Raw genomic sequence first — 120,694 nt, 5'->3', positions numbered from 1 at the left:
AACTCTAAAGAAACAGTATTGTGTTCAGTTGCTGTTATTGTTTCAGAGGGCTCACATAGTGAAGTGTAAATACCCCATTTCAGGTGCTTAACATAAACATGTACCTGTGTTTAAATGAGGTAGAGTTTCCACACACATTGAATTCAAGTTAAGTTATATCAGAGACACTGAATCCAGATGTCTTTTTTTATTCTTTCTAATAAAAAAATAACAAAGAGCTTCTAGTTTCAGAGTACTTTTAGTTTTCTTATACATTTCCATGTTTAACATGCCTTGTTTTAGTTTCACAGAATACAGTATAACCATTTTGGGAGAGCACACATTCTGCTAACACCATGTAGACATACTTGTGGTTTAGCTTCGTAGCCTATTTGAAGAGTATGTGGTTTACAACCAAAGTGCAGCAGTTTCTCAGTTATTCTTTCAACAAAGAGTTGTGGGCCCTGCATAGTGGTGTTCAGTAAAGCATTTTTGAAATATAAAAATATATTCAGAGCGATGTTGATATTATATTGTTGCAGGCTGTTTTCAGCAGTCTAGTGATTATTTATCAGCTTATCTTGTAGAGAGTTTTTCCTCAAGCAGCTCATCTGGTGATTTCACTCAAAGCTCAGAAAATCTGGCATCTTTATAAAACAGGCTGCCTGATGTCAAATTAGGCTCACACACAAATACCTCATTTCCAAATGACATCCATCTGCTTTCAGTGATCACCCAATAAGATGGCAGTTACTTGCACACACAAAAGGAATGGCAGCATCAAATCCAGGAAGTTCATGAAAACATTGAGTGTTTGAGGCGTCATTTAGTCGCATGACCACCAGGGGTCACTTTTGCATGGTTTGAGAATTTTTAAGTATTGTTCAAACTTGGCTCTAGAAACTGATTTGCAGGTAGATTAGTACTCAGCAATTGTCAAGATACCCAATTAATCAAATGCAGTCCAGTCAGACAAGTTGACTGTGAAATACTTCTGTAGGCAGGTGCAGCATATTAAGTTCTGTCAGAAAATGAAATCATTTTGTCTAGGTTAATTCACTATGTTAAAACATAATTATTCAGTATCTCCTGTGAGGTTTGAACATCTGGCATTCTGCTATTGTGTGGGATGTTACTTGTGATTGTGGTGAATTGATTACATCAAGACAATTTTATTCATACGGCACATTTCATTACAGGAACACAACTCAATGTGCTTTACATTAAAGTGCCTGCAACATGAAAATAGGGTAGAACAAACTACACAGACCATCCTACAGACACAAACCACAGACATAAATACAACAACACATAAAATAATTAATAAGCCTTTGAAAAAATGAAAAGCATTATGTTTTATTTTTCAGTTTAGGGGAAAATATAGCTGCCTCTGGTACAATATACTCCCATATAGCTTCGATTGAAGGTATGTAGCACAGTAAAAATGTAAAAGCGTACTTTAAGTTTTTTTTTTTTTTCCTCATAGTGTAATTTCTCAGCTCCTACTAATTCTGTTGAACCCATCCATTCTTGGGGCATAGAAAGGGACTTGAACACATTAATTAACTCCCAAACTCTCTAATGTTGTGAATCTTTCCATTTTTGTTTATGAGACCCGCTCCTGTTTTGTCTCAAGCTTTATGGTCATCAACAAAGTTAAATTTGACCACAAACTTTTTGAAAATGAAGGCCAAAACTTTATATCCTCAGTGTTCTGATGCAACATTGGCAAATACTGACTGTCAGCTTTTCAGTGTTACTGACTGGACATAATATTTGATGAATAAAGGCCTGAGGCATGGCAAAACAAATTAAATGTACCTTTAATCATGGTACAGGAATGTCAAACTGCTAAATAATATTAAAAGAAAGGAAATGAAAAATGAGTAAAAACTCAAACAACCAATTAAAAGAATATTACTCAAAGTAACCTCTGCAAATTCAACTCAAAGTAACCTCTGAAAACTGAAATAATTCATGCAGAGCTCAAATTAAACATGTTGCTATTAGTGAGGCTACCTTCCAAAGACAAACTGGCAGACTTTGACTTGACAGTGACGCCTGATGAAAATCAATCTTTGAATTGGCAAGTTTTTTGTAGCATGTTTAATTTACTTACAAGTGGTCTTCCAATTACTGCCAAACGTGTCTCTGAAACTGTGAATGCTATGAAAGTTGGACTTTGGTAATATTTATCCTGTTTGGTTTGTGTCTTGAATGTTGCAGAATCTATATCCAGAATGTTGGATAATGTGCGAAAAGACTAAAAATGAAATGATTAACAAAAATTTAAATATAATTAAGAATAATGAAATAACATTACACTATTAACATTATGCACACTTTAATGTAGGGAATTAATCTTAATTCACTACCACTGCTGGAGGCAAATAAGGGGCTATGATTGCATTGTACACCAGATTCATTCATTTTTGGAAAATTCTCAAAACTCTGCAGCTGTACACGATGCTAAGACATTTGTTGTAGTCCATTCACATACTTCAGGTGCAAATGAGGAGCCTGCTGACACCTGCATGCTTTATCTGAGTTCTGGCTGAACAAAGTTTATGGGGTCAAAACACAGCGTGACACAGTGTTTCTACATCTTTGTTTCTCATTTCAAAATTCATGACCATGAAAGCACAATGACAATGTACTTTTGGATCAAATCTCAAGGATTTTTTTTTTCTTGACAAATTACATTTGATCCTTTGAGTTAATAGTATTTGTGGATAATCTCTTCACAACAAACTAGAATTAGGGTATTTAGTGGATAAGTACTCACACTGAGATGTGGCCCGCATTATTTAAGGGATCTTACACTTCCTTTCTTGCCATCTCAGCAAGTTTGGGCTTGGTCAATATCTGTTGCTCTTGTGGGCCTGTAGATCCCAGTGAGATGTGATATTTAGCCATATAAATAAACTTTACTTGACTCTTTTTGAAGTTAAAATTCATTTTCCAGACCTTGTTCCACACTTAAATCATAGAAAAAAACATTTATACTCATCTGTGAGTCATAAGTCTCCCCCACATTTACCTCAGGTTTTGCCTGATATTGTACCCCGTAAGTTGTGGATTTGGCTCTTATATAGAGATAAAATTCAATGTTGGACAAAAAACTAATATGGCCAAACCTTTTGACTTATTCAATTTAATTCATTTTTGAGACCTTGTCCTTGCTTTTCAAGAGGTCTATTTATTTGAAAAAATTTGATTGAAATATATTTTCTTTGATGTACTCCAACCACTTTGCAGATGGATGTTTTGGTTGATTAGCCACTGTATTACATTATATAATCACTTATTATATAATCACACAATCAAAGGAGAACAATGGTGACCATAAGCCATACACGTCAGAGGTCTCTGCTCTTGGATAACTTGAAAAATATAAATAGAGTTAGAAAAAAAGACATACAGTACCAGTCAAAAGTTTGGTTACACCTTCTCATTTCCTTGGCAGTGTGTCCAATCTTTTGACTGGTGCTTTAAATTCCTTGTTACATGCTCTAAACTGATGTGTATTTGTGTGAACATCAAGTCATGCGTATTAATGCAAGGAGGAAATCAACTGTTCTGCATCATTAGGACCTGTTCTTGAATTGCTCCTGCTGAGGGGAAGCAGGAGTGGCACTGCTATGCAAAGCCTTTTCCGGCCCATAAATGCTGTGTTTATTTTTGAAATTCTGGCCTGGTGTGTACCACTTCCTAAAATACCATCTCTGTGAAATAAAATGGTGGGTGTACAAAGCCTGTCAAAACTCTGAAAGGGATGGTCAGGCCTCAGCGTTGGGATGTAGGAGCAGGATGTTCATCAGTTCAAAGGAGTCTCAGCCACGTGTAGCTCAGTCAGAGCGATCATGTCAGCAGAATGGCTAACATCTTCCCTTTTTTCCCTTTTTGCAGTGGAAAAGAAAAATTGTTATTTATGACACTGGTGTATTCCATGCCACAATGTGCTACACTACTCAGCACTAATACATTGTGTGATGGAAACAGCATTTCAGCGCAGAAAAAGAGCAACGCATAATTTTTCTAAATACATTAACAGAGATGTTTTTATTAGTCATAATTATGTTCACTTTTTATTACAATATTTATGTCCCTTTCATTTAAAAACACACTTATTGATCACAAACTTTTCGCCTTCTCTTCGGTATAACTGTAAATCATAAGGTTATATACTATACTTATGTGTTTACTTCCTATATTACGATGCCAGTAGCGCAACTGGGTCTGGATAGAGACACTGGGTGGCTTCCAAACGGTTCTTTTCCACAGCTGAAGCCACTTTACCATGGCTGTTTTCACCACAGTGCACCACAGGCCCTTCTGTGAGGTTGCTGTGCTTCCGTTGTGTGCCTTTCAGAACCTCTCAGGCCCTCCTCACGATAACACTACAGCCAACGCTGACGAAGGATCAAAGATCGCCCCACGCCTAACAAACAGCTAGACACTTGGCCTACCAGAAACATCTGGGAGTGGTTGGTTGCAGCTGTTGATGCGTGCCCACACCCCTGAAACAATCAGGACTCGGGCCAGATGTGAAGATCATCTCACGTAAGGTACAGATGTTTCTGTTCCTGACCACAAGGAGAGGATGGATACTTTCTGAAGTCCTATTAAATTTAGACTGTTTATACTGCACCCAGATTGGGATCAGTGCCTCGGGATATGCCACCGGCTTGTGGGTTGTCACTATTCAGCAAGCTGATTGAAAACAGTGCTTCTTGCAAAATGCTTATGGAAAACAGTGCAGAAAATGTGTTTTTTTTCTTCCAAATGTGTGAGTGTGAATCACTAAATATCACCTGGTCTGACCCAACTGATGATATAAAGGTGAGAATTTGGCAGAACTTTTCATACATTTTACATAATAAACACTTGCAGTTCTAGGAATATGCGGCCTAAATTGAATGCTTGTTGAAGAAACACTATGTTTACAGGAAGACCCATAACATCTCATAACCTCTCATTGTCAAATCTCAGCAGCTGTTTCTCTAGATTATTGCTGTAGCCCATCTGCATGGAAGAATATTTCAGATAAGTAAAAGTAGCAAAGCCACAACTGAAAAACACATTTTTCTATTCCATATTTATTGACAGTGTTTAATCTGAGCTAATCTGATCACAATTATCATATGAAAGTTATTCTGCAGTAACTCAATTTAATTTAATATTCTATCTTAAATTATTTAAAGATACTCATCCAAAGAAACAAACAATATCCAATGAATGATTAACATGGAATATATATAATGCAAGTGGCTTTGTGTCAGTGTCCAGACTTGTTCTTATGCATTATATTCCACTGTGGAGATGTTAAGTTAATGATACATAGACATGAAGACACATAGAGTGATTGCAGAGTTGACATATTAATGAACTGGATATGATGTTAATACCAGACCTGAGATGGTCTGGAGAGATTCTTCCGCTCCTGCAGGCTCCCTCTAGTCATTAGAAAAACACTTTGGTGGATATTACACCCTGTTATTCTTTCCCTCTGCTGTCTCTGCCTGCTCCCTCTCTATGCACACCATAAAAACAACATCTTTGGCCCAGGCTCATCGAGCACGACATCGGAAGCAAAGTTTAGTGATGTACCCTCACCGTGACCCCTTCCTCCTCCATTCTCATGACTGAAATGATTTTGTTAAGTACATCAAAGACAGGTCTTCTGTTTATATTGGCGTTTACTTTCTGTATATCTCCTGCTCAAGTTTTCCCCTACAGTGTAAGCATGATGAGTTAGAGCCTTCTTGTACAACGATAACATCAGTGCCCTGGATTTGTTTTTAGTCTCAAATTTAGATGCTGGACAACATTTGCTGCTTCCCTGTTGTCGGTCTGTCTTCCAGCTGCCTGGTGGTCTTCAAAGGCGGCTCAATCTGGAACCCTGCTTGTACCCAGAGGCCTTTAAATCTCAAGGTATGGTTACCTGTCAGAAAATGGCACTGTGGCATGCTAATCTTGTTCTCATTACTCATAAGGTCCTTATTCCAGATATAAGACAATGTGGTGTAGAATAGGACAAAGAGGTAAAGGAGGAGAATTAATAGGGTTTTCTCGTGCTTCAGTTCTTCTTGACAGTGATAAATCTCTCAGAGCCTTTTCTATGAGAGCTTGATGTTTTAATTATTAACCAATCTCTTGATTTAGCAGAGCTGGGGGAAAAGTATCATTTCAATCTGGAGAGACTAAATTAAAAGCAAGCCTTAAAGAGTAATTAAATGAATTTATTTGACATATTGTGCACAACAGGGAAGGCAGAAGAAGATATGTGAGGAGGCTTTGGTGATTAGATTTCAAATGATGTCATCATTTACAGGGATAGTGATGCCATGAGCAGCATCAGGATTGTCACCCTGATGGAGTCTAAACATTGATGGCAGTGGTGGTGAAAGATTGAAGAGTAATGGCTGAAAATCTGGATGGGTGTGATGTGGAACAGGATCTCTAATGAGCTCAGTTAAGAACACATGGAAGCCGCCTCTGATATAATTGGAGGTGAATGGGGTGGAGGAGTGACGCATCGATCTGATTCTGAAATGATAGAGGTCGTGGTCATCATTTGTTTAACTGAAAGTGTTAATGCCCACAGTCAGCTGATTGAGTTGAAAGCAGGAAAAGGAAAAGAGAGAGACAATGTAAAAAAAAATGAACGTGTAAATAGACTTCCACATTTAACTTTTTGCTAAGCGTCATTTGAATATGAGGCAAACTTGAAAAAAATGACTTGGGAGAGTGGTTTCTACCCTCCATGCTAATCACATTTGCCTTGAATAATGAGGTCAAAAGTCAAATTTCTGTGGTACTTACAACTACTATTTTCAGCTTTTAAACATCTTTTTTTTTAAATTACATTGTGGTCTAAAAGGACAAAATCCCTGGTTCCACCTGCTGTCTGTTTAACATTTCCCATTGTGAAACACCCATACCTAAAAAGCCCAGTTGGACTTTGTTAACTCTGGTTGTGTTATTGTATAATGCTTGCTTTCATTTTAAAACCCCTTTAATATATTTTCAAGAGTAAGTTGAAACTAACCCCTTGAAAATCATGTTTTTGATGTACTCCATGTAACTGTGACGTTACTGACTATGTTTACATACACACTAATATTCCACTGTTTTTCCAAATATGATACAGGTCATATAAACAGCATGTTTCATTTGGATATTTCAAATGTAGCATTTTCTGACTAATATGGGATATGTGGGATATGCCGATATCATTCAGGTTTTAGGAGTATTCTTTGGACATGTATGCAGTGCATTCATAGTATCCGTCTCAGTTGGGGGTTTTCAGCGCAGCTTGCAACACACGTCAAAAAAACAGTTTGCAAGGCTGGGGTGGAGATGAGTGCCCAAAAGAAAAGCCCACACTTCTGCTTGGAAGGGTAAACACATTACTTTTAAAACATTTTGACAGATTTGGATATCACCAAGTTTACAAATATTACAATGCCAACCTTTTCAGTTGAATGAACAAAAGAGGAAGGCTGTGTCGAACGAGTCCGCCACCAGAGGAAAACTTTGGAAAAATCCTATTTTGACACAAAGAAGCAAAATAGCACATGCGGCTCCAGTCGTTCCACATTTCCATATTTTTGTGATAAATGGAGTATGAACAGAGTATGGAGTGTTTTTGTGATCTCAAATGAGAGACTTTTTTTCAGAGTAGTATTTTTGTTAAGCTCCTTTGGGGTTAGTCATGATAACAATATTGCCATTACACATCCATAGTATTTCTATATGATATATTTATCTTGCATAGCTGCATGTAAATATGAATATTAGTGGAATATTAATTTATATTAGCCATGTAAACAGCTTGGTAGGAAGATTGGCCTTTTCAGAATAAGGACAAAAGCTGGAATATTTTATGCATGTAAACGTAGTCAGTGTTAGAAGTGGTTACAACTGCAACAGAGCACACTTCCACCTACACCCAACCACATCAGTGGGACAGACTTGAAACCAGAGAGGGCAGTGAAACATAGTATGGATATAAATATGTAGACTTTGATATAGATCTGCTTCTCCTTTGCATCAAGAGGACGAGTTTGTGGTATTATGTGTGCTTGGTACTATATATTTTACAGGTAGGTGTACTGGGGACAACCATTCAGAAAAAGACTGCAAAGGAGAACACAATAGAGGGAGGAAAAAGAAGCTCTAAAGTGGATGGATGGACAAGAAATTGCTAGCTAGTATGGGGATCTGGGATTCTAGGATCCCCAGGAGGAGGAGGAGGAAGGAAATCCTGATCTGGATAATCAGTTTTTATTTTGTCTTCTCTTCCTTTAGTCACTCACATTCTTACCAATGGATCATTGAAAGTCTCCTGTCTGAATTGCATGTTCTTTGCTCCTTGCTTTAAGTTAAACTGAAAATATTCCTCTGGAAGGGTTTACGCCTCAGTATCACTGATTCTGCAATGATAACTGATCTATGACCTTATGCAGAAACCACAGGCTGTCTTCTATCTAGCATCCTGGGCTTCTCCAACACCCACTTTGATCATACAACTGCTTTATCTCTTACGGCAGCCTTACTATTAGTTAATTATTTGGCCACAGGCGTTGGCTCTGGGTTCCTGAACTGATGAGTCAGAGAATAAAATGACTCCCTGGGCTTCGGGACGAGAGTTTGAGTACAAAACCTCAGCCTATCATCAAAGTAAAAACGGGATGTGGTTATTTACTATATCTACGGTTAAGAAATAATTTCTTTCACCGTTAAAATGATTATACCGGTATATTTATCTGTAATTTCTGATGTGAAACCTTGCCTGTGTATTTTTAGTTGTGGGCTTGGCAGCTGGTTTATAGAGTGCTACTGATTATAGTGTTTGTGAAAACCAAAGCACATATGGCTTTGACAGTATCATAGCAGCTCTTTTCACGAACATCTGTGCATGACTAACACTGAAACATGACATACTGATGTAGGCTCTTCCCATGGGCCATTTATATATTAGATTTATTCTCTATCACCTTATACTCCATCCCTCTTCTCAGGAGGGCTATGGAGTTCTATGCCTTTACTAGTTTTGTTCCTGAACTCCAGACATCTTTTTTTTTTCTTTCTTTTTTTTTCTTTCCCAAAATGGGCTTATTTTACACAACAGGCTATGTTGCATGTTTTCACTTGGGTGATTTAGGGTCACAGAACATAACTGACCAGCTGTCCAAATGTCAGAAAATGGATGTACATGGTCACAGCTGTGTATTATTCTCCTTTCATGTCACTATGTTCCTGCGATTCTCACAGTTCAAATGTGAGTTAAAATTCCTACATTCAGCAGCTGAGCCTGGCCAAAGAAAATGATAAGTCTTTACAATCTGACGGCTTTGCCCAAAGGACAAACATAAGAGAGACATTGAGGCCTGTTCAAAATCCTTCATTTTTATGGTATTTATAGAACATTAATCACTCAGAACATGGGTTAGTGTGTGCCACACAAGATGCCAGCCTGATATTTTTTCATGTCTTTGTAAATATTTATGTGGTTCTAAATTCTGTGGGGTGTTTTTGTAGTCCTGAATGAGAGTCTTTATTTCAGTGTAGTATTTTTGTTAAGCTCCTTTGGGGATAGTCATGATAACGATATAGCCTTGACAAATACATAGTATTCTATATGATATGTGTAACTTTTACCTGCCACCTTAAAAAATGTTTGACTTGTCAGAAGAATCTTTCATACCTCTCCACATACAGCAAAAATCATGTAAAATATACAAATATAAAGTAAATGTAGTATGAAAATGATCTGTTGACCTTCAAACAGACTTTTATCTTAATCCATCACATTTAAGATTGGTGCTCATGAGTTTTGTATTTAATACAAACTCAACATGAACATTTGAGCCTTGTGGAATTTGAATCAATTGAAATTTATGATGGCCAAAGTTTGTGCAGACATAAGTGTATCAAGCCATAGTGTCCGATGTTGAACCTAGCAGGCTGTAAAGACATTTAAAAAAATTGAAGATAAATTAAATATGCTGTCCAGGCTGACAGGTTTTGAACAGCTTCCACTGCTTTCCATCATCACTACTGGGAGCTGGTGAGGGATGGACTCTACTTAATTGTCCAAAAAGATGAGTATTTCCTGTGCACACTTCCTCAGACAAATGGCCAGATACACTTGACCTCTTATCCCATTATTCTGTTGGGGTTTCTGCTCATAGCTGAATGATGATAGCAATAGCACTTCTCTCTTCACCTGTGCAGCTGGCTGTAGTCTGTGGATAGCAGGATCTGCTATTTTGTGGGGAAACAATCCCCAACTGTTACTTCATATGGAGCTTTATTATACTTCATATGAAAATAATAATGATTAGAAAAAAAGAACAAATCCTGTTTTATGTTTTCAACCCTGGTTTATGCAGATAATTCAAAAAGCTGTTCTGTATTTGCTTCTCCATAAGGAACTATTTATCATTTCTAACTATTCAGTCCTGTTTCTTGTTATGTAAATGTTTGCTCATGAGCATGACCATATGGATCATGTGACCCTTGGACAAATTGTTGGTTAAGTTGGCAGCCTTGAGGGCTGATACCTTACCCCCAAATACAGAACTGGCAAAACAACATTCTTTGCACATATGCACATTTTTGCAAGCATAACCACAGTATAAAATTTAAAAATCCTGCTGATATCTTAAACAAGACAATCTGTGTTTTTCGTAGCATTGCTCAGGGGAACTTTGACAGCTATACATAAAGACAGTGACACCTCTTCAGGCACCTCATGTATTGAATGTAGGCCTGCTTTTGCATCTGGGTCTGATTTAAGAAGGTTAATGATTGACTTTCATAATTTTATTTGTTCCTTAAAACACAAGCAGGGTCATAGACTACATTTTACAAGTGTTTACTGACTTTTTCAGTGCAGACGTTCTTTTTTTCTATGCATCGATGTTGATTGATAAGTTCAGAGGAAATCGTGAAATGAAGATGAGTTTTGGTCCCACTGCAATGAATACAGGAATACAATTTATTGGTGATAGGAGGGCGTGGGTCATTTATGTTTCCTGTGGAACCAACCCAAAACTTCACATCTGCCAAAAAAAAAAAAGATTACAGGAACTGACCCCTGGCAGAGAAAAATAGTTTCCACGGTTATATATTATTTCAGTTTATCCTGTCATTCCATCTGTATGATGCTTTTAATGTGCTCCCTTTTTCAGTCATGCTGGCCATGAGCTGTTGGTCAGGATATGCAGTTGTGATTTAGTAGGAGTTCAGTAGGTCTGCCTTAGCGACAAGACGAAGACGAAGGAATTTGCCCAAGTTGCTCTGCATTGACCCTGATAGTGATTCTTCACTTCTACGCCAAGGCGCATTGCTATGGTGTGTTGATGATGGTCCAACTAGAGTCAACAGTTTCTTAAATTTCTCAAGTGACAGCATTGTGAAGTGGAGAGTAATGGGATTAGACACTTGCTTTCTCTTTTTTTTTCTTTTCTCAAAGAAACATTTGCTTGAACAATTTAATTGTTGTGGTTGGAAATTCCTGGGCATCCCTCTCAATGCTGTGCATTCCTTCCCTCAACAACATAATGCATTCCTGAGAATAAAAGTGATCTCCATCAGAATTAGTTAGACTCCCTACAATGTCTGAGGAATTTCGTTCTGCGGGAGAACGACATGTTTGACTGTGTGATTGATAGAGTATTAATTAGAAAGCATTCACAGTGGAAAGCCAAAAAGATTTGGTTTTGCTCAAGTGGGTGTCATTGTTAGAAACCAGACTGCTGTTAACGGGGCAAGAGCCAGAGACAGATCTGATCCTGCATATTGTATCTAGCAGCAATTAAATGTGAAAGCCTGCTGAATATTACATATTAATTTATGTGTATGCATTCATGTATGTAAATACATGTTTTCAAATTATTCGGTTGGTAGCAATGAAATCCATTTTCACTTGAAGTAGCAGAGGCTGTCAAGGTTTCATTTCCTTACCACATTAGAGCTGCATCTCCCTGCAAGAGAAATCCTTTTGCTGACATACTGAATTATTATCATGCTTGGTAGGCCTTTTAAGCAGAGTTCAGCTCCACTCCCCCAGTTACAAGTAGAGCTCTTTGCTTCAGGCTTACAGGAAAATGCCAGTTATATTGATATTATTCTCAATTCTACATTTTTGGTTACTCCTCTTGAGACTGTTGTCTAAATCTTTGGACATAGATACATTCTGATTAACTGTATCTGTTTGTACAATCATGTTCAGTCTATCCAATGAGCATTTTTTGTCAAGAACCAGGGCAATAAATACAGTAAAGACAGTGTATCAGTTAACTCTCAGACAACAATGAAGGGTAACCATGTTCAGTCAGTCCTGTAATATTAGAGCATTTGTACATTACATTTACCTGAAGACATGTTAAAGAAAAATAAAATCGGCCATGGCCATTCATATTGTCCGTAACTATATAGACTTTTTTGTCTTAATCTGTGATCTATTGTGTTATAGTGTTAATGTGCCCATTTACCCTCCGTTTTACTTCACTTGTACTTAAATCTGTGATTTTCTGTTGCTTCACAAACCATGTCTCAACAGGGTGGCAAGTTCTCCAGATTTGGCCAGTTAAATGCTGTGGATAAAAATGCACAAACAAACAACAACATGGGCCCAGAAATACAGGGTACATAGCCTGTAGCTGTTTAGCTGCATCAGCACTGAACTGTTTAAAGGTGGCTTTGTTTCCTTTATTGCCCAGTAGATAGACCGAGTTGGCCCATCTACATACAATATGTAGGACAAAAACAAAGAAGTAACATGCAACTTACTGGCTTTGTTGTCAGGGAAGGCATGAGAAGGACAATATTGTTGTGGTTAGACAGGCTTTTTTCACCTCTTTAATCTATGCAAGCATTTGCAGGGCAGGCAAGGTCTTTGTTAGTAACGGCCAGCTTGTGCAGCTGCAGTCACACACATCCACACCTGGCACTTGCTAAGCACAACCACAACTTTCCTCTTGGGTCTCTCAGCACTAACTGTTGAAGAAGGTCCTCCCAGAATTCTGTCATGCCTCCTGGATGAGATTCTGCAAATGAACACTGTGCATGTGCATTTTTGTAATTTATATTCATTTTAATTTACATTTTAATGAACATATTATCCCTTCCAGTTCAATGTGGACTATGAGACCACAATTTATAATCAAGAGTACTGTGATAAATAAGGTCGACACTAATAATGATCCATGATGTCAATATATACAATTACAAAAAAATTGGTATCTAATTATCTGCATACCAGATCTCTGAGGTTATATATTGCAATGCATTTATACACATTTTTGTATCATGTCTCCATAATACAACTTTGATAAAGAAATGTTACAATCGAGCCTTGAAGTTAAGATGGTTGTTGAGTTATCAGTTGTCGGAGCAAAGGAAACAAATACTTCCTTTTTTCTGGCAACGCAGAGAGAGGGGAAATAAAGTTTTCAGGCTGGCGTCATAGGGAGATGTGAAACAGCAACAGCAGAGTGACGCAGATCACCACTGCAGGTTCTTGGAAAGAAGGAACATCTTTCATGTGGGGTAAAGCAAATAAAACATTTAGGTTTACAGACTGTTTGTGCACTTAGTTTGAACCCTTCTGTGTCCCTCAGTGCAACAAATAGAGAGTTAATTGTGACTATCGTCATCATCATCAACAACTATTCTTACTCACTTTACCACTGTGGTAGATTAAAGACTGAATTTTTTACCTACAATAAATTTGGATTATGAATCATTTTGTGTGGGTTTAGAATTCTGAAGAGTCCCTGGACCTTGGTTACAGGATCAAGTTTATAATATTTCATAAAATTGGGCCTTTCTTTCATTAAGTAAAAGATTTATTGTTGCAATTTCTGTAGTCAGGGAGCAGTAGTAACACTAAACAGAAATCTATAAAAGAGCTTTTACATCATGATTAACCAGAAGATGACAAAGAGCTGATACTCCCAGAATGTTTCCTAACCAAATGAAAACCACCTGTGTGCTCAGTATCTAATATCCTTTGGAGAGGATCATATGAAAATGTATGTATGGACGCATATAATGTATACAAACATACAGGGGATACAAAGATATATGCAACTGCACTCAAATACAGTACAATTAAAAAATACTACAACTAAACAACCAAAATATGACTTGATCACAGACTAGTCTTCATTTGACAAAGTGTGTAAAATACCCTCTGAACTTCTCATGTCTACAGCTTTTAAATGTAACATTCAACAAACCGAAAGCTCATATTTCCTCAAATGCACAGCAGTCTGGAGGAAATGGTCCACCAGTGCTTCTGGTTAGTGTTTTGCCTCAATAAAAACCTCTGCTCAAGCGCATTCCCATCCCCCAAATACTACTGTGGTTTCTCCAAATATTCTACACTGTTGACCTTAAAAACCTGAAAAACTAAAACCCTCAATTTATACTTTCAACTGTGTTTTGATCCAGATTGAGCTCTAGCAGATCAGTGATCATAATATTTATATTTAAGGAAGAATGACTGAATACGTTGAGAAATAAAGTTGATGCCTGGTTTACAAGTAATGTATTCTTGTTTTACTTCATTCAGAAATTGTATATGTTTTTCTTGATCTGTATCCAGTTTAATACCCTGAAATGTAGTAAAAAATAACAACTGCTGAACAAGAGCATGTTTGCTTACGTTGTGCTCAAGTGTAATTGTCTTCGTTATTCTTGTTATTATCTTGATATACATCTTTAAAATAGTTTAGGGTGTTTTGTGAACCCTTACAGTGACGTTAAATCATGTCCTGTTGACAAAATGTGGATTCATATTCATGAATGTTGTGAAAAGCAAACGCACTTAAGCCAAATGAAACCTATAAAAACCTTGTGAGTGTAACAAACACAATACAGGCTTCAGTGATGTGGTCAACTGCTACAAATAGAAGACAATCATGAGCAGTATTTACTACCTCATAACACTAAGAATTACAAGGAAGGAGCAGAACCAGTTGAATCCCATTCATCTGCCCAGTATATTAATATTGCATGCAGCAGCTCAATAATTACAGTCTTTGATGCCTGTTTGTGGTGCAAAGCTAAAGTCATAATGCTTTTCAGAGAGCATTCATCACATACCTATCTAATTGTATTTCATTACATTGTGTGTATCAAGTCGGACGCACGTTTGTTATGGTTGATATGATTTCCTCGAGCAAAGCAGCTTGTCACACACTTAACTTTAATCTTGATTAAACTCGATCTGTTTATTATTTCTTCCGTGGACTCTCAGCAAAGCTTATAGGAGCCAAGCTCTGTGGTTTTCTCTCTAATCCATGGTCAAATATCACTAAAATAGCCATCACAGAAAAATAACTAAGACCGTAACCCTTGATGTGGACAATGTCTAACCTCAAAGTAGAATAGCAGATTTATATACCAATACAGCACCTTGTGCGTGTGTGTGTGTTTTTTATTTTTTTATTCAGAGTCTCTTATAACTCAGAGCAGCAGTCAAACTTCTCTCCTCCAGTGAGGATGAGGTACTGAACTCAGTGGATTATATGTGCATGGGAGAGTCTCAAAAAGGACATGAAAAATTCATTGGAAGTGTGATGTGACCTTGGGTAAAATTAAGTCTCAACATGTAGAAATCAAAATCGGAGCTTGAAACCAACTTGTACTTTTGAGTGGAACTAAAGTCCTGATTCCAAATGAGCAACAGATGCTTCTCTGTTGTTTTGATGTAATTCATCCACAGCACAATACCTAATGTGCCTGTGTTGTTTTCTGAGAGCATAAACAAACCACACATCAGGTTGACATTTTTACATTTAGCTTCAATCCATCTTTTCATCTTTCATCATTTATTAAGGACAGAGCAGCTGATTCTCTTTAGTGAAGATTTTGTCTGATTAGCATAAATGCTGTCAACAGAATATTTGATCATCCATTGTCATGTCAACCAGCCGGGCTTATGGCCTTTTAAAAAAAAACATTTTTGTACAAAATTAGAAAAACAAAAGAACATTTGCAATAAAAATGCATCTTGATAAGACAAGACAAGACAAAGGATTTCTCATTTTCTTTGTTTAATAAAACACACAGAGCCAGACTACACAGATAGTGAATAGTCATAACTTGATAAATTGAACCAGTATGTTATCTAAGAAAAGAAATAAAAAACAAAAAATATCCATTCTTGTCTTTACATTACAGCAATACATCTTACACTGACATTTATTGTGACTCCACATGTCTTAACTGACAATCTGTAAATATTTTGTGTACAATGCTCCATTTCAATCTGTGTTTTATTACTCTTTTGATCCTACACAGCTGCTTTTTGCATACGTACCAAGAGAAAAAAAACTTTACCAATAACAATATGACTTTAATTTGTGCTGTCATGTCTTCTAGTTTCACCAGAATAGATGACATTAAAACATGTAAGGGATAGTGCAGAGGATATGGATGAGTTTCCCTGTAAAAGTAGAGCTGCGGGCTATTCTGACAGAGAGAGAGAGAGAGAAAAAAAGACTGTCATCTGATTTTGTGTTTGTGTGTGTCCATGTGAGTGTACATGGGGATTGGCGAGTGTGTGTGAATTTTCCTCCTCTGCTCTGCTGTCACAGTAATAATGAGTAGCTGCCAGCGCTGGAACTCCTTCCACTTGGTGATATAGCAGTTCACAGAGTGAGAGTTGGACGATATAACTAGGTTACTTGGAGAGAAAAAGGTTTAGCCAGCAAAAAATCTGAACTGTGGTAGGGATGACACTGACCAAACTTTCTTTCCCAACAGAGTTTTATGTTTCTTAATCAGCATAAAACAGAACATTGCAGCAATGTCATACCGATCAATGATATACTGTCAGTGTAGCTGACTAATATGATTTTATCATAAACCCTCCGACTAGCCAAGGGTGAGATATTTCATGAGTGCTGATAACTGCAAAATCAATACATCTACAAATAACAGGGAAATGAAAGCAAGATGATTCATTGCATGCATTCACTCTCTTATGTCAGCTGTTTCTCAACAATAAATATGATTGTGGACACAGCACGGCCTCTCTGATGTCCTCTTGTTTATAAGCTGTAGATGCAAAGTGACAAGGGTTTAATACATTTCAGATCCTTCAGTGATAGACAAGAAAGTGAAGCAGGGTTATGGCTCCAGCATAAGCAAAACTGCTCTTGGGAATTTGCTAGAGATGCTCCTTTAAAGAGTCACAAGATGTGAAGGAAAGTTATAGGAGCATTCTCTCTTTCTTCAGACTTAGAAGAAAAATACCCCCAGGAGGTTTCTTGACTCCCAACATCTGAAGGAAAAGACTGTCTGTGTGATAGCTAGGCCTGCTTGTTGTTTTGTTGAGGTTGTTTTGTCAAAGCATTACATGTAGGTGGATGTAAGGTGAGCCTCAATGGCATCCGAGTGCAAGAAAATAGAAACTGATTATCATAAATATATCATTAACAGTATAAGATAGCTTGAAGTGCTCGATGATGTATGCTGAAAGTCCACCAGATATCACATCTTTTAATGTAATGCTCAGACAAACATAAAAAAAATCATTTTTCTTTCTTTAAATGTGTACTTCAGAAAGTATTCAAGCCCCCAAACTTTCAAGACTACAATTTGTCACTGTCACTGCTTCTCATGTCAGTGACAAATTGTTATGTTGATGTATTCTGCAGTGTTGTAATTTCAAAAAGAACCATTTGGGAATATTTCACAAACATAAATGTACATACTCTGAAAATATGTGATGCTTAACATTTCAGAGATCAACTCCAGTACGTTTTAAACCAGATAAATGAGTTATCTTGCAACATTTCCACATTTCCTGGCGATTTCCAGACTTTTCAACCTTTAAATAGGCTACATTTCCAGATTACTCACACACCTGGAGCAACTCTGTAACACACAATATGGAGCGCTTTCAGTGATGCTCCTGATTTACACTTCCCTTTTGCATAGGATGGTGGCACCAAAGTTCAGCAATAACCTGGCCCTCCTTTATGCAGTCGGTGTGGCTCCTAGTGGCAGCCACAGCAGCAGCAGCAGCATCAGCAGCAGTGCTGAAGCAGAGCAGAGCAGGAGGTTGCGCTCCGTCACGTGTTGAATAAATTAGATTTGGAGGGGGACGTTCACCGCTCGGCCCCACACTGTTTGCTTTCAGTCAGCGTGCTGCTGCAGTGTGTCTACGGCCAGACAGACGGACAGTGGATACCGATAAGTTAATAACCTCCACTAAAAGAGGACAGCGAGGAAGTTCTCACAAGCCACAAGTTTGCGATTTTCTTTTTTTTTTTTCTGGTGAGAATTTTGGACAGAAACAAACGAGGATTTTGCAAAGAAACAAACGGTGTGTAACCGGGAGGAATCTCCAGAATCACTCTTAAAGGATACGTTTTTTCTTTAAGTCCTAAGATGGATGTAACTTTCACTGTGGACATCATAAGGGAATACTGAGAAGGATCTGGATATCTTGTAACTCGGCTTCTCTAAAACTCAGGAGAGGAACAGATGAATGTGAGTATCCATCACTCCATATCACAGATCTCCCTCCACAGGTAACCTGATGCGACGTCCGTGATTACAGTTGATCCATTAGTAAACCTACATTTTCTCCTCCACTTCTTCAGGGTTTTTTTTGTGTTTTTTTCTTTTTCTTTTTCTTTTTCCACTTTTCAACTTGGATCTTGTGCCTGCAGCAGCCTACATACCCACTGGTAGAAGGATGCATGAAAAGCTGAAGACGTTTGCTTTCAAACTCTGCGTCTGCGTTAGGGAACATTCAGTCCCAATGTATTCAATGTTACAACTTCACCTGTTTACTTTTAAGAGACCTAATCCAAATCCACCTACAAAGTCAATTAAAAAACTGTCCTCATAAATAGCCTCAGAGCAGGCCATATTTCTGCACTATTGAGGGGCATATAGTGCATACATCCTCGGTACCTGCAAAAAATTGCCCATGAAGGAAGGATAGGCTGTTATATCTAAATAATAAATGAAATCTTCTTGCATTTGTGTATTAACGACTGCGCAGTGATTTTCCATGAGGAAAAGCGTAGGCCTACCTTGCCTGCATACTTTGAAGAGCAGCCACATATTTGAACTGTATGTCATGTCGCACTTTTCTCAATCCCCTCTGAGACATTCCTCTCAAATTGGTCAACCTATTGAGTTATTGTATTGTCCGCCGAGTGCTGCTGCTGCTGCCGCCGCTGCGCCTTTGTGCCTATTGCTCCAGTTGAGCACATACCAAATGATTACCCACATGTCGACACAGTTATTGTGTTGGCAGACTTGTGTTCATTGACCGTGAATAGGTGTTCCTTTCCCTCAATTAATAAATAAATTAAGTCTCGACTGGGTTCCATCACCGCACACTTTAGTTGTGAGAGTGATGGTTGCCATGGTGCGGCGACGCAATTATGCAGCCCTTTTTTTGACTTTAGGCACAACAAGGAGTTCAGACTCCTCCTTTCTGTTTTTTCTCAACACCAGTCACCAGTTTGAAAAGAACGGAGGAGTCCTGCTTTGGTTTCCTTTCTATGGGTTAAGTGCGCACATTTGTGTGCAACTGGAAGTCACAGGATGGTCTGTTTGCCACTCAATGACTAAATGCTTAATGCTTATTATAATGAAATGAAGCAGGCTATACATACCATTAATTTCTAAAAAATATATAGATTATTTACCTGCTTATTCCGATCATAACTAATCTAGAGCGTCATTCTAATAGGTGCCATTTTTCAGATTCTGGGTTGAGTTAAAATGTATAACTTACACAGAAAGCCAACAAAAGAGCAGCACTGATGGACAAAACCAAAATTTGAACCTCCACAGCTTTTATTACAATCCAAGGATTATGTCATAAACCCTCAGTGCAGTGCATGAAGTAATCATTCCACTAGTTTTGTCTTTGTAGCTTGCATATGCTGTTGATGAAGCTGGTGATCCAGTCTCCTAAAAAGGAATGAAAAGCACAACATATGTTTCTCCCAGGACGGCCCCAGCGACGCCACCCTGAAAGTTTCTTTCTGTCTTACGTTTCAGAAAATGACTTGGCTGTAGTCTGTGTGGTTTTCACTCGTCTTCTTACAGTGTCGTCATCAGTAAACAAAGTCAAGTGTACATCAGCCATGGACTTTGAGTCTGTGGTGCCAGAAGACTGTTGCCTCTGTAGTTTGTTTTCTCATTTGTGACCAGACAGTGCCATTTAAAACAAACCATCAATGTCATCAGTGCTGAAACTAGGAAAGTTTTGTGAAACCTGTAAATGTTTAAATCTCAGTCAGTCCTGTCCTCTTGAGTCACATGCATGTGATGATTCACATATAAACTGAACTCTGACCTTGGTTGTAGTAATGTTGTCAAAACATTCCTTGCACCCCTGCCACTGTTACTTGATGCGCATGTGTTTTTAATGATGCAACAACAAGTACCGCCAACACAATATCGGATGGTGTCATGTTCAAAGACATAAGGTGTGTGTTTTTTTATCTGGAACATCTTAGACAAACAGCTGAACTAACCCATGCTGCTCTTGCTGTGGGAAAGAGATGATCTTTCTTGTCACAGACTCTCCACAACCTTCAGCTCACCGTGAAAAAGGAGCCGGTGTGTTTTCCCAATACCGTGTCTGATATAGCCAGGAAGTGCATGTGTATCTGAGGCTTGTGATTACTTTTCCTGGCCTTTTTACATGCCCAGGGACTGAAGTTTCAAAGACTAATGCAGGGTACAGAAACACAGCACTCGTGAGTTGCAACAGTCTGGCAAACATTCAGAGCTTTTTAGTTTGGTCTGTGCTAAGCCTGTCATCCTCATGCCCAGTCAATCTGCACTTCTGTCTGTGGTTTCCATTATGGCTCCATTGAGCTCCAGGCAGCCTGGCATGTTTTTGAAACCACAGAAGTTTACTTTGAGTTAACTGGAATCATGACATGGAATTAGAAGATCATTTTATATAATCTGTCACTATAGTTGTCCCTGTTGGCCTGTTGGTGGTGAAAATGGCTAAGTTAGTTTAATTAAAGTAGTGCAGTTGAAGTACTTCACGCCTGCATGTGGGATCGTTAATGAATTGGGGTAGATTTTAACTAGTGTTTGTGTTTTGTCTCTGTAGATCAGATTAGTCTTGTTGGAACAGGAAAACGCCAATTTTAATTCACAAGAGACAATCTCAAAAATTGGGAATGATTGTAGTTTAAGATATTAACTTAAGATAAGTAATTGATGATTATTCAGTATATAAGATATATATCAGATGAAATTACATTATTTGGCTATGATATTTAGCGGGATCTTTTACTCTACATTGTTGAAAGTCATATTTACATTTCATGAGATGTTTGGCACGCTTCTATTTAATGTCGGTATTGGCTCATGGAAGGTGGCAGAAGTGTTTGTTCAGATGTACTGTCTATTGTAAGCTTTGCCAAACCAAAGGCCTGCTTGTCTTCATTGTAGTGCAAGAAAGACAAATAGCACTTCACAGAAAAAGACATGTAAAAAATGAATAAGCAAAAGCATTTCCAGCTATCATGAAATATGAATATCTGACAAAAATGATCTAGAGAAAGTGGAGAAGTAGAAAGACTACACTGATTTTCCCAGTATTCACTGCTGGCAGGGATTTTAATGCTGATTCCAGTCATGCTTGCAAAGTGCCCAGAAAGATATCCACTGTATTCATTCTACATGGAAATCCTAGAAACCTTGGAATTGGTCGGTTTACTTGATTTAGAGGATTCAAAAGAAACTGGGTCAATGCTGTAGTTACTTCTAACAATGAGGTGTGATAATGATGTGTTACACATACATGCCAGTGTATAAACATTCAATGAAGATTTTGCAATTCATAATTAAGACATTTTAGTTTCTTTGCTGAGGGTACATGGGGGTTAATCTTTCAGTAGTTACATCATCGAAACACAACTCTTCACCAAAGTTTAACTACCAATGGGAGGACAATGATACAAGGAAAACATCTGAATCCAAGCCACAATGGGATTGGCTTACTAAATATAGCAGCTTTCAAGTGCAGTTACTCTTGAATATTTTTTTTCCAGATTGCTTTTCCTGTAGCTCAAATAGGTTGTTGTATACTTACTGCTGACTGGCTACTAACTCAAATAATGATGCAGACCTGAGTGAGGGTTGATGGTGTTTGTTATATATTTGTAAACCCTTCTTAACCTGGCTGGTATTGTGCAATTAGTCTACCCGACTGTGTCTGCTATATCCATTAGGCTGCTCCGCTCTGCAGAGGTCCTCAGCTGTAGCTCAACCAGTGAGTGCATTATTTCAGTTGTGGCATTTCTAAGATTCTGGCCTTGAAAAGTTATCCTTTGTGCTTTTGGAGAAAGCTTTGTAAAAGTGCATCGCCAGTGTTGCAGTGAAGTAAATCTATACTGAGAATTACGAGTTCAAGTTCTGTCAAGATTTCAAGATGCCACAGATGTTCTCATGTTTTTGCCAAGAACAGCAATCACAAAGCAACTCAAAGTATGGCATATAATGGCAAATCTGTAGTGCTTGCCTTTACGGTCATGTCATTCGCAGTTATTATGGTCTCTCTGCTAGTGAAATGAATTAGGAGTGATGAAGCAAATTGGCCAAGAGTTCATTTTTAAGGTTAAACTGTAAATAACACAGAAAGTATGTTAAGAACACTGATTTTCATTTCATACATATTTCCAAACTAGTTCCTCTGTATTCATGCAAAGTTGAATTTAAACCAGGTTATGACTTTAAAGTTAGCATCTTCAGTGTTGCGGCCGCCGAATCACAGCAGACTGAAATTAGCCCTGGAATCCTATGTGCTTATGGCCAGATTCCAGCAGACCTCAATTACAATGCTGTAGAGCCAGAAAAAGGGAGAGAGGTAGACTGCATGGAGCCCTTCAACTCTGCTGCACGACTCTGACACTCAAACACACTGTCACCACCATGGCTGAGACAGATTACCACACTTGTTCAGTGGCACATGGGAGGTATTTAGTGCACATACACAGATAACAGATGTTTTGTGAATGTTTCTTTGCAGGTATCAATTAAACCACTGGGGGGAGCCTTTAAGAGCTCTCATCTGAAACTCAGTTCCTGAAAATGTAATACAGTGCAATGACTTTCTATGTATACAATGCAGTGTGTCCAAACTTTTGACTGGTACTGTTTGTATATATCCCCCTTCCCTAATTTAGCTAATTTTTCTCTGCAAACAAGTTAAAGCAATTGTGAATTACATGAAGTTATACAGAACCGCAGACAATTGGAAGCCACTTTCTTTATTTAATGAAAAAGACACAATCATTTCCTGTGTGCCAGACACTTAGTGGTTTTGGATAATTCTGCAGATGGTGATCTTGTTGAACAATTTCCACATTGCTCCACTGTGTTTCTCAGTTTCAATTACAGATCCTCTGCAGTGGTATGAGTCCATTGCATTGTTTATGCAAAGAATTTTAACACCCTTGCTTCTTTTACACATCAATATTTAAATGTTACATCCCTTTGATTTTACACTCAAACTCTTAATTCTCAAATGTATTGAAAGATAGATGTTTACTTGGGGAGAGTTAAATATTTTAAATGTTTTTTAGTAGAGTGTTTCAAACTTTTCAATCCAAGAGAGCTAAATGTGGAAACACACATGAATATTAAATCCAAGACCTCACCTCATAGACCTACTTAAGAGGGTACTGCTATGGTGAACACACCGGGTAGCCTGTGAGATCTGTACCTTTTTAATAAGAGTCGGATAACGGCAGCCAAAGGCTTGCTGTCTGAGGTAGTATGTTACAAACTGTGTTTTTGCTGTTTCTTTAGCAAAGGAGAGCTTTTTGGTATGTAACAAGGTGTTGACTTATTAGGTGAAGTAAGAAGTGTAGGAAAATGTTATGTGCAGGGCCTATTGTATGTGCTGTGGTTGGGAACAGAGCCCATAAAACACATGGGAAAGTCTTTATGGCATTTACTTATTTTTCTTAAACTAACTTAGTCTGTATTTTGACGCAGAAATAATACACCTTTTCTTAGTTTTTGCTGTTGTCAGGTTTTTATATTGCTCAGCTTTTCCTCTTTGTGTGTCTCCAGGTTTAAAAGAAGGAGCCAAAATGAAGACAGCTGCCAAGGGTTTGGGGAAGTCTGTAATGAACCCTTTGCACCGTGAGGGTTGGTGGAGCAGAAGGATAGTGCTGATGGTGTATGTCGCCTTGGAGCTTGTAACAGTCCATTCACCTGTGGTCCTAGGGACCCTTGACCTACAGCTTGATGAGGAACAACCAGCAGGCACAATAGTAGGTGATATCAGTGCAGGACTTCCTACTGGCGAAAAAGCCTCTATGTACTTCATCTCCGACCATGAAGGCACGGGCGTAGGCAGTGATTTGGACATAGATGAGAGCACTGGCATCATTAAAACGGCAAAGGTTCTGGACAGAGAATTGAGGGATAGATACAACTTCATTGCAGTTACCATGAGAGGTGTGACAGTAGAGGTGACCATCACAGTGAATGACATAAATGACCATACCCCAACGTTCCCAAGAAAACGCGCTACCTTTAAAATTCCTGAACAGACAGCCATCGGCACCAGGTTTCCTCTTGAGCCAGCTGTTGATGCTGATAAAGGCCAGTTCACGACTCAGGGTTACCTTATCAAGGATGGAAATGTTGGTCAGGCATTCACCTTGGAGACCAGAAGGGGAAGCAATGAGGTCCTCTATCTGGACTTGGTGGTCAATGCCATTCTGGACAGAGAGAAAAGATCCACCTACACTTTATCTTTGGAGGCCTTTGATGGTGGTTCCCCTAAAAGGACTGATCAGATGATATTAGATATTGCTGTACAAGACATTAATGACAACGCTCCTTTTTTCAACCAGAGCCGCTACCATGCCATAATATCTGAGAACCTACAACCAGGAAGCAACATCCTGCAGGTGTTTGCTACAGATGCTGATGAAGGAGACAATGGGATGGTGCTGTACGAGATCAACAGGAGACAGAGTGACCCAGATCGTTACTTTGTCATCGACACTCGCACCGGCATCATCACCCTCAATAAGCCACTGGACTTTGAGATGAGGAGAGTCCATGAGCTGGTGGTCCAAGCACAAGACAACGCAACCCAGCCAGAGGTGACTAATGCCTTTGTCACCATTCATGTCAGAGACTACAATGACAACCAGCCTACAATGACTATCATCTTCCTCAGTGAGGATGGGTCTCCTCGAATCTCAGAGGGTGCACAGCCAGGCCAGTATGTAGCCAGGATCTCAGTCACAGACCCAGACTATGGAGAGTATGCCAACGTTAATGTGTCACTTGAGGGAGGAGATGGAAAGTTTGGCCTGACGACGAAAGATAATATCATCTATCTGATCTGTGTGGACAGGATTCTGGATCGGGAGGAGAGAGACACATATGAGTTGAGGGTGATGGCAACAGATTCAGGCACGCCGCCTCTCAGGGCCGAGTCCTCCTTCATCATCCAGGTGACTGATGTAAATGACAACCCTCCTCTGTTTGATCAACCAGTGTATAGACAGGTTATCCCTGAAGTGGTATTTCCAGGGAGCTTTGTGTTACAAGTGACAGCTAGAGACAAAGACCAGGGCCCCAATGGGGACATTAACTACAGCATCCTGAAAGACAAAGGTGCTTTCTCCAACTGGTTCAGCATAGACTCTGTTACGGGGATTATCACTACTCTCTCCCAGCTGGATTATGAAAAGAACCCCAATCCCAGTATAACTGTGTTGGCGACAGATGGAGGAAAACCACCTCTGTCCTCTACTGCAGTGGTCAAAATCGTACTTCAGGATATAAATGACAATGAGCCTGTTTTTGAGAGGAACTTCTACAATATGTCCATCAAGGAAAACACAGCTCCAGGAACTTGCATTCTTGAGGTAAGATATTTTCTTACTGATGTATTTTCTTAAAAAAAATTGTTAATTGATCAGTTTTATAAACACACTCATGAACTAATGCTGAACTCATGCAAGTCTGAACTCAACTTGAGGGCAATCGTGAAAAGCATAACAAATGGAAATTTATTTGACAAATAGGAGAGAAATTTGTCAGACATTGCTGATTCCCTTTACTCCTCTATGGAGAGTTATTTTTTAAAGGTAATGCTGTTTAAATTTTGGCTGTCCTCCCCTTCACCTCTCAAAAGGTTTCCAGGGTAACAGAGGCAGTGTAAAGTCCTCTGTCAGCCCAGGCACAAAGGGGTTTTTCACATATTCACAGGCAGAGACAAATTCAGGGCTTTATCCAAAGAAGTAGATGTCACTTAACTCTCAAAGGGACCTTAATTAGGCTAGTTGAGCGTGAGAAAAAATGGGTATAGACGACAAGATTAATTAAAGTTCAGACAAATTACAGCAACCACAGTGACTGCAGTCCTGTTTCATTAAAACACATTGTTTTCTTAAGTTGTTTTTGGCCATCTTATTAAAAAGACAGGGCTTAGAAAAAGCCACGTCATCAGTAGTTTAAATCATCCAAGTCATCCAATTTCCTATGTCAGCAAGATCTGTAGTATTGAAGTTTATACAAATTCTGTTTCACAAGTGTGTGCAGTAGTATTGCATGGATCAAGGACTTGGATACAGAGTGCAGTCCAGACCAGGGCCTAGCAGACGGGATCTTGGCCCAGGGTATGGCCTTGGGAGAGGGAGGGGCGCAGGGAGACGCGGGCCTTACCACGACTCCTGGCTTGAATGCAGAAATAGAAGCTACGAGGGCTTCTTGTGGGAGGTCTCTAATTATAAATCTCAGTGACCACAAGGATAAGGGGAGACAGGGATGTACTGAAATTTGGAAAATGAATCAAAGAATAATTAAAAAATGTATGTTTTGGAGAACTGTAAAACTCTATGATCATGCTTTCCAGTATGGGTTGAAAATATCTGAAAACTTGTATTTATTTTTCTCTTAACCTAGAGATGGTCAGAGTTTTGTCTTTCCTTTGCATTGCCTCCAAAATCAGTACTACCTGCTTTCACAGTTCTTATGACATGCTTGATCAGTGTCCTCACATGGTCCAAGTATGAAGTAGTTCTTCAAAGCTGCTACTCTCTGGCTACTCTTGGGCCTGCCTGGATGCTGCAGACATGTGTTTGGCGGGCCATGTGAGAACAGACTGCTCTTACTCAGGGTGCCAGCACTACATCCAAACATCTCAGCAAGACATCTGATGACTGCCTTTTTTCTCTGCATATGAAATGTCCTCTTTTTCCATACACAATGCTGTCCAAAAAACATTACAATATGGGTATTGTGATCATTGATTGAAATGTTTGAAGTGGCTCGATTCTTTTTCCTCCGCAGGTCACCAGCACAGCAGTTCATGATTATGCTGATGTAGTCTGGCTACACAGTGCTGTGCCTGTGATATTTTGTCAATTTCCCCAATACATCAATTGGTTTATGGATGACTTTATAATTAGATATGTGGGGGTAAAAGACAACTAAAAATAAAGACTTAAGCCTATTAACAGCAATCAGTCTTGCAATTCAATATGCAAGATCTTCAGCAAAGAAAATAGGTCATCCTTGAGAGGGGAAATCAAATACGACATGAAAAACAACATTTTAAAAACCACAAGCTGTATTGTGGAATGTGTTTCATGAGCCATTTCTAATTCTATCCTCCCATTATTAGTTTTCATACTGTGTCCAATTTCACAAGTCCTCTGAATTGTGTAGAAGTTAAATATAACTGTTAAAGGTGTGGTCGAATGCCATAAAAGAACCACAATACCAAAAAGACCCATCTATACTTTTTTGCGTATATTTGATCCATTTATGATGTTCTCGTGCATCGTTTCTTATCTCTGATTTACACAGTGGATTACAAACATGAATCCACTTAAGATCTATTTTTATACTGTACTTTTTATTACAAATGTATGAAATGTTCTTAGGGCAAAAGGAATGGGAACAATATATAAAAGAAATCATTACTTATTTGCCATTAATTCTTATATGTGTTATTTCACTTTTGAAGTATGAATCATTCCAGTTCGTTATGTCAGAATCTTGCATTAGGGAATCATTTACACCTCATATTGTTGCAGTTTTCTGTTGGGTTTGTGTGTTCTTCTGTTAAGAATTGTACCTATGTCTGTTTTGGGAGGTTGTTCTGGCTCCAGTAGAAAGGCGAGAGGGGGTCTCCAGGCAGCTGAGGGGGAAATGAGCCCTGACAAGCGCTGGCATGAGTGGCGGAGGTGACATGAGCAGGGGGGCTTCCTCGTCTGTCCGTTGGTCTGGCCCTCTCCAAATTTTTATCTGATCTCACTTCATTTCTCATTAGCTGGGTGTGAGGATAGACCAGACGTAATTTTTAAACCTGCCTCCCCTATGTTCATGACAGAATGGACCACTTGTCATCAGTGCAGCCCCCTTAGCAACACGAGACGAACACTGATTGCTGTGTGTGAAGGAGCAAACATTTTGCCATTTTTCTTGTTTGAAGCTGTAGCTCAGACTCTTGCATTTATCAGCTCCTTTGCTTCCCAAAGTGCTTCCTGTCTCAGGGATGGATTGGGACCTTTTGACAAAATACATTACTTCCCTTCAAAAACATTGCTGATATTGTGTAGATTAGTTACACTTTGACTAAGATTTCCTTTGTGCTACAATTCTATGTGTTGCTAGTTTTTAGTCTACTTAACTACAGTTGATTACTACTGAACATTATTGAGTGGTGTAACATGTGCTACTATTCAAACACATAATTATTTCAGTGAAATCTTTAAAGGCGGACCTAGTTGAAAGAGGTACCTCAGTGAAGTGGTACTCTGAATCATACTTTGTTCCTGCCAACATAAAAGCAACCAGTCTACGGGGGGAAAATACTCATAATTGCCCTTCAGAGAAGTATGAATGATTGAAAGAATGTGTTTCTTTCATTCTAGTCGTTCACAGTTTCTACCCTCTTTTTGCACTGTAGCGACCACCTACTGGCAGTGGCCACACAGGTGCTTATAACAGTAATTCCAATAACTTCACCAATTCTGTCCTTGAGTCTGTAATGGCTAATGTGATCATTTTCCTAGTCCAGAATGGTTCATTATGGTTGTTGCAGTACAGTCAGAATAGAGACCTGGTGTCAGGTGTTTGATTTGAGGTGTAACTTATGTTCTGGATTACTCAGTGGACTTTGGAAAGCCTGCATTAAGTACAGTGTGCTTATCATGATCTCTGCCTTTATGTTATGTGTATGCAAGAATACTTAGATTTCATTCCCTGCACCTCTTCATATTTATAAATTATTATTTTTAAAGTAACTCTCTAACAGTAAATTCATGAAAATGTATTTATTTGAAGCAAGAATTAGTTTGTTGTCATCTGTTTTATTAAAGCAACAAGCTCCATTTTTTTTAAATTTTAACGTTTATATTTTGTAGCTATCTGCTCATTCGCAAAACATTTCTCCTCAATATTTCGGTTGCTACTCTTACATGTTCCCACATTTTCCCAGCAGTGCTCAGCGTAGTACATTAAACCACTCATTTTGACATCGAGCCAAACTAAGGTTCTGCAAAACAACCATGCAAAATGCAATGAATGGGTGACTGAAAAGAACACCTGATTGCTCAATCATTCACTCTACATTTATACTTTTTTCCTCTCTGTAATGGACTTTGCTTTTCCAGCTCTCTTTCCCGCTCAAGCTCTTCCGTAGTATCCAAATTAGACTCCAGATGTTTGGGAATAAGTGAGACTAACTATGGAGATGGGTGAAATTGCCACTGTTGGAATGGTATTTTTGTACACAAACCATGTAATCAATTCTCACCAGACATTTTCTGTGGAGGGTTTGTGACAAACGAAATGTTCACTTGTCTGTTTTAATACCAGACTGGCCTGTCTCCCCGCTTCAGATTGGTTTAGCTTGAGGCAAGCTGAGTCTGCTTTTGGTCTCTTCTGTTTCTTTTTCCCCCTGCTAACTACCAAGCTTCGCTGTGGCTCTGTGGTATAACAGTACATTCAGGGAATGGTAAAATTGCAGGAAACTGGATGTGCTACTTAATGTGTTCGCAAATGTAATACTTCCTTGAACACTTACTCCTGGGCCTAGCAGGGGCACTGAAGCGAACATAAACACTGATGTACATCTGGATAGAGTGTGGGTGTTCAGGTCAAAGTTGCTGTGCTGGAGACAGCTGAGTGCATTTTATTGTGCGCAGACGTCCATCAGCGAATCCACTGCCTCTCTTTCCACAGGAAAGGAAGAAAGTTGTGGTGAAATTTTTAATGTGATATGGTTGAATACAGGAGCTGGGAGGAAATACTGTTCATCAGTGGAAAACCAAAGTTTTGTGGATGTTCGCAGACCAAACTGTGAAACAAAATGAAAAGAATATTGCATTAGTAGACCAAAATTGTAAATACAGGGTTTATTTTAGGGGCTGCAACTAGTAATTAATTTAATTACTATTTCATTTCGTACTTATTTTTTATGATTTAAGCTTAATCAGAGTGTGCAATCATATGAAGAATGTGTCTTGGCATTTGCTCCCAAAAATGCAAATGTTACACTGCTTTTTTGTCAAACCAACAGTCCAAAACACAAAGATATTAAATTGAAAATGATAGAAAACAGAGCATAATCTTGGCATTTGAGAAACTGGAAACATTGAATTACATATTTGGTTCATTAATGATGCAACAATAATCCAAATTCACTGTCAAACGCTCAACTGATTGATAGAATTATCATTTCAGCAGTAGTTCCATTATGTCAGATAGCTGATTACTTTTGATAGCAACTAGTTTCTTTTATTTGTTGTCCAACACCTGCTCAAGCTTTCATTAACTGTTCACACAGGTGCAACCATCAGCTAGTGCTGCACGTAGAATTTATTGTTTGTAGCTGTCTGATATGTGGGCGCTGAGTGGTAAAGCAAGCAGTGTTTACAAGACTTCGGGGTGACTGTAAAGGGTCAGTGCAGGCTGTGATGCAGCCGTGCTGAGTGTTGGCTGTGAAGCAAAAAGTTGAGAGAGATAAAAGTCTGCTGGAGGAGTTTCCTGCCCACATCTGGCAAGGAAGGAAGATGGGCTTATAAAGCTCTCTCGCGGGAACAGAAATTTCATTAGTACAGTCTGTCTGCCAGACTGTCTGCTGCAGGTGAGGCAGACCTCTCAGCACTGTTTCCAAGTATCTATGAAAGGGTGTGAGTGTAGTGAAAGAAAAGAGAGAGCGAAAGAAAACAGCTGAGAGTCTCCAGAGGGACAGTCGGCCTCTGGCAGCTGTGACAAAGCTCCGACTCAACAGCTGGATCCAGCTGTTGATTCCTCCTCTAACGTCTATTCTCTGACTCTCAGGGGTGGAATCTCCTTCTCTCTTCCTGTCTCTAGGTCTCTGTTTGTCTCTTTCTCTTTACTCTTTCTTCTCCGCAGACGTCTTATCTCTTCCCACTTCCTTTTTCTCACACTGCTGCGTCCCCTCTGTGATCCAGTTACATCTCCTCACTTCCCCCGGTTTCCCTCCGGAGTGGTGACATGTGGATCAGAGCAGGTGAGAGCAGCACATCTGCTTGCTTAGGGATGCTTAGCCCTCCCCAGAGCGATCTGAACACACTGCCTTGTGGGTCCCAGGCAGACCAGGCCCAGGCTTATCTGATTTGGTGATGCAAGTAAGAAATGAGTGTAAATTACCAACAGAGTGAAGTCAGACTGCAGGTGTGTGTGCCGTCACAGTCACGTTTTCAGTGTTGCATTCAGGCTGAAGAGGAGCACTTTTGCTTGACCTTTATAAATAGAGGCAATTATTCACTTTGCCTCACTCCTTTGACACAACTGAATGAAGGAGGATAGACTGAGAGGCTCGCTGTGATGAGGGCTGCCAGGCCTTCTGTTCTCACAGCCTGTGGTCCCCTTGCACATGTGCAAGGCAGTTGGCATTGCTAAACAAGCTGTGCATCAGGAAGCATCATCTGCTCGTGATATTCATTCTGTTCCAGAGCAAATCTGTGGTAAATCATCCATCCAGCCCCCTGCTGTCCATCAGAAGCCACCAGACTGGAAAACAGACGCTAAGTGACAACTTGCCAGGTAACAAAAATCAGTAACCAGGAAACTAGATCCCAAACAAACAGCAACAAATCATTTTTTGGTGCGATGATGAAGCACAGGTAATATAATGGTTGATACTCTGCTGCCAGCATGTTGTATTTTACATTCATGACCAAACTGCCTCTTCTTAGAGAGGCATGCACTATATATACACAGCCCTAAAATATCTTAACCTCTGAGCAAATTGTCTCCATATCCAGAACTCGACTGTTACAAAGAATGCATCGCTTTCGTCTGCCAGCAACCTCAGTCCCCTTTCGCTCCAGCCTCGTTGCTGCACTGACTGTCAGTTGAAATAACGATTTAGAAGAATGTTACTGGGCCTGACAAAGCATATGGAAAGAGTGGTGTATTCAGTCACTGGGTGTGTGGTCAGATCATCCCATTTCTGCTCTCAATTAGATTAGTTTTGATTTGTAACTGTAGGTCTGATTAGGACTGTGAAGGTAGCTGTGGGCAAAATGATTAGCCAATACATTAGCTTTCAGTAAGGGAGGCAGGTGATAGGAAGTAGTGTTTCAATAAACATGCAAAATACAAACAGGACCAGAGATAAAGATTGCAAAGGCAGTGCTCTCTCTGTGTGGTTAGGAAAATGTGAGACCTACACTGACACAGTTAGAGCAGGATGTGTTTCAGATGCTTGTTAACTCTAATAATGCTATCAAAGCTCTGAGCCCATGTGTGCCCCACATTAGTGCTTAAGTTTGGGTATTGAAACTTAGTATTTTTGTGGTAGCAACTACAATGTGTCCAGCCACAGAGAAAACTTGCAGTAGCAGTTAGTGCTTGTTCAGTTTGTATCACCCCTGTTAGATTAGTTTGTGATTTAAACCTTCTTTTTTGGCCATTTTTAAACTGTATTTTATTTAGCCAAAGTTATTGTACATCTACTCATGTTTAATAAAAATGGCAAACATTTGCTGTTACTGATAGTAGAGTTTAAGGCAGATTAGTACCTGTCTTAATTCTAGTGAGTTAGATATTTTTTCAAGACTTTAAAGTCAAGATAGCATGAGGAGGAGAAACTAGAAGGAGGTTTGCAGGAAGAGATGCTCCACTTTTACATTGTGGTTAGCCAACATTGTCTGTCTTGGCTTCAGACAGAGAGGCACCCAGGCCTGCTCCAACCAGACTCCCAGTCTGTGTGTACTGATGCTCCATGGTGGTCCACCCTCACACTGTTGGGTGCATATCTTGGAGCCTTCACCACATATACTAGAGACGCCCCTTGTGTTATATGGGAGAACATCTGTTATGCCTTATCTGTTCTAAGGTAATGCATCCACTCTGTAGATTAGTTTTAATAAAAAGACAACTGCTTGGCTTAACACAGACTTCCGCTGAGTACTAGGAGGTGGTAGCGAGGGAGCTAATCTGATCCAATCAGGTCAGAACCATATTGAACACACACATTGCTGCACCTTGGAATGTAAAATGAAAAATACTGACCTTACATTTTTGTGTTTTTACTATGAGTTGCCTGTGCACACTGTGCAGAGGCTCACTTTCAGGCCAGACTGATCACCCTCAGAGGATGTATGAAAAATACTTCATGGTTAAGTGCCCAGAAAAAGTAAAAGTGCATATTGTCTACAGCAGCCTCAGCAAAGTCAACTCACCACCGAAATTGATGCAGACAAGGAGCTGGACAGTGTAGTAGCTGGGATAATGGAGAAACAAGTTATTGATGCTTTCAGCCACTTTCAGCAATGCATCATTGCCAGGGCTGAGGGCATCCAGACATCTGGTTTCAGAAGCTGTCTCTAGCCACACCTGGCTGTGTCTTTATGGAGAATACCTGGAAATGATGCGTCATATATTTCATCAGAACATCTCTAACACAACTACAAAAGCCTCAAATCCCAGCTGCATTTCTCTCATGTGCTACAGAACACTGTATTATCTCTTCTTCTTTTGAAAATTCTCTCAGTGCTGCTCTGGTAACACTTCCAAAGGTTTATGTTTTTGCGTCATAGTTGGATTGGCTCGAGTACAGACTTACTCTCATGTGGTGGGCAGTGATGCTCACATACAGTATAATCACATTAAACAGAATTACACAGATGTGAATCATCTTCGTTTGCAGACCTGTGCAAATCCTTGGTTTGATGCCTGGAGAGAACTGAAGAGTCACCTGCTGCCAATTTTCACTATCAACAACTTATTGCTTACAGGCCCTTATTAGCCCAGACAGCGGATATGATGATTAATGTAGCAATTTTCCTTTTTATTTGAAGTCACAGCATGCTGGAATAACACTAGCTAATTCAAAGATCTGTCATGGACTGGGGAGTTTGTGTTTCTAACTCTTTATTAATCCAGGAAAAGTTGATGACGGCTGCTTGGTTGTTTGTTTTTTCCTTCTTGCATCTTATTCACAGCTTTCCAGTACAAGTTTAGTCTTGTTGAAGGGTACTTGATGATTAAGGGAAGTGAGAGACTTATGCAAGTCACATTTTCATGTGAATGTTCCCAGTCCATCAGTAATGCAAACTTTCAATCATGAGCCTGTTGGTATAATGTTATGACAGTCCCCTGATAGATTGGCTAACTCCATGAATACAGGACACAGGCAGTTTCATCACCACTGGTATAACAATAGCTTTGATTAAAAATAAATGCTGTTTTCAACATAGGGGGAGTGATTGAGTGATGTTTAAAGTTGATTTTGACAGCATCTGAAAAGTCTCCTCAGCAGCATCCATTGGATGTGTGGTCTCTAAAGCAGGCAGAATGAAACATTTGAGATGTTGAGTCTTTTATTGTGCTGCAGGTTAGATAACCCTCATCATCACATCATGGTAATGATTCAGAATAAGGACCATGTGATGCTTTTGTTTTCGAGTCTGACTTAAAAATTCCTAATTCTCTATACATGAAACCATAAAGCATTTTATTATAGCGAGAGCTTATGTGTAGTAAGGGTTTAAGCTTTAGTTTGGTCACAATGCTTTGACAGTGACACCTTTGGTGAACAGTCATGGGGGTGTTTGGGAAAGATGAGAAAATAATCAGGCTTCTTTTCTGGTTTTAAATCTCAGTCAGTTTCAGTCAGTGCTCTTACCCTCTCATCACTCCTGTCATTGCTGCCACTGCACCATTTTTTATTCATTGCTTTCCGTTCTATGTTTTTAAAAAAAATTTTTTTTATACGTAGAGCATATTAATGCCGTTCTCGTTTTTTTCTTGATGAAACCACATATCAGAAGACAGTGGAAGTTTTGTGTAACCCTTTTACTCTTTATGTGTTTTTCTGAAATGAGGATCTTTCTTTGGGAGACCTCACAGAGCCTCTCCCTCCTGCAGCTCTGTAAATGACTTGTAAACAGGCTGTTTAAGTGTGAAGTAACCCTGTGCCCTGTTGCTTCCGCTCTTTATTCATCATGCTAACACACATACACATAGAAGTATGGTGAATGTTTTTTCTAAAGAGCTGGGGGAGGGGCACCACTGTTGTTGTGGGACTTGGCCAAAACATGCTCTGTAGAAAGTTGTTTCTGCAGGGGAGATACAAAAGAACAATTACTGAAAAAAAAAAAACCTTTTTAAAGTCAGATTAGGCTATAAAGTAGTTTATAAATAATTGTTTGGATTTAAAGCTCTAAAATATCACAAGAATGTGTTAATAAGGTTTTAAAAATGATTTAGGCATTTAGATATTTTGCTAATGACCTGCAGCTATTCATTACACAAACATTTTACATTTTGAGGGTTTTTAAATTGTGCGGAAGAATAAAGAAAAAAATAAGTTGAGGAAGTACTGAATGGAAATTTGATATTTAAAAAAGGACAGTAAAGGACAGTGGCTAGTGCTCTTTTGAAAAGACTAACTGAAGAAAGTGGAAAATAATGGAAACAAATGGGTGAACGGGGAAGGAGGAGGAGTGAGAAAGAAAGCAGATGCTGAGAGGCAAAAGGAGGCGACTTACCTCATGCAGTGTGCGTGCAAAAGTGGCGTGTAGATGAAGCTGAAGTGGTGGTTTGTTACCATGGTAATATTGGGAAACGAGGTAGGGTGGAGAGTGGCTTAAACAAAAAATCCCCATCGATTTCACGGGCAAATCATCATCTCAAAGTGTGTTTTTCCGTTGTAATTGCGGTGGAGTGTCTGTGCTACGATGGTCCCTAAATGAATTGCAGAGAGGTGATCTCATGAAACGTTGAAAGCTCAGCCACTCCACAGGCTGTACAAACAGTTTTTAGTTTTTTACTTTTTGTTTTTGTAAGGTACCGGACTGTTAAGAGTTAAGCTGTCCTTTTTTTCCAGAGTTCATCACTGCACTCATTTCGTTTTGGACTGTCTCACTGTCTCAGCTATCATACGACATTATCAACACATTCTGGAGGTCTGGGGAACATGTAGCACAGTCTGAGGAGGATGTTTGTTTGGAGATAGAAACATCATGATCTCTTGGCCAGAGAAGGTACATTTATCCTGGTGTATAAACATAGTGTATAAACTGAGCTATCAGATGAATCCATATTGTATATCAACTGAGGTTTTCATTTGGAGGGGGAAACAGGGAGTAGCAGAGGACTGAATATGTTTATTCAACATGTTTGCCCTCCTCGCCACCCCCACCCCCCCTTATCCTTGCATGTTGTCAGTGGCTGGGCCTCTGCATCTGTCACGAAGGACAGACATGGGGGAGAATTCACAAGGCCCTCTCTCCCAAACTCCAGCTCTGGCCAGACGTCTTTGTCCCTGCTTTTTGTCTCGCTGCAGGGACTTCCCTTCACCCTGTCCCTCACAACTCTCCTGGGCTCTGATAACACAACAAGGGCATCCTAATGAAGTGCCAGCATGATTAGATTCAATTTGCCCTTCATTTTCCTCTTGGGAGAGAAGAGCTATCAGTCTAGAAAACACTTCCCTCCAGAAACAGACTTGTCCCACACCTACATCCCCGCTGTTTTTATCTCTCGCAATTTTGCCATGTAAAAGGAACAAAAACAGACTGGACAAAGCCTATGTGGGCACTGTGGACAACAATGTATACACTCAAGGAGGGCTTTCATTGAACTGACAAAAACATATGTGGTTTTGAAATAGTAAAAAAATACTCCTGTCATTTGGTCTAAGTCACAACATGTGGTTGTATAACACAGGCGTGCAATTCTCACTAGTGGAAACACTGTCGCTGTAGGCTTTCTTTTTACAAAACTGAGTTGTGTTGGGTGTTGTGTTGGGTCTGGTTAAAACTGCTAAAATTCAGTAAGCACAAAGCTTAATTGTTGATTGATATTGCAACTTGTTGTTTAGATCCATGAGGTATTTTGTGTCTAAGGATTGCGCCACTGATGTCACACTCATACATTTTGATTATTAAGTAAAAAGTAATAATTTATATTGTTTATTTGGCTTAAGGTTTCCTGTAGCTAAATGATTTGTTCCGCGCTTGTTGCCAAAGCAACTAAATTATATCTGTGAGATGCTTTCAAATTTGATGGTAAAATATCTTTCCCCTCCTTCAGACATTAAGTTGGCCTGTAAAATGCATTAATATATCTATGGTACAATTAAAATGATAGTAAAATATAATGAAAAATTGTGTTTTGTAAGATATTGAGAGAGATGAATTGTGTACTAGTTTGCATTCCCGTGTGTTCGTTTCCCAGTCTGGGAAGGTGGGACAAAGATGCAGAATTTGGCCACTGTTCCAGTGTTTGTGCAGTAGGAGAAGGGTGCATCAAGATGAGGCCAAACCAATCAAGCTGAAAAGATTTTTGGCCTGGACATACAAAAGACGATGCTTCAATCACAGCAGATCCATGCCCAGGGACCAGTGGGATTTGAAAGCAATCCATGACTTAATTGACCTAATTCTTTTGTGTGTATGTGTATGTGTGTGTGTACGGTGTGTGTGTGTGTGTGTGTGTGTGTGTGTGTGTGTGTGTGTGTGTGTGTGTGTGTGTGTGTGTGTGTGTGTGTGTGTGCGCTATGTGGTATGTGCTATGTGCATGCAATCGACTGAGTTGAAGTCATAAAATTGGCCCGCCACTGATATTATATCACAAGACAAGTATTTAAACATTGGAGCTTAATGAAACAAAATAGGTTACATTGATGCAAGTCCCCCTACACTCTTCAGCATAATTGTAAAGAGAGAGAAATAAACTGTCATAGTTCAGTGCAAGCAGATGTTGCCATGTCTCCTAATGGCCAATAGAGGCAGATTGGCCAAATGTGTGTAAGTGAAGGAATCAATAAATAAGACTCGTACTCGCAAAGTACTCCCTAATCACCAGCCCTCCACATTACTTTGTATGAGGACAGGATCACAGCTTTGGAGAGTATTTTTCAACAAGGAGGGTGGGGGTAAAAAAAGATCAATTGTGGGATGCACAATAATCAGGAAACCTCTTTTACCCCGCCAACTGCTCATTTAACTGTTGACATATTATCTTCCTTAATGCATACTGTTTGCAGTCAATGTCTTCCTAAATTGATTTGTGCATACAAATAGGTCCAAACACAGCTCTGGTTCCTTGTATCTTACCTTTTCTGCACCATGAAACCTGCCATGAAAAGGAAGTGCCAGTAAAGCAAAGATTTAGATGGTGTGCATGATGAAGATAATATTAGCAAAGTTGTAAGGCGAAACTTAAACTTTATGTGTTTCTTCCATTATTCGGCACACGTGTTAATGGTTAGGGGCCATGGAGAAAAGATGAGTCAGCAGAGGTAAACACACAGAGGTGCAGATGATATAGCAAGGATGTAGGAGTTGGAATAAAAGTGAGCCTATATGAATGAATTAGTGGATGTGAGGGCAGCAAAAAAAACCAAGTACCTCTAATACCCTTTAATAGTGCCACATGCTCCCAATTAGCTAATTTCTTACTCACCCAGTGCAACAAATCGTTTACCTGTAAGAGACAGAAAACCTGGGCAATAGGGGGACTCCTACAGGATTTTGCACTGTTCTGGTTGTCCTGTCCACTGTCCTGGTTTGGCTTGGGCTCTGCCTGAAAAGAAACAAGGAATGATTTCCTTTAGGTTACAGGCCATGATTATGCGAGTAAGTATATGAGGAAAGAGGTACTTACAAAAAATGTCCCAGTGGACATGTTGTGTAGCTGTGGCAACTGCTACAGAGTTGGCTTGTCAGCTAGGTCTTTGTACATCATTTAACCACTTAGGTCATTTGTTATTTTCTAGAGAGCCTCCTCTCATCTGTAGGAACAGGGTTACTATTAAAGCTCTAATGCTTTGTTGAAATTACCACTTTTTAAAAAAACCTCCACTGATTTATTATAAACCATAATGAAGTGGATGAGTCATTTCCCTTAAGTGAGTTAATATCTCACTCTGAGACTGTTTTATGCTTTTGTTGAATAAAGTTAATTAAATGACAGTCACCATGTTTTTTTCAAGTAGCTCTTCAACTACAAATCGTATTTAATTTTTGTTGACCCCAAAGCTTTCCTATCATTCCAGGTGGGAATTATTTCATATATTGTATTTGATTTTATTTAAGGCATGGCAATTAGCCATACCATAAAAAAACATGAAAAACAAGAAAAGCCCTCTCTAGGGCCACTGTTTGGTTTGCAAGGTGGCACAATAGGGCAGCCTCTGTGGATAAGGACCCACTCCCTATGTAGATATAATTGGGCTCATTCTAAGATAGCAAAAACACAACAATTCTTATGTTAATGGGATTATACGCTACATTAAAACATGCTTGTGAATGTTATATTTCATGTCTGCCAAGTCCATTGTGTTAGATGCCACTAAATTCTACACACTGCAAATTTAAAACCTCTAATTGACAGCAGCATTGTTTGCAAAATAGTGGATGACAAGTACATAACTTGTAGTAAATGAGCTGACACATAAAAAACCACAGCTATTATCTTTTATGATTGTCAGGCGGTCCACTGAGTCAAGGGTTCATTGTTTTGGAAGAGGATGTACTTATAGTTCTTGAAGACTTAGCCTTCATTCTGTCCTGGAGTTTCTGCTTATGAGTCAAAACTTTTTGTAGGGGAAGAGTTTTTCTTTCACAAGTTTCCTAACTAGCAAATAACTGTGCTAGTTTTGATATAATCTCTTCTATACTGTTGCAGCTCTTAGTGCTTGGCCTTCTGTGAAGTTCATTACTGGTTTTACTGTATGTAGTAAGCCTCATTAAAGTGACCCCAGTGGTACCTACTCCTCTGCACAAAGGGGTGAGTGCAGGATTTAGTGTGGTCTCCCCTAGGCTTGGGTGGTATGGTGAAAGGGATTAACAGCATGACGTCAGAGTCCTCTGACTGGAAAGAGTGGCATGATATGCTCACATAGCTGTGTTCCTGCTGGACAGTAGGTTAGTTTCCAATCCCTGCATAAGCCTTGGAATCTTCAGATGTGGGCACTGGAGGAAGCCAGTGGAAATGAACACCGTGGCAGTGGTGTGTGCTGTGGATGACAGAGAGGAAATTGCTTACTCATACAGCACAGCACCAAACTAATTCAGAGTTTTTGAATCCTTTCAGGCTCACCAAAGAAAACTTTATTATATAACTCGCTACCTTTGTTTTCTTATTTTTCTAGCTCATTAGATATACAAAAACAAAGAACAGAGGGGAAACTGTTTTACTAAGTTGAGTGTCACACTAGATTGATGGATCAACCATTTCCCCATATGCATGCTATTCTGCCAAGTAAATTATTCAAATGAATTCAACTCCAACAGGACAGCTCAGAGAATACTTTGTGTGAAACTCCTTTTATGAGATACAGAGCTAATTTAAATATGGTTGTTAGCAGAGTAAGGGCTAATGTGAGAGGAAAGCAGACTTCTTCTAAAAAAATTAAATAAGTCCTTTATCTCTTGCCAAAGGCCTTCTGACTTTGCCTTCACCTTTTATGAAAAAATATCGCTTTACGTGCTGAAATGTAAATAGTTCCAGACCTTTAGCATTGTTTGGGACCTTAATAATTGTGGTCATGCCCCCACTTTCACCCTCTTACTACTTACAAAAATTGCTGTGGTTACTGCCTGCCCCGATCTAGTCTTCTGGTAACCAGTCCTAATTGCAGTTTATTTACAAGCTCTCCACAAAGTGGCATTAAGATACAGTATATCAGTATCCTTGCAGTGCAGTGTTTCTTTTAACCCAGAGTGCTAATGTGAAGCGAGGGTCTATTTAGAAGACCAGTCTAGACCCTTTTCACTCTGTAAGCTTGCGGTTGCCAGGCTGTTAAAAAATGCCGAAGGAGTTACCACAATGTGCTTGTATAGAATGGCTTATGGCACAAACACGGCACTGTCTGTGTCTGTAGGGACTGTTGATGTGGGACAGCTGCTTTATGATGGTAAACCCTTCCTGAAAGCTGGGGACCCCCTGCTAACTCGCCAGCATAACCACATTGTACGTGAATTGACTCAACATGTTGGATTAGATGGTTAAATACAGTCATCCTTTCCTTCAAAAGTACAATCCTGACATTTAGGACATTACAATACCAACAAAAGCTGTTTAGTCTTTCTCTGGGCTTTCTTTTCTTGTTTATTCTTGGCCAAGGGTGAGGAAGATAGCAACCTGCATGTTAATTATGTTTTCTCAGAGTGACTTCATGGAATAAGTTACATGTTGAGATTAAATCAGTTTGATGGAGACAAACATGAGAAACTGGACAGTTGAATTGGTTTGTAGTTCCTCTGTAAAATAGCTTTTGTGCATAAGGGTTAAGCGCTTAGAATAGGCTATATACACTGCATGGATACTGCCAAACCAGTGACAGGGAGCTTTTGCCATCTTGGCAAGAGTGTCTCTGCAAAATAAATACGGCAAGAAAGAAAGCAAGTGAATAGTGGGATCCAAACCAGAAACCGAGCCGTGTTGGTTTTTTCATTTTCTTCTGTCATGCACACAGGCTAAAACACATCTCAACACTGTGGAAGAAGAAGACAGCGGTAAAGAGATAGACAGAAAGGGCAAAAATGGAGAGTTGAAAAAATGTAAGAGAGGTTTGAGTAGGGGAGAAGAAAAAAGAGAAAGCGAGAAAATGGAATAAAAATAGGCTCATGATGGAGCTGGTGTCTCGATGAGGCAGCCCACTAACCTCAGAGGCGCCACACTCCCTGGCTTATCCCAGCCCAGTAAAAAGGAGGGGCCACACCACAGATCTTTCTGACTGCCAAGGCTCCAGCGCCAGGCCGACTCTCTCTTTCTGTCTGGTCGTGGGGGGGCCAGGCATCCAAGACTTTGAAAGGCAACAAAGTGCTGCTTTGCTCTCTGGATGAGAGGGTAACCCCTCAAGCCTCAGTGCAGAAGTAGCGACAAGCTCCCAGCAAGGTGTCATATCAGACCTGCAGGTTTCCGTCTATGTGTGTGACTACTGGGATGGCTCTGTTGGTTAAGTAAAATTACAGACACAGTGTGGGAGCTGGTTGCTACTGAGACAGAAGCCTGACATTTGAACTGTCCAGGCGATATGATTGCGTGCTGCATTGTAGGTCACATCAATCACAGCAAGGTGGGGGTCAAGAGAGTAGACATGAACCTGGCAGGAGATCATTGTCCTGGGAGTGAAATTCCGAAAGGCTTACCATCACTTCCTGTCCTGATGTGCTTTCCAGTGGGATTACAGCTGAAAATGAGAGTGCAGCAGACAATTTGAAAATGTAAGCAATGCAACTGACAATTAAATTGATCACTTGGAAAAATCAAATCCAGATTTCTGATCTGTTTATTTTGTAATGGACATCATGCTTGTATAAATTACCAAATGTCTTAGGTGGCAAGGGATTGCCCATTTTTAGATCGTGTTTATGCTTCAGAGAGTCATTGTAAATTAGATCGCCTCAGAGCTTCATATGAAAACAGTCTGATCTATCAGGAAGTCTATGCTGTCATCTGGGAAATATTGACAGACAAAGAAGGGAAGAGAACTAGACAGCTCAACATGCTCGCTCATCTGGAGGATATTCAGAGGAACAATATTTTTATAACTGTTTGAAATTTTACATATTAAGCGGATTAAGGGGACTGTACACACATATTTTTCCTTCAATTGGAAAAAACCCCATCTGGATGGCATTAGTTGTGTCTTATGAAGCATATTGCACTTCTTTTGATTCACCACTTTACAGTCACACCAAGCGTAAAATGTGAACATAAAGATACTGAATTTTATTGTTGTTTTTTTCCCTTCTTGTATCACCGACTCATAAGGAAAGTACATACAGTATAATTACGTTGCCAAGAATTGAGACCTATATTTTTCAAACCCAGAGAGGTTTGAAATTTGCTGAATGGTTACATTTTTCAGTTATTCTATATCAGGGATTTGTATGTTGAGTTTTCCTTTTTGTTATCAAAGAAGGGCAAGTTTACAGACTGATTTAATTTTGATTTAAACCTCTGCTTACTTCCATTCTCTGTAGGATAAAGATGAAAAAAATGAAGCTATTAAGTATCATTGTTTAGGTTCTATCTTTGAAGGGTCGGGTTTATACTTATTTTTCTTCACAAGGGCCTTTTAGTTAACAGAAATGGCCAAACCCCTAACAGTGATATTGTCCGTCTGGCATTTGCGGTAAAATTGTTCAAATACAAAAGAAACATTTTTGAAAACTGTAACATGGGTAAGAATAGTGAGTTGAAACTTATCTTATTTACAAAACGAATATAGGATGTAAATTAAAACAATTATTTTTTTGCCAAAGCAGATATATCTTCAGCTTACTTCTCCAGCAGGTCTCTCTTTTTGCCAGAACAAGAATATCTGTTTTTTTAGAAATCTTGTTTTGTATCCAAGATAGCTCACAAGAGTGAGTCACGAGTTGTTTGGCTGGGAATCAAAACCCTCAATATTTTTTCATCTACCTACAAACTTGTATATTTTCCATTTCCTCTCAAACTTTAATCACCCAACAATCAAGACCAAATGGAAGCTGTAAGACAGTACAGAAAACTATTTTTGCAAGGCTTAAAGTTAAGTTTTCAATTGTCTTTGAAAATGGTTAACCCCAAAATACCTCCAATACCACAAAATATGTTGCTTTAGGCAAATAAGGAGACTTTTATCCAATGTTCAGTGTGTTTTTTTCAAAAAATCCTCATTATTGGGCCATTTGGGGAAAATTAAGTTTAATTTCTGTCCATGTCACACCGGTGTTCTTTATTTAGTATGGTCCTTGATAACACTCCTGGGAGAGTGCAGAGTTATAGCTTTATTCAAAACCGCCCAGTTTGCACTCTAAGACCTTTTCATCTGGTAGCAATCTCCCCGTGAGCAGTTTCAGCCACCAAAAGCCCAATCCATCAGCCACTGTCATGTGCCGCAATGAAATGTGAAAGGGAGTGTAAACGCAGAGAGGCATAATGTTCTTTTAAAATGGAAAATACCAGTTTAAAGTTCATTTGTGACTAATTGCTTTTTGGAAGAATTGGAAATAGGGAAATCAATGCAAAACTCCCCTTATTCATTTTAAGATGAACACCATGCATTACCCAAAACACATTTTCTCCTCATAAACTTGCTGCCTGCTCATTATGCTTAAAACAACAGTGAGATTACTATTAAATGTGCTGATTTCATTCATACACAACAGATTGGTTTTAATTGGTTTCTCTTTCATGTTTCATGAGACTGTCACCACAGTGTGTTTGGGTTTGATGTGGAAAATGAGCAGCAGATTGCATGAACTCCAACGCAAACAGGGAAAATAGGTGCTGTGTGCATGCAATGTAAGTGATTGTTGCCAGATTATACGCACCATATGTATTCCTTCAAGAGAGAAGACCGTATTTCCTTTTTTGTGAATTCCTCCCAAAGTCGTCACATAGTGAAGCCTTATTTACCTATGAAGACTAACTGGTTCCATGCTTTTCAATTCAAGTTGTCTTGAGCCTGTGGACAGATGATAGCAGGTCAAAGAAGGACAGGGCAGCCTTCAGATATCTCCCATATCCCAGTAAGACCTGGGATAAAAGGTAATATTAACTGTCTGTCTAAACAGATGAAAAGCAGTCTCCTGCCCCAAGCACTGGGCATGCAGTCAACGCTGCAGCGTGTACCCTCACGAAGGTCAAGGGAGGGCTGCGTCATGGGATTATGGGATGCAGGATGTCTGTCCTTACTAGACTGAGGGAAGGAAATGAGAGGTGTCTAAATAAAGCCAGTTAAAATGAGTCAGACAAAAAAGTGAACGAGCTTCTCACTCCATTCACTTGTGTCTTGAAATGAGATAAAGTTACACACAAAAAAAGGATCATATAGGGATACAGCGATACAGGGAGGGCAAGACAACAACAGGAAAAGACAGAAAAGTAGCAGAGACGGAGAGAGACAAAATCTTGCAAACCACAGCTGCTTGAAACACAAGCCGACTCAGTTTTTTCAACATTATTGAATGTCTCCCGTGGAGGACTGAGAGCTGCAAGGTTCCATTGTCCCTCTGACATAGAACACATAATTTGAAAATATGCTGAAGCAAATTAAACTCTAGAAACTGTTATATAGTGATGATAGTGAGATATTTTCACTCACTCTGTTGTATTGTAGTACTATACTTCAATTAGATAGATTCATTTAGACAATGTCAGATAACAAAAGGCATGACCCTGAAAGGCTGAATTTGGCAATTAACCTCCAGCTGCAGGCGATTCTGATAAATAACCAGGTTTAGGAAATGGATGGATTGTATACAGTATTATCACATCACCAAGATGTCCTAGAGTTTGAAACCCCTTGCATTAATCATCGAGGAGGACTATGGTTTATCCTAGATACTGCTATGTTTTCATTGTTTCTTTGTACAGTCACCCATCTGTCACATGCAGTATGTCATGGCATATCCACACTAATGCAGATAAATCTGAAAATGATACCAGTTGCGCCTGTCTTCATATCGTTTTACTAAAAGTTGTCTGTTCACACTGTAAAGTAAAACTGACACAAAAGATAAAACAACTAAATCTATTCCTCCTTCATAGCAAGGGTAAAAATAATTACCAGGATGCTACATGATAACTCTGAAAATCTCATCAAATCTAACTTGTGTTTGCATAGCCATTTTACAGTATTAAGATATGTCAGTGACATTATTATGATTGTGTGATCAGCTACACAGTGATACATGGAGGTGAAAGGAAGTTGGTTTCTTTATGTTGTTCTGCAATTACCTAATTATATTGGTGAAGAAGCCACACATCAGCCTTTCTCTCTTTGCCCAAAGGTAAATGTTAAACTTACAATTAAAAAAACAGCCACTTCGCCATATTTCTAGGATGACATTTAGCAGACGTGTTTCTCTTTCTTGAATATGTTTTGCCAGAAATGGCATTACACAGAAAACATTAAAAGGGAGCCTGCCCAGCACTTTATGTCGATGAAATTGATAAACCTCCTTGGTATTTGCTTTCCCATTTATATGAGTGGTTTTGCCAGTGTGAAGTGAGGCCCAACAAGTAGCCAGTCGTAAGCAGCTGCTTCTCATCTTTCTCTACAAGCATGTGTGTTATGGCTCTACTCTGATTGGGTATCACATAACCCCCTTGTATCTTCTGAGCCCTTTGAGACTGTGCTGTGGGCATTCAGCATTTCATTATAGCACCACAGAGGTCTCTGCCCTTTGAAGACTAACCATGCCAGAATACACTTTAAATGCATGTCTGTCTGTGTTATATATTAATCACTACATAACTGAAAAGGAAAGTGAAAAACCCTTTCTGAATGGTGTTTTTCCATCTACAGGTAATGATAAAAACAGTATTTGTTGAATTTGACTTTTGTGTATTGCGTTAATGATTAGGTAAAATTGTAAAGTAGTCAGTCATGTTCTTTTTCCAATCTGATGATGTCAAATACTGTCCACAAAACATCAGTTTTTGTACTCTGTTGTGCAAGTCTGCCATTATTGGACAGCAACTGCTCAACCACCGTGCAACATGACATTTCCATTTTCAATGATCCAACCCGCTAAGAGCTTTTCTGACTTTGCCTCTTGTCAGGGGTCACTCGCTCAGATATAAACCTGGTCTCTTGCCAAGCTCAGGCTTATATGTGTTTCTCTGTTTTGTAAGCTGGCCCTCTCCATGGCTCCTCCACTTCCCGCATCCTGCACGATGGTCCTTAGGTTGTTTGTGAAATGGAAGTACCGCAGGACTCCTCTGGGACGTAACAGAGAAGGGAAGGTCTGCAGCCCCCTCACCTCTGTGTTCCTGCGGAGTCCCCAGTGGCTCAACGAACAGTGGGCTTGCTCTCCTGTTCTGTGGACTTTTTGTATGTGCTTGTCTGAGAAAGAGAGAGGTCTTAGCATTGGAGTGTTGAGGGTGGGCTTTTTTAGCTTTTTTGCGTTAGAAGTAGATGTCACATTGAGTTAGTCCAGCAGTCTGCTGAGGTCTGGCTAGACTGCAGAACAATATTTTTCCAAGATTGCCCTGGAGTGCCAGTTGCCAAAACAAAGGGACGTGGCCGTCTGAGCTCCTGCACATTCCTCTCGTTACTCTGCATGTTACTTCCTTGCTCTGTATTTTAACAGCATCCTTGCAACAGGTTAAAATATGCATATTGGCCCTTTGTGATTACACATTGTCCATGCAAGACTGTCAGCCTCACTATACTCCTTAAACACAGCCAGCTGAAGTGAGGTTTGCATACTGTTATCCTTATCTGCAGGATGCACCAGCAGACTGCAGAAATATGCTGTGACTGGAGGTTGGTACATTTACTCTGGGTAAGATATGATCTAGCTCCAGCAAATAATTTCTGTGGTATCATTTGTAATTGATTTCAGTTGTGGTTTGTGCAGTTTGTCATATTACACCACACTGGAGTTTCCCTCCCTGTCCTGAAGCACAATTACCTTTCAGGCTCATCAGATGTAGAAGCAGATTTTCTCTTCTGGAAAAAATTAAGAATCCATTTATAACAATAAACTAAACATTTTTTTGGACGAGACAAGAGGCAATGCTTCACTAGAGGGAAATTAGCCTGCCTAATTTGTTCTCAACAAAAGATCAGGGACGTCCCACATTCCTTGCCAAGGCATTGAATCAATAGCATGTGAAACTGAAGAACGCGATTTTTATAGCTGGCATGAATGAGGACTTTGGTTCTGAGGTGAAGGTCCACCCAATCCCACGTTACCTATATGCTGAAATCTAATAGTTCCCATGCTTTGCTTTTTTCCCCTATTTTGTTTTTCCAAAGCAGCAAGTGAGAAAGTGTTGTGGCTAATCATGCTCACCTCCAGCGGCCTCCTGATTTGGGTTGGCTAGATGTTTTTTTTCTTCTTCTGGGCAGCTGTCTCAGACCAGGATTGTACAATACCCAGGTGGGAGTATCCATGACAAGGCCCCAGGCGAGAGTGGCACACTTGAGTTGCCAGCTGTAGCATGAATACCACCAACACCCGCACGTCGTCTGTCAGCTGCACTAATCTAAAGCCGACAGTTGTAAAAATAGGGCAGTTCAGTGGTAGATCTCTCTTTGTTGACTCAGTCTATGAGTCCCCTGGCTTAATCCTGCAGTTGTTCCCCTGATTGAAAACAAATGCATCCTTCATCACTGCTGTCTTCAAAGTCAAATTTCATTATAACCGATTGATCTATAGATAACATGTTCACAAATGTAAAATGAATTGATATACATTGTTACTTTTTTCTCATGGTGAACTTGTTGAAAAGAGAAGATAACACTGCTGTATGAAGTGAAATCAGTGCAACAGGATGATACTGGCATCTGTTTTTAATTGATTTCTTCAAACAACTGAGGCCTAAGATTTCTAGGATATGAGAAAAGCAGCAGTATACATACTTAGACGTAATTCAGAAGTCAAAGGCATAGGCATCTGAGTAGCCAGAATATAAGTCAGCTGCATTCGTAATTGTGTTCTTGTCTAGCCACATATCATCAGGGTGGGTTAGGGCCAAAGGGTCAGAGTTCACAGGCTGGCCAACAGTAGGCTCAGCGATCAAAGACTTATTCACTACTCAAAGCTGGGGTCCACGGCGCTCAATCAAATCAGGTTTTCTCCAAATGGGAACAAGAAGAAATACAACACTGAGATGGTGTCTTCCCAAGTCTTCCACCTCTACTGCTCTCTACAGTTCGACTTCCCACTTTTCATCTTGGTCTGTTTTATCCATTAGTCTAAGGAGGCCTGTGGCTCTTTGTCTCAAGGGATATGTCAAACTGTTAGTGTATGGTCTATTGGCATACAACCTCATGCAGAGAATTGAAGAATAGGCTTCAAAAACTGCTGAAAGGCTGACAAACAAAGAGAATACAGCCTATAAGCCAATAACTACAGAGACAATTTGTCTCATCTGTGACATTCAAAAGACCTGACAAGAGGTAGTAACCAGTAAAGCCAGGCACAATTTCAGTTGTTGATGTATCTTAAGTATTTAAAGGAAGGTACTGAAGGAGATACTGAAACATTGGAATAGAGAAAATAAATAAACTTTATTAATGACTTATAAAATTGGTTGTGAATTTTACTCTGGATGACCATTTGGAGACCCCTTTGACAGATCGCAGTGGCATTTAGCGAGGCCATACACAGAGCATTTGTTCTGTGAGGAGGAAGTCACTTTGCTGAAAGAGAAGATGGCAGACACACTGAATGACCCAATGGGATGCATCAATGTATAAATTACTCTACCAGAAACAGCGGGGAGGGAGAGGTCAAGAAGCTACAATAAAACTGATTTGACCTCTGGAAGATATTACTTAAAGCATAAAACACAGTATCTGTGAATCCAATGTCAAAACACCTGCTGTCAACATCCAGGAGTTATTCCAGAGAGAAGACATACATGAAAAGAGATATTTATTCTTTCATCTTTTGTAGACGTTATGCAGTGAAAATAGCTGACTGTTGAACCGTGGCTTTGTTGGTTTATGTATGGGTGGTTTGTTATTTTCATTGCCTCCTCTGCTTTTTCCATATCCTTATTCTCTAGCCTAGCTATGTTTTGCAGTGTACATTGTTGGGTCACTTGTGGTATCAAGCAAGAGGTCCACCAAAGTCATCCAGAAGCCAGGCCTGGAACCGTGAGAAAAGACTGCTGTGTGATTGGATTAGCTTTTGAGCGCCACGTTGCTTAATTAATGAAAATGACCCGGGAGCAGAGTGAAGCCATTGTCTGCACAGTGACAAAGTGCCTGCCCATCAACAGTATCCTTAACAGGATTTCACAAAGTACGCCAGGCGTTCTTAATTTGTTGGCTTATCCCACTACTGAAGGATCCTGGCAGCTGAAATGTTGTCTCCTTCTGCTGTGCAGTGGGGAAATTTCAACCACAAGTAATTTAATATAAGATCATAAAACATTGTTGAATTTTAAATCATTTGTTCGTAAAAAGTTTGAGTTCTGTAAGTGGCAGCAGAGGCTTTTTACTAGTCTTTCAATACTACAGCAAAAATGCTCTCAAATGATTTCACCTTAATTTCCATTTAGTCGGCCAGCAACTTACACCTGCAGATTATGGTACAGTTCAATTTATTCATTGCACATTTGAACAGTAGCTGTGGTTCACTTGATGATGTTTGAGCCCCTCCCTCTTTCCATCCTCCTTTCATTTCTCTTCCTTTAACTTTCTATTGAAGGATGTAAATGTGGGCTGGTATTACGAGGGTGACGACCCCGCGGGGTCTTCTGAGAGGTTCAGCAGAACCAATGTGACCAGATTACTTTGCATTCCACAGTGCTGAATGGCTCTCTCTGGAAACTATTACCTGGAATTACCTCAAATCAAAGACTTCTTCTCAGCAGGATCAGTCAAAGCAGCATGCTCTGTGACTGCCAACTAAGATGTTAAAATAACAACAGTGCGTACTTGTTCCCTTGACAACCTAACTATGTTTGCATTTGAGTTAGTCAACCAGATCTTACAAATCCAAAAATTAAGCAGTTGTGGAAATAATTGTCAAAAGTATGGCTCTGAGAAAAAGTATATTGAAGTTATTTTTAATATTTTTTAAAATTTACATCACCACCTCCCCATCGCACACATGCATACACACACTATGGCCTGCACCTGTCAATCTTTGTCCACAGCCTCATGATTCAATCACTGTTAACACCTACTGACAGCGGCTAACTCATCATGTCGATGAAGATGTGGTGTGCTTTGTGTCTGCAGCCTTTAGAAGACAGAGTGACTCTTGTGCACCAAACAGACCGTCTAACAGGACCACTATTAGATGAACAGAACCGAAAGCTTATATGTGATTGGTAGAGAATTATCTACTATAAAAGTTGATACTGTTATTATTACTATTATTATCTTTATCACAATATTCTATTACCATTAACTGTGTAAGAGGATACGTCTTGGAGAATATTGAGCAGCCAACATGAAATCTTAGAAATCTTGACTTAAATTGAACTTTCTTTGCCACTAAGTTTCACAAAGTTAAAGCTAAAGATAAGTGACATTCTTAAGAAAATAGTCCCCTGCTCATTGTGGGCAAGGCTTTTAATAGGCCTCTTAATGCGTATGCATATTTTTTAAAGTTTCTCTTTGATGTTTTTAAATCTCATCTCAAATTTGGTAAAGCATGAAAACTGGCTCTTTCTTCTCAGTGCTTTTCTATGAAGGTCTTTTGTTATGCTTACCCCCCCCCACCACAAGCTTTCGTGGTTTCAAATTTCTCCTTGGCTTACAAAGATCTGGTAATCTTTGAGCTTTTGAAAGCATCTGGAGCACTAACTTGGAGATGTAGATTTTGGTTCTGTCAATTCAGCGGCCATGGCTTCTCATATTGTTTTCCTTAAGTTTTTATATTTTTCATTATTTGTTCTACGATAAGACAATGTGAAAATAAAACAACTGCAAGAGAATGGGGCAAAGACTGTTTTGTTGTCACTGAGCAGTACAAGTTATTCAATGGCAAGGGGGAAAGTAATAAACGAATTAGACTCCACTCTTGAATTCATTTTGGCTATTTTGTGGGCTTTTGACAGTCTTCCTTTTGGACTTGGTGTTGAGTCCCAATCTACTTATAGTTGGGCCTCTCTTTTTAGGGAGTTGGACAACAGCTCAAAGACAAATGATCTACTCACTCCATAGTACTACGACCAGGGTTCCTGGGCAGTTTGCCTATACGAGTGAGTTTCTAGCTCTCTGATTGCAAGAGGCTTTCATAAGATGTTTGTGTGTGTGTGTGAAAGATTTGAAATTTAATGGAGGGGTAGAGTTGAATGTGAGTGCAATGTTGGTGAAAAGGAAACATGCTGAAAAAGTGCCTTTTAACATATAAGTGAATACAAAGAGAGTGAAAATTCTAACAATATGTGGAGAAAGCAACATCTTGCTTCCATTGTTTTGTTTTATCAGACTTTAAAATAAGTTAGCATAAAACAGGAATAGTCTTTAATTTCCCCTTTGATTAGATTGGCGTGTAACTCTATTCCTTCTTTGGTCTCCCTCCAGTAGGCTTGTGTGATAGGAAAGGTCGTAATCCCCCAGAGAAAAGGGGTCTGTTGTGGGGGGAAACGCTTATGAGAACATATGGTCACAAAGTGTGTGGTTCCTGGGTCATGTCTGGTGGTTTTTAAAAGGATCACCAGAGCAAAGCAGGCTTTTCTTATATTTATCAGCATTTGCATAAACATTCATATGGTGTGAACATTTAACATGGCTAACATGGCTGATTTCCGGACAAGGTGTGAAAATAAGCTTTTACTACAAGAACTCTGCAGTCTGTGTCCAACACTATCAAGATGGGAGCAGTGAGTAGGTTTTATTCCCCTGGTGGTAATTTTTTAACACACATCACACTTGGGGTAGGAAGAGCACGTATAGCCCAGTAATGACATACTGTTTAAAGTGTACCATCATAAAAATGTCAGTTAGAGGAAAATAATTTATCATTTCACAGATTCCCACCTGAGTACATATTGAAGAATCTGGGGGATGTAGCCTCACATTTTTAGGTTATATACTTCACACCTACAGCTACTAGCACACTTTATCCTATCTCCCTTTAGGTAGTAGTGTCCCTACTTAATCTAAACCTGTTGTAGTTTGGCGATGATACAGAGACACATTGATATAGAAGTGTTTGTTTTAAAAACAGCTCTGAGCCAGGTGTGAAACTGATGAGTGTGACTCTGCGGCTTCATGATGATGATGATTGATGAGCTGAAAACATTTAAACTACTAAATCCACTCCAGGAAAACAAGAAGTCTTTGTAAGAGAGGAAAACATATCTGGTGAACTGTCTAGGACAACAGTAGGTTGCAGGTCTTGTGTTTTTAGTGGCGCACGTGTTCGCACACTCAGGTCTCTTCAAAGTCTTCGGATGTTGAAGTAATATGTAAGTTTTATATATAAATCTGGGATAGGCTTTCCTACTCCGAGTGTAATATATTTTTAAAATGTGGAAATTATAGGCCACTCAACTCAGTTTATTGAAAAATCTAGGTCACATCATGACACCTGAGCCAGCTCTACTTTGTTGAGGAATATGGCTGAGAGCTCAGAAAATCCAGGAAGTGGAACTTTTGAGTTTATTTTATTACAGAAACATATATTATAGCAACCACATGGGGTTAATTTGCATATGGCACAGAAAAATATTGAACAAACTTTGACTGTTTTCTTTTGAGCAATTTAATTTCCTTTTATGTTAAAAATGTATTATTTAAATATGGAATAAATCACTTTCATATATAAACAATAAACAACTAAACAAAAACAGACAGGACAGAACAAATGCTTTCCCACCTGAAAGCAGTATAAACATGTTGGATGTCAAATTATTTATGTAGATTATGTGAAGTTGTACAGTGTAAAAGGTAAAAAGAACAACACAGCCAACATAAAGTCCAGATTTCTTCTCGCTGGAGCCACATGTATTAAACTAATTGAAGATTTGGACAGACATGTTCTGCTATGATTATGTTATCCTCCTACATCTTTTTATAAAATAATCACATCTGGACAGGGCTTAAGACTACATGTTATGAATTTGCCAGATCAAAGTGGATACAAAACCATTTGTTCTCATTGATGTGTCAAAGTCACTGGAGGATAAACAGTTGTCACAGCTAATGTGCCTCGCTCACTGTATTCTAAATAGAGCAAACCTAAATATTGCTGTTAAATGTAAACTCTATCTATCTGTGATCACTGACATAATCCTCTTGAGGTTGTCTAATTTACAAGACCCTTAAATAAATACATGTACTTACTGTGTGCCTGATAAGTATTCAACATGGATCATACTGTATTGTTTATAAGATGAGAAAGATACTACTATTTGCTCCATGCTGTAGTCACTTTTCAGTAATGACCTAGGGTCAGCCTCCCCAGCTGCTGTTTCCCCACAAAAAGATGATCAAATATTTATCTGATTAAATCTTTTTGAAAACAGGACTTCAGATCAACATCAAATGGTGACGTCGATTAACACCTGAGTTATGACCAGCCAAAATATTTCTCACTCCATAACATAATTGTGGATCATTCTGTAATTCTGTCACCCAGAAGTGATATTATATCATGAATGAATGAGGCACCATTATCTCATTTTTAGGGAAAGTAAGGCAAGTTTACTTTTCATTAAAAGCATCGAGACAAAGTGCAAAAGAAACACACCACACATTGACATTTAAATACAAATGAAAAAAAACAGGCATGAAATAGACAAAAGAATAGAAAACAAAAAAAAGCTAAAATGGAATTAGACAGGTATAAATTATAAGAATACAAGTTACAGTGCAGTGCAAGAAATGAACAATTATTTGATTTAATAAAAGACGGCGGCAAACAGAAAAAACAGCCTTGATTTCAAAGAACAGAGTTGCAGCAGACCTGCAGTATTCTGCGAGTTTGTTCCAGATATGTGGTGCATAAAAAGTGAACGCTGCTTCTCTATGTTTAGTTTTGACTCTGGGAACAGAAAGCAGACCTGCATCACATGACCTGAGAGGTCTGGTTGGTTCATAACATAGCAGGAGATCAGAAATGTATTTTGGCCCTATACCATCAGTGCTTTATAAACCAACAGTAGTATTTTGAAATCAATTATTTGACAGACAGGAAGCTATTATAAAGATCTGAGAACTGGAGTGATGTGACCCACTTTTTTGGTCTTAGTGAGGACTCGAGCAGCCACGTTCTGAATCAACTACAGCTGTCTGATCGATTTTTTAGGGAGACCTTTAAAGATGCCGTTACAGTAGTAGAGTCTACTGAAGATAAAGACATGGACAAGTTTTTTTCAAATCCTGCTGAGACATAAGTCCTTTAATCCCTGATATATTCTTAAGGTGATAGTAGGCTGACTTTGTAATTATCTTAATGTGGGTTTTAAATTCATGTCTGAGTCCATGACTACACTAAGATTTCTGGCTTGGTTTGTGGTTTTTACCGACTGAAGCTGAGTGCTGACATTTTAATCGTTCTCCCTTGGCTCCAAAGACAATTGCTTTGGTTTCATTTTTTTTTAAAGGTGCAGTGTGTACAATTTTGTGGCATCTAGCGGTAAGGTTGTAGAGTGCAACAAACTGAATACCCCTCTTCCCCTTCCAAGTGTGTAGGAGAACCTACAGTGGAAAAGCCCTTTCTAGAGCCAGTATTTGGTTTGTCAGTTCTGGGCTACTGTAGAAACATGGCAGAGCAACATGGTGGACACCATGGAAGGGGACAAGCTTCCTATACAGATAATATACAGACTCATTGTAAGGCAATGACAACTCAATGACTCATATTTTCAGGTGATTACACCTTAATTAAAACACACTTATGAGTATTATATTCTATTTTTAACTCCTTTCCACTACATGTCACTAAAACATACACACTGCACCTTTAATTGAAGGCATATCCAATTTCTGTTTGGTTCAATGCACTTACTCAGTACTTTTACTGGACCATAGTCACCTGGTGATATGGTTAAATACATTTGTGTATCATCTGCATTATTAATATATTTTGTTATTTTCCATAATCTGAGCCAGTGGAAGCATGTAGATGTTAAGTTGAAGAGTCTCCTGAATGAGGCCTTGGGGAACTCATTGTGTCATTTTTGCCTGCTCATTTGTGTATTTACCTATAGACATAAAGGTAGTCCCTGCCCTTAAAGCAGGATTCAAACCAATTTAGTACTATGCCAAAAGGTCCCACCCAGTTTTCCAGTCATTTTAGTAATATGTTGTGCTTGAGTACTGAGATCCAGTAATACCAAGACTAAACTTTTGAGGGGTGTGTGTGTAAGTGGATACCGTTTAAAACCTTAACAAAAGCAGCTTTAGTGCTGTGGTGTGGTCAAAATCCTGACTTAAAGACATTAAAACAGATGTTTAGTGCCAAGAAGTTGTTCAGCTGTTTAAAAAGCTTTTTTTCAGTGATTTCACTTAAAAATGGGAGATTTGACATGGTCCTATGAGTGTTCATTAGTGATGTGTCTAGATTGTTTTTGCTTTTTTGAAAGTGGCTTAACAATGAGACAGCGGTTTTCAGGGCCTGTGGGAATACACCTGAGAAGAGATGTTATTACAAGTAGTAGAAGATCTGAGGCAATGCAATAACACACATTTTTGAGAGCCTGTGTGCAGAATATCGAGGCAGCAGGAGGCTGTCAGATGTTGTATAGTGTCCTCCAGGTTGTTATGGTTGATAAGACAAAATTGTGTGGTATTTAAATTCAGTTTAAATGGACACAGGGACAACACATATCCTGTACCTGATAATGAGGCACTGACTGCTTGTCTCATTTTCTCTATTTTGTCAGCAAAGAAGAAGGCAAATTAATTGCAGGCCCTGGTGGATAGAAGTTCAGATGGCTACTGACACAGGAGAGGTTGTTACCCTGTCGACAGTAGTAAACACAGCACATGCATTATCATTAAAGTTGGTCATGAGAAGAAGGGCGGCCTTGCTTTTATGATTTCCAAATTATAAATGTGAAGTCTCTCTTAATAGATGTTATAATGAACCTGGATATTTGTTTTTTCACAAACTGTGTTCATCTTTTCAGCACTCTCTTTTTTCTATACTTACCAGCGTGGCATTTCTCCATGGAGATATTTTTTCACCAGAGACAACCTTCACCTTAGTGGGTACAATAGTATCATTAACATTTGTAATTTTAAGCTTTTTGACTGAGAAGAGAGGGTGGGTGTGAAAGAAAAAGCCTGAATAAATATTTCACTGTTTTTTTTAGTCATATAACATTTTTCGATTAGCACTGTTTGAACATGCACAGGGATGGTACAGAGAGAGCAGCAGTCATCAACTTTAAACATGTTCAGACCCTTGAAGATGATTAAGTCCAGAATGTGCGCACTGTTGTGTGTGGGCTCCGTCACATATTGTTTCGGTCCATAGTTATCAAGAACACAACAATGGAGTTTTTACTGGAATTAAAGGTCGGCTCTCTGCTAATGAACAATGACATCATTCACACAACAAAGGGTGACTTCATTTTTCTTCTCTTTTTTTTTGCTGAGCTCATTACCACATCAGTGAGCCCTATTATCAGTTTACAGATATAAAAGACATATGATAATAGAAAGCAGGATGATATATATCCACAGTACTAAATGCATGTGGCAAATACAGCTTAAAAGTGTCTATTCTTTAACACAGTGTTTTGATTACAGTTTTGTATTATATACTGACAGTTACTGAGTTTGTAATATGTTAACTACATCAGTTTGTTCTCAGTCTTGAAGTAGCTTGAAAGCCAGATCATACCACACATATCTGATGCAAAACCTGCATAGGGGAGCGGGTGTGTGAAGAGGCCACACACTCAGATCCACGCCACCTGCTCCGTCTGCATGCTTCCTCACTGCTCTCTGTTCATTGCTAATATTCTCATTAGGGCAATTGGAACGGCCGCCCTAACATGTTTTCTCAGCCGGTGTGTGACATCATCACATTTCAAACGCACCTCATAAACACATAGTCTTCGGCTGAAGTCCGGTCTGGGAAAGCTTATAGCCACATCTCCACTCTGCTAGACATTGTCTCTGGAGTGACAGTGATCTAAGAGAACATGAATGATGAAAGCAGCAGAGAAAAGTCTAAAATATAGGAGATCATACAATTATTATTTTTTAGAACTGGATTTAAATAACTCTGTACTATCTGTTCCTTGTTAACCTCAGCATCAATTACTAATTGAGTCCTAGGTTTTATGGCTAGATACTGTGTACCAGGTTGTACTATGTGGGGAAATTAGATTAATTTTGCCATCAAAGATTTCCTGGAATGTCCACAAATAATCCTTCCTTTTTCAAAAAAAGGGAGTCAAACAAAGAAACGCATACAAAAAAATGTCAGTCTCTGGTCAGCCAAAAGGTCTTAAGTCAATTCATAATAATAAGACTGAAGACTTGAAATGTGTGAAGTATGTTTTACAACAGTATTGTCCTGCTAAAGGCCACACAGCGAGCAGAACAAAAAATCTAGTGAAATATCTCTAAAACGGCGGCTTTGATCTCCAAAGTGAATGTTTGGCAAAGAAATAACTGTTTCCCAACAAAACTGCTTAATGGGGCTAAAGGAAAAGGCAATCACCAACCACAAGCGCTGCATGTTGGCATGGTGAATTATTGTGTGCAAATGGTGCAAACAGATGCTGATATCATTCCTCATTTATTATTGATCACTGATTGAAGCTTTTGCTCAGAGTTGATATTTTTGGGTCATCATATGTGCTGTCTCACTTCAGATCAGCATTAGAGAAAGAAAAGCTGCTGGTAAGTGGGCTTTGATCTGGGAATAGACAGATCAGATATAAAGCTTGAATTTTTCATTCCACACATTTTTTATTTTACACTAAAATTGAAAAATCTCCCTATTTTATCATGCTCCACAGAAACTTTACCCTATGCTACAGGTGGTGACTAAATCAGACTTTTACTCAGTTATTTTGCTGCAAAATTGACTTCTGCTTAATTTGATTAAGGCACTGAAATGTATTGGAACAGAATAGCAGCAGTGTTTTTTGAATAAATTGGCTTATTCATTCCAACTTTAGTCATCCACCTGATATTCTCAGTTTGGTAGTTTCCCTTTCTGAATCTTTGCCCTCAGAAAATAGAGGTAATCCCTTTGAGGATTGGTTGATCTCCTTATCGTTTCGCTACACACAGAGCCAGTTTGCCCCCCAAAGAATCTATCATGTGACATCTGAATCTTTAACCCATCAAATGAGCTTAGGTTTTCACTGGTGAAGCAAAGTTTGAGAGGTCCCATGACTTGCCAATAATCCACAGTCCTTATTTCCCATTGGCTTTTTTGGATTACAATATGTTTTCTTTGTGTCTTTTTTCTTTTCTGCTATTAACACTAAAACAGCTCACATAGCCTTAGGTTTCTTTATGAATGCCACAGCTAATCCCTCATTACCCCACATTCAGGCGTTTATTGAAATGTTTGCAAGCATTGCATGTGGTCTTGCTGGATTAGGGGATACAATGTTTAACAGTTGAGATTTTTCAATGCATCTGTAATACATGCATGTAGATAGTGCCTCTTTTGGTGGCTCTTTGCAATGACCTGTACTCTATCTCAGGTTTGTTTGTTTTTTTTGTTCTCCCATATGTCTCTGCCATCATGCTGATCTGTGAACACCAGAGCCGCTCACAGCAGCTGCAGTTTTAGACACTTTTGTTAGATGTTGCAACTGCTTGTAGATGAAGGGAATAGACTCTAGTGCGCTGATGTAATCTGTTAAAGGGAAGGAAAACATTGTATAGTTGTTGCTGAATGAGCCCTGGAAGGCCCCAGCCTCAGAGGAAACTGGGAACAGGGGGTTGGAGGATTATAGTGTTTTTTTTCTCAGACTTTGGCTTTTCTTTCCCCCATTTTTCCTTAGAGTTCACCCCCTCCCTCCTTTTCCTCTCTTTGTAAAGGGTACTAAATTCACTCTTGGCCTCATCTTACAATGCACTCTTTTACACTTCTGGATAAGTATAAATGACAGATGTTAGTTACTGTTTGTTGTTTAATGTTTACAAAGAAAAACAAATTCTTTACAATGGAAGATCTCAGATGTTTGCTCTTGAATGCGTCTAGACATAAATCAATACAACCGAACAGAGGACATCAACAAAAAGATTCACTTGAATGGTCAGAAAAGAACCCCAGACTGAAACTATAAGCATGCGGTCACATAATGGTTATGTATTATCTTGAGCATTGTTGGTGTTCTTTAATGTGGTTTTATTTTCCAATTCTAGTGCTTCCAATAAAGAGAAGACATCAGCAGTTTTTAAAACCATAATAGAGTTCAAACCATAATTTTGCTACCCTGCCATGTGAGCTAGATGCTTTTATGAGTCTTGAGGTCCACAGTTTGAGAGAATCATGGAGGTTTTCCATCGCCACATCCCAAATTCGATGATTTCCTACTGAAAACCAAAACCAGGAAGCACAATAATGGATGGGACCAACAAAAAACTTTAATATCTAAGGCTCTTATACATGTGATCTATCACAGAGATTAGCTTGAATGTTTTCATGAAGACAGTTCTGTCATAAGGCAGGGTTAATCAGCACCATAGGGGTGCCATGTGCTCCGTCTGCTCCTGCCACACATTTGCTCTCCTACTGTTATGCTCAACTGGGTCACGTTTATCTTCTCCTTCAAGCCAACTCTGCTCTTCTACAGCTATTGGGCCCTGTTCTATTTCCATTTTAAATACACCAGTCAGTGCTGGAAACAGAGACGTACCAAATAAAAATAATGTTCCCTTTCTTAAGGCTGGTGAAAGAGTTTAATGACCTTCTTTTGTGTCACACATGGAAAAACATCACTTTTCTTTTCATCTCAGGCAAAATCTGTCTCTGCTGTTTATTTTCATTGGCTTGTTTATTTAGTGAATCTTTCAGCACTTTGTCCTTTGTCTTGGCGGACTTAGAGCTGCTCTGTCACTCGCACCAGCTCATCCACTACCCACAAAACTAGTGACCCCTGGGCAGCCTTGCTGTGTTCCTCTTGGCTCTTCTCCCATTTCACAGAGGCACCAGAAACGTAAGACACGGGTGCATGTGTCTTTCGGACAGCTTATCCTCCCCACTACAGGACATGAATCGCTTAGTAGCCCCTGTCATTAAATAACGTACACGGATCTTTGATCTGGTCAAGGTCTGTGTCCTTCTTCTTTATCTGCTCTACTGCTCTCTTATGCTTACACTGAAATATCACTATGACCGCTGTTATCTCCAAATGAGGATATGCCTCAGCTTACACTAACATGGAGCTTGAAATATACTGACAGTTTTATACCAGAAATAGAAGTACAAAGAAGCCTCTTACATGCTTAGGCCATTTTTCAAGTAACAGGTGCCTGAGAGAATCTGTTCGCATTTCTGTCTCTAATATAAAGACCATATGAGGATTAATCTGCTGTCAGTTCAGGAGCAAGAGCACATGCCTGTAAGGACAACACATTTGATTATCGTTAGCTCCACATGTGTTACAGCAGATACATGAAGAACGAAAAGGGCAAGGATGACTATTATGGAAAAAAATTTTAAACTGAAAAATTACAGCTTATCAGAGAAGCTGAAAGAGAAAAGTCACATTTCCTTCCTTCACAAACCCACGTTTGCCCAAATGGAAATCTGGTTTGTGTATGAATAGTTCACCGCCTATGTGGATTGACATATTAAATTCGAGCAAAATACCGAACTGTCTCATTAAATAGCAGCAAAGTAGTGCTCCATCTAGAGAAAGTTGGGCTATTCTGCCTCTCTCTATCCTTTCACACACAAGTAGTCAGAGTGTGGCTAAGGTGGTAAACAATACTAAACAAAATGGTTTCATAGGATTTCTAGATATTAAAAGTCAACATTTATTGCCTTTATTGTTGGCTGTTTGAAATGGTCTCCTGTCGTTCATTGCTTATTTCGTTCACTTTTCTTTTCTGTGCTTAATTTCAGAAGCGCCGACTGCACCATACGTAACGCCCTTATCATCATCCTCTTTCTATGATTGCGTAGAGTAGGAAGACAAACGGTGCCCTTTGACCATTGGTGTGTCTGTTAGGTCAGGCAGTCCTTACACCCTGTGACACATTCCACTCCTTCCGATAAATCTTTCCTAAGGAATCAAACTTTGATTTATTTCTGCCATTGTCACAGGGGTCCAGAGTCAAAGCGCTCAACAGAGAGTCACAGAGGTTAGCGCTCAGGGTCTCCCAGCAGGACATGATACATTAACCCATTCAATTCCTCTGTAATGTCCTCTAACTCTACTTTAATGGGATAATTTGTTTAACTATTATGTGCATGTTTGAAAGACTAATATACATGGCTATAAATAATTTGGTCAACTGAACAATAGTGTTTGCTAGGCACAGAACTAATGTAGAGTAATGTGTTCTCAACAGAGTATGACCACTGAGCCAGTCTAGAGTCAGTCTAGACCTCATTGAGGAAGGAAATACTGTTTGAATTTGGGAATATACTTAAGAGAAAGAGAGTGTTCTCCGGTAGTATTCAGAAAGATATAGAGATAAAGGCCACATTGTCTGTGCCTGTTGAGCTTGGCTACCTTTTGCAAAGGAGTGAAAAGATACTTTTGTGCTTGCACTCATGCATATGTAACGCTAGATTTCCACAGCAGATAATTTACTTACTTACACTATCTCAAAAATATGCTGTATTTGTGACTTAATTTGAGGTAGTCAGAGGTAGAGCACAACATCGAGAGGCAGGAAACTCCACTGAAATGTTTTTTTTTTCTGGAGTTGTTGGTATTTGCACTTTAGGAAATGAAAATACATATTCTGAACAGGTTTTTGATAAATAATCTCTGATCTAACACTATTAAAAATAATTTTATGCAATTATTGTATGTTTGAGTTCTGTGGTAACTGGTTTGCAGTGATTTTCATACCACTACTTTATCTTCTCATTTGCATGTAAAAATGTCATGCATTCGGTCACATAAAAGTCGGTCTCAAGAATTTTAGCGGATCTGAATTTTTTGCTGTGGGATCAAATGAGAGAGAAGGGAGAGAGATACTGAAATAAGCACAGAGAAATAGTTTGGCTTCAAGCTGAAGGTATAGTATGTCTAATGATGAGGTATACACTAGAGTATGATATTCACACAAAACTGATGATGATGATGAAGCTGTGCTGGCAACAGAATATCTGTTCTCACAGAAAAAGGGATTTGATACTAACCATAGCACCATGACATATGTTTTACTTGAACAACATCCTACCCTAACCAAATGCACAGCAAAAGTTCATGTTGTATTTGTTGAATGTGTTTGCAGATAAGGAGATGATAGATGATGACCCGTTCACCTCTTCTATGTTTATGATATATGCAGTCAATTATAACGATGAAGTTTCTCCGCTGGGTTACTGAGGCCATGTGAGCTCAGTGTAATTTGTTCAGTTTATTCTAGCATTTTCATCACTCATAAAACAAGTAGCCACAAATTGAGACAAAATGAAATGTTGAGGATGGATGGAAATGGGGTTTCAGCATAGCCAATGAAGCATTGACTTCAACATCTAAATGACAGAGTGTGAATGCTGCAGAATTGTAGCCTAACGTATTAAAGCATTAGACGAAATGTTGTCTTTTGGCTTGACTCGCTTGTTTAATAAGTGGGTTGCTGCTTATGGTCTATTTGAAGATCATTTGCTGGTCTGAGATGCCCTATAATATCATACCTCAGAATATCAGAGCAGTCTTTAATTTCAAAGTCAGAACAACATTTACTTGGATCATGGAAAAACACAAAAGACTCCAGGGAGAAGTTAGGTGCCAATTTATCTATGATTTATATTACCCTTCCCTTTTCCTGTGCCATATTTCACTTGCCTGCCACACAGACACAGTTATTGATGAAGGCTGAAGAACCTCATATGTGGCCCTGACACACAAGTTGCATGTGGCTGGCTATCAGATGAAAGACAAGATAGATGGTCGCCAGGCCGAAGGTCACAGGGGGCAGCTGGACGTTTGGCTGACCTGCGACCCGGGACCTCACGTTAGTCAGAACTTTCTGCTTGATTGGATTAGATTAGTTATGCTTCATACCCCTTTCTGTGTAAATCACAGCCACACAGATGCATGAACCCTCTTGAACATGATCATGTATTGTGTGTATAGATGGGTTGAAGTTGACCCTCTCCTTAAAATCAAGTAATACTGGAAAATTGGTCAGTTCCAGTCTCTTGATGTTTCTTTGTTGAGGTATCAATCATATATTGTTGCACATGACAAACGACGCCGGCATTACAAAGCACAACATAAAGCTGGTATCCTGCTACCTACATTAGTGAGAGAGCTGCATAAAACACACAGGAAGTATGTGGTTTTAGCTTTAATCACAGGATATGAGTCACATGGGAGAATCACAAAAAAAGTTTGGGAGTAATTATTAGTCCCCCATTATAATGATTTTTTAGAACATTTTTATGAAATGTGGTTTGTATAGTGTGATTTCGTCGTTTTCATTGATTCACTATCTATACTCCACGTCAGTGTCACAGAGCCTGCAGCCTAGTCCAGCTGCATTGGGTAAAGGGCAAGAAAACCACATGAGCACGTTTCCCATTCATCTCAAGGCATGTCACAGTGAGCTGGTGTACATTGTACACATTAAGGCTTGGCTCTCTCAAGCAGATAAATCATTTTAGTTTTATCCCTCAAGTGCTTAAAACCACAAGGATCAATTCTTCAAGGTGATTTAGTTCAGACACATAAATTCCAGCAATTTGAAATAGCATTTTGTTATAAAGGAATTAAAATAAGAGGTGTATCTGGATATGAAGTATGTTAGACAGTGGAATCAGTAATGTGAATGTGGATGTGTGAATAATGTACGTGCCGTGAAACAAAACAAAAAAAGTCAAACAAAAGCAAAAGAAGGTGGCAGGTGGGGTGGAAAGTGATCCTATAGGAGGAACATTGAGCCCAGGTTTGGTTGCCCAACAAGACAACATTGGTAAATTCACACATTAAGGCAGTACAGACACACACACATACCAGCAGACAAAGCAGGGGCTATCAGTTATAGTAGCATATATTTCCATTTTCAGTGGCTTGGTGTTGCTATAGTGGTGGGTATCTCATTTTAGAAGGAAACCATTCCCTGTCTTTCAGTGAAAACCAGATAAACCCCTTATCAGAGAATATTTTGGCATGAGAAAGGCAAAACAAGGCGTTAGGTGTGGCCTCTGTAGGTCTCCAAAAGCACAATTTGCTGCTCCCATATCCATATCAATCATCTCGTTCCATATAACTTGCACTGCAGCTTTATTAAAAATATATACATGCATTTGGGGAATCCTACTTGGACATATTCCGTTTTTTTGCAGCCAGAGGTTGGCCCCCATGCCTTCACCTACCACGCGACTCTACCTGTCCTTGTGTTTAGGTAACCTACAAAACACCAGCCCATTGTTGTTCTTTTGTGTGAGCACAGCTGTTCTCCATACAGACCAGCTACCAGGCATTCGCAGCTCCCCTAAAGGGCCAGTGGTCCCAGCTTTCTGCGGTTCAAATGATGTCAGTCTATTTCATTTAAACCAGGTTCTCCATCTGGCCTCACACCTTGGACCAGCTTGTGTTGGGAGACCTTACAAGGTGCTATTGCCCCAAAAACAGTCCCTAATAAGGTGGCAATAGATACTGGGATCTAGTTAAAGCAAATATAATGAAACTTGTCTTATATTGAGTCCTTATTTACAATAAAATATGAAAAAATTAGTGCATAATCTAATGACATCAACAGAGCTTTTGTGAGATCTGTCAATTGTGATCATATCAAAGGGTCAGTATACAAATCTAAAAAAATAGCCACGGCCAATAATAACAGTAAGTTTTTGAGATATCCACCATTACACATCTACTGGATTCAAAATGGACATTGGACTAACTCAAGAACTGCATTTCTTACAAGAAACAATGTCCTGGTTAGTCATAACTTTCCACTTTTTCTTTCTCTTTCTTTTCTTTTTTTTAATACATTGGTTAGAAAGGCGTTATCATCAAATTGTGAATTTGTTTGAATTGAATCTTCACTCTTGCTAGCACTCAAGCAATTACAATTAACACCAATTACAAATATACTTTAAAACCTTTGATTTGCTTTTACAAAGGAAGTGGAAAGCTTGTAGAATTTCATCGTTGAGCATCTTTCCACCAAATGCACACTGAAGACATTCTCCTGCACAGCTGGGCAAGCAATTAATACTGAAGCAAATTCCAGGTCCAGACACTTGATGATAACAAACAGATCCTATGTAAGTCGTATTGCTTAGCAAAAAGCATGAAATGTAATCACTGAACAGACTCTGGCTTGTGGATAAGTGCCCCTCGGTTACGGTGTGAGGTGAATTTGAGGTGTGTACAAGTATACCATGGGCATCATCAGGGGGAAGTCCCAGCCAAAGCTCGGCTTTTGTGTTACCCAAACAGGTTTGTATCTTTCAAATAGATTAAATATGTTTTGATTTGAAATTGTGTGTGTTCCTTTTAAGAGCTTGCGTGAGTGTAGTCTTGCGGAGGACGTGTTTACTGTGGAAGTCCCTTTTGCTCTGAGAAACAACTAGTGCTCACTGACTACCTTATGTATACTTAGAAGGGCTTGTTTGAAATGAATCAGATGAAGGAGGGGACTAGACATGTATACAAGATAAAATATAATTACCCTATCACCTAAATATTTTGTTGAGAACCAAATAAATATCCTCGTGAGGAAATGAAACCCGCCTATGTCTTTAGATGCTCAAGAGAATTTGAAAAAAAGGCCGCTCATGAATCAGAGCGAACATCTCAGATAGTAAACATACAAATATCACATAGCAACCAAATTGAACATGTCAAATTGGAAACTGTCTCTTAACACAACAGAATGTGTTCCAGATTAGGAGGTGACGTAGTTTCACATGCATGTGGAAATATGGAAAATGTAATTATCACATTTTCCAGCAAGTTTGAAAACAAGATAAAAGGTGTAATGATGACAGAGCGCCAGTACCTCAATTCATCTTTATGTGACAGAGCCAGAGTTTTATGTGAGGAACAGCTGTTGTTTGTTGTTGGCAAAGAACTGTTTGGAAAGTTACAGTACATATTGTTCATGTGTCTGTTTGTGCTCATCTGTCTATCCACGCATGATTCTCTGTCTGCTCAGGATGAATGTATGTTGACTCAATTATGCGACTCAGTGAAACAAAAGAAAAAGATCTAAACAGACACTCATCTCTCCAGACCGTCTCTGTTGCCAGAGTGTGTTGTCTTTATGTGTCCGACCCACATCTGAACCGAGGATGACTTCCTTCAGGACTGGGCTTACAGTTAAACAGACGTTACTGGAGACCTCATGCACGCCAGCACCCTGCCTGGGCAGTCTTCATTTGTTTGCAATGTTTATCAATCAGTGACAGCGTGTGTTTATGTGTATGGTTCCAGAAGGCCTTCGTGACCCCAATGCCCTGACTGACCCCCCACCCCAACCATACTCCCTCGGCGTACAGAAAGCGACATTAAGAGAATGACTCAGTGCTTTACCCTCAGGACTGATTACATTACTATAAGAGTAGCGCAATAAAGCTGTGGCTGCAAGGTTCTTGTTTGTTGGGTTTAGAGGTGGACTGCAATTATGCCCTTCTCATCAGTAACTTGTGTAAATGTTTGCATGGATGGTGATGACAAAATTAAGGGAGTCCATTACCATGTCAGAAAACTCTTTAGGTCAGGTAAGATTTCTCTTGAAACCAAAAAAAGACACTTTGAGCCAGTTAGGTGTGTAAAGTGCAAACTCATATTTGATTAGTGATGAAAGCTGCATTCATTGAAATATAGTCATATCTGATCCCTCTGAAATGCATTCTGTAGACAGGATTTAAAAACTTTGTACTACTGAGCAGACACAGTTTTCTAATTGTGTTTATATCTGGTTATGTTTTTCTTAAGAACAATATATTGACCAGTTTATGTGTGGAGGAGCAGCAGAATTACAGTCAAGTTAAATTGTCTCCAAGCCACATTTTGGCAGGAAAGTCTGTCAACTTCATTATGATGTGGAGCAGCCATTGCCTGGAGTGAGACAATTGAGTAGTGGTATGAATCATTACATAGTGGAGTCACTTCTTAATGCAGTCAGAAGATAAAATGTGTAAAAACCGTGCTGATGATCTATTGATTTATTTACCTTTAACTTCACTGAAGTAAGTGGCTCTGTCAAGCTATTTCAATTAGAAACCTTAAAAATACTAGATATGCTTTGTATTATTACCACTATAATACAGTATGTTTAAAGGGCACCTTTTATTCTTATTTCCAGCTTTATATTTTTATTATGGGACTCTGGACTTTGCATTATTCACAGTTCAAAGAACTCCTTATTTATCTTGTACTGGCCTTTTATGCAGCGCCTCAGTTCGGCCTTTGTCTCTTAACAGGCAGTTTTAGCCTATTCTGTTCTGATTAGCCAGCTTTCCAGAAGCCTACGAAGCTGAATCAGAGTCATGTTAAGTTACTGCCAGTGCAAACCCAACATTTCCTGCTTTCCTGCTTCTTATTAAAGATTTTAAATGAATAATTAATGGTAGACTTTTATTGTGAAACGTTAATAGGAAATGAAATATGTTCCTCACTGAACTAGCAGAAGTTTGTCAGCAGCGCTAAAAACTGGTCAACACAACAACATGTGGAGATATTTGGAGTTGTTTGTTGAGCAGATCAGTTAGAAATAATGCAGGGAGGAATAGCACAAGCAAAAACATCCGCAGTGAGATGTTTGATGAAGAGCTGCAGGCGACAAGCACACCTCCAACAGGTAAACAGTTTATTTTACTTTGCCCTGCTGTGTAATGGAAAAACAATCACAGAGTTCCAGCTCAACTTGAGTCATAGCTTGGCGTGACTTCCCCCCAAAACAATGAAAAAACATGCACTTTGCGTGGAACAGATGACCATATAAAGAAATTTGGGCTGAAAATAGAAAAAAACAATTGAAAACCAAGAATTCTAAAGTCTGTGCTTTTTGCTCACTGGGATTACTTTTACATACATTTATCTCTGCTCTCTACTTTCCAAACTTAATAATTTAATTACTGTTTTTTGGCAGGCTGAAATGAATGACTTTATAACTGTCAATAAACAACCTTAATACAGGGTGGCATCTAAATCTCTACTCAAAAAACAACCACTGGAAGATGGCAGTGTTTTCTGCAAGCTGCCTTTTGTACAACATTTTTCCCTTTTCTTGCCTTCTGAAAGATGAAGGATATTGAGAGATGAAGTTTTGGTATTTCATTAGGGCCAGACTGGTTGCTGTACAGTAAGAGTTGCAGAGCTTTGGAGTAGTGAAATCCCTGCCACACCACAAATCTGGCTCCCTCTGCTGCACTAACAAACTCGACCAATCCATCCCAGTCATATTCTAACTGCTGATCTCAGCAGTGCCTCAGGCACAAAACTGTAAATGCACAGTTGCAACAAAGAGTATACTCTGCTTTTATATTTGTGGCTACATGTCTGTATGCCCATATGTCTCGCATAGTTCGCATCTGTATGTGATTGTGTGTGGAGGAGAATTCTTAATGCATATTTAAATCCTCCTTGAAAAGATATTCACGCAGAGCAGAACGATCTGTTTTATGATCGGCCAAGCTATCAGTGCAGACAACACTATTTAAATCTGATGTCTCCAGTGTGTTATGTATTATTGCCAATTATGTGCTGCTTTGAGCTGACCACCGAATGATAAAATTAGCATGTGGTTTCATGGTATCTACGTTGAATGTCTCTATTGGAGAATATGAAGCTATGTCCAAGATGAACAGTTTTCTGTCTCCAGAGGATTTGAGTAACTCTGCTGGATCTGTAGTGATTAATTTAGTGTTCTTTGTCGCCAACAAATTTAGCAAAATACAGCCATGTTACAAGACTGTAGCAGTACAGTACAGGACAAACTCCAACACTGCATGCTCTCTGTCCACCTCATCAAACAGAATCTTGGATCTCTGGGAACCAGGGTCCTATCTGGCTCTGCAACCGCATCTGCACTGTGTTTGTGCATGCCATGCTCAGTGGGCATTCTCCCACCCACTGCAAGCAGCTGCAGCCCCAGCATAGCCCACATCAGTGCTCCTGCACCCCCACACACTGTGTATGGTTCATATTAGCTCCCCTCCCACCTAACAAGACCCTGGGATCCACCGCCTGGCTTGCCTCAGCAGACCAGAGCTCAGCCCAGCTTTTGGATGGCTGTGAAGAGAATGACTGACTGAAACAGAGGTGAACTAGAGCCTGGTAGATGTGTTTTGTGATTGGATTTACCCAGCAAGTGTTTAGTATGAGTTCACCTCCCACACTGGACACTGGGCAGGCCTCAGAGGCTCTACTAGTGATTTTGTGGGTGTTTGCATTAATTTGACATTACTTAAGAGGTGTGCTGTGACCCTCAACAGCGTGCAAGTCAATATCATGTCAGATTGGTTTATGCTGAACTTGACCCCTCTCTCTTCTATTTCTTTCACACAGAAAATACATCGACATAAACTTTAACAGACACATGCTATAATTGGAAAATCTTAACCAAAACCTTTGCTCGTTTGTCATTCTTGTTATTGTTGCTACTGTTTTGCCTTCCCTTTTCTCTCTTTTCATTTCAGTTTGTTTGTAGTTTTCCCTGTTGTCTTGTGTTCTGTCATATGTTGCTTTTCATATTTCATATTTTATTGCACTATAAACCAATACTTTTTTAGTGTGAACATGCTGAATTTATACTTCAATACAACACATCTGCATACATTATTGCTGTTGAAATGAACATTTTGCAAGAATTATGTGTTCCTGACATAAAAGTCAAGTGTGTTTATTTTCAATTTCACTAAGAGTTTTATTCCTTCCATGAGGTTGATCAAAATAATATCTCAACTGTAAGGCAGCTGATGGCAAACAATTTGTACCCTTATCAAATTCAGGTAAAACACAGGCTCCTCCAACATTCATTCAAAATTCTTCTTCTTTGCAAATAACTCAAACCATTTTCTCTTTGTTTTCTTTCCATTGGCCTAACTTCATCAGCATGTGTAAGAAAATAACTGCAGGTTTGTCTCTCCCATTTGACCTTTGGAAAATAAACAGGCTAATGTCTTGAGCAGGAGCCTCTCAGATGGGTTACTGAACTTCCTCTGTCCTTCCAGGTGGCCAGGGGTTAATGCCACACACACCAGTATGCTAACACTTCCAGTGGAGTTTTTGTCATATTTATTTTTCTACCCAAAGTAAAACCTTCCTTGAGAATTATCCCTGATAGTGTGTGTAAAGGGTTTGTCAGCGGTGGTAAATGCTGCACATTATGGTAAAGTCCTTCCCAGCTGTGAGCCTATACACCAAGGTCAGAAATGTGTCTGCTGTGCAAGCATTTCCCAGCTACAGGACATTTTAGGTAAGAGCTACAAATCAAAGTATCTCAGTTTATCTGTAGGTGTCATGGCTCATATCAAACACTAGCTGGGTTAGTACACACAAGAGGGCTTATAAAAATACCTTAAAGTTGTTTTCAAGGTGTTTGCACATTCCTTCTTGGAGACGTATTGACACAGCAATACTATAGATGGAATAATATAGCTACATACTTTTTTTTTTTGCCTAAATTGGCCTTTTGTCATCATTATTGTAATAATTTGTACTTGATGCAGGTAATTTGAAAGCTGAAAAATAGAATTGCATGTCTGGTCTTGAATGTAATTTCCACTCCATTCTTGCTTTATTAGCTCTATTCTTTTTCTATAGCTGCACAATATCACCCCTTTCTGCTCATTTCGCCTTTTCTGAACCCCCATTCTCCTTAAATGGTTTGAAGCTTAATCACTTCCAGATGCAAGGTGTAGATGAAAGACAGACACTTCAGTTTTAGAAGAAAGTCTAATGAAAGTTTTTTTTAAAAATGCAGTCCACCTAACATCTAACACCTGAAGTTTGTCCCAACTTTTAAATCGTAAATTACAAAGAATGCTTGCATATGTTTATGCTGACTTAAGACTTTAAAAAAAACGTGGTGTTTTGGTGTTCAGAAACACCTTGAGGCAAGCCTGAACTTAACTTAAAACTGAAGATTTTTTTTTACTGTGATGACTCCACATTTCTTATGTTTCTGTTTTTATTTGCACTACAGATCCACTGATTCTAGTTTACTGCACGTTCATTATGACAAAATTATGATAATGAATGCTAAGCCATGACTTGATTGGAGACTGTACACCATGGATCTTGTGCTGGAAACCTTAACTGACTTAATAAGTGGAATTCTTGACATTATTAGTCAACAGAAGTGTATTTGTTCGGGGGCAGTAGCATTAGTTGTTCATTTGAAAGTTTTTCTTCTTTTCCTTCAGAAAGTTATTTTACAGATGTAAAATGACTAATATTATTATTTTTAAATCAAGAACTATAATGTGACTTTCTTGCCAAATTTTCAATCCATTATGGAAATCCATTATAATGGAAATTTATGTAATCAGAAAAGACGAAAATGTAAATTACAATGTTGTTCTTTCCTGACATGAAAGACTATTATTCATATATCATTTTGGTTTGATGTTCTTAAATTGCATGTTATATCACATTTAATTCATGAACACACTGACCTTCTATCCACTTCAAGCATAGAAACTCTGTCATGATGTTTTGACTCACTTTTTTCCAGCAGTGTAGTAGTTATGGTGAGTGATGTATGAGAGGAAGGGAAAGAGACAGAAACCTTATCCTGTCCTGTGTCTGCACTCTAGCGTTGAGTGTCATTATATCCCTGTCTGCTATATTACCTCCCCTCTGTTCTTCTGCCAGATATGTGGACCTTACACCATGCTAACCTGCTGCCCTTAACCCAGGTCCTCCACATTTATGTCAGTGTACTAGACGGAGTAAGATGAAAAGCTGCAGTTCATGGAGCCATTGTTGATTTAGAAATCTATACTTCTTTGTCTCCTCATGTCAGAAAGTAGTTTCTTTAATGCCTTAAAAGAGCTGAGACAATCCGATTCAAGGAAACTGGGACAGTTGGACTTGCTGGGGACATAAGCTTGGCAAAATGTTGCTTTTCTCCTACAGACCGAACAAAGGTCTCTCAGTTTTTCCAAAAACAGCCAAGTATTACTTAGACAAGGCAACTAAATTATGTCAAGATCATATGATTTTGGAAAATTTCCTGTAAATTCTTATCTGTTGTCATTTATCCTTCAGCACATGTGTAATTGTCTTTTTTGTTTTAGGGTTAAGAGTTATGTTGGGTTGTTCTTGTTTGGGCAAATAGTTAACCCAACAAAGACAGTTGGAACTCATTTCAGTAAAAGGACAGTTCTGGATGATATGATTTGGCAAGTGGCACATAACGGTATATTTTTGCAGAAATCAGTGTGATTAAGATGGTTACTAACCTTGACAGTTATACAGTGTTTCACAGGGATACCCCAATACAGCAGATGTATTTTAATGGACATCTGGATAGAGAAAGTACTTGACAAATCTGGAATAGATTGTTCCTGTGAAGTCATGCAGCGACACTGAGGGAGGTTTTGTGATTTTGAATACAACTCTACATAGCTGTTTGCTCTGTAATTATAAAGAAGAGGTGACTGTGCCAATGTCAGTTTAATGTTGCCGAGGCTTTTGCAAAAAGAAATACGAAGGATAATTGAGAGCTGATGGAGAATGTTCGCTCAAAAGATTGCTTGATTTACCGTATTTGAGTGTTTCCTGTGAATAGAAGATATTTTGTGGCCCGCACACAAAGATTTGGGCCCAGCCAAAATGATCCCTTTGCCCACAAGTGAGGTTTAAGCATGGAGATGTTTTGTCTTCGGTCCATCCATATGCATATTGTCCAGACCAGTACAACTTGATGCTGTTTGCACATTGTCATTAAATTTGGTACAGTTATTCATGGCTCCCAGAGGAGGATTTTTAATAGTTTCGATGACCCTCATGAGCTTTTGTCTAGTGCTTCCTTTAGGTCAAGTCTCTGCATTTTCCAAGATCGATCCATCATAAGGTGTCTCGAATACTCATGTCTGGATTTCCATAAAATTCTCTGTGGATATTGATGGCTTCAAAATGTTGAATCCAAATGTCTTGTTTGGCTCGTGACTTTTCTCGCAGCAGCACCATGAAGTCAACATTTCCATTTGTATTGCCAACTAAATACTGAGACAATGATATGACATGCTATCAGGTGCTTCCGCTTAACATTGGAAAAGCTTTGCTTGACTTTATCTCTGCTTGCTGTTTCAGATATGTTTACGTTTGTTTTTCAAAGTTTATTAAACCATCAAACTCAGCAATTGGATGTTTAGCATTTCCTTTTAATAAATGGAACAGAACCAGAGGATTTTTTTCCATCTAATGAGCGGTTGTTTTTAATAACCAGAGATTTTTGAAAAACAAGGGATACCACACCCTCTTAAAAAACAAACTTATTTTCATGACCAGATCATGTTCACAGCCATGGCAAAGGGTTCCTGGGGTATTAAAGCATACCAGAAAATACATACATAGTCTTTCAGGCAGGTAATAGTGCCTCAGGTTGACTGCTGTATCTGGACCTACTCTGTATGCACATGTAGACTAGCTGAGGAATACAACAAGGCAGCTGGGGTGATCCTTGAAGGTTTTTCATACATTTTCAGCTGGAGAGACATTTGAAATTTTGTCACTTTTATCACAGATACTCTACACATACAAAGCCAGACCACTATGCAGTGAAGATGTCCACTTTTTGTTTCCTCAGTAACCACCCAAATCTTTCACATGCGGTTGGTCGGAATCCATTGTCTGTGCGGCAAATGTTTTTTGTTTTGATCTGTTCGTCAACATTGTGTGGGCTTCTTCCTTCCACCGGACCGGTGCGGTCTCTGTCTGGGGCTTTAGTGTGGTGGTGGACATGTCACAAAGTCCCTCATCTCCATATCTGCTACTTTAGCTAGTAGTGAAAGAGGCCTTTAGGAGGTCTCCGCCTCTCTCTCCTCATCCCTGCTCTCTTCAGAAGTGATGCCAGGACAATGTAAGGAGAGGAGTGTGCAATGCTTCACACCAGCTGTGAAAGCTCAAAGCAATTCTCGGTCCAGATTTTTGTGACTCGCCCACTCATTTGATTTCTTTGAGCCTACGCTTTCCTCTTTGCCTTTTCTGTCTTTTAATGATCTCCATGTCACTCCATCAATCTATCACATGCTGCCTCTAATTGCCCCTGTGGGAGTCCTGCTATTACAGGCTTAATTGGTCATGTCTGTGAATCTGTCATTAAAATTATGTTTGATATTTCTTATTTGGTATTATTGAATTCATATCTGGAAAGTGCATGTGACTGGCCTTGATATCGCTGTAGCTTAAATCTATGATAAGATTGACATTAATTTGTTACATTACTGCAGTTTAAGGGCGACTGCTAAAGTCTAGGAAGTGGAATATCAAACTCCCTCACCCTTGTTCTCCATTCTCATCTTTATTCTCCACTTTTCAGTAAACAAAGTCCTCTTTCTTCTAGATCTTTAGGAATGGAAACTTCAACATCCACACCTATCTCTGCTATTTAAACCCATTTCAGCTGCATGACCAACTGGTCAATGTGTCAAATACTGTTTATGCTATAGCTTTAACACCAGTCCCCAAGTAAGATAAAATCAGGCTCAGCCATAAATCTGAGCTAAAGAGTTTTAGAGATGTCATCCAGTATTTTTCTGAACATTTCTTTATGCCACAAAGTTGCAGAGTTGTGCTTTGAGCCACAGTCACAGTAGCCTCTGTTACTCATCTGTGTTTGGTTTGTTTGCAAAGAGTTCCCAGTGACTACAGAGAAGATTCTGATGTAATCAGACTTGAGAATTAACTTGGTCTCGCTCTTTTGCTCCACTGGCATCACAAAACTGTGTTGAGCAATGATTTGGTCCCCAATGTTTGTAGGTTTGTGTCTTTGCTTACGCATCTAAGGTATACTCAAAGGACATGCTCGTTCAAAATTTGATTGATGTGTGTGATAATTTCCCAGTTGGCAAACATTTACATACGCACTCCGTCATTTGTGGCCTATTTGGATTGGCAGAGTTGCGGTCCTGATTGGCTGGTTTCACTGAGGACTATGTGAGACAGATTTGTTTGACTGGGCACTGTAAAATGTGGGGAGCGTGATTAAAAACTACATCACCTTCATTTCACCCCATGCTGGCCTCAATTGGTTTCAGCTCTACATCATTCATTTACTCACAGGTTTTTGCAATAGTTCTTTCCACAGTTGGATTTTTTTGCATGGCTGCTCAATAAAGATGGAGAGAGGAGTGGTAGCCTGGGCAAATAAGGTCACGCTGACATACATGTGTTTGCATTATCCACTAAAATCTAAGAACAAGGACTAAAAGCCACAGTGGTTAATCATATATGAGAATTCTAATTGGCCTTTTGGGAAAATCAACACTAAAAATAGAAACCCCCCAAATACTGGCTTTTCCATGCCTGGCTCTCCCTCAGACCACAGAGTGAGGACATTAGATGGGCCAGAACTCTTTGGCGCATCCAAAAGCCTCAGGCTCATTATTCCATTTGAACATATTATACATAAACATACAAAGACATGTTCCCTCTTGTGAATCTGGTTGTCTTGATTGGACAGTCAGTCAGTCAGGAAGTCTCCTCTGGAAGGCTCCTAGAATCTGATGGGAGAGCCACAAAGTGCCCCAGTTATCTTTGGAGTCTCCCAGCTTGTTTTACTAAGGACTCGGCCAAACGTTGCCTTTCTCCTGCTGATAAGACAGCTCCCATCATGCCTCACTCACATACACGGAGTGCAGGGAGAATACTGCTGGCTGTTACTGATGATCTAAGATTACTCCTGCTTTTGAACTTTTAATCCAATAAAAATAGAGTTTGCGTAATACCTATACATTTCAGCACAAAAGTAAAAAGTCTGTGGGAAACAGAAAGAAAGGCCCCTCGTATCCATGTCAAGATGGATACGACAAAGTGGTGAGTGGTATTGTTCTTCCTCATACGGGGCAGAGAATTCCTACTTATTACTGGCACATCTTAAATGACTTTCTTGGTAGCAATTATTTCCTTTTCCTCCACATGTACAGTATGCCCATTTAGAGGAGTTAGTAATCTTAATCTACTCACCACATGTAAGTACAAATGTAGACTTTGGTAAAAAATAATCCAAAATGAAGATAAAACAAAGAACATTTCAGAGTGAAATAAACAAGCGCATAAGTGTGTAGTGAAAAAAAAAAATAAAAAATTATGAATGACTTCTTGCTTGTTGTTCGACTGCTGCATTATGCAACATCCCAAGGAAGCTTCAGTCCTTATTCAAGCTTTTGTGAGAATCTTGTTTCATGTTTTTGAGATTAACACTTGCTCTATTATTGATTTATTCTAATTTTATCTAGCAGTTTTTAATGTCAGAGGCCACATACTGTAGTATTAGGTTATCCTGCCTGGCCTCATATGTCATTTTATAAGGGCAGCTGGCAAATTATAATCTGCTGAACAGACAAGCCTCTACCGATATGCTGCTATTAACCTATCAATGAGAGTGGAATTGAATTCTAAGTCTCTATAGATTCCAAGTAGACTGATTGCCTCAGGCGTTCTACTTAAAGTGGTTAGGATTTATGCAAATATGATGGTGCGGTTTATTGTCTTACATTACATTCCCCCCAAAAAAGTCATACACTTAAATCATGGAACATAGTGTTCTCAGGTTTTCAAACAACACATAGCTACAAATGTCCTCACCTCTTTACGCAGAACTATGAGCACTGGGGGAAGTATAATTAATAAAGCACTGGATCCTCATGTAACTTAATTTCATGGCATACACATCACTCAGTCCCCTGTCTCTGCAGAACTTGTTTAAGAAATAAGAAAGCTCAGTGTCTCTGTGGTGCACTCTGTGCCACTAACCCTTTTCTCAAGTTTTAAGAAACGTTTTAAACTCACACAGAACCTTCAACCCAACGTGCGTTTGCTCTGAACTCACCAATTGACTATTTATTATAAATGCATACAGTGAAAAAGCTCCAACTCCCACCAACTGTTTCTTTTTTCTCTCTCTTTTCTGTCTTTTTTCATCTTTTTCCTTTCATTTTTCAAGTTTTCATATCATAAATATAAATGTAGGCTATGCACATGTGGGTGTACCTTGAACAAAACTTTTTTATGGATGGTTGTGGCTAAAATGGAAAGTAACATGGAGTCTTCTCAAATAGCTCAATGCCTGCCATGAATTGGCCAGTCACAAGAGAGAAAATATATTCTTACAGATCTTTTGGGAAATGCTTACTTGTGCATATCTGCCTGCTTTTTTAAAGTTTTTCACAAGACCCAGGTATTCATGCTTAAGTGCTCCTTAAACTCTCCCTCCAGCTGACACTCATCACACAACAACAGAGAAAACATGCATATAAAGCTGTGGGGTTGTTATAAATAACTTGTCCCCCTGCAAAATGATAAAATATTACAGTAAGCTTCAGCCTCAGTGCCTTAAAAGATGGAGTAGTTTTCTTGTATTGCTCTTGGTTTCCCCTTTCCTCATGTGGTTTATTATTCTTCTCTTTGGCTTGCGTCTCTGCCAGCTTTACAACTCCCTCACTCCTACACACTACTCACCCACTGTTAGGAGTTACAGTCAGGAGTGTGGGGCATGCTTTCTGCTGAGTCCCCCGTCTGCCATCTGCTCATGCAGGAGATGGAGCCTGAATTACAGCAGCCAAACCTTCATCGCCTCGAATGAATGATTTCCATCTACTTTCACTCATACCAATGCCATCTTTAAAAAAGTCTGGTTTTGATGATAAGCATGGCTTGCCTTATTTTTCTTGGCAATGTTCCTGATGACTACTCCACTTTATGCACAGAGGAGGCTCCCTTTTGCTGTATGTTGGAGCACCAGAGCAGGATTCAAGCTTCTATTTTCTTGCAATTAGTGTTTTCCTAAAAAGATCCATTTATAAAAGATGGAAGGAAGAAGAATTCTAATCAACTTCTGAGGTTTAACCCTACTGTAATCTCTCTTGCAAGCTGCGATCCAGAGCCAACACTTGCAAACAATTACAATGCTGGTACCCAGGGGCCCGATCTGATTGGTCTGTTTGCCTTACACTGTCTTGGGAGATCCTGTAGTAATTGAGTCGGCTCCCTGGCTGATGGCTCGTGAGCTGCTTTTATAACTACAGCGGTTCCAGCCCTCTGTAGATGTGCGGCATTATTAAAACCAGACCGCAAGCGGGACATTACTTTAGGGTATAATGCGCTGTACTGAAGCATAATGTGTGGTATCCCACTGTTCCCCAGCCGTCCCTGTCACTGTCCAGTGCAGACAGACGCCACTCCTGAAGCAGGCAGTTTTCCCTGCTGGCAGCCCTCCCAGAGCCTGTAGAAGTCATCCTCTGTCCCGCCACCCCCCTTCATTCCCTCAGAGCCCCTTTCTGCCAAAGGGCCTGTTTGGCTCATGCGCTGGCTCAGATAAACAACAAAGAACGTGTCCAAAGATGCTTTCAAAAGGCACCTGGTATGGTGCTCTTGTTTCAGTTTGTGGATTGCCATCATTCTTACATCTCTCTAATAGAATTTAGATTTGATCTACTGTGGCTTTAGAGTGATATCATTAATGAGTATGGAAACTGTTGCATTTATCCAGTCAGATATTTCCTGTCAAATGTAATAAATTCTAATTTTAATGCACAACGTTGGAATTATTTAACCAATAGCATGTTTTCTTCTCTGTAGGTCACTGCGACAGATGCGGACGGCGGCTCTTTTGGCTCCATTACCTACTCCCTGGGCTCTGGCATTAACAGTGCTGTTCCCTCTCAGTTCACCATTGGCAAGGAGACTGGACAGATCTGCACTAGTACTGTACTAGACAGAGATCAAGGGCTGGCCAGCTACGACTTCACTGTTACTGCAGTGGATGGGGTGAGCCACCACATTTTGAAATCATGCTTAATATGAATCCATTGAGCCACATAGTAATCCTATAAACACAGCAGCCGTGCTTTTCATACAGACAGGAGAGCAAAGACATGGCCAACTGTGCAGAAAAACTTTGATTTGAGCCAAGTAAAAATTGCTCTCCATGGCAGACTTACTCAAAAGTTAGTATAGCATCCTGTTCACTTCATGCCAAATAATACTTAAAAAATAAAAGGTTCAAAATGAAAGAAAATTACTGCAGCCATGTTAAAGCAATCAGATGGAGAAATGCTTCAACTGTCAGGCAGTAATATTTTAACAAGTTGGACTGCCGCCTCCTGCGTTTTTGCCACCTGGTCCAAATGAAAAGCCTGCACTGTATTCTGTGCAAATGAAAAGCCTATGAAACAGGCTGCGGCGAGCCCTCTCACCCTTCACGGGTCATGACATATTGCTCTTTCCCGGGGGAAACTATCAATCTGTATCCCCGCGCAAAACTATTGGGACTATATTTTAGAGGCCATGCTATGCATTGAAATTTTAACAGAGTTTACTGCTAGTCTTTACTTGCGCCATTAATGTGGTCTACTTGCACCATAAATGTGGACCAAATCCTGCTTTCAGGTGTGTTTTTTTCCGTTTCATGATTTAATGTATGTGGAGGTATAATATAACAAAAGAGCTTTGTGTTTCTTTGACAGGGTGGACTGAGCTCAGTAACCTATGTGAAGGTGGATCTGGTCGACATTAATGACAACAGACCTGCTTTTTACCCAGTGAGCTATGCTGTCAGTTTGAGCACACAGAGCGCGCCTGGGACGTCTGTTGTCAGAGTGACGGCCTATGACCCAGACTCAGGCGAGAATGGCAGAATAACATACAAAACTGTACCCGGAGGGGCCTCCCCTTACTTCACTCTCAACAAAGACACTGGTTGGTACAAGTATTTATCCTGTTTTTCCATATACTTATCTGTATTTTCAAGATTTCAAAATACAAATGTGTGGTGAATTACTTTATATGTTGTTATCACATAATTCTGTTGTGTGATGTAGCAAAACAGCCTTTATGAATCTTGTCTGCAATTTTTTTTTGTAGGTGTCATTTCCCTGTCTCGCTCTGTGTACGGGAAGGCCAACTCTGTCATACCCATGGTGATCTCTGCTCAGGATGGTGGAGGTCTGGTTGCTCTCGTTAATGCCAGGGTGAACATTAGTGTGGTGGCAGGTTTGGTGGCACCACCAGTTTTTGAACAGAATCAGTACTACTTCACTGTTTTAGAGGACGTCCTGCAGGGGACGGTCGTAGGCATCGTCCAGGCCAGCACTAAGACAGGTAGGGTCCACAAACCATGTCCTTTGTTGTCTGTCACTCACTCGCTTGCTCGCTCACTCACTCACTCACTCACTCACTCACTCACTCACTCGCTCGCTAGCTCGCTCACTCACTCACTCACTCACTCACTCACTCACTCACTCACAAACACCCACATTGGAGTCATATAGCCTATGCAGTTTAGTATATATTCATCAATCACACTGGATCATGCAGAAAATAGTTTTTTTTTTTTTTAATTTTAGCTCCCTGTACCACTTGTACAAATAGGCATTGGGCCACTATACACACCTAACTCTAAAATCACATCAATCAAATATTCCATTTCACGATATTGTGTATATGTTCTTTTTTTTTAGAGCTCTATTACATTCATGAAATTTGAAAAATTACATCTTTGTAGTATACTGTTACTTTTACCTCAGCCTCCTGGTCCATGGTGACATGCCTCTGGTTTTTATCATGTTTTTCTCCCTCCAGGCACCTCTAAAGATATCTCCTACACCATTAGTTCTGGGGACCCTGCAGGATACTTTACAGTGGATCCTGACACTGGGGCCCTGAGGACCAGTCTGTCTTTGGATCATGAAGCCCAGTCAGCTCTTGATTTGGAGGTGCAGGCCCGCAGTGGCAACCCCCCTGCCTTTGGCCAGACCCGTGTGCACATCACCATCGCAGACGTCAATGATAATCCGCCTGTTTTCCTGCCCTCATCCTCAGAGTCCCTGCTGCTGCCAGAGCATACAGAAATGGGTACTGTTGTGTATCGTGTTCAAGCTGAGGACAGAGACTCTGGAGCCAATGGACAACTCACCTTTGACCTGTCTGCACCAAGTGGGATCCAGAGGACCTTTAGCATAGAGCGCAGCACTGGAGAGATACGATTGGTGGGCAGCCTCAACTATGAGAGTGCACCCCGTTACGATCTCCAAGTCCTCGCCAAGGATAGTGGAGTGCCCCAGTTTAGCGTCACCTTCATGCTTGTGGTTCATGTCCAGGCAGAGAATGACCAGGGACCTGTGTTTGATACCCTGACCTACCGGGTAGAACTAAAAGAAGGCACTCCAATAAATACACGCTTCCTGCAAGTCAGGGCTCTGAACAGAGAAACACCTGGCGTAGGTCACTTCAGTCCCCTGGCATATCACCTGCATCCTGATGGAGATGCTGCTGGGTTTGGCATTGCTGCAGACAGTGGCTGGCTGTTTGTAAAAAGTGCCCTAGACAGAGAAGTCAAGGACATGTATCTTCTAACAGTACTGGCCAGTGCTGGTCATGGACAGTGGAAGAAGACGGGCAGTGCCACAGTGCGGATATCTGTGACTGATGAGAATGACAACTCTCCTCGGCTCCCACAGGAGAGGGTCTTCATGGCTGTGAGAGAAAACCTGCCAGTGGGTACAGGCTTCGGTCATGTGTCAGCCACAGACCGAGACAGTGGTCCCAACGGACGCCTCAGCTACCGCCTGCTGCATCCTGACCGCAATTTCCAGATAAACTCCCACACAGGTTAGTTGTGATGTACTAAGATTACTCACAGTAACCATACCTGGTATTAAAAAGCTTTTTTGTATATGTTAGGTTTTGAAACATATCATTTCGAAAAGTAAGGCTGCTGATAATTTTTGTTGAATGTTGGTTGTTTTCTCAGCTCCAGATGATACTGGAACATACCTAACCAACCAAAATTTAAATGCTCACCTTTATTACATGTATCTGTTTTCTTTCTGTAGATTGAGCTAAAACTAAACTGAAATAACTGAACTCAACTTCCTTTTCTACATGAACTAAAAGTTCTTCTTCTTCAATATAAAAAGCTATAATGACTCAATATGAAACATTTTTCATCCTACAGTATGTCATGGCAAATATAAAATATTTAGAAAAAAATATATAGATGTTTGGTCAACTTACAGTCATCTGTAAAGATGAGACATTACAGTTGCTCAGGTTAGGTGATGGTGACAGCAACATTAGCGTCGTACTGAGCTCTAATTGGCCTGCTGAGCCTGTTCATCTGTGGGTTGAGACTGACACTCTAATTTGTGATCAGTTTCTGGCTGAGTTGTGAGTCTCTAAAGCATCTGCCAAGATTACAAAAGTTCTGTATTTGTGTATGTGAGAGTGTGCATGCACATGCACCCGTACATCTGCACACAGTGCATGTCTATTACTTGTGTGTCACTGATCAAAGCCTGCTGGCTCTCATGTCTCTCATCATTATTCCGGTGCTCTGGATCAGTGTCTTGGCATAAAATCCTTCTCATACAGCCCTTTCTCTCCCTAGGTGAGATCAGTACAAGGACAACTCTGGATAGAGAGCAGCAGTCTAGTTACCAGCTGGTGGTTGTGGTACAAGACGGAGGTTCCCCCCCTCGTAGCGCTACAGGCACAGCCTTCGTTACTGTCCTGGATGACAACGACAATGACCCAGCTTTTATCCTTAGCCAGTCGGGAAAAAACTTAATCATAAAGGTGATGCCACAAGACCAGAGACACAGACATGCAGAGAATTACAAGCCTTTCCTGTTTTTAGTGACATCTATTTGTTTTTTGTTTTTTTGCACATAGGTGTCAGAAGGACAGTCCTCTGGGGTTCTACTGGGCACACTGCAAGCCAAAGATCCTGATGAAGGAGAGAACGGCACCATATTCTACTCATTGTCAGGTACAGTACCTACAAGAAAAACAGCAAAGTGCTCATCTGTGCAAATGAATTATTGAAAGATTGAGTATTTGTATATGAATGTCAAACATGCTTATACATGATGAGGTGTCTTGATATATGAAAATAATTGACGAGGCAAAGAGTGTATCAGGACACCTTTAATAGCCATCTGCAGAAGTAGCGTTTTTAAAAAAAATGTTTAGCCCATTTTACTTTGTTGTAATAGTGTGAAGATAAACTGTGAAAAGTAATATATCTTTAAGTCTCAAAATGGCTTTGATTATTGCTAACAAAATGCTCTAAGTGTATTTTGCCCTCTCACGTCAATTGTTTCCAGTTAAATGTTAGACCCTGTGTTTCTCCCAGGTCCCAGGGCTGAGCGTTTCTCTCTGAACCCAAACACTGGTGAGCTGCGTTCATCATCCCCCCTCAGCCATTCGGAACGAGCCGAGTACACCTTGACAGTGACAGCCACTGACAGAGGACTGCCCCCACGCAGCACCTCCTGCTCCCTCACCATTCAGGTCAGACTTCAGTTGGACTCCAGCCAACCCAAACACCCTCACTACTCACCTATTTAATATCAAAGAATAGACTCGGGGCTGAGAGGAATCATGTCTCAGGGCCCCTCAGACTAGCTGCAGACATATCAGCCTCACTTCTGACAAGCTTCCCTCCCATCCCCTCCCTTTTCTTCCCCTGTGACATTTCAAAAGGGAAATTTCTATCTGAAATGGAAAAGTGGGTCTGAATCAAATACTCCCAGCTGGCTTGTGATGAGGGCCAGCTGTAGACTGCACTGATCAAGGTCATACTCAATGACTTCAACACTTTTTTAATACAGTAGCCCTTTTTGCAATGAGCGGCAGGGCTACACACTCACGTAAAACACAGTATTGAAAGTAATTCATTTAATATTTAATATAGAACAGAAAACGGACAATGGAAGAAGCCTGGAAGGAACATAGATTTATAGGTTCCAGGAAAATGGAGTTACCATATAAACAGCACGAGTAAGTTCCAGCTCAGTTTTTCCTCCATTCCAACAACAAAAGACTGAAAGTCATAATTATTAGTTAATTGGATTAAACAGTGCAGTGTTGTTCTTGCCCGCAGGCACATTTATGTAATTTCCTTTAATCATCTTTTCAGACTTATTTTCTAAATCCACTGATGATAGGATGAGACTATACCAATCTATTTCTGGAACACTCAGTTTTCCATATAATGTGGAACCAATTTACAGCTTGTAATATAAGATTTCACAACAAACACAGCATTTTTTCTAGTGCCTACTTACTGTGGGAATTGTGCTCAAGGAAGCAATGCTGAGTATCCAGATCATCCTATCGGCTTACAAAACACGCCAGTAATGCCACTGAAAATTTGATCAACACGACCTCTCCCTCCCCGCTTTCACAGCTGCTTAAATTATCTTACTTCATGCCTGTCTTAAAGAAAAGAAATTTCTATTAAAACAATGTGTCATGTGTTACAGTGCTCTTTTCATACAAAGGAGAACATTAATAATGTTGTAGTCTTTGAAGACACTTGAACTGCTCATCAAAGGAAGATTACGGCTATACACTGTACAGGACTATGTCCCAGTGCTAAATTCTGTGCAAATCCTCTCACCATTTCCTCCTCCTATTGTGCTACTTGTATCATCTATTATTTTTCCTGGCAGTTACATAAGTATCAGATTAAGTGTGATTAATGTTAGCAGGCATGCTATTCAGGTCTATAAAACCTCTTGTAACTGGTTGCATTTATTCCCAGTGAACACATACAATACAAGCAAGCGGACAAAATCTGTTTCTGCTTTGCTCCAAATCCATGAAATATTTTCATTCTTTGTATTGAAAATTGTTAACTGAAGTAGCCACCAGGCATCTAATAAGAAGCATTAGATTCACTGTCATGTTGCTTTGTCCTCAAATACACATACTTTTTTTTGTTTTTGGCAGGTTCTCAGCATTAACAGACCTGCTTCGAAGACCAATTCACTCTCTATATCTTTCAACTCTGTGGAGGAGGCCAAGCCTGGCTCTGTCATTGGCTCAGTCCGCCTCCATGACAGAGAAACTCCAGAAGAGGGGAAAGTGACCTACACAGTGGTTGGGGGTACAGACAGAGATGGGACCTTTGTCGTAGATCGTCTGACAGGAGATGTGTATCTGGCTCGTCCTCTTGACTATGAACGAGACATGCGCTACACCCTGAAGATTGAGGTAGATGACTTCTCCCAGGACCCTCCTAGCAGCACCCTGGTCCACCTAGACATTGACGTAGAGGACAGCAATGACCACGCCCCTCAGTTCCCTGAGGACCCCATTACTATCGTCATCTCTGAGAGCATGCAGCCCAGCTCCTCTGTCTATACTTTCCAGGCCACAGACAAGGATGGCAGCGGGCCCAATAGCGAGCTGAGGTACTCCATTCTCCACCAGTGGCCAAACACGCCCAGTCTACTAACCCTCGACCCCTCCACTGGGGTTCTATCCTTGGCCCAGGAATTGGATCATGAAGTCACCTCCAACTTGATTCTTGTTGTAAAGGCAACAGACTCTGCCCTCGATGCCAGCCAGAGGCGCTGGGGCTCAGTTACAGCGAGGGTCTATGTAACCGATGAGAACGACAATCCACCAGTGTTCAGCTCGCCAACAGCTGTCAGTGTGATGGAGGACCAGCCGGTAGGCTTTGTGGCACTGTATGTTATGGCCAGAGATGCAGACCAAGGGGAGAATGGCCGGGTGACCTACACCATCCAGTCAGGCAACACAGGGGGAACATTCAGCCTCAACCCTAACACGGGTAAGTCCAGCCAAGTGCCAGTGCAGGAGGTAGTGTGCCCTGAATGTCGAAGGCGAAAAGCAAGGTCATGGATATCTTTTTTAAAACCATAACCACAATGTTTTCCTATCCTTAACCATACTGTAGTTTCCATGTCAAGATATTGTAGAAACACATGTATAATATGGATAATTTCAAAAAAATGTTGTTATTTAACATAATTCTGGGTTTACAGAGTTGTTCTGTCTGGTGATTACGTTATGTAAGTGACACATCTTAAAATAACTCTTTGGATGGAAATTATGATATAAATAATGATGATTAAAATATCCCTTTTAAGGTGTTTCCAGATACAACAGAAAATTACATTTCTGTGTGATTTCTGGAATATTTTAAAGTAGAGTGGTGTATACAAAGTAAATATAGCGCTTCATCGCCAGTGCGAAAAGCAGCTGGCTAAAATCAATTACCATGTGATCACAAAAGGTTTTCAAATCTTATCAGGATTTCCAGTTGTTTTATTTTTTTTCCAGTCCCCCACTTTGTGCTCCTGTTCCTTTATATTACTAAAACGTTCAGCTTGTCCTCCATCTTTATAACTCCAGCACCTGTTGGGAATTATTACTGTGTCATGCAAATCTCTTGCTCAAGTTGAGGTATTTTCAACTAAAGCAGACAAGCAAATCTGCATCTGTTCTCCTCTGTATGGGTCTTTTCATGGACTTTTTAAGCATTTGTGCTACATCTAAATTTTTGCTTTGTACTGCATGTGTGCTCAACATTTCACATGCTTGAACAGATACTGCAGCCCCTCAAAACGATCACCAACCCTCCCCTACCATAAATACACACAAACTCTGCTTTCTTCTGAGTACAGCACAACTCTTGCTTCACCTTTCATGACTTATTTCTCTCAGTTGGAGGCCAGACAGACAGAGCAGCTTGCCAAATATTAAACACACACACACACACACACACACACACACACACACACACGTACAAAAAATAAAAAATAACACAAGCCTGCACAAGCGCACACACACAACCTATCATCTGTTATTGTGGATCTATTCCCATGAAAGTCCAAAGAATCTCCTGCTCAGGCTTCTGGGAACCATTAGAGAGGGGATCAGTTACGCGTGTTTATGTGTGCACACGTGTGCGTGTGTGTGTGTGTGTGTGTGTGTGTGTGTGTGTGTGTGTGTGTGTGTGTGTGTGTGGGCATGCACATATGTGTTTGTGTGCTTGCATGAGACTCTGTCACTTAGTCAACACTGACCTTGGGCTATTTGGTCCTGTGGGCTTTATTGTGGTGTTTGAGACACGTGTCGATGTTAGCGCCGCCTTCCCCTTTAAGTCGCCAACCAGGATGCCGCCTTGAGCAGCTTGTGGATGGAAACATTCAGGGTCTGTCATGCATGTCACTTTTGCTTCAGTCCAGTGTGTGCACTCATCTTGAAGTGTTTTCATGCACACTAGCTATTTGTTAGAATCATGACAAAGTTAATCCTTTGAGCACCTGGTTTGCTCCTGTTTTGGGGTCATTGACCGAAGACCTGGGACTATCTCTACACACTCTGTTTTCATTACATTGGCATGACGGTTAACCACAATAGAGAGAACTATTGTCAAAAATATATATAGTCACAGAATAAGACACATCATTCACTGTCAGAAGGGAGATCATTAATTCCATGTTTGGAGCAAAGGGAGTGTACACTGGTGATTTGGTGAATTGTTTTTCTGAAAAAGACAACACCATTCATGGATTAACACATCAGTTGTTGAAAAATTACTTCTTCATATGAGACATGACAAATGTGTTGTTGTCTATGAAACCTCAGCTAACCCTCATAGTGCAGTCCAAAGTGTTGGCGCCACAAACCCCACATAGGCTTAAGATGTTGGAATTGGAAACATCCAAAATGAAATCTTTTCCTTGTTCCCACTGTCTTTTTTTCTGCCCATGTGTTATCAGTGATCAGGGATATGGCAGGATCACAGAGGAGTCAAACTTGGTGAAAATATTCCAGCCAGTAACTCCTACCAGATTAAAAGCTTAGGGGCAAGTTATCTCAGTCCTAGCAAGATACAAACACGCACACAAAAAAAAGTTAAAACCAAAACAGCCCTGGCCCACTCTTTCTTTAACAGTTGCAGTTCATTTTAAAGCATGAAATTGAAATTGAATCAGTACAAGCTCTACCCTCTTAGGGCAAGATAATGAAAAGGCAAGGGTGCCCTTAATTTCTACAGAGCACGGCAGGCCTGGTTGTTGCGTGTCTAGAGCGTGTGTTTACTGCTTCTTTTTCGATGGCTGCGGCATTCTCCAATGGAAAATCTCGTAAACTGTGGCCAGAATGTTGGGCTGTTACAGCAGTGGTGGTAGTAGCACTCAGGTAGGCAAGGCTGTATGTGTGGTGGAGATTAGCTTTGATTTGGCCCTCACACGGCAACTTTTCTCACTTGCTTTTTTAATCACTGGACTGCATACAACTTTGGATAGTGGATAGTGCCTCTGACATTTTGCTTTCATACTATAGTTGTCATGTGTAACTGTGTGACATGTGAAACGAGAGTACACATGCACGCACACACACACACACACACATACACACACACACACACACATACACACACACACAGAGGAAATCTCTCCTCACATTTCACCTCTGATTCATCTCTCTACAGGCTCTCTGTCTATTTTCAAACCTCTGGACCGTGAGGAGCAGGACGTCTTTAACCTCACAATAATCGCAGAGGATCATGGGATACCCCAGCACTCATCCAGCCAGCTGCTGTGTGTCCACGTGATTGATGTTAACGATGAGGTGCCCTGGTTTGAGGAGAGCCAGTACGAAGCTCAGATCTCAGAGAACCAGCCTTCAGGAACTAGTCTGCTAACAGTGTCTGCCTCTGACCTGGACCAAGGTGAAGCATACAGTGTGCACTGACTCTATCTTTGGCACATGTAATATCCTTTTTTGTAATCAACAATGGATTCCCACTGAACACTGATTTGGTGATTTGCAGTTCCAAGTACATTTAAATAGGTTAAAACCAAGCTAAATTTGGTTAAACAGTTTTAGATACGTTATATATAACCATTGTTTTAAATTTAAATGCAAAGGTCCTGACTACATGTTGGATTATAATATTAGAAATACTGATTATAGTTACATGAGAATCTTCCACTTTCCAACCAAATTTATCCTGGTTTACCCAAGATGCCAAGATGTCTTTTGAACCCTTACTGTGTGTGTATATAGGTGGATTATCTGTTAATAAATATCAAATTGGGCTGCAGCAATTTAATCAAACACATAATGCCTGTAATCCTGTAATCAGTTCTCATGTGCTGACTATGTGTTCACATTGCAGACATTAACAGTTGTTTTTAATTGAGGACTATACAGGAGGGTGGGGGTACAGAAAGGGTGCATTCCCACAGACTTAGTCAGAAGCACATAAAACAGAAGGATTATAAACTTTCTCTCCAAAAGCAGTTTGTAAACAGGTGAGGTTGCCAGACTCCTTTCTGTTAGCACGCAATCTGGCATCCAGACACCTGAAGCTTGGCCATTACTGCCAAATGCTTAGACAGCAAAACTAATGACAAACAAACAAATAAGTACACAAAGTTATTAACATGAGGGATTGAATACTCTTTTAAAGCATTGTTTTTGTAAAGTATTTACAAGTCTCAGTCCATTCTGAATTAAAACATGGCCACTGTGGGTGTTTCTCTGTAGGAACCAATGGGCAGGTGACATATGGAGGTATCTCAGTGGAAGGCTTCAGCATCAACCCAGTGACAGGTGTTATAACCAACACTAAGTCACTGGACAGGGAGCTTCAGGAATACTACACTGTGACAGGTAAAGTCCTCTGATGGTCAAATACCATTACAGATAATACTTGCTTTAAGATGACTGCTTTGAGATTTGTGATATTAAGAGAAACTCTGAAATTCAAATCTGTCATTTGACAATCATTCTTTTTTTTTGTTTTTTACGTTTGTCTGTTTTTTTGTTTCTTGTTTTAATAGTTTATGCAAAAGATGGAGGCCTTCCCCCCAACTATGCCAAAGCCACTGTGAAGATCAGAGTACTTGATGAGAATGACAACGCCCCTGTCTTTGGACGTCTTTACTACAGCATAGAAGTGCCTGAAAACTTGGAGGCAGTGCTTCTTTTCACTCTTAGAGCCACTGATCAGGATACAGGAGACAGTGGGGAGATGAACTACAGAATTACAGGCGAGGATTTGTTTTGATATACTGTCCAGTTTCTAAATGATCTGATGTGTGATTTTACATACTCAAAATGCTATTTGCCATTGTCCTCTTGCAGCTGGAGACCCCTCAGGAGACTTCCACTTGGATAGACAATCAGGTGCATTATCCACCTCAAGGCTGCTGGATCGGGAGAAGAAAGCAGGTTATACACTGATAGTCACAGCCCAGGACCAGGGGAAACCTTCTCTCAGTGGCACCGCTACAGTGGAAGTGACCATTCTGGACATAAATGACCACAGCCCCCAGTTTCAGAGCAACACATACACTGCAGATGTGTCAGAAGATGTACCCATAGGCTCGCTGGTTTTGGAGGTGAAAGCCATCGATCTGGACCATGGCCCCAACAGCCAGGTTCAATACTTTCTGAGCCATGGCTCCCAGAGCATGTTCATCATAGACCAGAACACAGGCCGCATAATCACAGCAGCACCCCTGGACAGAGAGAGAGTTGCGTCTTATACCTTTGAGGTGTGTGCCAGTGACTCCTCCCCTGCCAACCCACGCAACTCCACCACTCAGGTGACTGTCTACATTCAGGATGTAAACGACAACGCTCCTTTCTTCATTCAGGACCCACTTATTGTGAACATATCTGCAAGCAGTGTGTCAAACCGCAGAGTGCTGGCCACCATGAGAGCAGAGGACAAAGACTTTGGGGCTAATGGCTCTGTGTTTTATCGCTTTGCTAACCCTGTGAGAGGCTTCACCATCAATTCACTAACCGGAGACATCCAGGCCACCGAGAAGCTACAGACTCTGACCCAAAGCCAGAGGACTTTGATAGTGCAGGCCATGGACCAGGGCAACCCAGCTCAATCCTCCCTTGGGGTGGTAATCATTTATATCCGGGAACAGACCTACAGGGGGATTCGCTTCTCTCGCACAGCTAGAGATGTCAGTCTGCAGGAGAATGCGGCTAAAGGTTTGGATGATATCATAAAATGTATAAATATTGGAAATGTATAATGAATGTCGAAAAGTAAAATGTTTTAACATAGTATGTGTTTCATGTCATAGGCACAGTTGTAACACAGACTCAGGCCCAGTATCCCGATGGTTCCCAAACTGGTATCAGCTACAGTCTTTTCAGTGGAAACAGAATGCAATCTTTTGGAATAAACACTCTTACTGGTAAGTGCAAAGATGGCCACATATACTACAACATAATATTTTCCAAATCTTACAGTGTGACTCATTGTTATTTTTTATCAATTAGGAGAAATATGGGTCCAGAAATCGGAAGGACTAGACTTTGAGGAGACCCCAAAACTCCGCCTTGTGGTGAAAGCTGAGACAGCATCCTCCAGCTCCTACATGGCTGTCAACTTAATCCTTCAAGATGTCAATGACAATTTGCCACGCTTCCAACTCCAGAACTACGTGGCGTACATTAGAGAGGCACAGGGCTACGATTTTCCCATTATCCAGGTGCAGTAGCCTATCACCCAAAAGATTATCGTGGTTGGCTATTGTTTAAGTGTGAAGGTGGTAGAATAAAAATCACTCAAGCTTCAGAAATCTCATTGGTTTCTGCACTGTGGAGTAATGATTGTTCAATTGCCTGTGTTCACAATGTCCCCCTGAATATATAGAATAAGTTGTGCCATGAAGCCAGGTCCATATAGCCCATTTTATGAACTCTTAACTTCTAAGTTCAATATTGCTTGCCAGATCATGTTACATTGAAACAACTTTTGCAAATACTTCTATATTTTCTTTACTAATCTGGGGTGGTCTTTACCTCAGGTTGCAGCAGATGACCTGGATCAGGGACAAAATGGTCAGGTGACCTATTCCATTAGGTCATCATCCATGAGTGGCTTGTTCAAGATTGACCCACTGACTGGTAGCATCACCACTGCAGCCATAATGGACAGAGAGATCTGGCCGCAAACCAAGTGAGTCTTTGAACTCTGTTTCTTTGACCCTTTGGTGCAAAACACATCCTGTTTGTTACCATATTACAGTTTCATTTCCCATCATAAATGACTTTGACAACCTTAGAAAATAGTTCAAGTTATAGAAAGTGAAGAGACATAAGGGATGAAAATGGAAATCAGCTGAAAAGCACCAGAGCCTATCAAAGTTAAAAGTAAAAAGTAAAAATAGTGTTTGCCCTGCGGATGGTTTTTAAAAATCGAATTTTTAATTTGGTATCATTAATTTTTTTTAAATCAGATATCCACTCACTTTTTAGTGTTCAATATAAGTACTGATACATACCAGATTTGTGATGTTTTTTTAAAGATAAAAAAAAAAAAAAGAAAACAGTGGTCCCTGTGTACTGGAAAAACATCATACAAAAGTATCTTCTAATATTCATTCTGAAATAAAAAAGATCTTGTAGATCTTGGTTGGGGGGTGTAACATTATGCAATTTCATTCTTAAAAGCAGAAAATTCAGACACTGACATTCATTTTCTGGCACCAGGCTTGTTGTTACAGCAACAGACCGGGGAACCCCACGGCTGGCTGGCTCTGCCACCCTCACTGTGATCATCATCGACCTGAATGACAACAGTCCCACGATTCCTTTGCCTCGGCAGATCCGAGTGCCCGAGGGTAAGTCAGCTTCACAGTGGAAGTTAGTCCAGTGATCTTATCATAAAGCCTTACATCACACTCTCTGGCTGCTTTCTCAGTGGGGCTCAGTGAAAAGGGTCTGACCCTATTATGGAACGAACTATTGCCAAGTTCCTCTGTTCATTTCCTGTTCTTTAGAACAAAGCTTTCCAGAACAGGATATTTCTTAATAAAGAGCAAAACAGCCCAGTTTTTTTTTCAATTTGGAGTCTCTGTATTTTATGTCAGCAGAAGCTTTTTTTGCTCTTCTTATTTTTCTCCCCCTCCTTATTATCACAAACAGACACTCTGATCGGGACAGTTATCACCCAGGTAACAGGAAATGATGTGGACTCTGGGCCAGCTCTCTCCTACACACTACACCTGGATAGAAACACTGAGGGCATGTTTGGGATTCATCGTTATGGAGGTGGCGTGTCTCTTACTGGCCCACTGGACTATGAAGAAAGGACATGGTACACTTTGACTATTCGTTCGTCCGACTCTAAACATCAAAGTGAAGCCAATCTGACTGTGCTGGTAGATGATGTGAATGATAATGCCCCCACCTTCACCCAGGACTTCTATCAGGTACAGCTCCCATCACACACCTGTCTCAATACCTGCACAAACTACCTTTTAGTATACTACTATGTTTGTTTAAATCTTTAAGTATCTGTAATGGATCTATATATATATTTTGTGGTTTCCATCAGGTGACTGTATCAGAGCACCTCCCATCAGGCAGCGCAGTCATCACAGTAACAGCTACTGACCGTGACACTGGGGAGAATGGGAAGATTACCTACAGAGTGATGTCATCAACTAGAGGCGTCTTTTACATTGACCCAAGCAATGGTAAGATTATAATGTGCACATTTAAAGCTGTTTATAATTGTTTTCTAAACAAGGCTCCACTTAATTACCCTTCATAAAAATGTTATCCCCCAAAGCTTGGGGTTTGGACATATTTTCAACACATATCGCAAAGTATTTAATCATTTTGTTCATTAAAAGGCATTGAAAGCCAGATTTAATGTTATTTGCTTCAGATGTTTTGCTTCAGATACCGTATAAAAATAAGTATGTTATAAAATAGGAGTATTTTTGCCACAAGCTATTCTGTCTCCCATTCTCAAATACCATTCTTTTGCCTCAAATAACGTTCCTTCTAATGTTCCAGCCTTGCTACAGTATTTGTAAAAGGTAATAGAAATTTAATGACTCTGTAAAAGTGGACCACCCTGTACAATGGGGAACTTTGATAAAGAATATGATGGCCTCTGTACAGAAGATTAAGATAAACTTGTTCTTTTTATGACCATGTTTTTTATTTCCTTGCAGGTACTCTGTTCGTCAACCAAAAGACAGTGTTTGATTTTGAGAATCCCTCCATCCTTGTAGTAATTGAGGCTCGGGACCAAGGCACTCCATCCCTTTCATCCATTGCAACTGTCCAGGTTCAAGTGTCCGATGTTAACGACAATGCCCCAATCTTTCACCAATCGGAGTACAGGGCAACCGTGTCCGAAGATGGACTTCCTGGATCCACTGTTCTGACCTTAGAAGCTGTGGATGGGGACCTGTCCCGGGATAATTGTGGTTTTGACTTTGCCATTGCCAGTGGTAACTCAGGTAATGCCTTCCAGATTGAAAGCAGTGTGCACTTCTTGGAGGGGAGGGGCTTCCAGACAGTTGGCAGTCTGATCCTTGTGGAGGAGCTGGATTTTGAAGCAATGCCAAGTTATAACCTGACTGTTGTGGTATCAGATCGTGGGATCCCTCAGCGTAGCTCCAGCGTACCTATCCTCATCAGTGTCACAGATGCCAACGACAACCCTCCAGTTTTCAGCCGAGCAGAGTACAGTGTAGTACTGAGTGAGGGTGCGGCAGCAGGGACAGAGATCTTGCATCTATCTGCCACTGATCCAGACTCTGCTCCCAATGGAGAGGTGCAGTACTACATAAGCTCAGGGGACGAGACAGACCTTTTCCAGGTGGACCGGTGGACCGGTGCCTTGAAGCTGCAGCGACCTTTGGACAGTGAGAGGCAGTTGTCCCATATGATTGTTGTCCAGGCTACTGATGGTCAAGGACACTATGCTTTGGTCCCAGTCAGTATTGAGGTAAAGGACATCAACGACAACCGGCCCTTCTTTCCCCTCAAGCTAGTAACTGCTAGCATCAGGGAAAACCAACCCCAGAATGCCTTAGTCACAATGCTGCATGCAATCGACCATGACAAAGGTGTTTTTGGACAGTTGAAGTACTACATGCTAGACAACTCTAAAGATGGAAGAGAGGCCTTCCTTATTAATCAAACTTCAGGAGAAGTTCGGACTCGCTCTACTTTTGATTTTGAGAAAGGAAACTCCTTCCATTTTATGGCTGTTGCCATAGATGCTGGCAACTATTCTGCTACAGTCACAGTGCAGGTTTATGTTACAGGAGAGGATGAATATGATCCTGTTTTCACTTCCTCAGAGTTCTCGTTTGAAGTGCCTGAAGGAGCAAAGAAAGGTCAGATAATTGGCAAAGTGCAAGCAAAAGATGAGGATGGAGGCGTGGATGGCATTGTTCTTTACTCCTTAGCAGACAGTTCGCCTTATTTTGAAGTCAATAAATCAACAGGTGAGATTTCCTTAAAGATGGACAGCTACAGTAGACATGTGGGTCGCGCTAAAAGAGAGGTGCGTCTAATGACACTGGATGTGACTGCCCACAGCCCTCTTGAGACGTCCCGCATGGCAATGGCTAAGGTTACCGTTGATGTGACTCATACATTTTTCGGTCTCACCACAGACATGAATATGATGCTTGTTAGCATCATTGCAGTGTCACTTGGGACAATAGTCATACTGATTATAATTGCTGTGGCACTATGTTTTGTTAAATTAAAACGCCAGAAGAAGGAACAAAAAGCGCAAAGACGGACACCAGCATCAGGCACCATGATGCACAAGCTTGAGGAAACAAAAATAGCAGCAAATGAAATTATTTACCATCAGACCCTTCCTGGATATGCAGCTGTTCAGAGCACCACCAGTGGGGGTCCGTACACTCGAGGGGGATCCCTGGATCCCTCACACTCCAGTGGACGTGGCTCAGCTGAGGCAGAGGCAGCAGAGGACGATGAGATCAGAATGATAAATGAATATCCCCGTGTGTCAAGTATTTCCTCCTCTATGCAGGAGCGCATCTCTGCCCGAGGTCCAGACTCTGGAATCCAGCAGGATGCAGATCAGCTATCAGACGTGTCTTGTGAGCCTTCCATAGATTGGTTCAAAGGGAAGAAACTGGGTAGCCTGAATGAAACTATATTGGCTGGCCAGGTGCCAGTCTACAGGGATGAGGGGGGTGGATATGTGGGTGTAGGACGGGGACTCAGCATCTCCCACCCTAAAGACTATACTTTCCCAGAGGATGGAAAGCCCGCTGTAGATGGCTCCCTGACAGCCATTGTGGCCAGTGATGAGGAGCTGAGGGGCAGCTATAACTGGGACTACCTGCTAAACTGGTGTCCCCAGTTCCAACCATTAGCTAATGTTTTCACTGAAATTGCACGTTTAAAAGATGAAACAGCTCCTCCTAATCCTCGCAGGTCATTTCATCACAAAGCAAAGGCCGAGTCAAGAATTGACCCTCCACCTCTCATAACCTCAGTGGCCCACCCCGGCGCCAAAACTGTACCGCCGAAGCCTGCCGTAGGGAGGACTTTCCCTCACCTGGCTTCTTTACGGAGATCTCCCATCAGTGGCGAGGGATCCATCTCTTCAGTTGCCATGTCTCCAAGTTTCTCCCCTTCCCTCTCACCACTGGCAGCACGTTCTCCAGCGATCACACCATTCAGTGTTTCACAGGGCCCCTCTGCATCCATGATTAGCACAACTGAACATAATCTGGAGCACATCGAGGAAGCAGAGCTGAGAATTTAAATTCTAAAGACAAATCTTAATGGTGAACTTAAACTGAGTCATTGCCGTCCCAGACGTGTTCTACTGTATGACCACAGGGGCTGCAACATTAAATGAGTCAATGCTAATGTCTTGTTTCAAGAGAACAAGTACACAGTATTATACTAAGCAGTCCAAATAGCTGAAGTTGTGGTGCTTAATGAAGAAAAACTGAACTACATGACTAACAGGCCAAAATGGACTATGCCTTTTTTTCCTGAAAGAATCTCCTTATTCTCCTGTTGATCAGTGTTCATTTGCACATTCAAATGGGAATTCATACATGATGTCAATATTTTGTAAAAAAGCATTGTCTATATTTTTATACTTACATGTGGTTTCTGACAAGAAATGGCATTAAAGTGTCAAAAGGTTGCTAAAACCTCAGAATATATTTCTATATTTGTATATTTGTAGCTTGTACTGTATACTTGTTTGTACTGTAAATTGGTTTTATCGCTTGTAATTCTCAACCTTGTGGTTTTAAATGAAGTACTTCATTAATGCTTCATGAATTAGGATTTTTATTGTAAATATTTATAGAATATGAGACATCCTTGCTTGAACAAATAAAACATCAGTCAGAATAGAATATTGTGTGATCAGATTTTCTACGGATCCAGTGTTTGATCTCACATCAAAAGGTAATCATGAATGTGAAATACTTAAAAGTTATGGTAGTATTCAACATGTCCCTTCATTTTCTGTGAAGGAAAATGATCCAATGATCCTGTCCTTCAGGTGCCCTGGCTTTAATTTATCACAATGAGCCTTACTGCTTTTCCTTTTGCTTTCTGATTATAATTCATGTGAGGGAGTCCACTGAGCAGCTATGTGATAAATGTAAAATAGTTTGCTCCATCAGCAGCTTATTCATTCCATAGAGATTAAGCAAGTCTTGGTCATTTTTCTACTCGTCTCATGTTCCTCAGTAAAATAATAAGAGACATTGTTTAAGCTCAAAATCAGTGCTATCCTGACACTGAAATTTGCAGCAGGGTTTTCTCATTTCTATTCAGATTTTGTTGTACAGATCAACTGAAAAAGTGAATGTTGTTTTTGGACCATGTTTGTCCCTGTTTCACAATAGCACCATGAAGAATACTATATGGATTAAAGGTAAAACTAACAAATGTTACATACAGTATGATGGAAATATGAAAAAACTGTATATTTATGAATGTTCAAACACCACCATAGAATGTATTTTCTAGTTAATGAAAAGAAATTCATATGATAAACATGTTTAGCCATAATTCACATAATGCTTTTACACAGATGCCTATACGCCATAAATGCATTCATGATTCCTACTTCCTAATCATGGTTTTGGCAGCCTTTACATGATTAAATAAAGTGTAAATTTGCATTAATAACTAACTAGAGTCCTGCCGTAACCTTAAATGCAAAGGTTCCTCTCTCCTTCGAATCATTAAAAAAAAGTATTTTGTTGGCTTAATGCCCAGTTTTAGACATTTGATAACACTATTTTAAGCAACACTAACAATCTACAGTATTTTAATTTATTGTGTATAGGTAGACCTCAGAAGCCGAGAGGCTTTGTAAGCTATTTACAAGGATGTTATTTTGATCACGGCCAAATATACATGAACACTACCTAACTGATAGAATGAAGGTACATTTTTGTCTGTATTGTTTTGTATTGGACAGTGTTACCTACCACTTAGTTCTATGTTTGTCCAAACTGTGCGGTAACGGTGCCATAGAGAAGAGAAATTCCTCCAAAGTTCACTCATATCATTCTAGGCTTGTCTAGGGAAATGTTTTGAGCAAAGTGCCTGATTAAAGTACTTATGTGAACACAGTATATGTCATCTGTCTCATTTTTCTAAACACAGAATGATGCATGAAAATGAATAACATAATTATAAGCATAATGTGCAGTTTAATCCACAAATGTACATATAGCTGTATGATTGTTTTGGATTCCAAGTGAAAAAGATGCCTCAAGATGCCAAATGTCTAACAGGCAGGTAGTGATGTGACTCTACCAATGTCTTACCCATAACTCCTGTGTGTTCATGAGTTGAGTTTGTCAAGTCACTGATGTTTTGTTGATTTAGACTCAACAGATCTGGCATCCAGCTACATTTACCAGCAGTACCATGTAACATCAAGCTTATATTCAGTCAGAACTCCACATTGTCCCAAATGCTGACCTGAAAGAGTCAAGTTCAGTCCCAATATCGTACCAATCATAACATATTATAAGTGCACAATACTTAATTTAATGATAGCCATTAAGTGTTATTTAGAACTTGATAGGACTCACAGTATATATACGGCCGTGACAAGTCATTTGAAATAATGACTTTACAGATGCCCTCATTTCTGCTGAAAGCAGACACGAACTAATAAAGACAAATTACCATTAGTTCAGTGAATGTGAACTGAATCCTTTTCAGCACAGATGAAAACAAAACACAAAGCCTTATAAAAAGCACAGACTGAAAGCCATAAAGGAGCCTTTGGTTGCTTCTCATGAAATTCTTCAATCAGCTTTATTAATTTTTCATGATATTTTTGTGTTGAATTTAGCGTAAGACTTATTTCCCTCATGTTTTTTTGTATTCTAACGCCCATCCATAAATCTTACCAATAATTCTCTTCAAATTATGTTTTGGAAAAGCATTTAGACTTGGAACTCAGAAGTCATTCATCATGTAACTCTGATCATACCCGGGTAAAAAAGTTTTAGGCATATGCAACTGACATTGTTACAAAAGATTTAAGTTATCATTACTCCTCTGTTATTGTCACTGCATTCATCTTTGTTTTGCTACTTTTAAAATGTCAGCCTGTTTCTCTATTGTTATAATTGTCCTCAGTTTCTACTCCCCAGATCATACAACACATTCAACAGCAGGGTGAGGTAGAGCAAATTGGCCAAGTTGTACTTCTACAATCAGGGTTTAGTATCACTAGAATGGTTTGTATTGTACATAAAACTTCTAAATTAAAAACTTAATAATGGCTTTCAAGTAACATGTTTATATAACAAAAGCATCAATAGAAAATCTCAATGATTATTTTGCCCTAATTAGCTTTTCATCAAACATCAGAAAGTGCTGCAATATTTATTTTCTCTGTATACATACATTTGTTAGAGCTCTTCTGAACTTTGATATTTCAGAAGAAATAAATGTCAACACTGATACTAAATATTGTTATTTTTTAGTATCCAACCCCAACTGTCATGGTAACTCATTGCATCACTGGTGTATTGCCTAAGGCTAGACAAGACTCCCGCTGCCTGATGAAACAGAGCTGAAACTGGACCAGTGCTGTTTGTCCGCTGCTAGGCCTGCCTCTGACTGGTTACAGAACTGCAACCTAAACCCTGTGGTACTGAGCTATAATACACACTATTACACACTCTCTCTCTCTCTCTCTCTCTCTCTCTCTCTCTCTCTGTGAAGTGAATTCATCTGCTTTCTTTTTCTTCTCTGGACTGGAAATATGGGCGGAGCTGGCTGAATGGGATAGCCCGTTGATAATACACCCAGCCTGAGTGTCATAGCATACTCAGGTTATGAGATGAATACTGTGACCCAAAACCGAGCACCTTGGATCAGAGGCCAATATATACACAACAGAACCTAGATGATATGAGTAAGAGGGCAAAAGCCAAGTCATTACTCCAAGCTTAAATTAAAGGCTATGGGTAAACCAAATGAAATCTATCATTTTCCCGTCAACACAAAGTGGATACAGAGGAGGCTGCTCTGTTAACATGCAATCTTCAATGCAGGACTGCTCATTTTTACTCTTTTTCTTTACCCTTAGTGTTTCTGATAGAGATGTCAAAGCTGTCATGCTTATGATGGTGATGATGCTGAAAATCCTTTATGTTGCAGTTCTTTCAATAGCCTTATCAGCTGTTTACCAAATTTACTTAATACTTAAATTGTGGCATTGTTAATCTGGATGATATTCTAATATTTTCCCATTATTACTGTCGGTTCTTACAACATTGTACTCATTGTATTTTAGAGAGTTGGAAATGAGGACTCTGGCTAAATTTATTGTAACAAGTTATAGCAAACAGAGAAAGTATCCACCACTGGATTAAATATTATCATGACCAATAGTCAGGATGAACACATTTATGAGAATAACACCAAAGTTGACAAATACTGTACCAGAAAATCCCATTAAAATTGTTAAAGCACACTTTTCTTCCAGTGTTTTCTTCCAGTGTTTATTAAGCTACCTGTGTTTATGCTGCTCATGCTTAGAGCAGTTTTTTACACAGAGGAAACATCCAGCCTTTGAAATCCTTAAAAATGCTCAGGAAAAAAAAGGTTATTCATATTGATCAGTCCCATACTCTGATCAAAGAATATGCTAATCAACTAATTTCATGCATTGCTTAAATATGTGTCCCTTTGTCTCCAGTACCATACACCAATAATATATAATAGCTGCAATTCTCTTCCTTGCAACACAATAAGAGAATGAGTCATAACTGCTCTGCATTGCGCACTCTACTGAAGGCAAGATCTGAAGGATTGGTGAAATATTTGGTTTCAGTGTTGCTTCAAGATTCAGCTGCTGCTTTTTCCACTTGTATTATATAAACAATACTGTAGAAGTTGTATAATTACAAGATTACCCTGATGGTGCGTCACTGGTAAACATATTGTTTACTGGTAAACATATTGTTTACCAGTGAATTACCAAGAAGAGCCTATGAATCTCTGACAAAGATTTTAGTGTTTTTCTTTTCAACTGTCATGACTTCTTCTATATCACTAATCAACAGTATCACCTCAGAAAAAAAGTATTAAATCTTTGGTAAACCACTTGTTTTGTCTTTTTAAATTGTAACTGATAGTTGCACTCCAAGGTTGATGTCGGCCTGTGCATGTCTTGTATCACTTCCTGGAAGCACAAAATAGAGTACTTTTTTATTTTTGTATACTAATTGCATCAAAAACACTCATGCATATGTGGCTACTTCACCTGTCATTGTGACAGGTGAAGTAGCCACTTACTTGCTGAGCCTGACACAATGGAGATTTGGCTAGGCAAAATTACACTTCATGGTGAATTACAAACTCGATCCATTATGTAACAGAGTGAGCAATTTTTACATCAGACACACCCATAGTGCCTGATTGTAATCTATATGATGTAACTTAATAGGCCACCTGAAAAATAGGTTCAGTGATGTAGTTAAAGGAAAAATATGAGATATGATATTCTAGAGTCCAAACTTATTCTTGGCAATTAAATATTTTTTCTAGCCAGACACTGTCAGGTTAGGCCTTTAAATAAACCTCAAACCTCAATGTTAGTGTCCACTATTCAAAAATTGCCAGTTTGAAGAGAAATAGACCTGCAGTCAAATTTGGTTTGTTTGATTTGAAATTGTGGGATAATGAACAGAATATAAAAAAAAGTTTCCTCACAAAATCACAAAAGGCTATTTATGTGTGAGCTTTATTGAAAAACCTGTTAAATATAATAGCACTACTTTGCTATTATATTTTTGGCTCAAAAATTAGGGCTTTTGGTCCTTTTGGCCTTTTCAAGTGTCTTGCGAAACAGGTTAGCACAAGACAGCATTGTCCTCTGTTGTTGATTAGTTGAAAATATATAGAGAAATGCTCAAATTAGTGGGGAAAAGACTGGGAAAGATTTTAAATATTGGGAGTTTGCTGAAATGTTAATCAGTGCGAAACTTGATTCCAAAACAGAAATATGGGCCAAAAAGTGAATTCTGAAACTTGAAATTTCAGCTCTAGGCAAAATACCTCTTTATATAATAAGCCTAAGATATAATTATCACAATCATTTTATGCTCTAGTGACATGGAAACTTTAAAAGGGAGATAAAAATATTTATGAATTTGCTTGTCAAGTTATACTAGATAGACTGAGGGCCAATCCATCAGTAAAATTACTTTAGATAAACCCTTCTGTGGGGCTACTTGTTTAATAAGGCACTGGGGCAGCTGGGGACCGCATGGTGTCACATGTTGTCAGGAGACCCAAAGTTCCTACCTGTCATTAATGGTAGCCAAGAAATTAACCCTTATTCAGATTTTCCAGAGACCTTTCATGCTCTTTAGCAGGAGAGGGCTTGTGTAGCCTTGAAGGCGTAATGACTATAACGACTGGAGGATATAATGGGTTTAACATGGCTCTGCAGAAGAGCTTGTGCCATGGGTCCTTCTCACTGTCTTATTTTCAAAAGCATTTTCTATAATGAAGCTACAAAAATAGGCAGACTTTCAAAGGTAGTTAACCAGGGCTTGATAATGTATTTCTTTTTTTTCTTCTTTTTTTTCTTTTTCTTTTTTTTACAATAGGCAGTGATCTCATCTTGATGACATAGTATATGATGTGACAGATAAAAAGATGAATACCAGCTGCAGAGATCAGTCAATTGTGAAGTGAATCATAGTGAAGGATATGGGTTTGCGGACATAAGGAATGTGAATCTGCACATTCGGGTGTGAGCTGCTTTGTCTGAGGGCCCTTTGGTCAGGATCAGACTCTTCCCTGGAGAAGTCCAGGCTACCACCCAGTTAAAATGAGGCCAGAACAGAGAGAGGTCTCTCTGCTCATGCTTGGATTACCCATAAACCCCTCATACCTGCAGCTTGCACGGAAGTCTCTGCTCCTTGTTCCCTCAGCAGAGGGCTAGGCTCCAGGGATGCTCCATCCTCAGCTACCACAATCCTTTCTCCAAACACTCCAGAGAGATTTTTTTCCCCCTCCGATCCTCTTGTCTCTTACGAGTTCTGTTTTTTCCCCTGCTCTCTCTTCAAGGTCTTGCCAGGCTACTTGCGTGACTAGAGGGAGTGGAAAAAAAGGTTTCAAAACCCATTGGCACGCGAGCCCCAAATCTATTTTAGGAGAGTGTTCTTTTTTTCTTTGAAAACAAAAAAGCCACAGGGAGAAATAGGCAATACTGGGGTGAAGGGGGTCTGTTTCTCATTTGGCCAGGCCTGCCTCCTGTCCTGCCCCGCCAGCGTCAGAACCACAGCTCTATGGAGAAAGAGGGTGGCTCAGACTAGGGAGGAGAAGTGTTTTTCCTGCAAAACCGCGGCCAAAACTATGGACCCTCATCTTAGCCCTTGTCACTTAGCAACCAGCCCAACCTGCTTCCCATTACTAGGCCATCTGCTTGTATTTCAGGCTTTACTTTGTTTTGATTTGTTTCGCCCCTTTTTAACTTTTGTCTTAAATTCGCCATGATTAAATTACTGCATTTAAATTTGTGCTTCATTGTTAATTCATTTTCATTAGGCATTGTATGGTAGGCCTGCTGCAGAAGCATTTACTGCAATGCAGCCCATGGCTCAGTTCCATTCTGCCCGTGTGATTTGTTGCAGTAATTGTGTACAGTGGTTTGTGGAAAGGACAGACAATGAGATAGGAATTCAATAAATTATGTATGGGGCATTTATTGTGTGACAATTGAGAAAAAATATATTTTTTGGCTTGTTTGTGGAGCAATATATTCACAATACAGTGCAGTTATACAACAGCTTTGGATGTTGTACATTTAACAGGAGTCAGTTAAATTTCTGACCCATTTCTTTGAAGCAACTGTTGCAACTGTAAAACAATGATGTTGGCCAGCAATAAAATTACCAGCTGCACAGAAAATTCACAGTAAAAAAAAAAGTATTTATTTGACAGCAACACAATTATGGTAATTTTAGCATGATTTTACAACTGGCACATGTTATCCTTTTTGATTGTTGATGAGGATCTTTGTTTATGCCAAGAGAACATTTCCTTTGTTCTGTTAAGAGAGGCTAGAAATGGCATTGGATACTGTCTGAAAAATAATAAATTAAAATCATGATGATCATGTAACTCTTTCTAATACTTTTATGAAAGGCTACGGGGCTGACAACAAAACTGAGTTTATAATGACAATAGTTGTAATTATACCAATTTGGGCAAAAGATGCTGCAGTCTATCAGTGTGATGAGCCAAAGCATTATGGTATGAATGAAAATGGAGAGCTTTGTGGTTGTAGAGTATAATGACTCACAGCAGTGTGCTGCTGCGCTGATGACGAAGTGTTTCCCATCACTGAAATTTCTTGGAGAGACTTAGGAAAACCACTGTGCCCTCAACCATCTCTTTTAAAAAAAGCTCTTTTCCTATTTCCATACACTGTACTGCCGCTGAATACATGGATAAATATCATAATGTGTCAAGCCTGGTACCGTACCTCCTTGTTATCTATTCAAAAGTTGCAGTGCACATTCAAGCTCCCACACCAAAGAAATCTAGTGATTCTGGAGACCCCATGATTCCCATGCAATACCATCAGGCCAGACCTTCAATTTTCAAAAGACTGTACGTCCTGAACCACACAACATTTGCTATGCACGATCATGCTCCAAACAGGAAAAAGAAACTTATTGATGTTAGTATCGATTTAAGTGGCTCCATGTCATTTCTCACCACTTTCCACCACTTTGGCTTTAACAACTATTGCGTTGTCTACCCAGTACAATAATCACTAACAGGTACTAAAGTTCTGCAGGCTATTGCGTGCTTCTTAGGGCCTTGCAAATTACTTATTATTTATGAGTCTTTATTAGATTTATTTTTAGACAGACTGTGTCTCCTTAACTGAACAACACTTGGGTGAATGATTTTTCTAAGAAAATTTGATTTGTTATTTCACAAATTTTATTTAAAAGAGGAAATTAACTCCACCATTCCAAAATGGGATGATAATTAAAGAAAGAGTGAGATGGCCCATGACAAATCATCGGTATGACAATTTAAGACATGTCATTAAGTCATGTCACAGAAATCATTAGTAAGATTTCACAAAAACAAAACCAGCTTTGATTAAGGTTGATTAAGAAAAAGATTAAACAGGATTAGCATGTGCATATCCATGTCAGCCCAGTGGAAACAAATCAGACAATATAATAGACCAATTGTTAATATTTTAATACAATTTGACCTTTAAACATTTAACCTTGCAACATTGCATGAGGTTTAAAATTAAGAATAATAAAAATAAATTATTTCGTCATCTGTTCTGTTGGCTTGAGAATATTTACAACCTTGTTTATGAGAGTTTGAGTTATTTTCTTTACTTCAGTATCTCTATGAGAATCTGGCTCTGTGATGGTCAAAATCTTTTGAGGGTCAGATTGAATGACTGAGTGCAAACAGATTGCAGCTCAATTATTGTTGGTGAATCATAGAAACAAGTCAAGTCAGGTCAACTCAATTTTATTAATATAGCCCAAAATCACAACACAAGTGGCACTTTTCACATAGAGCAAGTTGATTCTGTACTCTTTACAGACCAAACAATCCCCCATGAGATAGCATTTGGCAACAGCGGCAAAGAAAAACTTGTCTTTAACTGTAAGAAACATCAAGCAGAAGCAGGCTCTAGGTGGGCGGCCATCTGCCTTGACCGGGTAGGCTGTAAGGGAAAAAGGGAGGGGGAGAGAGGAGAGAAGTAGTGGTACACTGCTGTTATAAGAACAACCACAGGCAGTTTAACAGAAAATTCACAATCAAATCCCAGAAGTTTCTCCACTTGATGATCAGCCAACCTGCATCTCCAGCAGAGTATACTACAGGTGCCAAGGGGGAAAGATTATGAAGTGTCCAGAGGAAAAGTGGCCTCATAATGGTACATAAGCATGCATTCCAGACAGATTTGGTCTGATAAACCAACACCAAACTCCAACTGTTGCAACTGAGGAACTTAGCTTTCAACACCTGCTTTAACAGATATCTCTACCCTCCACCAGTCTCCATGGAAGACATATATCTGGGACTGTGAAAACATGTGCTGACAGGCATAAGTAAGAAGTCCAGAAGAAGGCATGGGTCATAATCATTTTTCTTCTTATGAAACTACAGTATCATATCTTCTGCACATATTTAACTTCGACATTGCCACATGCATTCAACAAAAGCCTTATAATGTTTAGGTTTGCCTGGTTCCAGTTGTGAAAATATGTCTGTGACTTTACATACCCGTTCCACAATCTTGACAGTTGTTTTGGGATATATTTAGCCTTTCAGTCTTGTAGTGTTGTGTGTTACGTTGATCCATTTGTGGCCAATGATAAACACACTAGGAGTCAAGCAATAGACTTAGTAATCTTTTTAAGTTTATCTAAGAAGTTAACAAGTATGGCTCCACTGGCAAAGACAGCAATGGGTGACTGAACATTTTCCACTTTGGCCACTTGATTAAGACAATAAGAAAATATCTAATCTCTCATGCTAATTAACATCCCGACCGCAAAATACACAAAGGATTTAAAAGGACTCCTAGGCAATTTGGATTTAAGCCGACTAGCAGAATGATGAACACATTTCTGGATCTTTGTTAAGACCCATCACCTTTTAAGGTTTGGCTTTTAATATCTGTGTTGATGGCATGGATCACCAGAAATGCATGGCTGTGTTTGTGTTTTCTTTGAAACAGAGAGACTCCACCTGGCATAGCTGCCAGCTTTGAGATTTGAACAGTGGAATGACATACTTACACACTTTCTCTCATTTACATACAATATTCTGCTGTGGGAAAACGGTGGGGTACAATAATAAAGTTGCAGCCAAAGGGGCAAAAATAATTTATGATGATCCTCGATGATGTTTATATCAAATACGCACACTTTCTACCGCTTTGAGGATTTATTATGGTGTACACAATGAATTGAGAACATATGGCATTGCTTAGCTGCCAAGTGTTTTTTTTTTTCCCCCTACAGCTCACTATCCTCGAGCTCAATGAGGAGTGGTGAGATTGCTAACATCGAATGGGGATGTTCACACAAAGGTGCGCAGTCACACAGGAATTAGTGATTAATGTGCCTTCCACAGCTAAAGCTCTTACATTTCCCTTATTATCATTATCATTTCTATTCAGTACACACCACAAATGCACCCAAATATTTTAGCTGGGAAAAACATCTATTTAACTTTCCACATTAAAACTTTTATATAAAACTACACAATGGCTCTAGGAACCTTTCTCAGCTGAAAAAATAGACACAGATCTCTGGCAGTGCTTTCTTTATCCTCCTGCTCCTGGGAAACATGGGCTTTTTTTCTTTTTCTTTGTGGTGTGTTGTTTTAATTCTAATCAAGATCTGACTTACACCTGGGATGCCAGGTGAATGTAAGAAACCGCGATTAACTAAGGAGTATTGTATATAACAAATTCTACCGACCCTGAAGACTGGAATTGAAAAGCACAACAAAACAAAAATATCAACTGTGCACCTGTTTTCACTGTCATTGCATGTCCATACACTCATTGACATGTCTATAGGTACCCTGCCATACAATGTGTGAACAACTTTGAACTGCCTTTGAACAACTATCATGAGACTACGCTAATTGGGTTTGTCATGTGTGCCCTTTTTGGCTGCATGTTTCCAGTTCAATTCCTTGTTTCTGTCATGTTTCAAACAATAAGTCTATTGATTCAGTCATTGATGAAATTGGTAAAATTCGGAAGTGACTGGAAGCTCCAGTCACCTTTCTGCTCTACAATTGAGCCCTAGCTGGACCTTTTCACTGCATCACAGTTGGTCTGTATCGTAAGCATATCAAAGTGATTTATGACGGTCTGTGTAAATTGAGGCAAAATATGGCCACTTTGTGAATTGCTTGTGACACTGGAAAATAAGAATGTGCTTTAATAATGTTCTGAATCGTATTTGAGTTTCCTGCAGCATTTTCCCTGATTCTTAACTTTGGGATAAGTTGTGGAAAAAGCTCAGGGCTAGTTTAGTCACCACATGGGAACATGAGAAGTTTATATGCCCACCAGGCGGCTGGTTATTTGTCAGTGGTCTCACAAATGGCTGCAGGAGCCACAAGTCTTATAAAATAAGTAGCTGAATAATTAAACATAATTTAAACAATATAAATCAGGCGGTGAAGGCGAGAGATTGGTAATGAGAGAGATATGGTGTACAACATACACATGAAAAAAGAATATTGTCAAATAATAATGTAGCCATGGTGGATAATTGAATGAATGAAACAATCTGCAAATCAGTGCACTGACATCATAATAGCAGAAGGTAATAAAGGTTTTTACTGAACAGAAAAGTTCAAATTCATCAAAAGCAAGCCTGAAAGCATTTTAAGGCGTTTCCTGCCCAAATTACCTTTTATTTTCTGCTATAAACAATTTTTGTGTCATCTCAACCAACATAGACTGCATTTCTCTCTGCACACTCATTTTGTGGTTGGGTCAGGAGCTATGGTCTTTTTTCTGCTGGCTGTTTACATGTGGGTGTCACAGACAGGCGTGAAAGAGCCTCTCCAGCTTCCATTATACAATCACGTACGGTATGCTTTGTTGTGCACTTCATTTGTCTGCAAGCAGTTTGTTCACTTCACAGGTCAAAGTATACAATGCTTGAGTGTTGTGCATTTAAAAGAGAACATTTGGAAACATAGTGCATTACTTTGATATGAAAAATCAGTTTGAAAAGAGTCACAAATGAAAATGTCAACAAATGTGAGTGTGCGAATGTGTATGTATATGAATGGATGTTGAGAAAGGAAGGCACAGCTGACATAACTGTAGTATGAACATGGTAAATGTTTTTATTATAATTTAATGGAGTTGCATTAAACATTTCCAGACATGTGCCTCATGTAAAACCGAGTAGGAAAACTGAAAGGAAGGCGGCTCATCCTTGCCTCATACACATAATGTTGCTTAATGCAACTGAATGGGAGTAAGGAGCTGATTAGACCTCATTTGATGTGTATGCTGTGTGTGTGTGTGTGTGTGTGTGTGTGTGTGTGTGTGTGTGTGTGTGTGTGTGTGTGTGTGTGTGTGTGTGTGTGTGTGTGTGTGTGTGTGTGTGTGTGTGTGCAGACTGTGCTTGATTGACATCCCTCTTTTTGTCCCTCTTTGTCTTTCTTACTATTTCATTCTTATTTTAAGCTCACCAAAGGTATCTTATAAGTTTGGTAAATAAGCATGGTGCCCTTATGTAATGCAATTCATAGTACCACCCAACTTTCACATGTGCAGAGCTCTAATTAGACAGAATAAGTGAAAACACCTGTGTGGCGGTGCAGGGTCTTAAATGTACCGTAACTACATAAAGTTGTACGTGTTATTTTGGTACTTCATTTCATGAATTTATATAAAGTTAGACATTTAAATCTTACATGACAGCCAGTGTAGGAGATGTATTTTGCAGATTGTTTAAGCTTTGCTCTGCAATTGTGCTGTGTGTGCTTTTTTTTCTTTTCAGTTGTACTAGCTGTATACGTGTACAATATGACACACAAATACACACTGTTTTGTCTGGATTCTTGGGTGCCATTCTTCATCTCTGCCCTGGGTTCGTCCAGTCCAGTAGGAGGACTTCTATCGTAAATCAAGGCTCTACCCAGCAACAGTGTGGTGAGAGTGGTGGGAGCCAAGTAGTTTGAACTTCACTTCTCCAGCCGGGCGTCTGGAACAAGCCCAGCTACTGAGAGAGCTCTCAACAAGAGCGGTCTACTTCAAGTGGAAAGTATTTTAGCCTACAGTCCCATCTGCTTTCACTTTGATTCCCCATCTAAATAGATAGTGTCTACAGCGTATAGACAATTATGTGTTTTACACTGTAATTCACTTCAAAAATATTGATGTTATGGAGATTTTCTCTCATCATCATAAGCTGTTCACTATGCAAGGTCTGCTTGGAACTTGGAGTAACACGCCCGGCATCTCATAAAATGTATGGCTCATAATTGCAAAACTTTTTATTGCTCATAGGAAACGATTAAGGTTGAAACTTTAAACTCAGACAAGAATGTCATTGATATCCTCAGAAATGTCTTGCTTGTTCCTTTGAGTCCCCTACATAAAAATAGATTTTAGTGTTGCCAGAAAAATAACCCACATGAGGAATGAAATTTAATCTCACACATAATGCCGGTACATATGGACAACATAAAACATTTTCATTTGTGTATGTGTGTGTGTATGTATTACGGTGGGCTTTGATGGCTGGTGGCATTAAATATCACAGCATCCATCCCTAAGAGCTGATATAAATTCATTACTAGTCATATTTAATATCATAGTGTCTTAGTAGAGCAAAACACTACACCCTCTTTTATTCTTTAAACAAAAGACACAATATAAATGAAAGAAAAGCAATCCCAATCCTCTGCAGCAAATAGTCAATGGAAAATGTTTGCTAAAGCTAAATTGCAAAAACGGAATAGTAACATTCTCTTAGATTTAAACGAAAGTGATAGAGCCTAGTCAGACCACCATTCATTATAGCAACATGTTGGACCAAAATAATTTAACGGAGTGTCTATTTGCACCCCTGGTACAAATAGCCTCGGCCACACAGCTGAGCTACGTTGCATAACAACGTGAAAACATGGCGGACATTAATCTTCCACGCAGAAAATAGAAAAGGGCGAATTTAGAAAGGTTTCATCTCTAATGTTTGTTCTAAAGACATTTCTGGCGGGAAAGTTGTATTATATTTTCATAATCTTTCCTCAGTGAATGCATACAAGCGTCAGTTTGTCAGTTAGAAATAATTTGTCGCCAATATCTATCCGTATTAGCAAACATGTTGGGCTGTCACATCACTTCATAGAACCGGAGAGGTGGCGTAATGGGTAGCATGTCCGTCATTAGTGCAAAAGACAAGGATTTGAGTCTTTGCAGCAGCAGTTATTTGTTGATAATGTTTTCAGCGGAAAAACCCTGCTGCATTTTCATAACTTTGTTAAGTAAATGCATACAACCGAAAATATCTGAATTAAAACCTTCAGGTTGTTATATGATGGAAATCAAATCTTGACAGATAAGTCTATGGTTGCCATGGATACCAAATACATTTCAGACCTCTGAAGTCTCAGGCATTGGTCGTGAGACACGAATTTCAAGCTGCTCTCACGCTCACACGCCACACCTGATATTTATTCACGCCGGGAAGTGATAGCTCTCACCGGACAGAAATTATTATATTATATACAGAAGAGAACAGCGACTTATATTTATCCCGCTGTCCTGGGGGGATACGGGAGTCTATCTCCAGACGCTCCCCTCCGACACTCAGTCCCGCAGCATGCACTCCTAATTGTACTGGGTTGCAAATAGCATACATTGATATTTGCACCAAGACGGGTGCAAATAGAACACTTTGCTATATATACCAGAGTACAAATAGCATCCACTTCTAATTGTACTGGGGTGCAAATAGCATTCATTGATATTTGCACCATGGGTGCAAATAGCCTTTGCCATAATTTAATTTCAATAAAATCACCAACATCCCTTGACAGTTCTGAGTTGTCTGGTCTTAAAGCAAAGCAAAGATGGAGGACACTAACATATTAACTGTATTGCACCATCCAATTTTATACCTGCTCTGCTCCATCAACTAGCATTTGATGCCTGTAGAGCTTTTCATATTAATTTTGTCATGAATGAATCCAGCCAAAGAATATGCAAACATATACAGTATGTCACCAAGCATCCAACACAACATACTTTATGAGGGAAATGCAAATGAATTTTGCTGTGCCTCTTTCTAGTGTGGACAGGTTCTTACTTTACCATTTGGAGCATCTCTAAAGTATCTGGAAACCCTAACCCTAGCCTGACCCCAATCCTTTAACTTTATTCCCATCATATCTAATTGAATATCTGTGGTTTTGCACTGTTGCACATCCTGTAACTCTTGCCTGACACATTAATACATGTATCTCTGTCCATCAGTAGCCAAAGAAAATGTTACTCAAGAAATAATCCCATAAATTTCTGTGATTCAGGTGGAAGTGGAATGTTAATATTCCCATGCTGCTAAATTCCTAACACATAATTAAAGAGGCGGCTGTCTTCACTGCTGATGTCTTGGTGTGTTGCCCTACACAAAATGAGTTTGTGCCTGGACCTGAGCTTTACGAATCCTGTAATATTTAACCCATTTGCAATCCTTAGAATAGATTTTCAAACTATTAACAGCAACACCAACCTCAGGTGACCTCATTGACCTGCAGGATTTCATGTTGGACAAGACATGTGGGAGGGCTGTTACCTACATATTTAGGGGTAGGTCAGGTTTGATTATCATTATATCTATTTGGCAAGACTAGAAAGGAGTCCAACGTATTGGTAGTGTCCCACCCAAGACCCAGATGCCGCAAGATACAGATCAAAGGAAGATGTAGCAGGCCAAATAATGTAATGAAAGTATAAATAATGTAATATTATATTTATTAAACATTGAACAGGAATAAAGATTTGATGATGACTGACTTGAAAAGTTATCTGCAGTAAAGATCTCGGCTGAGATGCTAATTACTGCACACGCTGTTGGTGGAGGAGTCTGTCTGAACTTTGACCATGCAAAGTAATGTGCACAGTCAGCTATTTCTGGCTAGCAAAGCTGCTCATGAGATCAATGATGAGACCGTAATGCTGTAGGTTAAAGGAGGTTGTTTTTTTCTCATCTTGTATTTAATTGATATTTTAAATAATTGTTCAATCTTTGCAGAGTAAGCCTTTCTTCTTAGTTGGCATAGGAGTGCAATGACTGCAGTATTACCACCAGTTTCCCTGTCAACGCTGTACTGCAGGGCACTCTACAATTTGTTTTGCCTCTGCTTCCATTCCCTCTCTGCCCGACTCTGCTTTGATTGGCTCTAAATCAGTCAATTCATGTTTAAAGTGTAACTTAATCCAAGGCTGAAAAGCAGTGTTTCACTGCCCTCTGTGGTTAAAAGTTCCATGCCTGTTCCACCTCTAACCACTGCTAGCATCAGTGAGGGGTGTGATCAGAGGTTGGTGTCATTAACTCTTTTATATGGAGACCATCAAATAGAATTTTTCCTCCAACAGACACCAATTGCAAAAGGCTCACTAAGATTTAAATTGTGTGCAAAAGCTACCGCAGAGGTTCATCTGAAATTCTATTTTTATTTTTATTCCATTAGATAAACATATGCACTTATTTTAGGTTTGACTCTTGAAAGGGTTGACAAGTTAAAGTTATTTCTGTGAAACCGATTTTAGAAACCTGTATGTGACCTATTTTACTTGAAACGACACATATTGAAAGAAAACATAAAGTGTAAGAAAAAGGTAGGTAAAATCTATAGTAGGTACAGCATGGGTGCAATATATACTTGGTCTGATAGGGAATTTGAAGCATGCAGAGTTCAGGCTGAACGTCTTAGTGTTGTTAAAACCCTGAGTTCTCCTCTCTTGGATTGTGTAGATGAGAAAGTGGTGCTCTGATTTGCAAGTCTGGTTTAAAACTTCAAAGAATATCTTTGGTATTCACAGAGGAGGTGAATCCTGATTCTCCCTTAAAGCCCATGGAAAAAGCTTAATAGGCTCATTCCTCCATTACAGAGGTTTATAGATAGCCATTTCCAAGGGTTAGCAGCCTCTTTTTGACGCCATTTTTTCTTCTGAAACTTTTAATTGAAACTGAGTACACCACATGGTTCCACATGCTTCGAAATAGCTCAAGAATACACCCTTGAGACATTTTATGTTCAGCTGACCAGAGCTGTCCAACCCACATTGTCAGTCACATTAAACTGTTGTTTGGAAAACATTTCCTGATATTTAGACATACTGCTGAATGGTTTATCACTCAAGGATACCACAAGAAGTGGAAAGCAGCTGACACTGTTTTTTCTGTACAAGTTTAACTTAAATGTAATTTGAGACTGAAAAATAGACGTGTTTTCAATAGAATGCTTTAATCTATTACAGCTTTACTACACACATGCTTTCATTTCTATGTCACGCAGCCGGACATAAACCCAATGCCTCCTCACACTGGTGACTGGATGCAAAGCAGTTGCACTTACATGTCTATCATTAGCCCACAGAGCTCATATGCAAGGTGCTGCTTGCTCAAGGACATTTTGAAAAACAGAGAAACCAAGCATCAAAACACCAATCCTGTCATTAAAAGATGAACTTTTGTACCACAGCTGCCCTGAAAGTAAACATTTCAATAAATGGATTTTGTTTTGGAAGTCACAAAAGATGAATGCAATAAATTTGTTTCATTAATGACATCATTTGTGTCCTTGCAAAAGTACCATGTGGGTAAAATAAATAACTGGCTTTCCTGCGTTTGCAATTCAGAATTTAAGAGTGCAAAGCAGAACTAGAAGGATCTTTGATACATTTATTCTGCTAGTCATGCTTTTATGGGAAACATGAGAAGAAAGACGAGAATGTGTTCATGGGGACTAATGAACATGGAGTTAAGCTACCTATATAAATATTAAATATACCAGTTCACTACAGTTATTGTACAATACCAGTTTAAAATGGTTCCCCTGAAGTAGATTCTTCCTAAAAGTATCAGGCTTCAGAATCCTAATTTCAAACAGATTTACATATCACTTTGAACACCGCAAGACACCATTCAAGATGTACTGTGCCTCATAAAATGTGTAGAAGCCTGGCAAAGGTTGTACCATTCGTGCACTGCAGATAGGCTCTGTACTTGAGCCATTAACAGACACAGACACATCTGTGAAGCAGCTTATACCTTAATGAGTGGCAGAGTTTGGTATGTATATTTGGTGTGTAGCACTATGGATAAGGTACCAGGTTGAATAGACTCAGAGGGCCTTTACTGAGTGTGACAGAGGGTGAAAACAGATCTTAATCAATACACATCGCTCGGCTCCACATCTGCTTTGTCACATCTTGCCTGTTGCTGTGATTTAGGGTGTAGGACGCCTACAGGTGCTGTTCTACTACTGAATGCTAGAGTCATGTCCCATGTGATAAAGAAAGGAAAGAATAACAAAGGTCACTCATACTACTGTACAGGACTTTTTCTGCAACTTGTGCTTCTTTGTCTTACTTGCTGAAGATTTTTTTCAGTATTAATGTAATAAAAACTTTATCGTCCTGTAAAGCTGCATAATATGAGCATGGCAACCAGTCTTGGAAAACAAACATACTATACATCAAATATTGTAACCTTCAGTGGAACTAAATAGATTTTAAAGTCTTCATAGCACTTCTGTTTTGCACTGTGCCCATTTGATCAGGTAAGTTATATATTAAAAAAACTTCAGAAACGTGTTCAGTCGATTTGTTAATTATGTTAATTAAAATGTAGGTGATAAGCCATTAAGCTTATCCTTATCCCTTTATCTTGCAACAGGCATGCTTTCTGTTCAAGAGGCATAGCGGGGAAGATTTGGGAGGATCTGAATACATATCCTTGGCAGATGTCCCTGATGTAGTTAAAAGGCCCCACACTAGCAAATGAGAGCTGTTTAGAAACGGCAAATACTTTGGATATTGTTGAATGTTGTAAATCTCTCATCAGTGTTGCACTGCTTTTCAGAACTGAATTAACAAATATAAATGGTGGTGCTCATATTTGCAATAAAAGGTAGAGGTGGATATGTTTAAACTTTTACTGGGAGTCACACTCTCCTTTGCCAAAGTGCTAGAAGTGAAACTCAGCCAATTGTCAAACCTTTTCAAATGAACTTTTTTGGATTCCTTTTTGGTTGCAGAATGGTGCACTTTGTATCCTCTTCAATAACTGAGGCATCCTGAGAGTATGCTAATCCGGTCTACACAAGTTCATCAAAGTATTCTGTGTAAAGAACTACAGAGTATAACCTGTTTCTGTTCTTGGGTTCTGTACATTTACAATCAGAACTGGGTTGATTTTGTGAGCATTTTTAAGAGCTCACTCAAGATGAGGATTAAGATTTCATATTCAGGAATTCTGTATGTCTTCTCCTCTATTAACTGTATATAATAATGACAAATATACAATTAGTGCCGATTTAAAGTGTATAACGAATCCTGTTTGGTGTCATTATCAATGGTTTGTAATTGCCTCCTAACTATGGCTGCTTTTGCATTCCCAGTAGTCTGAGGAAGAGGAATCTCTGTTTAAATTGCCTCTCTGAGGTTGTTTCTTCCATGTGAATGAAGTGAAAACAAACATTAATTTGAGGCTATACAAATTAATTACCTTGACATGACATGATGGTAAAGGGGAAGCTGCACCGCAAAGCAAAGTCATCCTTTTACAATTCAGTCACCATTCCAGCCCATGCACTTACAGGCTTTGGATAATAACCAAAAGACAAGAATGCGTACAGCTGATGGAGACAACCTGCGGAACACCCGGGAGATGCTGGAGAGAATACATCTTCCAGCTGGCCTGGCTGGGAGAACCTTGACATCCCCAAGGAGGAACAAGAGGAACTTCCTTTGCTTATCCTTTAGCCACTGCATCCCTGACCCATATAAAGGAAAGTGGACATAAATGACTGGAGAAAATCCCTTTTTACAGTCCTGCATTAGAGCTGTCGAAGGATGTGTTGTGCATATCCACAAATCACATATATTTGTATAGATTTCCAATAATTTATTTTACAGTAGTTTTATATTACACACACCCTTTCTTTAAATGCCATATTGTTTTCTCTCAGCAGTCACCACTGTCCATAATCGGAGATGTTGCATGATTACATCATGAAGTGGAATATATGCAGCAGCCTGAACAGATCTAAAATGCAGAGATACAATATGATCAATCCTGAATCTTCTGGCTCATCAGCTATTATGTGAAGGAATCACATTTTTTGTATGTCTGAGAAAATCAGCCCAGAGAAGCAAAGTATTATAGACCACAATACATTTTCAAGGACTAAATTGCCCCCTTTTGTTGTAGTGCAGCAGTAATCGTGGATATTGCTATGCATTTTTGACTATGTGCAATTCAAATGAAGAGAGTAATTGACAGTGTGCTCAGTTTCCTTGGGTCTAAGTTCTGTTAAGGGGTGCTTTATGGCTCAAACTCCAGATTTCACTCTCTTCAGTCTGATTTCAAGAAATACTTGTGTGGCTATTATAACTTGTTTTCATTATAACAGGCTCTTGAAAAGGTTGTATATTTATATACATACCAGTATATATATGTAGTTATATTTAACATTGAGTTAAAATATCTTCATATAGAGGTCCTAATTGATGGTTTGAGAAAAAGCATGAACGTAAAGTGAATGAGATTGCAAAATTGGAGACCTGTAAAACAGAAAATTGCATGACAAAGTCAGTAAACAGTATAAAGCAACTAAACAACTGCCCTTTCGTGCATATCCTGACCGCAGCCTCTGTGTGCCAACCAAAGGTAGCGTTCATGAAAACAAAATTAACAACTGCTTTTACACTTCAGTGAAAATGCCAACAAGCTCTTGTGGGATTTACGATTCTTAAATTGCCCCCTCAGTTTATTTGCGGCCTGTGACTGGTTGTCCCTCTGATTATGCAGGTGAATTTAATTGGAAACATCAGAGGAATAGCAAAGCCTGTAATTTATTGAGAGGTATTGCTCTCACGCCATATCCAAGGTCATTGTGCTCACTGCCACAAAGTTGGTTTGTATTCAGGGGGATATATGTCTTGAAACTAAAAAAAGAACTTGTGCTTTTAAAATGTTTGAGATGTCAACACCTCTCAACACCTGGACTCCACTGGCCACTATGCCAGGGTCCTCTTCATAGATTTTAGCTTTGCCTTTGACAAAATTCAACAGCATTTGATGATCAGCAAACTTGACCATCTCCTCGTTCCACCTCTCCTCATCTTTGGATTCACAGTTTCCTCAGTGACAGAACACAGTCAGTCAGGATTGGTACCATTACCTCCACCATCATCGTCTTCAACACAGAAGCCTCACAAAGCTGTGTTCTGACTCTCTTTCTATGCACACTCTACACCAGTGACTGTCTTAGCCCCTCCCCCATTTCAAAATACTTAACATATGACTCAGGCATATTGCCCTCCTCACAAACGAGGAGTCAGTCACAGCCTAACAACTTCACCCGGTGGCACACAGACAGTCCCCTCCTCCTCAACATCACCAAAATGAAAGAGATCGTCTTTGACACCTGCAATAAACTCGCCACCCCTCATTGCTCCACTTCTATCAACAACCAGCCAGTAGAGATGGTGGAGAGCTTAAGTACCTCGGCATCATCATGGACAATACAGTGAGCTTTGATCACCACTTCACAGACGTCCATAAATGTTGCCAACAAAGACTCTCTGCCATTTGCAAACTTAGGGCTCTCTCAGTCAAACCCCACCTCCTGTTCCTTCTGTATTGAAGTATTATTGAATCCATCCTCCTGTATTGCACCTCCTGCTATTTCACCATGCTCACCCTGCCACCACTCACAGTGCACTGACCATGGAACATGACCCCTGCCACACCCTAAACCCATGTTTCACCCTCCTCCCCACCACTCTGCAAAAAAACACACTTTGGGAGGAGTTTTGTTCTCTCAGTAATCACTGCCTTAAATAGCCTGGGCACAATATCACAGACTTGTGTGTTGTGATGTTCATGTTTGTTTATATCCTGTTTTGAGTGTTACTTTTTTTAGTGTTTGATTGCGTACAGACTGTCAAAGCAAATATCCTCTATAGGGGACAATAAAGAATGAATCAGACTGAGTCACCCTTACTAAATAATACCCTGAAGTTTGTTTTTGTTTTCCTTTTCATGTTTTAAGATATGACTTTTCTCAGTTGTTTGGGATCTAATTTAAATAACAGAAATCCAGCTCTGTGTTTTCTCTCACATGAAGGCTTTCAAAATGTAGAGGTTAGGAACATTTTTTAACAAAGGGTCTTTATGTAAGCAGTGATTCATTTAAGAATACATCTGTCAATCAAAATAATGTCTCATGTCATTAGAAGTCTGATGTACCCTTTAAACCACTCATATCTATACTATTATTCCCTGTAATCTAAACCTTTTCAAAGGCTCAATTTATAATTAATCTCAGAAAAAGAATATTAATTAAAGGGAGAGAATATAAATATTTATTATTCCTGATTATGTGTTGTCTTTTCAGACATTCCACAATTGATGTTCACAGCATCCAGTGATCCATTATGAAGACGAATCACTGTTTCTCTGTAAGAGCATTGATTAAACCACCAACTGGGATAAAGGTTTATAGACTGTTTGAAATGGCACATTAAAGGCAAAAAACAAAATTACTTCCATATGCTCTATAATGTAAAAATTGAGCACTGTTTGTAATTCCCATGGAGTAGTGATGCAGGCAACACTGCTTTTAACTATGTTATTCTGGA

General features: G+C 39.6%; 1 protein-coding gene across 1 annotated transcript; it reads left to right on the top strand.

The window, feature by feature from the left end:
- The first annotated feature begins 24,098 nt into the window (after positions 1-24,098).
- On the top strand, positions 24,099-97,531 carry LOC133980879 (protocadherin-16-like). Its single transcript, XM_062419722.1, has 20 exons — positions 24,099-25,898; positions 79,756-79,944; positions 80,643-80,874; positions 81,040-81,276; positions 81,757-82,785; positions 83,564-83,751; positions 83,848-83,944; positions 84,311-84,468; positions 85,912-86,758; positions 89,429-89,668; positions 90,490-90,615; positions 90,786-90,995; positions 91,090-91,956; positions 92,052-92,165; positions 92,251-92,462; positions 92,781-92,932; positions 93,466-93,596; positions 93,901-94,187; positions 94,313-94,454; positions 94,941-97,531. Exons 1-20 carry the CDS (start codon positions 24,099-24,101, stop codon positions 97,529-97,531), a joined length of 9,849 nt encoding a protein of 3,282 aa, XP_062275706.1.
- Positions 97,532-120,694: the final 23,163 nt, after the last annotated feature.

The sequence above is a fragment of the Scomber scombrus genome, chromosome 5, assembly GCF_963691925.1.
Source record: "Scomber scombrus chromosome 5, fScoSco1.1, whole genome shotgun sequence".
NCBI classification, from domain to species: Eukaryota; Metazoa; Chordata; class Actinopteri; order Scombriformes; family Scombridae; genus Scomber; species Scomber scombrus.
Note: the sequence above shows the minus strand (reverse complement) of the source record. Positions and strands in the feature narration are given on the sequence as shown.

What these genes read in the sequence shown, in the direction of transcription:
- LOC133980879 (XM_062419722.1), top strand. Translation starts at nt 24,099, where the DNA reads ATGAAGACAGCTGCCAAGGGTTTGGGGAAGTCTGTAATGAACCCTTTG. An exon ending in CATATTCTACTCATTGTCAG is followed by an intron (nt 83,945 to 84,310) that starts GTACAGTACCTA and finishes TGTTTCTCCCAG; the next exon opens with GTCCCAGGGCTGAGCGTTTC. An exon ending in GAGATCTGGCCGCAAACCAA is followed by an intron (nt 92,933 to 93,465) that starts GTGAGTCTTTGA and finishes TTCTGGCACCAG; the next exon opens with GCTTGTTGTTACAGCAACAG.